Below are 144,179 nucleotides of genomic sequence, written 5' to 3'. Positions count from 1 at the left end.
ACACCAGCAGCTATTTTATACCTGTCTGTTTCACAGCTCTGAGTTGTCATGGTGATTTCATGTAACCTCTGAGGAACCTGCTGAGCTTCATGCTACAAACTGTTCATTCTATGTAGCTTTATCACACCCTCAGGCCCACACTAAGGCGCGCACACACACACACACACACACACACACACTTAAACTGCTCATGAATCTTTCATCAAGGAGCAGTGAACTCTGGGAATGTGACTCTATAGACCCCCCTCTGCCCTAGTGCCCCCTGCTGTGACGGGTGGTCAGTTCCCTGCCCCACTGAACCAAACGGACACTTTAAGTTTACAGTCAGGGTTAATCAACCCTGTAAATGCAGGGGAAGTGTCTAACAAGCAGAACACTGATGGGGGAAAGGGGGGATATGGAGCAGACTTCTTTATTCGACCAATCACAGGACTTGTTATTCTGCTGCCTTAAAGCTCACAGACAGTGACGTCTGATTCACCCTAAAGGGTCGACCCAAACCATACTGTGCTGCCCAGTACAACTGGGCTTGGCTCGGCTCTATAGTGTGAAACAGGCATGCATGACAGCCCTTTAGTACGGTGTCTTTAATAGAGATTGTCATCCCCTCGAGTGTTCTTATCTAGGTCATGACAGCTTGATCCAGTGAGGCAGCAAAGCACAGCAATCATGGCTGCTAAAATTTGAATCAACAACAGATTAGAATGGGTTAGAAAGGGGTTTAACAGTGTGGTACACTGAGGTATATCAGACTAGACTGAGTGGGTTAGAAAGGGGTTTAACAGTGTGGTACACTGAGGTATATCAGACTAGACTGAGTGGGTTAGAAAGGGGTTTAACGGTGTGGTACACTGAGGTATATCAGGCTGAGTGGGTTAGAAGGGGTTTAACGGTGTGGTACACTGAGGTATATCAGGCTGAGTGGGTTAGAAGGGGTTTAACAGTGTGGTACACTGAGGTATATCAGGCTGAGTGGGTTAGAAGGGGTTTAACGGTGTGGGACACTGAGGTATATCAGGCTGAGTGGGTTAGAAAGGGGTTTAACGGTGTGGGTATATCAGGCTGAGTGGGTTAGAAAGGGGTTTAACGGTGTGGTACACTGAGGTATATCAGACTAGACTGAGTGGGTTAGAAAGGGGTTTAACAGTGTGGTTCACTGAGGTATATCAGACTAGACTGAGGTGGATATGCATGTTTGTATTTGTGTTTTTTGCACCCAACACCTGTACTAATCCACTACTGCACTAGCTTATGGTGAACCAGTCTTGTCATGCATGCCAAATGTGTTCCTTTGGCACCGTGTGTGTTGCACCTGTGTAGGTGGGCTGCCCCAGTGCTCCTGTGATGTTATGTGTTTGTGTCTCCAAAGTCAGAAGTTGCCCCTAACCACTGATACAGGATCAGATAGTATTTCACCCCTTAAATGGATAAGGTTATGATGGGGGTAGAGTAATCTGATCCTAGATCTGTGGTTAAGGACAACTTCTTCCTCAACAGTTTTGTGTCTGTGTTTGTTTGTGTACTGTGTTGCCCTTTGACCCCAGAGGGGCGGGCCTGCTCATCATCTGACCATGATGCTATAACACTATTGGCTTACAGTGGTGCTGCTCTGCTTCTTTAATACTGCTTGCCCATCCTGGCGGACTACTACTGCTGCTGCTGCTGCCTTCTCTTGGGCACCGCACTCCTAGCCGTCAGGCAATGTATGGGTGACCCACGAGGAAATGGAGACCCTCGCAGCACCCTCCTCCAAAACGGTTAGTCCTTCCTTTCCTTTGACCTCTTCTCTGCTCTCACTCACTCCCTCTCTGGTTCCCTCTTTTCTTGCTTTCACTGCAGTGTTGAGACATGTCAATGGCTGCTTTACTGAGTTCTGGGCAGCAGGTAGCCTAGCAGTAGAGAATTGGGCCAGTAACCGAAAGGTCACTGGTTCGAATACCCGAGCCGACAAGGTGTAAAATCTGTCATTGTGCCGTTGTGCAAGGCACTTCACCCTAATTTGCTCCAGGGGATTGTCATCCCTGTACTACTATGGCTGAGACTATATTTACCAGTGTGTGTTGGTGTTACTGCTATGATTCAGGGAGCTGCATTGCCCTTGGGTACCATACTGTAGTTACCCTATATTACCAGTGTTTATGTTGTGTTTCAGATACAGCAGTTATCAAGACATAATGCTATTTTTGCCCTTAGCAATGTCATCCTTTTAAACCTGACAGTGATCAGCTGATTGTACAAAGGATTCACCGTACAAGACAGGTGTAAGAAGCTAAATCAAATCAGATACAGGTCTGCTAATTGATACAGTATGTTGCAAACATGTCCATTTAAAACCAATTGCTTCTGTCTCAAGATTAAAGCTTACATGATTATTAGTCACTGCAGGTGTCATTCATGTCAATCACTAGGACACAGACAGCTATGTAATGTACATGTAAGAATAGATCTCTTTGAGCTTGATCATAAAGGTTATCCTTTGTTCCACTGTTCTCCCTGCTGCCTGCCTCTAATACATTTACATTTACATTTTAGTCATTTAGCAGATGCTCATATCCAGAGCGACTTACAGTTAGTGAGTGCATACATTTTCATACTACAGCCTGCATGTCAGGCACAATGAGGCTAATAGCCAACTCAGTACCATTGTACGGAGGGCGAACCACGGAAAAAAGGCTCTCATTTGTGCCAGCCGTTTTGTGCAAATGGGGCTGGATTGGCCTAATGTGGCAGCAGCGCCTGTCTCCAAATCAAATGTAATCTGGCAGCAGCTCAGCCCAGGCAAGGACTAAAGGGATAACTGTGTTATTATCCCATGGGGCCAGTTCAGTTCACACGCTAAAGGTGGGAAATCATTTTCCCTTCTCAGATTGCAGCTAAATTCCACAGGCCATTTTCTCTACCTTGAATAGGGAGTTTTCATACATATTTAAATGGAGCTCTACTTTTAGTTTGGAATAGTTTGTTAGGAGAATGTATGCGAGGGAGAACTTTGCTGTACATTCTGAGGCCTTTGCTCTGGCTTGAGCAAGTCAACAGCCTCTGATGCTAAAGTAGAGACTTTTGGACTGTAGATGAAGTCCAATGACCTGTTGCTATTATGTTCTCATGCATATTGCTACTGTTTCTTTTCCATGCCTGACCAATGACAGAGGTCCGGGGAGTCCGAGGAGGGGAGCTGGGCGCAGGTAAAGAATTTGCTGTCGCTCTCATGGATTAAAACAGTAGAATTGTCGTTTATTTAGAGTTACTCTAGTTCACACCAGAGTTGGTTTACAGTAAAACAGTGTCTATATGGCTACTTTTCAACTTGATCAAATGTAGTTTACAGATTAACAATGGGCTACAGTACGTATTTGTTTCCTTGCAATTTGTTTCCTGTCAGACTCTAGCGTATGGTGACATGAACCATGAGTGGATAGGGAACGAGTGGTTGCCCAGTCTAGGACTACCTCAGTACCGCAGCTATTTCATGGAGTGCCTGGTGGATGCCCGCATGCTGGACCACCTCACCAAGAAGGACCTCCGGGTGCATCTCAAAATGGTGGACAGCTTTCACAGGTACACTAGCTTCACCTGCCCTCCTCCTGCATGATGTAGAAAAGTAGGATTTGGTCAGAAAGTTTTGTGTTTAGTCTCATTTTGTGGTAATAAGTGCAGAATATTATCGTGTCTGTCTTTCAAAAAATGGCTTTTCTAATGTTTGCATGACTGTAGGACGAGTTTGCAGTATGGCATCATGGGTCTGAAGAAGCTCAACTATGACAGGAAAGAGCTGGAGAGACGCAGAGAGCACAGCCAGCATGAAACAAGAGGTACTTAAAGGACAATTCCACCCAAAAACTATCTTTTGGTATTTGTTTCATTAGTCCATTGTTGACATAGTCCCAAAATGTTTTGCTTGTCAGCAATCAAGTTTTCAAGATATTTAACTTTCAAAATACAGAAAGCATCATATGATGCAAAATGCATCAGATGGGGATGATTTCTGTATTTTGAAAGTTATATACAGTACCTTGAAAACTTGATTGGTGACAAACAAAACATTTTGGGACTATGTCAACAATGGACTAATGAAACAAATACCAAAAGATAGTTTTTGGGTGGAATTTGTGTTTTCTTTTAAAGAATCTAGTAGTGTCTAATTACAATCTCCTTAGTAATCTGCTAAGGCAAGTAATAGTTTACAGTATGTATTGCATTCTATTGTGCAATATAGCCAAGCAGTGTCTACCTATCATAGAGCTAGGAGGTGATGGTCATTAAGGACCAATCACCCATGTTGTGTTGTATTGTAATAAGGGCTTGTAAGTAAGCATTTCAATGTAAAATCTACACCTGTTGTATTCGGTGCATGTGACAAATACAATTTGATTTGATTTGATTTAATACCATGTCTGTGTGCCCCAGATGTGCTGGTGTGGAGCAACGAGCGGGTTATCCGCTGGGTCCAGAGCATCGGCCTGAAGGACTATGCCAACATCCTGCTGGAGAGCGGTGTGCACGGGGCCCTGGTCGCCCTCGACGACAACTTTGACTACACCAGCCTGGCGCTGCTCATCCAGATCCCCAACCAAAGCACTCAGGTCAGATCCCTCTGCCCTGCATCATGCTATAGCACAGTTACGCCACAAGAGGGCGATGCACAATGTACTAGCACAACCATACCACAAGAGGGAGACATTAACGTCTTAATTCCAGACCAGTAAAACAACAGTGAGCTGTTTGGTCATGCTAGCTTGGTATCAAAATGACTAAAAGCATCTGTAGCCCAAAATAAAGAGACCTAAAACGTCCATTTAAAATGTACCTAATAAGAACTATTTATCCTTCCTATCCCCAGGCACGTCAGATTCTGGAGAGGGAATATAATAACCTGCTAGCCCTGGGCACTGAGAGACGACTGGACGAGGTGAGTGACTCCTGTCACCCGGACAGCTAGCCCTGCTGTTACCATGGGTGATGGGCCGTGACAGACACGCAGACAGACACACACACCTGGGTTTGTTGTCAATCATTACTCAGTTTTCCACCATCTCACTGCACCTCAGACCTGTCCTCAGTTTTGACTTCCCACCCAATCCACCCGTCTCTCATATTGTCTTAGAGTTTGTTTGAGTTTCTAAATTGGGAAATTAGTCATATTTGTTAGCTACTATAAACACTACTGTATATGCAGACACAAGCTGTTCTCAGACCAGTTTATTTGGTGATAAGATAATGGCCGCCATCTCTAAACTCAATCTCTAACCTGTCTGTGTCTGTGTGTCTGTCCGTCAGTATGAAGATAATGACCTCCGGGGGCCATCGTGGAGGAGGCAATTCCCCCCGCGGGACGTCCAAGGGATCAGTATGATGCCCGGCTCGGCAGAGACCCTCCCCGCTGGCTTCCGCGTCACCACCGGCTCACACTCCCGTAGGCTACCCCCCGAAGGTAAACTCCCCCACAGACTCACACACTGGCCCCCTGCATGGCCAAGACCCCCACAAAGTAGACCTAACAATTAGACTAGAGCCTCCAGTTTAGTGCACTTAGCATGGATGAATGTGAATTGCTAATAATGCTAAATTTGATGGTAAAATTGCACTCATCAAACACTTGCTGACTGCCACACAATCATTCAGTAGTAGCCCCATTAGTCTTACACTTAGAATAATATAAAAGATGCTAATGTATTTGATTAAGATTGTACATGGTTGCATTTCTGTGTTAGAGTTTGGGGGGGTGGTCCTCTTGCCCCTCTCTTTACTTGGAGCTCTCTCTCCCCATCACACTCTCTCTTCTATCGGTGTATGGATGGAGCGTGTTGCTGACTATATCTCTATTTTCTCTGCTCTGGGACTGCTGCTCTGTGTGCAGTGCTCTATGAGGCGCTGGATGACAGTCCTGACGACATGTATTTGGACTGGTTTCAAGGTCAGATATACTGGAGCTATACCATGTGGCCTGCTGTTGGCCTGTGTGCCTTTACATCCCCCAACACTCCCTGGTTCCTGCTTCCCACCCTACCGTACCTCCTCTCTTCTCTCTCTACTGCTCTGTTCCTCTCTGTTTCTTTCTGTCCCCGATGCCAACTACAAGGGTGGCCATTTGCTTGTCAAGGTTGTCAGTTTGTTATAGTAGACATTGTGAGTCAAGTAATTGTCACTCAGGTTACTGTTATTAGTACAGTAGTTGGTAGTTGCAGCCTCTGCTGCTGCACCCTTGAAGTTAAAGCAATGAATCCCCTATACATGTGTTAGTTGAGCTATGTTAGTTGAGCTATTTTAGTTGCCTTGTAAAAGGAGGTTTACATAAAATAATCATGAAGACTTATGATGTATAAGATGGATGTTTTACAGTTGCCGGTTTGTGTTGCTCCTCGCTCTGTTGTTAAAAGAGGACGCTGGTCAAAATCTTCATGTTTTCAAGGGGATGAACGCTGTATTGAAACTTGCGTCTGTGATTGTGGCCCAGTGAGTTATACCTGTACTGTAGTACAGTAGGCTGTATTATGCCAGAACTTCTGATACAAGTAAGTATATGGCTGACATCCGAATGCAGGTTTTGACCGGAGTTCTTCTCTAACACTGTCCCCAGTGTAACTGGTCTGCCTTCCTGTCTCTGCCTCTATCTGTGGTCCCTGGTCTGTGGTGGTGATGATGACATTAACAGACTTGTTCCTGTATGAGGTGTGATTCACTCAAAATGGCCACGTGCACTCCTCCTCTGAGTGTGCGATGCAATGTGCCTTGGCTTTGCTAGCTGACATTTTGACTAACCTCGTTCCCATGTGTGGTGTGGGTGTGTGCAGTGTGTTTTATCCACAGTATGATGTACTGTACTCCTAGCCCTTATCAACTGGTTTAGAGTCAGTTTTGTTTCTCTCTCATTTGTTTGTCCCTCTCACAGTGGGCAATGGGAGCTGATCCTGTGTCAGTTGTTATGGGCATAAAGTAAGTTTGATAGCATTCTCTACTGACCCTGGGCCCACTCTGGGTGTTGAAGCTGAGTGACTAAGTGACATGTCTCTGTCTCCCCCTACAGTTGGCCCCTCAGCAGTGCAGCGTCTGGACAGCTCTACAGTGAGGACCTACTCCTGCTGAGGGAGGAGAAGAGAGACTGTAAGCTGTAAGTCACACACATTATCCCTGTACAAGCTATCAGTTGTGCATACACACATGCTCACACACACACAAACTCTCCCTCTCTCTTACATCTGTCATTCTGCTCAGGGAAAGCAAATTACTCTGAGAAATTGGAACGGGGTGAGAGGGTAACTTGTCTTTACAGATAACCATGTTTGCTTGGAGAGGAGAGTCCCCCCTCTAGTGCAGGCATCCATGATTAGATGATAGGAGTCAAAGCCAGCAGCATGAGGCGGCCTCACTCTGTTGTCCCTCCTTTAATCTCTGTCCAGCACAGACAACTACAGCCACAGTACACATGGAACTCTATTCCACATCAGGGAACTGATGCAAGTAGTAGAATCAGATAAAAAAGATAAAAATACATGGAACAGCGGGGACTGTGAAGAGACACACACACAGGTACAGACACACGCCTACGCACACACACACACACTCTACACACACGTACATTGTAATATTGTTGTATGGTGGTATTATACATTTTGTATTGTAGATATGTAGTGGTGTAATAATGTTATATGATGTACTGTTTTATCTTCTGTTTTATTTGTGATGTAAGTGCCTTAATGTGTTTGGACCCCAGGAAGAGTAGCTGCTGCCTTGGCAGAAACTAATGGGGATCCCTAATAAATACATAAATATCCCTGAATGCCAAGGTAGAGAGATATGGCAGCAACATTAATCTGTCTCAAATGAGATAATGTTACACAGTTAGTAATGTCAACAATAATTCCCATATGATCAAATCCATGTTTATGACAACTGCACTGTGACTGTGGATAAAGCTTCACAGTGGCACAGTGTAATTAAATCGTACCCCCTCTCTTTCAGGTCCAGATACTGTATGTATAGAAGGTCTTACTGTACCTTGGAGCTGCTGGACGGGTCAACCTGCCTGGAACAAACATTCTGACGAGACGCACTGCCAAGAAGCGCCCCCCTACCCCCCAAAAAGAGAGAGAGGGGGGCCAGCGAGGGGTGCCTCCTGCCAAACCACCCCCCTCTGCACTTACAAGCCAAGGCCCCCTGAAACCTGGGCAGCAGCTGCTGGTGCTACTTTCCTTCAGTTTGTCCTGTTGTCACCGTTTCTACCTTTTACATGTACAATAACTTATTGAAGCATAATGTACTGTGTATTTCTTCTACCAGGAGATGTGTAGGTTATCTGTAAATTAATATAAATATGAGGGTTTTTTAATATATATATAAATATATACACATCTATATTACAAAAAAGAAAAGATATTCAGAGTTTGTGCAAATAAACCCCCCCTTCCCATTTAAAGTCCATTAACTTGGTTAAAATATGCTGCTCTTTGAACATTTCTCCATCATTCCCTGAGACCATTTTGTACACAGTTATTTTCCATTGTGCCGATGAATGTGTGTTGCACCTTGGACAGACTGTCCATCTGGTCGCCACGTGACCCCTCCCCCCGAGCTGGTAAAGCCTGCCCTCTAGTGGCATGTACAGCCCCATGTATCTGAGTGACCATCCACCATTCACAGCCCATCACCTCACAATCATGATGGAGCCCATCTCATAGCAAAGCATTCTGGGAGGAGGACACAGAAACGCACTGTGACGTTTACTGATGATGTGACAAGCACTTTGATACAACCACAGAAACTCTGGACCACAGCCACAGACTAAAGGATAGACTCCACTCTGAAGCTACTCAGCTCAGAGATCAACACCAGGAACACTCTTCATCAGATGCTATCACTCACCTATAGTACCTTGACAAGAAGTCAGGCCATACATGAAGAAACGCTTGACAATTTACACCCTCATCCAAGCTGGCCTTTTTTTTTTTTTTGCCGTGGTGTCCGTCTCAGCATCGCTGAGAAATAACTGAAAGACAGACTGCTTAACTCAGTGTGCGTAGAGTGTATATGGATATATGGTCGAAGTGAGGTGAATTTTAATGACAAACCTGTTGCTTGCTGTGACATTGGTGTAACTGTTTGTTTTTGTCTGAGTTGCCAGGGAAACCTATTGTACAGCCCTCCTACCTGTCTTTGAGTTATTTCTGCTGGCGTACTCAATCAAGTTTGACTTTTTTGTTGACTTTTTACATCCTCGATTTGCACAAACAAATAATCATTTTATTTTGTGTCCATTTTTTATTTATTACTAATTGTATTTTGGTCAAAACTAAGTGGTGATCAAACAAATTTTCATTGCCAATAAAAAAATACTGTCAGTGAAGTAGCTGTTGAAATGACTATTTTTTCACTCATTGCTTCACTTCAGCGCTCTAGTATGAAGAGTTCATCCATTATATTAAACTATAAGCTATAAAATAAACATGACAATTCATAATTAACATATCAATATATCAATAAGGTAAATTGGATGATAGATGCAAGATGTGGAACACCCGAATATCCACTCCAGAGCTCAGTTCTGGCATCATTAGTGCTTTCAGCTATATTCCGTTGACTGCTAAATGGTTATGTTATCGTAGTAATATGAAGGGATTTTGATTTGTAGAAGTCTGTAATTAGGCATAAAGTAAGCTTCATTAATAGTGTTAAAATGTTGGCAGCATGAGGATTGAACCCAAACTGAAGCTAAGTTGTGAGGTGGGAGACCCTTCCAGCGATTACAGGGGCCTGTTCAGGAGGACATAACGTAACAGAATGTTCAGATAGAAATGTATTGTGTAGAACAAAAAAGATTGTCTATCAGATGGATCGTGTCAGCTCTAGTCAGTCTATTTCTAATTGCAATGTTCAGTGTTTAATGTTCCTGAATACACCCAGGGCTCAGACGTTTTCCTGGACCCAAATTACTTACAGGTCAAATGCAGCCGTTTTTATCTCAATATCAAACAATTTCTGGTTAACAATTAATTACCTTACTGTGATTGCTTTCAATCAAAAATAAACAAAAATACCTTAGTAAAAATCAATTTATCAAGCAAGAATTTTGCTAAGACTGTCTGGGAGTGGTCTGAGTGGGAATGGGGGAAAAACTCAAATTAGTTGTTATTGGCAGAGGATTGGAACCCTCTTATTGGTCTATTAACTAATTTATCACCAGGCAGGCCAAAACTCCATCCCACCAAAACAGGATGACATTTCAGGCTGTCTTTTCAAACAGCTATTACACAATTTCATAGTATTATTCCAAACTCATAGTGTGTAAATATATATAAAACACAGGAAAATTACGTTTTTGACTGTGTGACAAAGTGAAAATATAGAGTTTCAATCAACCTTCTTCTTCTTCTTCAATGAGGTTTAACGGCGGTTGGCATCCAATTTGTTGCATTACCGCCACCTACTAGACTGGAGTTCAACTCCCTTACCTTTCCTTGAAAAATAAAATAAACCAAAGCAAAGAAATATCCTACCATCTAACACTACACTCACACCTTCAACACTACTACTAATAATTAACCCCACCCTTCTCTACTGTTTAAATACACTCACTCCTACCTCATGCCCTCAACCTGAATTGATGGGACATCACCACTTAACACACCCTGTAACTCTTCTGCTGTCAAGTCTCGCACACCCAAATATCTCTCTGCAGCTGCCACCACCACCTCAATTTTCTTCGATTTGCGTTCCATCCCTGCAGTACAATTAATAACCATTGATATAAACGCTGCTAAAAATCCAATCTTGCTGAACCATATATCACTTTTTGGTTTATTACTGGTACATCTCTACTACTCACACCATTTCTCTCAGGATCCCTCCCCCTTGACCCATCTTCCTGTACTTTCTTCACTGCCTCCGCATATGACAACTTCTTCTCTACTCTTACCCTGGATACCTCAACCTGCTTCTCTCGCACTGGACATGTCTGATCCTCAGCCCCATGGCCACCCCTACAATTAGCACATACCACCACTTTCCCCACTGCTTTACACTCCTTTGTCTCATGCCCTTCTGCACACCTCTCACACCTTGGAATCTCCCTCCTACATACTGCTGCCACATGCCCATAAGTTTGACACCTGTAACATCTTAAGGTATTCGGCACATAAGCTCGCACTGGATAACTTATATATCCTAACCTCACTTTCTCAGGCAAAGACTCAACTTCAAAACTCAACAGACAATGACTCTTCTGTTTCCCCACTCTCGCCACCCTGTTTACGTCGCACCAAACGACGAGCATCACACACACCGGGAATCATCTCCTTCAGTTGGTCAACTTCTACATTCACTGCTACTCCAGTAATCACTCCTCTCAATGGCGCCCTTTTCTTAAGAGCGAAACAATTCACAATTCTTTCCCCCATTTGTTTAACTCTGAGCGCCTTCTCCCTCTGCCCAACAGAAACACAAACAATTATCACTAGACCACTTCTGGTTACCCTCACCGATTCCACCTTACCCAACGCTCTCTTCACCCATCTTGAAACCACAATTGGATCAGCCAAAAGGCAAGGATACATTTTTTTCCACAAACTTCACTCCTACTGTCACAGACTCATCTTTATCCTGACCCGCTGTGCAATCCTCGGGCTCCGAGTACTTCACCACACCTTCCACCTCCGACACATCACCCTCATTCACTTCTATTTCTACTCCTGTCTTCAGCTCACTTTGCTTACATTTCCTACCACTGTTATTTAACAAACTTTCTCCCTTTTTCACGCCATTTTAAACTGATTCAAACTCACAATCTTCCTCCATCTCTCTCTTAGACCTCCTCTGCCTCTCTTTTTCCCTCCATTCCTCCTCATTCATCCAAGTATACGTCTCCTTATGATAATACTGCATTTCTCCAAACCTATATCTGTTTCTTGCCTTCTCTAAGGACTCCATTTTCCCCCTCCTTTCCCTTCCGGCGTCTATTCTATCCTCGGCCTTGACCTCTTCATTGCTCTCCTCTTCTGATCCGCTGTCCTCCTCTCCTGAATCACCATCATCTTTCGATCCCTCATCTAAGCTGTTATCCTCACTATCATCGGGACTTACTCCCTTTCCAACTGCTCGTCTTTTCGCTGAAGACGCCATGCTCCCAAAAAATCCTCAATTTCCAACTCCGTGCACCTTTCAATCAACCTCGCTCACGCTGCACGCAATGTAGATATCGAAGAACACCGCTGTTCTCCGGCAGAGTAGTGGGTGAAACCATTCACTTCAGAAAAAGGTGTGATACTAATAAAGTTTCCTTTCATTATGTGTTGTCGAATGTATAAAAATATTTGCTGTCATTGTAGTAAGGTTGGCAATACGAGAGGTCTTCAGACTTACCATTTTTGTATTATTTTCCTTGAAATGACAACTAGTGGGTTTTGAGTGCTTCTCCCCTATTTGGAAAGTTGGTCTGCCTGCTCTGCTCTTCAGTCAGATATATTCTGAGAGCAGGTTCGTGTCTCCTTCTGTACATAAAAACTGTATAACACAATAGTGTCTTTGGAAAACTGGTTCATATATCTCAAAGTCAGTAGCGAATGTAACTATTTATATATTTATGTTGCCGTTAATGTATTTAAAGCCTATTTCGGCAAGTTAATCAAGTGTTTGCTAGCTAGCCATGTTAATAACGAACTAACTAGCACCATCAGTCAGTGCACTGTAATTTATTGTTTTTATTTATTTAACCTTTATTTAACTAGGCAAGTCACGCAAGCTATTGCTAGCAGGTGATTTATTGGTAATTCAAGACTTCTTTATTGAAATATTAAGTGAATGTTTATTTTCTTACTACCTTAAACGGTTTATATAAAAAGGGTTGTACTTGTGCTCTGTATTTATGGATTGATGTCACTTCACATTGAGGGCATGTATCATTACTGTTGCTCCTATCTAAAATGTATATTGTGTCCTACCTAACCAGTGAACGTGTGGCTGTGACCATCCTGTCAATGACTGTCATCACTGTTTGATATCTTTTACTGCAGGTATACCTTTCTGTATTTTTGTTATTTTCTGAACACAACACATTTATGTTATACGGTCACATTGTGCATTGAGTCAGATATATTCTGAGAGCCGTGAACGTGTGGCTGTGACCGCCCTGTCAATGCCTGTCATCCCTGTTTGATATCTTTTACTGCAGATAAAAACCAAGTCAACCTGAAGTGTGGGTGTCTTGTGTGCCTTTCTTCTGGGTGGCTATATGAAGTTGGTTACAACTACACTGGGCCTTCAATAGACCAATAACAAGGAGGGTTTCAAACCTCTCTGCCAATAACAGCTAGTTTTCAGGTTACATAAACATATCCCTCCTATTAGGCTCGTCCAGTTAGGCCCCTCACTCAGACCACTCCCAGACAGTCACTTTGCTAAGAAGCTATTTTGTTTATTTTTGATCAATTTAATTGAGAAGCATCACAGTAAGGAAGTTAATTTGTACCCAGAAATGTTTTGATACTGATATAAAACAGGCTGCATTGGACCTTTAAAATCACTTTAAACTGAGATTCTGTGAGACCCACCCTTAAACTTTTTTGCCAATGGGGATGTCGCTTCTATAAATAATTAACACAATGGATGATGGCTATTTGAACAATATTGGCACAGAGTTTCTAAACCCAGTGGCGCAACATCGCGAGTCTTCTGGGAACGCTTACGAAGCAAACTAGGCAGACCAGACCAGAGTTTGGGGTTTGAGAAGTCAATGGGAGAAGTGAAAAATACATCCTTAGTTTTTAACTTTCTCAAAATCTAAAGGGAAAACCTAGATTCGAGACAATGTCTTAAGTAGCTGAAACTGTCATTACTCCAACCTCATGAAAGTGACAAACTGACACGTTTTAATTTTCGGCAAAAACAACTTTATATCCACCTGTACCCGAATCACAGTACCCGAGATCCGATCCGGGACCTGAGAGGAATTCTAAATAATGTCACGGGTCTGATCTGATATGATTGTCATGGGACTCGGGTATGTGTAATTTGAACTGACTTGTCCGGAAGGGCCCGTACAGATCCGAACACGACTGCTGCAGTAGGGAGAGAAAGAAATTGTATAATTTCTGCTGCTGCTCTTGCTTTTCACGAGTGGAGCGTGGCGCGTGTAGCTTGTTGGCCAATCATAAGTCATATAAGCGGCAATAGGCTACAGTCATAGAGCCTCATTCCGTGTGTGGTAAAAGTTAGGAGATATGTAAATCAATGGAAGATGGAATTAAAATGATGGAATTAAAAGTTAAAGGAGAAGGATAGGCTACAACAACCAAGAGCCAACAGGTAGGGAGGCTGCTACTTATTAATATTCTGAATGGAGTTGTTGTTATTTGTAACTATAGGATGAGAAAGCACATGCACTGCAGCCTCAGTTAGCCTAGCTTGCTAACATTTGCTAGCTTAACTATCTTCTCCCGGTTTGATGCAGTCCAAGACAGGTAGCTACTACATAATCATATTTGATGATAAATAACCTAGCTATGGTAGCTATTAGTCTACTATAGCGCAAGTCGGCTTGGTTGGTTGGTTGCTGTCTCTAGGCTCTCCCTCCCTCCTCCCCGTGTCACTTGCTCACAGTATGGCCCCTCCCTCGCATGCTAGAGCAGCACCTCTCTCTCCCTCCTCTCGCACTTTATCAGCTCTGGTTAATAAAGTAGCTTTAAAAAAATGACTTCTGCCGCTTCCCTCACTCGGATCGGACCGGGTCTGGATCCGACCAGGTCTATACGGAACGGGTCTAGTTGTCCTTGGGTCTATTTGGAACGGGTCTCTATATTTAAAATAAATATTTATGCATATCAGGTCCAGGTGGGAAAGCCCCAGGTTCATTTCGTGAAGATCTCTAATGCCTGTGATTTGATGGCCTGCACATGCGCAGTTCGGCGTGACACGACCATTAGACCCGATGACATCGCCTACAAAGTATGATCTGGGATTTCTATTGGAGATGCAGTTTCTGCCTATCTTTGATATTGGTACCCATGACTGGTAACACCATGATGATATGACAAACTTAGGCTTCAAACCGCATAGCAGTTGTTTTGGTGGAGTCTGAGGTGAAACTGAGTTAGAGCTGTCAAATGCACAAGCGGCTCCTGGCATTATACCTAAAGCGGACATTGCCATTGGCTGCACAAAGTCTCATTAAGAGAAATACCATGCATCCCTGTTTACAAGTTTGAACACTGGAATGTGAGTTGTAATCTACACCTTGATTAGGCAGATAGACTTCCTCATTATTTAGTTGAATGATTTTACATTTGAGCGTCATTATTTCTATATAGCCTACACTTTCTCCTTCTGAACTTCTAACACGAGTGGGATGGGTGTGGCTTTGTGACAATGATCAGGAGCAGCTTCTCACCAATTTGACAGCTCCAACGCAGTTACACCTCCGACACCGCCAAAACAGTTATGTGGGTGTCAGCTATCGCCGGTTAACGCTTGATCTGATTGACTCTAGGCCTTACTCAGAGAATTGACAGTATAGCTATACCAAGTTTTTTCACATTTTATTTCACAGTGTTAAATATACTACACATTTTCACAAAATTGTTAACCAACCACAGTACATACTATCAAGTTATTTCATGTAATTTATTGTCCTGGCTATTCAATGTCACCCCCACACAGAGGTAGTGACACCCATCTCTCAGAATGACTGTTCCCTTTGGGTAATGTTAGACGGCGGAACTGTTAAATCTACAATTGGGAGTGTCTACAGTGGAATGCATCACTGGGGCCAAGCTTCCTGCCATCCAGGACCTCTATACCAGGCGGTGTCAGAGGAAGGCCCTCAAAATTGTCAAAGACTCCAGCCACCCTAGTCATAGACTGTTCTCTCTGCTACCGCACGGCAAGCGGTACCGGAGTGCCAAGTCTAGGTCCAAAAGACTTCTCAACAGCTTCTACCCCCAAGCCATAAGACTCCTGAACAGCTAATCATGGCTACCCGGACAATTTGCACTGCCCCACCACCCCATCCTGTTTACGCTGCTGCTACTCTGTTAATTATTTTAACTCTACCCACGTATAGTCACTTTAACTCTACCCACATGTACATATTACCTCAACTACCTCAACTAGCCGGTGCCCCCGCACATTGACTCTGCAACGGTACCCCCCTGTATATATAGCCTCCCTACTGTTACTTTATTTTACTTCTGCTCTTTTTTTTCTCAACACTTTTTTTGTTGTTGTTTTATTTTTACTTTTTTTGTTAAAAATAAATCCACTGTTGGTTAAGGGCTGTAAGTAAGCATTTCACTGTAATGTCTGCACCTGTTGTATTCGGCGCATGTGACCAATACAATTTGATTTGATTTGATTTGAATAGTGAAGATATACTGTAACCTGTTTGCAGATCTGCTTGTGCTATAGTCAACTCCTTCTATTGTGCCATGTTCGTTGTCACGCCAATGAAAGTCAGAGGAGTTGGCTAAAGTACATACAGCTCTAGCGACCAGCGATCTGACTGTTTTCTGTCCAGTCAGAAGTACAGTTCTAGTCCACCCTTCATGGTAGACTCTGCACTGTCTGCAGTCCAGGTGGAGGGTTAGAGCAGGAGGTTAGAGAGTTACTGTCCAGCGGGTCTCAGCTCCTGTTTCACCATCTTCTCAATGTCCTTATACACATCTGGGTCCTCAATGGTAGGAGATATCTGTGGAGACAGACACAGCCTTCCATACTACTAGTAGTAGCCATTTTTTTCCATTTCTATTTTTGATCTGTTTAAATCTTATTACATCATGAGTGAATTTCATCTTTGATATAATCCTCAAACTTTTATTCAAATTGTCGGTATGAATTAAATTGATCCAACATCGGCTCGCCAGATAATTGGCAGCTGTACAGGAATAATAATCCAGTGCTATTCTTGGTGAATAATTGCGCCTTTGTCTTCCAGTACCAACCAACTTCTTTATTCATTCATATGCAGCCATTTCTCAAAGTGTGCCTTGGCTTCAATCCAAGTACAGTATTGACAAGCATTGACATGGTGGGTGAATGTGTGGTGAGTTACCGTGTATGACTTCCCGTTGACCAGGTTAGCCAGGGAGGAGCGGGGGATCTTCCCAGAGCGGGTCTTGGGGAGACCTCTGACAATCAGCACCTTCCTGAAAGCAGCCACTGGTCCAATGGTCTCTCTGACCAGGCTCACCATCTCCTTCACCACGTCTTCCTGGCTCTTCTGTAGGTCTGAGACAGACCCACATTCACAGATGTTTGACTTTTTATAACCCCACAGTCACAGGAATGTTGGATCCCCAAACTGCTCAATTAAATTGACCTTTATCCTTTATCTCTCTGGGTCACTGTGTCTCTTACCGTTTCTGAGGACACACAGAGCCAGAGGGACGTGACCCTTCAGGGAGTCCTCCAGACCCACCACAGCACAGTCCACCACCCCAGGGTGCAGCAGGACAGACTGGAACACACATAGCCTCTTTTAGAATCCGAGAGTGAAATACTTACACACCCGTCTCTAACATGTAGGCTCAGCATTCCCGAGCAGTCCCATTACAAGTCAGAATGTTGAACAAACTTCATTTCAACTTATTTTACCTGTTGTGGAGGCTGCTGAGGGGAAGACGGCTCACAATAATGGCTGGAACGGAGCGAATGGAATGGCATCAAACACATGCAAACCATGTTTGTTGTATTTGATACCATTCCACGAATTCCTCTCCAGCCATTACCACAAGCCCATCCTTCCCAATTAAGGTGCCACCAACCTCCTGTGACAGGGAAGTGTTATCAACCCAACCTTCAGTACACTGGTCTGTGTATCGGTTTGTACTTCCGGTTTGTATTATTCAATACTGGTGCAATTCGCACATGACAAACACTTGCACAATATGGCAGAGCTTAACCGAACCACAGACCAAACGGCAAACACTTTCAGCTGATTGTGAGGAAATGTGCTTCGGTCCACTACTTTCGGTTACATTTGGCTATTGTTTACATATTGTGCATCATATGCAATGCGTTAAGAGATTGAAAATACAAGCGACAGACCCTACCGGTGCTGCAAAAAGTCGGGAAAACAACACTTTCCTGTGGATCAGTGGCGGTCAGTGCTGTTTCAGATGAGGGAGGACGATTTCTTTTTCATGAGCATGGCCTTATTTCTATTACAGCATATTGCATGACTGTCATTCATATTCCATTCACCCAGTTAAATGTAACAGCAATAGGTTTAGGCTACTATATGATACTCAAATTTTCCCTATTCCCATCATTAGGTTGCTACAACCTAGCCTATGAATGAAAGTTTACAACGTAAGTGCACACAGGTCAAGAGACAAATTTAATGTGACAGACACTGACATGGACAGACAGTGACATTCAATACCACCTTGCACACTCTTGCCTGCATCCAGCTGATATTGAAATCATTAGTCCAACAGTTGCAAACGAGAGTTTCTATTGGACAAATTCAGGTATGTTTATCCCCGTTTTGTTCCGTTTTTCAACAGAATCGGCGGAATGAATACACCCCCGATCACGCGTAAACACAGTTCACAGTTTCATATCAGCCACGTTGTATTCCTTCTCGCATCTACGTTATGCGGTCTCCTCCTTTCACCTTTGCTTGTTGACTTCAATGCACAACACATCAGCTGTATGTGACCAGGCAAAAAAAAAGAAAAGAAGACAAACCGCTACACACAGCCTACATCGTTGTCACCATATTAGCTAAAGTAACATCATAGTCAGCATAGCTAATAGAACTAACGCGTTAGTAAACTCGCTACAATCATGCAGTAAAGTTACAGTGTACAGTCAGTAAGCAGTTACACCGGCGGGCCCCGGTGGCAATAAATTAGTAAAACCAAAAGCTTACCTTGACTTGGAAGAGTTCCAGTGTTGTGTTGCATAGTCATAGCCAGCTAGCTAACATAGCATCACTCTGTTTGAGCAGGGTGTTTCAGTAGGCTAAACTAGCTAGCTGCATTTGCTAGCTAATTAAGTGAGAAAAAAAAGACAATCTCTCTCTCTCTCTCTATTTCTCTCTTGATTCTCCTTCATTTAGGAAGAAATTAATTTGTTCAAAACTGTTCAACTATTTTATTTCTCTCCGAGTCAACTACTCACCACATTGTATGCACTGCAGTGCTAGCTAGCTGTAGTTTATGCTTTCAGTACTAGATTAATTCTCTGATCCTTTGATTGGGTGGACAACATGTCAGTTCATGCTGCAAGAGCTCTGATAGGTTGGAGGACGTCCTCCGGAAGTTGTCATAATTACTGTGTAAGTCTATGGAAGGGGGTGAGAACCATGAGCCTCCTAGGTTTTGTATTGAAGTCAATGTACTCAGAGGAGGATGAAAGCTAGCTGTCTTCCGGCTATACCATGTTGCTACCCTACAGAGTGCTGTTGAGGCTACTGTAGACCTTCTTTGCAAAATAGTGTGTTTTAATCAATTATTTGGTGACGTGATTATATTTAGTAAAGTTTTATCTAAAAAGGATAACTTTTTTTATTTTTATGAAATTCACTGAGGAGGATGGTCCTCCCCTTCCTCCTCTGAGGAGCCTCCACTGCTGTGGATACCCTATCTCCACCTCCTACCTCCAAAAGGACCAACAGCATGTACAACCGGTAAAGTAACTGTAAATAACATTTTATTCAACATTCTGGCTTGTAGAGACTATTGAGTATTTTTTAGGGCGACTTCGATCAGACTGAAAATCCATGGCGTAACCATGGCACAGTCTGATGTTTAGGCAAGAACATTCAGAGATGTTACAATACATTTCTGGTCAGGTTACATAAAGAAACCTTTTTCCAAATGACATTTCTACTCCAGTCATTAGCTATGTGTCTCCAACGTGTGGCTGACACAGACACCACAAGGGAATAACCTGTTAAGAGGTGGATTCATATCCATGCAATCTGAGTCTATTAGTCTCTCCGCTCATACCTCTTCCAGTGCCCCTGCCGACAGCCTGTGGCCCGCCACATTGATGACATCATCAGAGCGAGACATGATGTACAGGAAACCCTCCTCATCCACGTAGCCTGCGTCCATGGTGTCATAGAAACCCTAAGGTAAAACAGCAGGTAATGACTGACATTCAGATAAAATCACCACTCTAGCGTAGATCACTTTTGAGTGTTTTTGTTCTGTTATCTACACTGAGTGTACAAAACATTAGGAACACCTTCCTAATATTGAGTTGCCCTCAGAACAGCCTACTTTCATCGGGGCATGGACTCTACAAGGTGTCGAAAGCGTTCTAAAGGGATGCTGGCTCATGTTGACTCCAATGCTTCCAACAGTTGTGTCAAGTTGGCTGAATGTCCTTTGGGTGGTGGACCATTCTTGATACACACGGGAAACTGTTGAGTGTGAAAAACCCAGCAGCGTTGCAGTTCATAACACACTCAATCCGGTGTGCCTGGCACCTACTACCATACTCATTCAAAGGCACTTAAATATTTTGTCTTGCCCATTCACCCTCTGAATGGCATTCACAATCCATGTCTCAATTGTCTCAAAGCTTAAAAATCCTTCTTTAACCTGTCTCCTCCCCTTCATCTACATTGATTGAAGTGGATTTTAACAAGTGACATCAATCAGGGATCATAGCTTTCACCTGGATTCACCTGGTCAGTCTATGTCATGGAAAGAGCAGGTGTTCCTAATGTTTTGTGCACTCAGTGTATAATCATTCATTACATTTGAACCACTAGATGGCATCACTGGCCAGCAAAAAATTAATCCACGTACCTGTCCCATGTATTTACATGGTAATAAAATAGTTTAAATCTACAATGAGATCACCTACAGGGAACTTGGTGAAGTAGAGCTCCTTGAAAAGCTCTTGGTTCTGCCACAGAGATACGGCTGCTCCTGGTGGTAGTGGCAGTCTGGAGGAGAGAGAGACAGAGAGGGTGTGTGTGTGAGAGAGAGACTAGTGTCTGACACACAACAGACAGCAGCAGTGAGAGGTGACATTGTGGGACAGCTGGATCTCCAGGCCAATCACGGTGAGGACTATTACAGTGGCACAGAGGGAAGAAAGAGCCATACTCTGTGACGCTACAAATAACATCCAACAACAACTAGAGCTAATAACAAATGCTACAAAACAACAGTTCCTTTATAACCTTAATGTCAGAGGAGGTCTAGGGTTGTCTTCTCTTACCCATGAACCCATTGTCACAATACCCCCCCCCCCAGCATCACGATGTCTAAGGCACTGTTTTTCTATGGAGAGATAAGATACTCTAGGATATCTAAACCCTTATAATACTTTGGGTTTAGCAAGTGTCTAAATTGGAAAGATAAGCCTGTCAGTCTATAAGGTTTATAAAAGAGTTGGGGGGCTGTGGTCGTGGATACTATTACACTACACCTTAGTGGGTTCAGACATGTTGCCCAGTGTCTGCTGGGCCTGACCTGACCCTCTGTGTGAACACACACACACACACATATAGGGTGACTGAGTATCTGAGCCTTTGTTTACCCAGGGTAACTCTCGATCACCCCAAAATGTTATTGAGAGGGTCATCCAAGTTCAAGCCCTGTCTGCATCACACCAGTTTACAAAGCAGCATGTTTGTGTACTGTAGTTGCATCAAGAACAAATAACCTTTGAACAAAGTTGGAATAGATAAAAAAAAGTCTGTACCGTTGGTGAGAGTGTACAAACTTTCCCGTCTGTCTTTGACTGCAGCCAGATCTAGGGCACCTCTGATATTGTTCTAGCCCAGAGAGGAAATTAATAAACCAAGACCTAATCATGTTCCATGGTTCAACCGCCTGCATTTATATCCTAATGAGGCTGTCACCCTTTTTTGAATGCACTTCCACACACACACACACACACACACACACACACACACACACACACACACACACACACACACACACACACACACACACACACACAAAACAGCCTTTGAAGCAACAAAACTAACCAAATTCAATTAGGGCACTAATGCTTTTTCTTAGCAAATGAGATCCTCGCCACCCAAAGGCAATAACAATGCCTAAGGTTCATTTACACAATGCACTATAAGAAAATAAAAGTCTGGGGTGGAGGACTTCTGATGCCTCCCACCATCTTGACTCTCGAAGAGAGATTCTCCATTATTAATTCACCTCAGAGCTAAAGGTGTTAGTTCTTAAACAGAGAAAAGGGTTGGTTTTAAGAGTTGCGGCTATTTGTTCTCTGATGAAAAGCTCCATAGCAGCTTGGGCTGAATCCATTGTAATCCACCTTGTTGGTGCAGAAACAGTGGCAGCAATAACAATGAGGTGGTGAATGGAAGATGGGAGTGATTTCCAGGTAACAGGCTCACAGATAAGAGCACAATGAGGAGGAATGACTGATGTGCCCTCGCCGTGACCCGGCTCACACAATCAGCTCCCAACACACACACACTTCTCTCTCTTTCTCTCTCAGGTCCTTCTGAGGGAGCTCCTACAGTGGAGACCTATCTGTATCAAGAGGAGGGTGCTTCATGTAGCCCTGGGTGATGTAGAAATGTTTTGTATGATCGATTCTAAGTAAATTATTTCCATAAAACAATTCCACCCTCCTATTTGAACACATATAAAACAGGAGTTATTTTTACTGTGCTCAAGTTTCTAAAAGTGAGAGTGTGAGTCTATCTCCATGTGTGTTTATCCCTGAGGCAGAGACAGAAAGGTTTGCTACTCCAGGTGACAGAGGCAGTATAACAGAATGACTTAGCTGCTCACAGAGGTGTGACCATGACCATGCGGCTGGCTTACCTCACCACAATATTTCCCAGGGTCCTTGGCGTCACCTCCTGCATGTCATCGTCGATCACTGTTACTGGAGAAGAGAGAGGTGCATAGAAATCTGATTTATAAGGCTTATATTTCACCAGTGGGCAAGGTGGGATGTCAAAATGTGGCTTGCTCAAGTTTTGATGGTGTGTGTTTTTTCTTTTCGCAAGTCAACATGCCTGGACTCCTCTCAAACGTGCCCATATTAAAACAATTACAGTGTGACATTAATACCTTTTTGTATTTGTCAACTACATGTAACAGATTACAGTTGCAGAGCCTGAAAAGCAGTGTCTCTCTGCATACTGGTCAGGTAAATTGACTGAGACATTTCAGAACATTTGGGATATTTCCAGAGGCGTCATGCCCATAGGGGGCACAGGGGCACGTGCCCCCTCTGTAATACTACTCACTGTAATACTACTAGCCACCACGAAATGTTATGAAGTTGGCTTTAACTAGCCCAGATACCAATTTCCAAACCTCATAACTAGCTACTAAGAAGCCATTTCAGGCTATCAATCAAGTTAGAGTAGCTAGCTTGTCTATCTACACTACATGACCAAATATGTAGACACCTGCTCATCGAACATCTCATTCCAAAATCATGGGCATTAATATGGAGTTGGTCCGCCCTTTGAAGCTATAACAGCCTCCACTCTTCTGGGAAGGCTTTCCACTAGATGTTGGAACATTGATGCGGGGACTTGCTTCCATTCAGCCACAAGAGCATTAGTGAGGTCGGGCACTGATGTTGGGCGATTAGGCCTGGCTCGCAGTTGGCATTCCAATTCATCCCAAAGGCGTTTGATGGGGTTGAGGTCAGGGCTCTGTGCTGGCCAGTCAAGTTCTTCCACACCGATCTCAACAAACCATTTCTGTATGGACCTCGCTTTGTGCACGGGGCATTTTCATGCTGAAACAGGAAAGGGCCTTCCCCAAATTGTTGCCATAAAGTTGGAAGCACAGAATTGTCTAGAATGTCATTGTATGCTGTAGCGTTAAGATTTCCCTTCACTGGAACTAAGGGGTGTAGCCCGAACCATGAAAAACAGCACCCCAGACCATTATTCCTCCTCCACCAAACTTTACAGTTGGCACTATGCATTCGGGCAGGTAGAGTTCTCCTGGCATCCGCCAAACCCAGATTCGTCCGTCGGACTGCCAGATAGTGAAGCGTGATTCATCACTTCAGTGAACGCGTTTCCACTGCTCCAGAGTCCAATGGCGGCGAGCTTTACACCACTCCAGCCGACACTTGGCATTGCGTATGGTGATCTTAGGCTTGTGTTCAGCTGCTTGGCTGCTTGGCCATGGAAACCCATTTCATGAAGCTCCCAACAAACTGACATTGCTTCCAGAGGCAGTTTGGAACTCAGTAGGGGTTGTTGCAACCGAGGACCGACGATTTTTATGCACTACTTTGCGGCTGAGCCATTTTTGCTCCTAGACGTTTACACTTCACAATAACAGAACTTACACTTGACCGATGCAGCTCTAGCAGGTCAGAAATTTGACCAACTGACTTGTTGGAAAGGTGGTATCCTATGATGGTGCCACGTTGAAAATCACTGAGCTCTTCAGTAAGGCCATTCTACTGCAAATGTTTGTCTATGGAGATTGCATGGCAGTGTGCTCGATTTTATACACCTGGCAGCAACGAGTGTGGCTGAAATAGCCAAATCCACTAATTTGAAGGGGTGTCCACATACTTTTTGTATATATCGTGTACCTTAGCGGGCATGACTGCTGGCAAGGTTGGTAGACTTTAGAAAAGCAAGCAATTACTAAATGTATTGAATAAGACTCATATTCCTTTACATCTTTTGCCCAGATTTTAGCAGAGAAGCATATTTAGTTTATTTAAAACAAGAACCACCAATCAAGAGGATACAGACAGCTCAATATGTTTTTCTGCTTAGATATGCAGAATAAATAACATTTTTTACATAAAATTAAACGTAAAGATTATGGCTCTAGCTTACATGAAAAAGCTGTTTCAGGTGTTTGAAAAATAAAAAATTCTCCAACTAGCGAATGGGGGGCCTAGACACCACCCCACAACCATCCTTGCGTTCTTTGTGCCCCCTCAGATTGTTGGGGTGCATGACGCCCCTGGATAGTTCTGCTCTAATGAAGGAGACAGGTTAGTTCTCACCATTATATCCTGGAACGGGTTTGCCAGCCTGACCAGCAGGGGGAGACAGGGAGTTTCCCAGACCAATACAGGAGGATGTGATGGCTGAGCCGCTCTCTGATGAAAGGAGAGAGAGAGAGCAAGAGAGAGAGGGGAGAGAGAGAGAGAGAGAGAGAGAGAGAGAGAGAGAGAGAGAGAGAGAGAGAGAGAGAGAGAGAGAGAGAGAGAGAGAGAGAGAGAGAGAGAGAGGACAAAGGGCATACAGGGTGAGATCATTAACACTTTACACTTTTACTGCCACAACTCATGCAACTTCCACACTACTCTTCTATCTCTGCAACACACGCACTTATAAACACTCATACACACGTACGTACACACACATAGAAACATACGCACGCATGCACACAGGGGCGCAACTTTCACTGGGGATGTCCCCCACACATTCTGAAATGTTTGCCCCCCCCCCCCCCCCCAGTTTTATCTTTGGAATGTGATACAAAACAAGGCAACGGTGTGCTTTAGGACCATGCGGATGCCTCCGAGCGGTCGGGTAGGTTTGGAGTGTTTATCTGACTGGATTAAAAAAATGAAACCCTAAAACCAAAGTTGCGCCCCTGCATGTACACATCACGATCTCAACTTTTTACCACACAACCATTAAACGTTTTACAGAATGCGTAAAAGGGAACAAATTATTCATACTTTTGAGTGGAACAAAAGTCAGTTTCATGCATCACTAGAAATAAAAATGGTTTGTGATTGGTGGGCATGTCATCAAAGCTGTGGTTGAGCCCCGTGTTCTTCCTGTGAGCAGAGTTAACCTACCTTACCAGAACTATGACAACTCCTATGGGCTCTCTGACTCACACAACTAACCTCCACTCTACACAGCTGCTCCACTTTACACTGAGATATCTCTCTGTCTATTTTGTTCCCAGTCACATGTGCCCACATATCAACACTACAGCCCTGTTTCCAACCTAAATACAGCAGAACCATTAAAGAGGTGACACATCACACAGGGGAGGCTCTGATGGAGGATAGGAGAAGAACCAATTGTGAACACCGAAAATAGTTTTCTTCCTCCATCCTCATCATTGTATCCTGTTGTCATGGAGATATCTGAACGTGAGAGCACTCTAACCTACTTCACTTTCTTAGCAAGCTTTTTGGACTAAGCTTCTATCCATATTATAAGGCATTATTTGCATGGAGGGGGGATTTTGACTGTGATGGAGATGTCACATAACATCCCAGATCAATGGAGGGAGAGAAATGAATCCTCCTCCTCTAGCCACCAGGGCAGTGGCCTCTGAACTGGAGATGTTCTGCACCTCTCTGGGCTCATTAATCATCAGCAGGTTAATCACTCCCTGTAGACTTCAAAGCCCTTCTACCTCCGGCCAACACTGACGGCCAACACTAAGGGGCCAACACGGAGGTCTCCCCCAATGGGAGACGCAGAAGGGTGATGTATGTCTGCCCTGGTCCCACCTACATGGTCAAAAGTCAAGGCCTATCAGCCGGTGGCCTCAGCCACCTCAGTAACCAAGGACAACAAACCAGCCACTGTTCTGCTTCCTCCTCAGGTGTGATATACCACACCCTGAGGGCAGGGAGATGACATGGTGTAGTAGGCCTACCGTATGTTTACGACTCTGTTATATATATGTGGATAGAGATCATTAAACCTGTGCAGAGTAGCTGTGTGCGTCTGCTCAGCCCACATATGGATCAGTGCAGAAATGGCAAAGTATAGCAACACATGTAGACCGTGACAGGCCTCTCTAAATGGGAGCATGTGAGGATAACACAATAAACCCACTGAGCTGTGGCAGCAGCGTGTGTTTAAATCATGATGTTAGCATCAGTCGTCGAAATTGCGGCGCAGATTTCAGCCAGCAATTAAAGCTGGAACAGAGATGAGCAGAGACAACTAATATAATGGCCCAATATAATTGCACTCGCCAATTAAACAGGATCTCCTGAGTGGCGCAGTGGTCTAAGGCACTGCATCGCAGTGCTAACTGTGCCACTAGAGATCCTGGTTCGAATCCAGGCTCTGTCGCAGCCGGCCGCGACCGGGAGACTCATGGGCGGCGCACAATTGGCCCAGGGTAGGGGAGGGAATGGCCGGCAGGGATGTAGCTCAGTTGATAGAGCATGGCGATTGCAACGCTAGGGTTGTGGGTTCGATTCCCACGGGGGGCCAGTATGAAAAAAATAAAAAATAAATATATATATGTATTCACTAACTGTAAGTCGCTCTGGATAAGAGCGTCTGCTAAATGACTAAAATGTAAATGTAAATGTAAACACTTAGAAGGGAAACAGTGCACAGGGCTTAATTGGCTGCTTACATAACCAGGTACATTTGGGCTGTTAGTGGATACTAGAGCACAGGGAATAAAACACCTTGGAACATTTTCCATGGGAAAAGTATCGACCTACAGTGCTTTTTTTAATTGATTGTTAACCGATCTTTGATCTTTGTTCCAGTTTCAAATACTTACATTTTGTCCCGAGTTCTTCCGGATGTGTAAGGGGCAGCAGTAGCCTAGAGGTGAGAGAGGCGGACCAGCAGCTGGAATGTTTCTGGTTCAAGCCCTGTGCCGGGCAACACAAAAATGGGAATGGAACTGAATTGGAAGGCTGCTGGACTCTGTCTGATCCCATGTACCATCGCCTGTTGTTGTGCCATTGAGCAAGGCACTTAACCCCAATCGAGGGGCTGCACTGCTGCTAACCCTATGCCTCTCAACGTGTCTGTGTTAGAGGTCTTCATGGGTCCACCCAAACCTGAATACACCAGACCTGACCTGAGCGGTCTGGGTCCATTTGGGTCTGATTGTTCTCGGATCCGGGTCCCCCTTTTTATTTTTTCGAGACAACTTTTTGGACCTGAGAAGACCTCTAGTCTGTTGGGAAAGACCGAAGCCAAATTTTCATTCGAACCAATGGACAATAATTTAACATGCTGCATACTGCAATAGCCTAGTACTTGAAATTCAGAGCTGTTTTTATTTCAGTGAGAGGCAGGAAGGCCTATTAATATGCCACTGCACTGCTTAGTTCTCCATTCATTTAGTGTTCTTAAACAGCAAGTCTATGCTAAGCAGAAAAACATTCCCCCTGGCACATTCAAAACATTAAAGCCGGACGTTATCTTTATTTTCCCAATGACAGGGAAGATTGTCTAGTGTCGACTGAGCAAGGCTCCGGATGGCTACCAGAGAGAGGGATACTGAGAGGAAATTAGTGTGAAAACAGGTTTAGACATGGACGAGGGATGAAAGATGTGGGGGTCTCGCTCTCTCCCTTTCTCTTTCTCTCAGTGGTCAGATATCAGTACACAAACAAATCAATCTTCTCCAGACAGACGGATCTGTTGGGTCTGTGGTGGTGAGAGGCTGTTTGAGAGTGATGAATGGAGGGACACTGTGAGAGGAGAGGAGAGGAGAGGAGAGGAGAGGAGAGGAGAGGAGAGGAGAGGAGAGGAGAGGAGAGGAGAGGAGAGGAGAGGAGAGGAGAGAGGAGGTAGCATTGTGCCCTTTCATACCAGGGTGCCGTCTAAAGCCAAGCTCCATCACTGGTCTGTCTGTACAGACACAGAGCTACACAAATCCTTTATCTTTGTTCTGGGATCTCTGACATATAAACACTAATGAATATTCTCCCAGAATCACCTTGGCTTGTTCTTCTCTTTAATCTCACATTGACTTTGACACAACCACATACCACGCATGCACACAGAAGCACCAACACACAGAAGCACAAACACACAGAAGCACAAACACAAAGAAGCACAAACACACAGAAGCACAAACACACAGAAGCACAAACACACAGAAGCACAAACACAAAGAAGCACAAACACACAGAAGCACAAACACAAAGAAGCACAAACACACAGAAGCACCAACACACAGAAGCACCAACACACAGAAGCACAAACACACAGAAGCACAAACACAAAGAAGCACAAACACACAGAAGCACCAATACACAGAAGGACCAACACACAGAATCTTGAGTGAGGCAATTATCTGCCCATTCCTGTCCTTCATCTGACCCTTCTTACATGTCAGGTGTCAGATCTCAGGGGGCAGGCTGTGTGTGTGTGTGTGTGTTTCTGTGAGTCTGTGCCTGCGTCTGTGTGTGTAGAGAGAGCGGGGGGGATTGGGTTGTCCCGATGATGTGCGGTGCTGGGGTAACTTTGGATTGTCCCGGTGATGTGCGGTTGCTGGGTAACTAAGTCAGAGGAAGACAGTGATCAGACAGCAGGCCCAAGGTCAGCAGACCCCTACTGGGGCAGAACTAAGAGAGAGAGAGAGGAGACGGCAAACATTCCTGCAGCACTGTCCTACATCTCATCTCTCTACTGACCTGTCTGAACCAACAGACCAGTATACAAAGTATTTCTGATATCTGCACCAATTAAATAGGCCGGTAAGCATAGTGTTCAATATAAAACAGCATGATGTGCAATCACTATATATGTGCTATGCAGTTATTTAATGTATTCCGTTCTATTTTGGATCATAATATATAATAAACGGTTAGTTTGAGGATATTGTCTGGTATGACGCACAATTACTTGTTTACTGCTTTAATTACGTTGGTAACCAGTTTATAATAGCAATAAGGCACCTCAGGGGTTTGTGGTATAAGAACTGCCCTTAGCTGTGGTATATTGGCCATATACCACACCCCCTCAGGCCTTATTGCTTAAATGTAGAGTAACTTTCTCAGGCCCTGGCTTGACAGATTTGTCCCAGACAGGATCAGAGGAAAGGCCCACGCCTTACCACTCTTACAGAACATTAGCATATCTGTTTTAGAGCTTCAATAAGAGCCCATAGTGTCCTGTCCAGACAGTCTGACAACCTCCCAGCCAGCAGTGAGCTGAGGTGCCAGACTGCGGCAGAGCTACAGCAGCACTGGTTAATAAGCCCTTCTGGTTGGCGCAGCTGTACCTGGGAGGTAGGGGGAGGGAGGGAGTGGAGGGAGGGAAAACCTCCATGGAGGTCACAAATAATGTCCTCTACAGCTGATGCTCAGTTCTGGATCATACAGGCATGTGACAGACGTGCACAAACTTCCGTATGCAGATGAACAGGTAGAGGAGTAGAAAGGGAAAGCTGCCATCACATCTGCTCTAATAGCATCTCAAATTTGCTAATTACAAAATGACCAGCGTAATAAAGAACACCAGCTTTACGGGCCTATTGATCAAATACATGTGTGAGTAAGATATGACTAAAATGTTACACCCTCAGTTAAACTAATAATGTATGGCTAATTAGTATACTAGAGCTTAGAGAATTAATCAAATGTGTTTATATCCCAGCAACAGAGTATAGACTGGTTCCCAAATCATACAGGGAAAGGGAGTGAAAGTCTTGCAGGATATTGTGAGGATGCGATAGCTGAAGTATGCAGCCTGCCCGAGCAAGGAGTAGGAAAATATAAGAACAGTGTGTGTGTGTGTGTGACCTGATGGTCAGGAGAGCAGAGGAAAACATGAGCTGAACCCAAGTGTGTGCTTACAAGATGTGTATAGTGGAAAAATACAGGCCGCCTAGGGCGGGGTGGGATTTTTCGTATGAAGTATGTGTATAAAAGGATTGTACCACCATTTTGTTTTAGAACGTTTTCATGAATAAACCCTGATGATTGTATGCTGGGCTGCTTGGTCTGATTATTAGAGATTTACAACCTCTGGGATACAGACTGAGTAATACGTTCATTTTTGAAACATTGGGATAGAAATTCTCATAACAGCTATGGAGTTTAAACAAGGCAGAGCTAACAGCCGACAGAAAACCACTCTGCTTGAGGAGCCAATGACACCAGCAGCCTCTAGTGAGAGGCTAACACAAACACACACACACACACACACACACACACACACACACACACACACACAGTGTCTCGGAGGAGAGCCAAGCTGTAATTACGCTAGCGGCTTCGCCCACCACGAGCCAGGAACCTCTTAATGAGCCAGTCTGTGGGACGGGAGCCATATGGTAGTGAGTGACATACTAGGTGTGACACGCCACGCAAATCCACAGGTGGGCACGGAAAACAAGGAAAGGTTGGCCAAAGGAAGGGCTTTGATCTGAAAATAGATTGTGTATGTAATGTGTATCTGGGTAGTAGGGCTAAACATAGGGCACATTAGGTATTTTTATCTAGCTGGAATCCTTTGAATTATGTGGTAATGGGATGTAGTCTTATAGCTTTAGATAAGGGGACCCTGTATATGTCCATTACTACCACTAACCTAGCCCCTGTTGTGAGGTGAAACGTGTTAACAAACTTCAAGTCCCATACCCTGCGGTTACTTCCACTGCGTCCACTGGAAATGCAGTGATGTCGCGTCGCCATCCATAATAAGCGCTAAGCTGAGTAGTTAAGAATTCCTCTTAACTTCCTGACTCTCTGGGGCATAATCGTGTTGGACTTTAGAGCCTCAAGTGCCAAGCACAAAGCTACTGGTTTTCATGTTGGTGAGAAGGCTGTTTAAAGGAGGCTGTGTGAACACTCACAGAGCCACTTCACATGCTGGCTTTGACCCAGAGACAGGACTGGCTCCTCTCTAGTGCAGAGTACAGGGCCAGGGGAATGAACGCTCTAACTCTACAGTCAGAATGAGATCAAGAAAGAAACACTGTAGTTGTAAAGGAAAGTCATTATTTCTAAAACCTCATTTGCTGCAAAACATAGGATCCTGTTTCTAATTGCACTTTAATGTACAACCTTACAAAGGTTTATTTAATTGCAATTCATTATGCACCCATTTGCGTAATATCACAGTCTAGTACTTAATTGTTCAGCTTCTATTCATCCTCTCTGTGTGATGATTACCAAATGTCTCTTCCTATCAGAGAATAGACGTCTTGTGTACTGCTCCTAGACATATTTCTCCACAATGTTACAATGAACCTGAACCTTTGTACTGAGACAGAGAGCTTTAAAGGAAAGAGCCTTTAGCGGGTCATGTCCCTGGGCTGGAGCTTGGGCAAGAGGAGCTGGACAGTGGGGGACAGAGACCCAGCCGCCGCCCTCACTGCGTCTCTAATCGCTGCCTCCCATCAGCCACTTCACCCTGGTGAGCCAGACCCTGCCAACTGGAAATATTATGGTTGCCCGGCAACGCCGATGACATCAGCAACCTTCATCATCAGCCGTCCCTCCAACCCCAGGCACTTGGGTCTTAAAATAGCGACACAGATTATTATCAGGCTTCAAAATAGCAGCCATTTTCTCTGTTTTCTTCCTGGATACACAGGGGAAAACGAGCCGGTATTCAGACAGAAATTGATAAAGGGGTGGGGGTCAGAGGATGCTGTGGGTGTCTGACTGAAGTGGATAGATGTGACTGTCTGTGATGTAACAGAAATGGAGACAGAGTGGATACTCTTGATAAGGGAGATAGAGAGGGGAGAGTGAAAGAGAGCGAGAGAGAGAGAGAGAGAGAATGGTGAAACAGGAGAGGCGATGATTGAAACGCAGAATGTATCAGCGAATCAGCTGACAGCGTGTGCGTCTGAGTGCACATGAAAGTATCGAGTGCACAAATCACTTCTACTTTATATCAGTAAAGTCATCTTGCCCACTGTCCCTGCAAAATTACATTTGATTTGGAAAGAAAACAAATAAAAAAACGAATTCAAAGCCAAATTGGTAAATCAGTCAAACTCTGCCTGTAAGCTTGTTTACATAATTGAACATGTCCATTAGGGAACATGAAATCTGCTGTTCATATGAGATCACTGACAAGTTAGACACATTTAGCTGAGACTAATCAGAGGCATAATTTATTAGAAGAGTTTGAAGCGAGCTGTTGATGTGCCGTGTCATTTTCATCAAACAGAATTAAGGAGAACATATTTCTCACACTCTTAATATCGCTCTTCAGTAGACACAACACACATGCAGTGAACGATGAGAAAGAATGCTGTTCAAAATACCTGCCCCTTTGCAAAAACTCATTTACACTTCTTTGAAGGCTGCAGGAGGAAAGGAACACTTATATACATGACTGTACAGAAGCCTCTCTACTCTACTCATATCTACGCAGTCTTTCTGTTTGTCAGTTCATTACAAACAACAAGGCCTCCTACAGTAGTTCCACTGTGAGTTCCTACTGTTTGAAACCCAGGGCCCACAGTAGATGTGAGGAGTTCCCTGGGTGGTCAAGGTGAGGCAGAGACACTGCTCCTGGCTCTCTGTGATGATACAGTTTGCCACACAGCAGTGGTACATAACTACACTAGGTTTGCTCCAGGGTAGAGAGAAGCCCAGGAACTGGCTAGGGACTGCTGCTTTCAAGCTATGATACGTTTCATTTTCTCAGATGGAAGGCAGCCAGCCTTTATAGAGCATGAACGCTTTGGAATACTATTTCACTCTGATTCTAGATCAGTGATCTGACAGACAGCCTCTTCCATTCAGATCATCTTCCACTAACCTCAATACTGACTCTAGATCAGTGGTCTGAAAGTGGTCAGACCACAGAATTATATCTTAATAAGATCTCTAAGGGTCAGACAGCCTCTCTCTGCAGTCTCTTCTAATTCAAATCACCACACGTCGCCCGCCCGTCTGCCTTTAAAATCTCTATCTCTCTGAGCCTCCATTCCTGCTGATATTCATGCCATTGATTTCAGCTTTCCTTTGCTGAATATTACATTGGAAAGAGATTACAGGGCGTGTCGTGGAATGATTTGTGAAAATCAAAGGGTAATTGATGTTGTTCAATTTGTATCCATTCAGCCTGGGAAGGCTCAGCAGTAAAGCCCCTGGATGGAGACTGCCTGATTGCATCTGAAGGACAAATCTTTAGAGGCATCTTACATTCTTTATAAATAACTGTTGATGGAATGCATTCCAAAGGAGTTGTACTTTTTCAAAATATTATTTTGATTTCCGAGAATGTCTTAAACTTAGATGTGAGAACCCACCCAAACGTTTAAAAAGTAACATGTTTGGAATAATACCAATAACTGTGGTTTTTCTTAAAATGTGTTTTTTTCAGTGTTGTTTGGATTACTGCATGAACATTATGCATTAAATGTACAATCTCTCCAGAACCCTAGGCTGCAAGCCAATTTCACCACAATTATGATTTTGCCATCACTGCAGTTCGCCTTCCTCTTCTTGTGAGAAGACAAGACTGGGGCTGATAAATGGGTTTGATGGATCACCTGTCACAGAGCAGTTGAAGCACAGTGTGCTGAAATCTTTAGATGACTTGTGACTTAATTTCATTAAGGAGAAACTTACTGCCACCGCCTGTCAGGTTCTTCCACAGGACTTAATTATGCATGCCTTCTCCCAGAGTCAAAATCAAATCACTGCAGAGGTTTCATTTCTAGCTTTTAGCCCAAAGTTTGGGGCCCATTTCTAAACCTCTGACAGAAACTCGGATGCTATAGAAGGCTTGTGTGACGGTGGAGAACAGAACATGCCTGTAGCTCCCTCATCTCTCACAATAAAACAGACTGCTCGCATTCATTATTGTTCCTTTAACATATTGAGTCTGTCTGAGTTCAGTCTATTCTGTCTCTCACACACACACATACAGAAGTAGGCATGCACACACACACACACACACACACACACACACACACACACACACCAGGGTGAGAGGAGACTTTTGTTATTGTCAGAGACAGACTCCTATACTCTCGAGTGAACAGGTAGATAACTGCAGGCCTTTATTCCCAGTAATGGCTTTGAGCTTAGTGCTGCCGCCAATCACACAGCTTGCAGTGGATGAAGCTCCCTGGTCTGGACTGCACTAGCACCCCAGAGAGAAGCTGGGAAAGTGCCAGGGTTATTGTTCCAACTCTACAGTGAGGGAATAAAGTATTTGATCCCCTGCTGATTTTGTACGTTTGCCCACTGACAAAGACATGATCAGTCTATAATTTTAATGGTAGGTTTATTTGAACAGTGAGAGACAGAATAACAACAAAAAAATCCAGAAAAACTTGTTACAGTGAGGGAAAAAAGTATTTGATCCCCTGCTGATTTTGTACGTTTGCCCACTGACAAAGACATGATCAGTGTATAATTTTAATGGTAGGTTTATTTGAACAGTGAGAGACAGAATAACAACATAAAAATCCAGAAAAACACGTCAAAAATGTTATAAATTGATTTGCATTTTAATGAGGGAAATAAGTATTTGACCCCCTCTCAATCAGAAAGATTTCTGGCTCCCACGTGTCTTTTATACAGGTAACGAGCTGAGATTAGGAGCACACTCTTAAAGGGAGTGCTCCTAATCTCAGCTTGTTACCTGTATAAAAGACACCTGTCCACAGAAGCAATCAATCAATCAGATTCCGAACTCTCCACCATGGCCAAGACCAAAGAGCTCTCCAAGGATGTCAGGGACAAGATTGTAGACCTACACAAGGCTGGAATGGGCTACAAGACCATCGCCAAGCAGCTTGGTGAGAAGGTGACAACAGTTGGTGCGATTATTCGCAAATGGAGAAACCCAAAATAACTGTCAATCTCCCTCTCCCTGGGGCTCCATGCAAGATCTCACCTCGTGGAGTTGCAATGATCATGAGAACGGTGAGGAATCAGCCCAGAACTACACGGGAGGATCTTGTCAATGATCTCAAGGCAGCTGGGACCGTATTCACCAAGAAAACTATTGGTAACACACTACGCCGTGAAGGACTGAAATCCTGCAGCGCCCGCAAGGTCCCCCTGCTCAAGAAAGCACATATACAGGCCCGTCTGAAGTTTGCCAATGAACATCTGAATGATTCAGAGGAGAACTGGGTGAAAGTGTTGTGGTCAGATGAGACTAAAATTGAGCTCTTTGGCATCAACTCAACTCGCCGTATTTGGAGGAGGAGGAATGCTGCCTATGACACCCCCAAGAACACCATCCCCACTGTCAAACATGGAGGTGGAAACATTATGCTTTGGGGGTGTTTTTCTTCTAAGGGGACAGGACAACTTCACCGCATCAAAGGGACAATGGACGGGGCCATGTACTGTCAAATATTGGGTGAGAACCTCCTTCCCTCAGCCAGGGCATTGAAAATGGGTAGTGGATGGGTATTCCAGCATGACAATGACCCCAAAACACACGGCCAAGGCAACAAAGGAGTGGCTCAAAAAGAAGCACATGAAGGTCCTGGAGTGGCCTAGCCAGTCTCCAGACCTTAATCCTATAGAAAATCTGTGGAGGGAGCTGAAGGTTCGAGTTGCCAAACGTCAGCCTCGAAACCTTAATGACTTGGAGAAGATCTGCGAAGAGGAGTGGGACAAAATCCCTCCTGAGATGTGTGCAAACCTGGTGGCCAACTACAAGAAACGTCTGACCTCTGTGATTGCCAACAAGGGTTTTGCCACCACGTACTAAGTCATGTTTTGAAGAGTGGTCAAATACTTATTTCCCTCATTAAAATGCAAATCAACCTTCTATCAGCAGTCTGAGGTTTGACTGAACTTCAGCAAACCATAGGCGGACAGTGTGAAGGAATCCTATCATACCCCCTCAGGTCTAGGACTGACAGAGAGAGCCCCAAGGATATGCTCTGAGAATCAGCCTGTCGTCTCTGATAAACCTCACATCAACACCACAGCTATGGAGAAGAACCACCTCCTAGGAGAGTTAGAGAGCCGGAGAGGAACTGGGCGCAGACACACACACACGGACACACACACACGGACACACACACACAAAGAGAATGGACGAGCTAGACACAAATGACAAGACATCCAGACTGATAAATGTTTCATAAACCCCTGTCCTCTGAGCTCCGTACCGGATAGGCTCTGAGACACTCCTACAGACAGGAAGAGTAGAAGTGGAGACAGTACGGAGACAGCCAGTGGCTTTACACTCATCTGAACTGTGTGTGTGTGTGTGTGCCTGTGTGGCATCTGGGCATTCAGATCACACTGTACCAGCCAACCAGTAGGAGGCAGTCTTTGATCTATCTCCTCGCTTTCTAAACTGTGTGTGTGTGTGAGTGTGTGTGTCAGGGCCACACGCTGGGATGTAAATGTAAATGATGTCGATCACTCATCCCCCTTGGCCCCTCAGAGCAGATTTACACCCTTGCCAAAAAGCCTTACGTAATAATGTCTGTGTGGCGTGCCTGCTAAAACTGCACTCATGACTGATCAGTGAAATATGAGGAGAGTGCAGTCAAAGAGAGGGGTCAATTCCATTTCAAATCGGTTAGCTCTAGTGGAATTAATGGAGGTTCAATTGATCAATTTGACATTTCCTCTGTTTTTCCAGTTCACCAGCTACATTAAATTCATTTTCAGAATCGACTGGAATTGAAATTGAATTGACCTTAACTATGGGGCAAAGCACCATCGATTTCAGGCAAAAACGATGCACTCCTACAGGCTTCCGTATACACTGAGTATACAAAACATTAAGAACACCTGCTCTCTCCATGACATAGACTGACCAGGTGAATCCAGGTGAAAGCTATAATCCCTTATTGATGTCACTTGTTAAATCCACTTCAATCAGTGTAGATGAAAGGGAGGAGACAGGTTAAAGAAGGGTTTTTAAGGCTTGAGACAATTGAGACATGGATTGTTTATGTATGCCATTCAGAGGGTGAATGGGAAAGACAAAATATTTAAGTGCCTTTGAACAGGGTATGGTAGTAGATGCCAGGCGCACCGGTTTGTGTCAAGAACTGCAACGCTGCTGTTTTTTTTTTCCAGGCTCAACAGTTTCCCGTGTGCATCTAAAATGGTCCATCACCCAAAGGACAACCAGCCGACTTGACACAACAGTGGGAAGCATTGGAGTCAATATGGGCCAGCATCCCTGTGGAACGCTTTGGACACCTTGTAGAGTCCATGCCCAGAATAATATAGGCTGTTCTGAGGGCAAAAGGGGGTGCAACTTGGGCTGTTATGGTGACCGCCACACCGGCGGTCACGAGTCATGACGGCAGTCAAATTCCCAGTGACCGTTTAGTCAACGTTGGCACCTTATATAGACAGGTGTGTGCCTTTCCAAATCATGTCCAATCAATTGAATTTACCACAGGTGGACTCCAATCAAGTAGTAGAAACATCTCAAGGATGATCAATGGAAACAGGATGAACCTGAGCTCAATTTCGAGTCTCATAGCAAAGGGTCTGAATACTTATGTAAATGTGATATTTCAAAAAATATTATGGGGTATTGTGTGTATTGATGAGGGGGAAAAACTATTTAATACATTTTAGAATAAGGCTGTAACCTAACAAAATGTGGGAAAAGTCAAGGGGTCTGAATACTTTCAGAATGCACTGTATATTATTTAGTATATGTAAAGACAAGATTCAATCAAGAATAGTGTGATGGGTGACAATTTTAGCCTATCACTTGTGAATTATATCTTATCACTTGTGAATGATGCCCAGCTTAAGGCAAGAAAGAGCACATGCTTTTTTGCAACTTTTTCAAATAATAGTCCCACACCTTATGTAGCCTAGCCCATAGGCCTATATGTTTTGATAAGGTTTGTATCACAACTAAAGTGGGCAAATAACTTTTTTAAGTGAAGCACATTAATCCGCTTTACAACAGGTGTAGAGCCTAACTTGCATACATACGCAGCGCGTGAGTTTCAAGTTTGGGGAAGATAATTTCCACCATAAAAATGCACCATTATAATAAAAGCATTACATGCATAATCACATTTGTGGTCACTTTGAGAATGGTGTTTTCCTGCTAATGGAACATTTGGGCTTATAGCCTACTGCCGTGTGCACATTGCTGCACTTATAATGTGAAGAAATAGCCTAATAGTTTATCAACATTTTAAGCTAAACGTTCTCATCTGTTGCATCAGGCTCATTGCTTAAAACAGTTTTTTTGATGCTAGTGGTTGTATTAATTTGGGATTTATCGCATCCTACAACTGTCCCAGACTATTTTTGGAATATTTATTTCTCGCACACAATAGAATAGGTCAACTTTTGCACTATGGGGATAGTAGATTGACATAGGCTAGTGCCTTTGCTGTTCGTTAGGCCTCCTCATCTTGTTGGCTGACGAAAAGTAAATGTGGACATTTCTTCCAATATCTTCAATATGCGTCTCGGAATTGGATAAGGACGCGCACAGTTGCGTCCCCGATGTGTCTGTCTTCACTTGTAGCAGGTAAGAAAGACCCGATCACGGAGAGCCATGTGAGTGAGAGGTGCTTCGGGAATTATAATTGGCACAACCGCCACTGGCCACAAAAGTAATGGATTTTTTTACAAAGGGGATGCAGCCAGGAAATTCAATGCATTATCAAGTGCTTGTGAAATTGTGAATGAGAGACTAATGAAGTGTGTACAGCCTGAGCAAAAAAACATGCCTTTCATGCAACTTTTTCAAATAATCATTAGTCGCATCATGCAGCCTTAGAATATATAAAAAATCTAAACATATTGCACAACATTTGGATCACAACTAAACCTACATAAATAACTCTAAATTAAGCATATCTGAGTACCTGTTTCTTTGTTAACCACTCAAAACAGAATAGCCGCATGTGCGCACTCCCTCAAATCATTTGGAGTAAATATCCTTTCTATTTTATTCAGCTATGTTCAATTGAATTCTTCATACTATAAAATAATGACATGGAATTCTAAGCAAACCTTGTCTGCTAAATTAACTAGTGTAGCTCACAGCCATATGGCATAGCCAGATCAGGACCTAACATAAGGACAACTCAGAGTATGCTATTCTGTTCTTCTGAAATAGACTACATTTTCTTCATATCATGTTTCTTTAGACCAGTCTAAAATAAATAATGGATTTATTGTGATGGTGTAGGCTATATTACATGGATTTATTAGACTTTTTAAAATGTAGATGTTCCAAAGGTCTGCATCAGTGGCTTGTAGGCTATGTGTGGAAGCCAGGAGATTGGAAATGTGCTTATGTTAATTAACGGTCAATCACTGTGAGAACCGGCAGTTACAGTGGGGGAAAAAAGTATTTAGTCAGCCACCAATTGTGCAAGTTCTCCCACTTAAAAAGATGAGAGGCCTGTAAATTTCATCATAGGTACACGTCAACTATGACAGACAAATTGAGGAAAAAAAATCCAGAAAATCACATTGTAGGATTTTTAATGAATTTATTTGCAAATTATGGTGGAAAATAAGTATTTGGTCACCTACAAACAAGCAAGATTTCTGGCTCTCACAGACCTGTAACTTCTTCTTTAAGAGGCTCCTCTGTCCTCCACTCGTTACCTGTATTAATGGAACCTGTTTGAACTTGTTATCAGTATAAAAGACACCTGTCCACAACCTCAAACAGTCACACTCCAAACTCCACTATGGCCAAGACCAAAGAGCTGTCAAAGGACACCAGAAACAAAATTGTAGACCTGCACCAGGCTGGGAAGACTGAATCTGCAATAGGTAAGCAGCTTGGTTTGAAGAAATCAACTGTGGGAGCAATTATTAGGAAATGGAAGACATACAAGACCACTGATAATCTCCCTCGATCTGGAGCTCCACGCAAGATCTCACCCCGTGGGGTCAAAATGAACACAAACGGTGAGCAAAAATCCCAGAACCACACAGGGGGACCTAGTGAATGACCTGCAGAGAGCTTGGACCAAAGTAACAAAGCCTACCATCAGTAACACACTACGCCGCCAGGGACTCAAATCCTGCAGTGCCAGACGTGTCCCTCTGCTTAAGCCAGTACATGTCCAGGCCCGTCTGAAGTTTGCTAGAGTGCATTTGGATGATCCAGAAGAGGATTGGGAGAATGTCATATGGTCAGATGAAACCAAAATATAACTTTTTGGTAAAAACTCAACTCGTCGTGTTTGGAGGACAAAGAATGCTGAGTTGCATCCAAAGAACACCATACCTACTGTGAAGCATGGGGGTGGAAACATCATGCTTTGGGGCTGTTTTTCTGCAAAGGGACCAGGACGACTGATCCGTGTAAAGGAAAGAATGAATTGGGCCATGTATCGTGAGATTTTGAGTGAAAACCTCCTTCCATCAGCAAGGGCATTGAAGATGGAATGTGGCTGGGTCTTTCAGCATGACAATGATCCCAAACACACCGCCCGGGCAACGAAGGAGTGGCTTCGTAAGAAGCATTTCAAGGTCCTGGAGTGGCCTAGCCAGTCTCCAGATCTCAACCCCATAGAAAATCTTTGGAGGGAGTTGAAAGTCCGTGTTGCCCAGCGACAGCCCCAAAACATCACTGCTCTAGAGGAGATCTGCATGGAGGAATGGGCCAAAATACCAGCAACAGTGTGTGAAAACCTTGTGAAGACTTACAGAAAACGTTTGACCTGTGTCATTGCCAACAAAGGGTATATAACAAAGTATTGAGAAACTTTTGTTATTGACCAAATACTTATTTTTCCACCATAATTTGCAAATAAATTCATTAAAAATCCTACAATGTGATTTTATGGAGAAAAAAAATTCTCATTTTGTCTGTCATAGTTGACGTGTACCTATGATGAAAATTACAGGCCTCTCTCATCTTTTTAAGTGGGAGAACTTGCACAATTGGTGGCTGACTAAATACTTTTTTCCCCCACTGTATTTGCTTGACAATCACCGGCTGACAAAATGTCATGACTGCCACAGCCTAGGTGCAACTCAATATTAGGAAGGTGTTCCTAATGGTTGGTATACTCAGTGTATATATAGGCTTTTGAGAAAACCAAAGCAACCTAATGGTCATCTGAAAAGACAAAGGAAGACTCATACTGTATATTGTATCAACTGGAGTTGTTGCACTGTGGCACCTTGGCTCATGATAACTAACATTACAGTGGATGACACAGTAAAACACCAAAAGCCCCGTTTTGAGTGGTAACTTCTGTGGGTTACTGCTGCTGAGTTAACAACACCCACATCCAGGGAGGTCTGGGAGAGAAAGAGCCATCTCCCCAAACAGGCTAATCTGGGCTGAGATCCAAGACAGTGTTAGGTGGATCCTCTCTCACTCTCACCCGTACATTCTCAAGGTCCATGTCTTTTCAACAGGGTATTGATTCTATATTTAACAGAGATATGTCTTCTCTTCCCGATCGATTCTCTGTCAGGCGTGCAGAATAATAAATAAAAAACGTACAAGGCATCCAATGCCTTTCTCGTGCCGCCTTCTCTACCACATTTATCACCGTTTCGTGGGACAGGGGGTAATCGAGCCGCGCGATGGCTCGCTACCTGGAACATGGGCTGGAATCACCCACCAAGTGACTAATAGCGTCTTAGCGACTCTAAAGTCATCAGAATGTGACAGGGGAAACAGGGTGAAATGATGCAGGATAGCCCTGCACTCAAGACCCCAATTACACATCACCAATATAGACAACAGTGATGATGGATGATTGGTCAATTGGGAGGTATTATATACAAAATAAATCACACACACCAACAAGAAGAACTTCCCCTCCTTATCCATTGTAAAGCTACTAGACCATAGCATATGGTCTATGAATTATGAACTGCTTTGAAATTACTAGTATTAATGAGGTTAGATTGAGAAGCTGATTAAGTTAATTGGGTGGATGTGGGAGCATAGTGAAAGCCTTAGGGCGCTCTAGGACCAGAGAAGAGCAGCCCCAAATCATTGTGGGCTAATTCTTCTTCTTAGCACGGCACTTAGTGAAAGAAATGCCCTTTCCTCTGGGGTTCCGTACACAGAATAAGTGTGAAGGATGAATTAAATCGGAAGCATAGTCCATGCACTTCATCCCTGCAGGGGGCTTTCAAGGAATAGTTATACTGTGGAGATATGGCAATTCTTTACACCTTCTCAAGGCCAAATTAATGTCAATGGGCTGATCAAATACTACCAAGACCGCAATAACAATTCACTCACATTGACAATTTCAGAGTACACCCCTAAAATAGACTAAAACTATAATAGATGTAAATTCTCAAAAGGTGTTCAGAGAATAGGGTCCTGCATTTATAATTTGTTACAACTATTCTGTCATTCTGAGCCTTTAAATGAGATATAGGGGAGATGTTGGGTCAGATGTAGTACCATAGCCGGTATCAAGAAAACTACCCATCGTCCTAGTGTAACATGGAGTGTCCATTGTGAGGTTCCAGTCGCTAATGAAAGTCTTACCAGTCTGCCACCAGTGGTCCAGTACAGGCACACCAAAGCTCCTTTTGGCCCAGTTCAGAGTCTCCACGTCACAGCGCTCTCCAGCCAAGAAAAGGCTCTTCAATCTGGAGGAGCAGAGAGAACAGTCAAGCTCTATAGGCCAGTACAGTGTAACAGAGTAGTGGTAGATCTATAATTAAGCAATAAGGCCCGAGGGGGAGTGGTATATGACCAATATACCATGGCTAAGGGCTGTTCTTAGCACGACGCAACGCGGAGTGCCTGGATACAGCCCTTAGCCATGGTATATTGGCCATATACCACAAACCCCAGAGGTGCCTTACTGCTATTATAAACTGGTTACCAACGTAATTAGAACAGTAAAAATAAATGGTTTGTCATACCCATGGTATATGGTCTACAGCTTCAGCCAATCAGCATTCACAGCTCGAATCACCCAAACAATATAACAGCCAAGGAATGTTACAATTTTCTTAACACAACAATGATTCCCTACCAGTGTTTCCCTTTAAGTGTTTTCAAGTAATCTAAAAGTGAGTTGCGCCAGTGGCAGGGTGAATAGAACAATAAGATAGAGTTTTCCCATTAGACTATAATTGCCTTACGAGTCTCAGACAAACTTGCACAAAAACATGTACACAAAACAGCTCATATTGTTTCTGTTGATCTGAGTAAGTAAAAATCCCCCTCTAGCTGTGGTTATACAGATAAAGCCATGCTAATCTTCACTCAGGGACCTTGACATGGTCTGATTAAGCAGAGAAGACTTCACTTGCTGCCAAAGTGTCTGAGGCCATACAGTTTCCATGGCCTCGTGCCACACATAACAACTCAAGGAATTCTAATTCGCATAGGCCTCAGAGGAGGCTGGTGGGAGGAGCTATATGAGGATGGGCTCATTGTAATGGCTGGAATGGAATCAATGGAACAGTATCAAACATATGGAAACCACATGTTTGACTCCGTTCCATGCTGTACATTCCATTCCAGTCATTACAATGAGCCTGTCCTCCTATAGCTTCTCCCACCATCCTCCTCTGATTGGTCTGTTATCTGGGTCAGGGTGAGGGTATTGGTGTAATCTGAATGAGAATGGGTAGAGGAAGCAGGGTCACAGATCTCTACATAACATCCAGAGAATCACTCTGCTGCTCTTCGCTCCGTATTCTACACAGCATGCCAATTTAAATTTAAATCTCACCAGTGTCACCTTGCCCTGAGTTCCCTGCTTCTACTCTGGAACAATCTGACCACAGATGTTGGGAGAGGAGGGGGGAGACAGGCAGCCTTGGATGGTTGGATCTGTGTGTAATTCATGCAAGTGGGTGGGTGAAGGCCTAGCACATTTCTCCATATCTTTACAGGCCCAGATTCAGCCTTGGACAGGCAACAATAGTCCCACAGTACTATACCTAACATAGTCCCACTGGGGAAGTTTGTGTCTCATTAACAACAATGAGTGGAAACATTCGCCCCCATAATTGCGTTTAGTGTGCATGTGCTTGTGTGTATGTGTGTGTGCTTGTGTATGTGTGTGGCTGCGTATGTGCAATGAGAATGTATATCAACCGCACATATATTCCTTGAAAGATGGCACATGATATCCCAGGTACTGCATGATATAAATCCTGCAAATGTTAAGCAAACAGGCAGAGTGAGTCACAAGCCAGAAGTCAGTGAGCCAAGCTTCCTGGTGCTACAAGCTGGAAAATGTTATTGACTGAAGTCATGAACTTTGTCATCCATTTAAGTAAGAGTCTGCTCTGTCTGTGAGCTTTGAGTTAGTGCTCCGGGCTATGTTAATAAGGTCTATGAAATGGTGCTTGCTCCATGGTGCTGTGATTGTTCCTCTGGGTGGGTTGAACAGTACAGCTAGACGCTGCTCCTACTCCAAAGGGGTGACGAGTAAAATTGCTCAAGCTCGCTGATAATGCTCCAAGGCCATTACAGTGCAGAACCATTCCACGGAAGCAGCTCATGTGTCGTAATAACAATAGTCATCGTGAAGTACCAAGAGTGGATGAAATACTGGCCTGAAAATGGCAATTTTGTGGTTTTGGCATGTCTGCACCTTGCAACACTTGGAAAGTGCTACACAGGCAAATCTGACTTTCTGAAAAGCAGCACATAGGAAAGTGCATTCATAATGGCTTTGTGGTGCTGGAAGAGGCAAGCACTCTGGCCATGCCCTTCCAGTGCCTTCTTCTTCTTCTTCTTCTTTGTTTTTTGGGAGAATCGCAACCAACTGACAGGTGCATACACCGCTACCTACTGTACTGGACCTATTTATCCTCCCAACGCCTTTCCGGCACCTTCCCTGTTGGGAGGCTAATGGAGCCCAGCTGAGGATAATAAGTCAATCAAGTGTGTGATTGGCTGGACAATCAGTCCCAACAGTTGATTAGGCTGCTGCTGCTCACACTCGAGGGAGATGACTGGAGACAGCAGCAAACAGGTTGGGGCTGAAAGACGCTCGGTTTAAGATAACCTTTGTTATTTGAAGCTATACTTTAAATTTCTTATTTGTAAGCATTTCTGTTGGTAAGTGATGTAATAAAGCCTAATTTCTGTTGGTAAATTGTGTAATATAAAGTTTGAAGTGTTGACTCTACCTCACTGACCCTCTGTATCCGGAGACCCTATTAGCTCTGGCCCATGGCAGTGGCTTCTCCCCAGGCTGTGTCACAGGCGGCAATAATTACTATGGGCTCTGTGGTATATTTTAGCACAGGAATTGGTGCAATTAGCTACGCATGTGGCGTAACTGAGCTAGGAGCTGAGAAGAGGCTACTGCAGTGAGCTTATCAGAGAGAGAGAGCGAGAGTGATGAATATTTCATATGCTATCCACCCCTGGGCTACGGCACCCACATCATATTACTACTGAACTGTCTATGGCCTACTGATAGTGGTGCAATAAACACTGAGGAGATACCAGCAACAACCAGTTCATAGGAGCAACCATTCACACGTGAATTAAGGCAAGAGTCCTTTGAGGAACATTTGAGTGTCTTAATAGTTAATGATGTGTTCTCAAAACGCTTGCCTTTCAAACTACAAGTTTATAATCAATTCATGAGAAAGAGGGGAAATAGAGTTTACGTTTTAATTGACATTAATTGCTATTGTATTCAACTTAATGGACTGCGTTCTTTTTACATTCACTGAGAACATCCAATTTCCTGAGCTGTCAAATAATAATATAATAATAATATGCCATTTAGCAGTCGATTTTATCCAAAGTGACTTACAGTCATGTGTGCATACATTTTTACGTATGGGTGGTCCCGGGGATCGAACCCACTACCCTGGGTTGGATCCCCGTAATAACACGTTTAGTGTCTGCTGCTTCCTGCCCCAGACTGTTAATGCTGCTACCGGTTTGGTAGTAGAGGAGTGAGAAGAATACATTTGATGGTTGTCCATTTTGTCTCCAGGCAAGGAAACACAAAGGTCAACCGGATATTCAACTACTGTCTGAGTCTGTCTGGATTCTAGAAACAAACTATATTTCATTGCTGTTGTGTTTGTGCCTCAATTCTCTCTCAGTGAATTGCAGTAGTCTTTCACTAACCTGCTCCCTCTGGGAGAAAGACAGTCATGGAAAGATGTTGCATGGCACATGACTAAACCAACAACTGAAGCATAGTCCATCATAACAACTAGTAGAAAGAATGTCATGTTAAAGTCCAGGGAAAACAATGACTTCAATCCCTTTGGGATTTGTGTCTCAGGTCTGGCTGGAGCAGTCGAGGCAAAACACTGTTCACAAACAGCACACAAAATACCTTCAAATTCCCCACATACAGATGATTAAATGGCAAACTATAACCAAAGGTCAAAGACCCCTGCTTTATGACTGCGTGCAACAGGTGTGGGGAAAAAGCTAAATAAGTGGAGTTACCACCACTTCCCCTCTATTTTCACATTATACCTGCTCGACTGTGATATTGTTTCAAAATATTAAGGAACCAAAACTGTATTTTCAACAGATTTATTATCAATATAAATTATGACATTTCCCATGGGGATAACAATCACTTCAGTCCCTGGAACCAGGCACCATCAAAGATGGCGTTGCCTGGGGCTCTCTACAGCACTCAGTGATTCCCTGTGTGTTTAGCAGCGTGGCAGCAGCACAGAATGATTTAATAGGAATGAATGCCTTGCCGCTGTGTTTTATCCATCCTGATTAAACCTCAATCAGGTCTAAATGAGAACACAGGTCCTGAGTGATGAGCCTGGGCATGGCAGGGACACTGCTCCAGCAGATGGACAGAGACTAACAAGAGAGTGGGCAGGCAGCGCCAAAACCTTCACCCAGTGGGGGACAACACTGGATATGGATGAAAGGTATCCAGTCCCTGGACGTTAATAGGAAAACACTCCTTTATTGGGAATGAAGGGTAGGCCTACTTCAAGTGGGCAGAAAAGGTACAAAACAGAGCTGGCCATGACAGTTGTTGAATGGTCCATCTCTGCAGTGTTATGTCAGTACGTGGGGATTGGGTGGTGAGTGTACCTGGTGAGTGGGTACTGAGCCCCCATGGCAGCCTGGGTGTCCTGCTGGCGGATGGCTCGGATGGCAGTGGGCGCGGTGAACATGGAGGAACAACCATGCTCTGACAGGACGCGGAAGAACGCCCCGGCATCCGGCGTCCCAACAGGCTTGCCCTGCAGAGAGAGAGAGAGAGAGAGATCTGTTACAAACCCAAACAGCCTGAGGACATAAGCTTACATGAACACACCAATTGGGTATTGAAGTGTAGCGGTACATTCAGAGCAAGCTGTTTTTACAAAAGCTTGCGGTAGTAATGACACAGCCAGCCAACTATCACGCAGAAGAACAGTACTAAGGTCATAAAGTTTTGTTCCTATTGGAAAGAGTGGAAGGCGAGTGAGCAGTCCTACGCAGTGAAAAGTGACGTTCCACTACATTAACACTTTCACTCTGCAAACAGAATGAAGAGACAAAATTATATTTGGAGCCCAGCCTTGCAGACAGATGGGCTGAAACTGATGAATAGAAACAAGATTACTCTATTGAGAAAGTATTGTGCACCAACAAAAGTCGTAGTGAGGAAGAGCCCATGGGCGAGTGGAACCGATATTAATTCTCTAAAGGTTCAGTCGGCGAGGTGGCTACAGTAAGTAGAGAGAGAGGTGTGTGTGAGAGAGAGAGAGAGAAAGGGCCAGATTAAAATGAGCTGGGAAAACAACAACAGACCCGAGGGCCTTGTGAATATTTGTGACGGTGTATTGATCAGTGAGAGGACAGAAGGTCTTGTGTGGAGCAGGTTAGACAGGAGCAGTGCATTCCACAAGACAAACGCAGCCACGGACAACAGGCTCTGGTTAAAGCCTGGCTGATGAATTCAACCACCCCCACCAATCCTACAACAGCCACAGAGACCAAAAGGCTAATGAGGCGGATAGCATCCATGTGCAGTCCTACCTCCCCACCCCTCTCTCACAACCCCTGGGGTCATTTACCCAGGGCACAAACACAGCAGAATCACCAGCAGCTCTTCATACAAATCACTTCCACAAACCAACCTAACTGGGCCTTTCAAGCCAGTGAATATTGGTTTAATGAGGCCGGGGTAAATTTGCAATGATGATCATGCGCATGAATATCAAGAGGCCGGTCATCTGAAACCACATATAATCATGCGTCATTAGGAGTCCATTTTTCTTGCGCTCATTATCGTTAAATACAGTGATCTGTGAGGCATTTGGAATCACTGAGTGAAAGGGACAAGACCTTGAGAAAGTTGAGTTTGCTTGTTTTTCTGGAGTCAATTGACCAATAGCGACCCGTTCACGTCATTATAGTAGGCCTACTGTAGGCTACGGTACATACCTCGTATAGAATGGTGGTGTTGCCGTGGAGAAGAGGGGCATAGCAAATGTAGGAGTGGCCCACTACCCAGCCCAGGTCAGACGCTGCCCACCATACCTAGCAGTGTAGGCAGAGAAAGATGAGAGAATGCATACTGTACTATGTTTGTGCATGCATATGGTATATGTTCTGTAATACAATAATAAAGAACACATGAGATGTTTCACATTGACTTACTTCACCAGGCTTGAGGGCATAAATGTTTGCCATGGTCCACGTCAACATCACAGCGTACCCAGCAGTGTCCCTAACAACGCCCTGAGGGGGAGACGTAGAAAAGAGGCGAATGTTGATGCAAGACGAATGCAACAAGCTCTCAACAGGTTTAGTTTTTTATTTTACATCAAACCCTTGTATAAATCACCTCTGGAAAAAAAACTTTTTCAAGGCAACTATTTTGTCAGGCCATCTTTGCTATGTTTTTGAACATGTATGGTAATATAACCTGTAGGAGTTCAGCTGTGTCCTCCATAGATCTCACTGGTGACTATGAGTCTGAGAGAACAGCAGGCTATAATGGAGGACCTCGCCAGCGGGTGGATATTTCATATTACCTGGGTGCCAAAGACAAAGGGAGCTATCTGGAGCTGTGTTTTTCCAATTTAGAGACGCCTCTGGGCAATTTTTCAACCTCCTGCATGGTTCACCTCATATTCAGTACTACCGTTTCTGGTTTAAACACCGTCTCATCTATCTCATGGTGGTAAAGTTTAGAATGAACTGTAATCACATTTGCAGAGCCATAGAAAGTCTACTGCATCATATGATACTCATCTCTTGCATTAAACTGTGAAATTGACTGGTTTCCTTGTGATAAAAGTCATCAGACCCCACTGAGCAAAAACTGGTTGAATCAACGTTGTTTCCATGTCATTTTAACCAAAAATGCAATATGATGATGTTGAATCAAAATGGAAAACAGATTCGATTTGAAAAAAGTAATCAATGTAAGGGAATTTCTTATGTTTATTCACCCAACTTTTAACCTAAATCCAATGACATGGTGACATTTTTTGTTGATTTCATGTTGATTTCACGTTAGTTGACAACTCAACCAAATGTAAATCAAACCTAGACGTTGAACTGATGTCTGTTCCCGGTGGGACTTTACACTCCTTCCAGTAATGAACATGTGTTGTGTCTAGTCAGAGTGGTTTACCTTAGGAGTGCCGGTGGTCCCAGACGTGTAGAGGACGTATAGAGGATGGCTGGCAGGGAGAGACACACAGTCATGAGGACGTGCAGTGGACATCTCCTCCTCCCAGTCCAGACTGAGGTCAGGATGCATGGACACCTTCTCCTGTTGCAGACAATCAACCAGAAGAGATGCATTCATTTCCATGACATATTCAAGAGAGACACATTCAATCATTTTTACCATGTGGACATAAAAGACAGATTAAAACAGAGCCATTAGTTGTGCACAAATCAACAAGTGCCTTTTCATAGTGATTACTAGAGTGGTTTAAGATTCATAAGAGGGGCAATATACCGACCTCAACAAAATAAAGGGGGGGCTCACTATTCTTCAACAGGGGAGGTGTAGTGATTTGCTCAGACAGTTTCCATGACAACACACAACATATCACCTTAAAAGTATTCTCCCTGTGTTGCATAATCAAAAATAGCTACTAGGGTAATTGAGCATAAAGGTAACGCAGCAGCACTCACGGTCTGGGTGCAAAGCCCCAGACATTCTGATACATTCCAAACATAAGTGGTACTAATAAAATAGACGTGAAAGATTACCTGAGGAGAGTGATTGCAATACCTGGCAAAGCATTTTTAGAATGATTTCCTTGAGCACAGATTCGGCTGTTTTTATGTACGAGTTGAGAAGAAACTCATTTCAGTTTGCTGGAGTGCCAACACATTAATGTAAATGGCTGCTGGCTGTTTTGGAGGAAATGGACTGTCTTTTATTCTACCGGTTCAGCCTGGTTTCACTCTGACCCTGTGCCAAACTCCCCACCACGGCCTGGTACCCATCTCAGCGTTGCATGATTCAGTCCCACAGCGGGGGGAAAAAACACACACATTTGCATTTTCATTCACTGAGCATTGACTCACACACCTCATGTGCACCGGTTCTCTCTCCCACCTTTGTTTCAACAGGCTGTTTAGGAGCGACAGATCTGCCGAACCATCCATAACTCCATACAAACTCACGGCTGAAATAATCTGATTTATATACACTGGAATCGGATTCGTGGTCTATTCAGGAAGTAATAGCATTACGTAACCGCTAGAGAGGATAATGTAAAACTATTGCATGTCAACAGAGCTATTGTCTTTGGGAAATGACAGGCATCTCTCTGAGAGAGTTGACGTTAGTGAGTTAGGCCTTACCACAGCATAACATAGAACAGTATTCTATCTCTATGGGCCTCACCATGTTGGGCCGGTTGTAGATGAGGACCTTGGAGGGATTGTGAGAGCTGAGCTCCAGGGCTTTCTCTACCAGGGGGATATACTCCACTCTCCTGCCAGGCTCAATGCCAAAGGAGGCCGTCACTATCATCTTGGGCTGAAAGACACGGCATTCACACAGTGTGTTAGTGGTGCCTCTTAAAAAATAACAAACGAAACAAGACCTAAGAGATGTGATACAACACAGTTTAACAAATGCATTAGTCTGAAATGTACTTTAGAACATTCTGAAAGGCCATGTTCTGATTATGTAATGTACTGTAAGTCAATATGACCGATTTTACCTCTCAATTACTATTTGCACACTAATCAAATGTAATAAGGGATCTGGAATTACTGTCTCATTCAACATAGAATGAGTGTCTCTAATATTTCATTCATTCTAATACAATATAAAACAGGCTAATCAATTCTACCCAGCCATGGTGGAGGTGCTCCTCTCTGAATGTTGTATACTGTAGGCATAGAACTTAAACGGCTTTAAGGTCTGGCTTATATAGCTTAAAAGGATTTCAGTATATCCAATTCAGCGTTAGAGTCGCATACTGGCTAATATCCCTGCTGCTTTGATGAAATTCCTCCAACAAAATACTTCACTTGGCTTCAGTGAGACCTTTATCTACTGTAATATTACTATCTATGTGACTGTGAAAGTGGACCATCAACTCTTCTATAAAGGGTCCTATAAATGTGGCATGTACATTTCACACTTAACCATTCAACCATTAAACAGATCTGACAGTGGAGACAATCCTAAATATATTTTGGGTGCACGGTCCATTTAAAACTAAATTGACATGTTTAGTATTATGTTGAAACTGTTGCATTTCACTGATGTAGCAAAATACGAAGGAATCCCAGCACATCAAACTAAAAAGACACAATGTGAAGCTATGATGGTAGGCTGACCTTGGCATGGTCAATGCGGACAGACAGCTCCTTGGAGGCGAATCCCCCAAAAATGAGGCTGTGGGGGGCTCCGATCCTGGCACAGGCTAGCATGGTGAACATGGCCTGGGGCACCATGGGCATGTAGATGACCACCAGGTCGCCCTTCCACACCCCGTGTTTCACCAGGACCCCAGCCAGCCTGGACACCTGGGCAGAGAGGAGGGGAAGGGGTTACATTCTAATTAAATATCTACAGTGTGAAAAGTTTTGTTAAGATTATTACCTGTTCCTGTAGTTCTCTAAAAGTGATTATCTGCTTAGTTCCAGTCACTGGGCTGTCATAAATGATGGCCGGTTGATCTCCCCGTCCACTCTCGACATGGCGATCCACTGCATTATGGCAAACATTCAACTTCCCCCCACCAAACCTTACACAGAGAAAACCCAACATTAGAGACAGCATATTGTCATTAAATAACTACTGTAATACGTTCACTATAGATGTATCAATGTTATGAAATAACAAAGATAACAGTAAGCACAGTAGCTAGGTCTACATTTAGAGAACGTGTATGATAAGATAAGGGCTGAACAGACAAAAATGTCGGTTTTTCCTGCAACGTACAGGATCTGTCTACAACGCCAGATATTTTGATGAAATGGGAGTCTCAACTCATTATGAGCTCTGTTGAGGTACTGAGGTGCTGAGACAAGCAGATGGTGTCTGGGTTCCTGTTGTTTTAATTATGCACCCACACAGAAAGATGAGACATCATGCACAGTTGCTCACTAGCCACGCCTTGATTCTAACACTATTACAACACTGAGGTCAATCTAGAGAGCATAGGGGATATTTACCATGCAGAATTAAAGGTTAATCTTGTGTGGTCTGCCATCAAATACTTCGGACGGCTATGCATGGTTTAATAATGTGACCTTGGTGCACACAATTAATTCTGACCATTAAAAAATATCTAATGATTAAGTACAAGTGCATGATATTTCACTATTGGATAGTCATAGACTAACTGTATGTACAGTGTACCTAAACCTATCGTCCAAACATCTAACGCTTTCAAGTAGTAGGATAAATTGTATAGCGCCAATGTGGTAGGTGGCGGTAGTGCACAGAACACGTCATGTGCAAGGCGTCAACGCCACTCCTTCAATATATTTTTGACGAAAATGAAAACGTTTCAGTTTGTCACTTTCACAAGGTTGGAGTAATAACATTGGCTCGAATCTACTTTGTGCCTTAAGATTTCGAGAAAATTAACAACTAAGGAAGATTTTTTCAGTTATCTCATTTACATCTCAAACCCCGGCCTGGTCAGTTTTGCAAGCGTTCCCGGAAGTCTCGCATTGTTGCGCCTATAGGTTTAGAAACTCTTGACAGTGAATTCTACATTGCACTGAAATGAATTGCCGTAGAAAATGACATGCAGGACAATTCCCATGTAATTAATAGTAGCCTACTTGCACTGCCAGTGAATGCAGTTACTTTACCAGTGGTTGTAATATGACTAGTATTTACCATTATGCAACAAACCCGTATTTGCCGTTCACCTCATTGGTATTGATGCACTTAAACGAATCAAGTAAGTAGTTACCACTTTGGAAATATGGCATCCCCATTGTCCAGTGTTCGGCTCCATGGCTCAAACCAGGTGACATTCTGTGCTGCTTCACTCCAAAACGTTTCAGGGTCATCCCTCGCTGTTCTGAAAGCTTCGTCGTATATGTTGTTGTTTGTTGAGTATGTTCTGTTACATTGTTGCGCGAAATAACGGTTACATTGTTGCTTGTTAGTTGTTGACAAAGATGAGAGAACTCTCCACTCACGCTGCGCAGTCGCTGTCCAGGAATTATAGAAATTGAACGGTCCCAACGTTAGCCTTCTCTCGCTCCGGGTATTTGGAATGGCAAGGAAAGTGCAATAACCTTTACAAGCAATACCATTGTCTGGTCTGACATTTGCGATAATTACATTTTTAAAAGTCATACTAAATATTGTTGGCCGAAAAAGACTCATCTCTGAAGTGTTGGTAAACGAGGCAACTGAATGTGTTTCGCTCTTTAAATCTAGTTTAGAGGTGTGCTGCCAAAGACGAAAGAGGGAACCCTTGATCTCATCCGCAGATTTCTCCAGGTGTTTCTGTTCTTCAGACTCTATAGTGGCTACAGTGCCAACACTTAGAGGGAAATGCAATAGTCTCAAGGTACGCGAACTATGAACTGGATGTCGAAAGTTGAGTCAGGGGGAGTGCTTTTCTCAAGAGTAGTCAATCTTGGCACGATTCCCTTCAGATTAGTAGTGAGTGCTTGCACAAGAGAACATGCATGCACTTCTTGTTGATTTTGTCGATTTAAGAACTAGATAATAATCTAGACCAGAATGTGTTTTTGAGTCCACTGAATGGGTGAGATTTAAGACAACTCCTGCAAGTTGCTACTATGCCCAGAGAACTAATAATTTAAATACGTTTTTCCATCAATTCTTAGCCTACTAATAATTTATTTGGTACATTTAAGCAGCTACAACAACAGATTCTCAGCTAACTTCCTGTATTTCAACACATTTTGCCATGGTGCAGAAAGAAAAATGTGCAGTTTTATAATTATATTCTACACATTTTGTCATGAGGCTCAGAGAAAATGTTGCAGTTTCAAAGCTAATTTCCTGCAATTCTAAACGTTTTGTCATGGGTCGGGGGCGCGTGCCCTGAGTTTGGCCCTGCATACCTGTTCGGTAATCCGGCCCTGGCTATTATGCAGGAATATTTACACAGTATAGGCCTAATAAGAACATAGGAAGAGGTTGTAAAGTGTTACCCAGATTTGTATTACTTGGTGACAAAAAGTTAGAGCTTTATCAAAAGTTTCCTAATAGATACCTTAAAGATGCTGGCCTACATTGTCTTCATAATAAGCAGTTTATAAAATACCTTGATCCCCCACAATAAATTATTTTAGTTAAACTAATGTTATGAAGTCAATAAGTACATTATTTTATTCTATCGTATTCTGTTCTAATACAAAATTATATAGGCATAAGTACATGAACAGGGTGAAGGCATTGCAAATTCATGGAGCATTGGGCACATTAAATATTTGTTCTATATTCCATATAAAATCTGAGTTGCTAATGTCGTGTTGCTGGATCCTCAGCTCACCAACAGAACTGAAGACAATTTGTTGTCTGTACAACAGTATTAAAAAATATATTCAGCCATTGGCATGTTGAATGGTGTTCAGTGAGCAGAGTTAGGTGCACACCTTGTACCCTGCTTCAGTCCCCTTACTAAAATAACCATGTCTGTTTATTTGAAACACTCAGATGTCCTGAGGTCCTTTAGGGTAAAGTTGATCTTGAATAATCTATTGAGGACTCTGATGAATGGTAAATATTGTAGTTAGAAGCTCTTTGGAAAAGCCCTGAGGGTATTTGTAAAATGGCCACAGGGAGAGCGCTTAAGGAAAATCTTGGATGTTCCAAGAAGTCAACTCCTGTCTCCTCAAGTGCAAGAGTGAACAACCTGAATTTACTTCATTATTGATCATGATTGCTGTCTCACTTCCCGTAGCATTTGCAGCATCTATAGACCTTCTAGAGTGAAGAGGAATGCAATGTGGGAGATCTTGCAAACATGTTGATTGAAGTGCTTACACAAGACTTGCTTGTGCACATCTTTGTCTCGTCACACTACTGGTGTCTCTGGTTCATTGACTGCTGTCGGCTCAGATGTTGTTGCCCACGGCCCCTGCACTTCATCACTGTCATCAGCCAGTCTCTGGTAATTACCCACAATGCTGCTTACTCCCCAGAAAAATACCTATCTTGAGTTGACTCTGGTACCTGGAAACAATGATTGAGCAACTCATCAATCTGGCTGGCATTTCAGTCCAATGTGATTTACAAATGCCCTGACCAATGTTTTCCATTAGGGTTTCTCAGGCATCAATTAATGCTAAACATGTAATTCTTAGACACAGCCTTTGTGCCAACCTGCAAGTAAATGAGTTCATATATCAATTGAATGAAATGTAGGGTGTCAGTTGATTCAGTTTGCATTGGCAGAACCTTATCAACAACCTGTATTTCACAGAAAGAGATCCAGAATCCAAGTAGTGCAATGTTGGCGGATCAATTCATTTGAATTCAATCATCTTTTGACAGCACCCCTTTTGATTTGAATGAAAGCTTCCATACATATTTGCTCATTGTAGAAGTGCTCAAAAGTGACTTTTGGACCTGAATGTCAAAACATTCAGGAGATAAAGGTGCTCAAAGTTGATCCATTTTGCATACCCCACCATACCATGAGACATCCATGTCTTCATCACTGGAAAAGATAAACTGTTGAGATGTATATAATTTACAAGCTTACAAACAACAGGGTTGTCAAACTATTTTATAATTTCTGAAAAAAAAGAAGAAAAAAAAAATATATAAAAAAGTATATATTTTTAAACTTTTAATGTCAATTATCTAAAAGTGTGTAAACTAAAAAATAAATAATATTCAAATATGTTGTAGCTTAGACTCTATTTCACATCATCTAAGGTTTTTGTATTGTGCCCGCCATCAGTTGAGACACATCATGCTCTTGAATACAGGGTGAGTGTCATGTTTTGGCTGATAAATGTACTAAAATGGGAATAAAATGGAAATGTTTACTTTCAAATGGTACCACAAAGATGGTTAGAGGTCCACATGTTGACTTGAATGGGAATATCTGTTTTATATGATACTGTCAATCCTACATAGGAAACCTATTGAAATCATAGAAATATAGATAATAGAATAGACATGACCATTTAAGCTTACATTCGACAGTAGGTGGACCGGTGGACATCTTTGTGGTTATAATTAGAAGTAAAAATGTCAATAGTGTACCGACTAAATTGAAGTGGTCTGAAGGGATACTGTAAATCCGTTCTATGAATTATATTTCTATGATTGAAATGACACCCACTCTGTATTCAAGAGCATGTTGTCTCAACGGATGGCAGGCAAAACATAAAAACCTCAAATGATTTGAAATAGGGTCAAAAAGCTACAACATATGGGAATAGGAAAAAATCGGAGTTTATGCATTTTTAGATCATTTACATTAAAGGTTTAAAAAGGACAATTTTTATAAAAATAAAAATAAATGTTTTTCAAGAAATAATAAAGTAGTTAGACAACGATGCTTGTAAGCTTTTAAATGATATCAGCATTCCTTTGATATCAATTGTTTTGGCATTCCGGTCCAAAAAGTCACTTTCTGACCACTTCTCCAATGGGAAAACATGTATGGAAAGTTTTTTTTTTTTTTTTTATCAAAAGGGATGCTGTCAAAAAGTAATTGAAATCAAATGGATTTACCCAAGACTGTTTGCTCAGTAAACACATGCAGTACTGTCCTATAATAAAGCAGGAGTGCAAACTATGCTTAAACAACCCCTCTTTCCTCTTAAGATGAATGTTTTTATTTTAGTGTCAACCCAAAGATCAATCGGTGAGTTTTGAAACCCCTAAAGTTCTGCAGTCTGATATACCAGGCCTTAAATTATTGATCAAGGTCTTTTGCTGATACCCTATAAACTCCTGTGCTTAAGTCCAGGCACCACACCCTAATATGGTAATTTCCCCCCCTTAATCATATCACGATCAACTTCTACCAGTTGAATGTAGACACAAATATACTACTTTTTTGTATTACAGTTTTTGTGAAATGTTTTATTACAAATGAGGCGATATCTAATTAAATATGCACATAGTTGCATATCGTGCAAATACATTTTTCTGGACACTGGATGAAGTCAGCCTAAATATTTTTGTTTATTTTTGTTAAAACATTCCAGGATCGGACTTGTCCTGAGGAAAATATTGGATATATACTTTTAAATCTTTCTATCTGTAAAATACTAAAGATAGAGTATTTTAGTATATCTGCATTTTTCCAAAGAAAATGTTATTTAGAATAAAATATTTACAACATATCAACATTATTATTATTTTTTTGTCATTTAGCAGATACTCTTATCCAGAGCGACTTACAGTTAGTGAGTGCATACATTCTTTTAATTTTTTTCATACCGGCCCCCCTGTGGGAATCGATCCGACAACCCTGGCGTTGCAAACGCCATGCTCTACCAACTGAGTTACACGGGGCCCATTAAAGACAAGTACAAGTACACTGAATTTAGACTGCCAAACCCCTATTTAGACCCAATTATCATCTATTCAAAGTAAGTTACTAAATATAGTCCAGTTTGTAACATTCTCTATGAAATGGGCTTTAAATTTTGTAATTTAATGTAGTGAGCTGAGCTTTGCTTTACAGTACCAGTCAAAGGTTTGGACACACCTACTCATTCCAGGGTTTTTCTTTATTTTTACTATTTTCTACATTGTAGAATAATAGTGAAGATATCAAAACTATGAAATAACACATATGGAATCATGTAGTAACCAAAAAAGTGTTAAACAATTCAAAATATACAGTGGGGAAAAAAAGTATTTAGTCAGCCACCAATTGTGCAAGTTCTCCCACTTAAAAAGATGAGAGAGGCCTGTAATTTCCATCATAAGTACACGTCAACTATGACAGACAAAATGAGAAAAAAGAATCCAGAAAATCACATTGTAGGATTTTTAATGAATTTATTTGCAAATTATGGTGGAAAATAAGTATTTGGTCAATAACAAAAGTTTCTCAATACTTTATTATATACCCTTTGTTGGCAATGACACAGGTCAAACGTTTTCTGTAAGTCTTCACAAGGTTTTCACACACTGTTGCTGGTATTTTGGCCCATTCCTCCATGCAGATCTCCTCTAGAGCAGTGATGTTTTGGGGCTGTCGCTGGGCAACACGGACTTTCAACTCCCTCCAAAGATTTTCTATGGGGTTGAGATCTGGAGACTGGCTAGGCCACTCCAGGACCTTGAAATGCTTCTTACGAAGCCACTATTTCGTTGCCCGGGCGGTGTGTTTGGGATCATTGTCATGCTGAAAGACCCAGCCACTTTTCATCTTCAATGCGCTTGCTGATGGAAGGAGGTTTTCACTCAAAATCTCACGATACATGGCCCCATTCATTCTTTCCTTTACACGGATCAGTCGTCCTGGTCCCTTTGCAGAAAAACAGCCCCAAAGCATGATGTTTCCACCCCCATGCTTCACAGTAGGGATGGTGTTCTTTGGATGCAACTCAGCATTCTTTGTCCTCCAAACACGACGAGTTGAGTTTTTACCAAAAAGTTCTATTTTGGTTTCATCTGACCATATGACATTCTCCCAATCCTCTTCTGGATCATCCAAATGCACTCTAGCAAACTTCAGACGGGCCTGGGCATGTACTGGCTTAAGCAGGGGGACACGTCTGGCACTGCAGGATTTGAGTCCCTGGCGGCGTAGTGTGTTACTGATGGTAGGCTTTGTTACTTTGGTCCCAGCTCTCTGCAGGTCATTCACTAGGTCCCCCCGTGTGGTTCTGGGATTTTTGCTCACCGTTCTTGTGATCATTTTGACCCCACGGGGTGAGATCTTGCGTGGAGCCCCAGATCGAGGGAGATTATCAGTGGTCTTGGATGTCTTCCATTTCATAATAATTGCTCCCACAGTTGATTTCTTCAAACCAAGCTGCTTACCTATTGCAGATTCAGTCTTCCCAGCCTGGTGCAGGTCTACAATTTTGTTTCTGGTGTCCTTTGACAGCTCTTTGGTCTTGGCCATAGTGGAGTTTGGAGTGTGACTGTTTGAGGTTGTGGACAGGTGTCTTTTATACTGATAACAAGTTCAAACAGGTGCCATTAATACAGGTAACGAGTGGAGGACAGAGGAGCCTCTTAAAGAAGAAGTTACAGGTCTGTGAGAGCCAGAAATCTTGCTTGTTTGTAGGTGACCAAATACTTATTTTCCACCATAATTTGCAAATAAATTCATTAAAAATCCTACAATGTGATTTTCTGGATTTTCTTTTCTCAATTTGTCTGTCATAGTTGACGTGTACCTATGATAAAAATTACAGGCCTCTCTCATCTTTTTAAGTGGGAGAACTTGCACAATTGGTGGCTGACTAAATACTTTTTTCCCCCACTGTATATTTTGAATTGTTTAACACTTTTTTGGTTACTACATGATTCCATATGTGTTATTTGAGATTCTTCAAATAGCCACCCTTTGCCTTGATGACAGCTTTGCACACTCTTCGCATTCTCTCAACCAGCTTTATGAGGTAGTCACCTGGATTGCATTTCAATTAACAGGTGTTCCTTCTTAAAAGTTAATTTGTGGAATTTCTTTCCTCCTTAATGTGTTTGAGCCAATCAGTAATGTTGTGACAAGGTAGGGGGGGTATACAGAAGATAGCCCTATTTGGTAAAATACCAAGTCCATATTATGGCAAGAACAGCACAAATAAGCAAAGAGAAACGACAGTCCATCATTACTTTAAGACATGAAGGTCAGTCAATACGGAACATTAAAAAAATATATAGGTTTCTTCAAGTGCAGTCGCAAAAACCATCAAGCGCTATGATGAAACTGGCTCTCATGAGGACCGCGACAGGAATGGAAGACCCATAGTTAACTCTGCTGCAGAGGATAAGTTCATTAGAGTTACCAGCCTCAGAAATTGCAGCCGAAATAAATGCTTCACAGAGTTCAAGTAACAGACACATCTCAACATCAACTGTTCTGAGGGGACTGTGTGAATCAGGCCGTCATGGTCGAATTGCTGCAAAGAAACCACAACTAAAGGACACCAATAAGAAGAAGAGACCTGCTTGGGCCAAGAAACACGAGCAATGGACATTAGACCGGTGGAAATCTGTCCTTTGGTCTGGAGTCCAAATTGGAGATTTTTGGTTCCACACACCGTGTCTTTGTGAGACGCGGTGTGGGTGAACGGATGATCTCTGCATGTGTATTTCCCACCATAAAGCATGGAGGAGGAGGTGTTTTGGTGTGGGGGTGCTGTCTGTGATTTATTTAGAATTCAAGGCACACTTAACCAGCATGGCTACCACAGCATTCTACAGCAATACGCCATCCCATCTGGTTTTGGCTTAGTGGGACTATCATTTGTTTTTCAACAGGACAATTACGCAACACACCTCCAGGCTGTGTAAGGGCTATTTTACCAAGAAGGAGAGTGATTGAGTGCTGCATCAGATGACCTGGCCTCCACAATCCCCTGACCTCAACCAAATTGAGATGGTTTGGGATGAGTCAGACCGCAGAGTGAAGGAAAAGCAGCCAACAAGTGCTCAGCATATGTGGGAACTCCTTCAAGACTGTTGGAAAAGCATTCCAGGTGAAGCTGGTTGAGAGAATGCCAAGAGTGTGCAAAGCTGTCATCAAGGCAAAGGGTGGCTATTTGAAGATTCTCAAATATAAAATATACTTTGATTTGTTTAACACCTTTTTGTTTACTACATGATTCCATATGTGTTATTTCATAGTTTTGATGTCTTCACTATTATTCTACAATGTCAAAAATTGTTTACAAAAATATAGAAAAACCCTTGAATGAGTAGGTGTGTCATCTTTTGACTGGTAGTGTATGTCCATTTTAAAGTGGTTAAAAATCATTAAAAATGTTGTTGACAGTAGTATGATAAACTAAAGAAAATATACATTTTAAATTGTTTTTTTGTTGTTGTGTATAATGTTTACTTTTTGAAAATACTAATATTAATGGACCAATATACCAACAAATCTCAAAACTGATAGGTAGATGCAAAAAATGCATTTCAGCCTGTGGTGCCTGGGCTTAGCACAGTAAACTCTCCGTAGCTGGTTTGTCTGCATGGCTCAACATGATAATGGATTTGTACTGGTTTCTGATCAGTCAATGTGATCTGTACCTTGATTGTGCTCTGCTTGCTGCTCATTAATGAATTACTACCATGTCATCAAAAGGGAGATTGTGTTTTCATGTACAGAACAGGAGTCTGACTACATTCAAAACCTTGGATCGTCAAAGGCTGTCAATTCTCCCAATAGTTTAATTTGTCCAACCTGAATGCCTCTGTAAATCACAGTACTCAGCGATAGAGCAATAATTCTTCCTATAGTAGCGCAGATGCTGCTGGCAGGATATGTTTAATTTTCATTCTGTGTCTGGCACCGGGCACGGACGTGCAGTGTACACTCAATGATCTCCTGTAAACAGGGGCTGCACTAGGTTTAATCATAAGGGGTCTTCCATTCACCTCTCTCCCTCTCTGTTAGATTTGATATGAGGAGTCAGTGTGAATTTGAATGGGACCTCCACTTATGGACTACTCATTAAGGGCATTTTGAAGCCTTTAGCATTATTCGTTTATCGTACTGTGATTGATTTCAAACCCAATGTTACAATATGCCAGCATAAAAGTGGATTTATGAGACGATATTTGGTGTAATTACGGTGATTGGAATTTTATACCCTACTGTGTGACTGGGTTTAATGTAGCACAGCAGTAGATGTTTCGTTTCATTAATCTAAGTGATTTGTCAGAAGTAATTTTGAAGTAGCTACTTCTTAGCCATCTCCTTACAGTTCCAAGCACGACTGACTTGCTGTGACTGCATTGGATGGTTGCCACTTTATCTTGACAAATGTTGGCTTCTCAGAGATCAGAAATGCAAACTAGTAGGCTACATTATATTTAAAAAAATGTTTTAGTCATTTAGCAGACGCGCTTATCCAGAGCGACTTACAGGAGCAATTAGGGTTATGTGCCTTGCTCAAGTCTTGCAAGTCCTTCATGTTGGCGCTCGAAGCCTAAGATATTCCCTGTGACCCTGCAATCACACCTGCAACCCTGTACATGTGACTATTAAACACTCTGAATCGACAGATTTTTCACCTAGTCGGCTCGGGGTTTCAAACCAATGACCTTTTGGTTACTGGCCCAACGATCTTAACCGCTAGTACTAGGTCACATGTATGATTTATTCTTATTTGACATCTGGACATGTTACCTGCCTTTTCTGCCGAGACCAGGGTGGTTGAATGAAAGTTATTGAATGCATAAGGTAAATGCCTCGTGTCTGTCATAGTACCACTATACAGGATATGTAGATGGCATTGCCCTCCCTCTCCATAGGGAATAGGATATATTTTCCAGAAGATCTGACATGCAGTGCCAGCATAACACCCACATGTTTACACTGATTTCCTCACTGCTCTCTTTGATCAACTGTCAACAGCTGCCTGTTGGATGGATTTGAACAGTCTGGAACACTGTGATGGCAAAACAGAATGTCAAATCAAATCAAATTGTATTTGTCACTTGCGCCGAATACAACAGGTGTAGACCTTACCGTGAAATGCTTACTTACAAGCCCTTAACTAACAATGCAGTTTTAATAAAAATAAGAGTTGAGAAAATATTTACTGAAACTAAGTTTAAAAAAGTAACACAATAAAATAACAATAACGAGGCAATATACAGGGGGTACCGGTACCGAGTCAATGTGCGGGGGTACAGGTTAGTTGAGGTAATATGTGCATGTAGGTAGGGGTAAAGTGACTATGTATAGATAATAAACAGTGAGTAGCAGCAGCGTAAAAAAAGGAGGGGTCAATGCAAATAGTCCCGGTAGCCATTTGATTAACTGTTCAGCAGTCTTATGGCTTGGGGGGTAGAAGCTGTTAAGGAGCCTTTTGGACCTAGACTTGCCGTCACAAACATAGCCAGAGCAAACCGAAAACAAAAATGTAATCTAGTTCACACAAAAAAGCTACTGTAGTCTACAAAGGCTACTAGTTTTATTTGACAAGCCAATGTTTCCCTGGTGCTTGTGTGTGTGTGTGTGTGTGACATGTCAGAGATACTTGTGAATGCAGCAACACGATTAGAAGGTGTCATCTTGTCAAATTGATAACTCTGCTGCTGTTAATAACTACAAGATAAGAAATTATTGCCTGGACAGGAGTCAGGAGATCCATGCATCCATCTACTGGATCAATTCTCCCCGTCTCCCTGTTGCAGATTATAGCAGGAGGAGGATGGCATCCTGGCAACCAGCTTCAGTGTATTGTGTTGTCACTGATGTTGATTTCAGCCTCAACAACCCCAATAGCAATTTATCATTCCTTGAAAATGGGGCTTGATCAGATCATCTCGGCAACCCTAAGCTGCCTTTTACCGCTTGGACAGTGCATTCTGCAGGTAAACAATGGTATTTGTTTGTTCCTGACTTCCTTAAGTTCTCTATCTATCTCTCTCTCTCTTTCTCTCTCTCTCTCTCTCTCTCTCTAGAGTAGAAAGTGTCAACCATTCAGAAATCAATTCACTCTCAGTTGCAGGGCCTTAAGAGTACTGCAGTCTAATCCCCTCCTCTTTTTAAAAGCAGATTCTTTCTCCAAACACTAGCACAGCAGCCCATATGGATGTGAGCGCATAATCTCCTTGTGTCCTCTTTCTCACTGGCCTTAAGCCCTCCCTCCATCCCACCACTTACCACCCATATACAATTTGCATCTGCATGCTGCTGTGCGGTTGTGATTCGCCAGCACATATGGTCTGTGTGGAGTTGATTAGAAGTGCAGGTCTAAAAGCACTTTAAGATGAAGGATACAGTATGGAATGGGTTGCTGAAATGCAATCTGTGAAAAATGGCACAGCGTTACACAGTAGGCTGCAGAGTCATATGCTCTTCCATTCTTACACTTTCCCACATTAGAATGGAAATCTACCTGAAAGTGAGGTCATTGATTTTCCAAAGTGTAAGTAGACTTCTGAGAGGAGCCAAGACATATTAAAAAAGAAATGGAATCATTTGAAACTGAAACACTGTTGTCTAGTTTATAACGAATTGTGCACTGAAAAGTCAGCCAGCTAAATACATCTTGAAAAATGTCCCCTCATTTGCTTGAAATCTATAATAGCATTTACAACAGAAAATGTACTGGCCTATGAAATTCTGTAGCCTACAGTGTGATATGTCATCTTGTTTCAATCCTGGTCCCTCCATTCTAAAGGATGTACCCATGGGTATTGAGAGGGCAGTATTCTATTTTCCTTGGTTTTTGGCCACACTGCTACAGGTCATGCAGTAGATTTGCCACAGCATTAAGCTATAGCTGCAACAGGTATTAGTAAAGGAAACATAGATACAGAGAGAGCCCAGCCCAGAGCCAGTTCCCATCTATGCATGAGTCTCCTTTTTACAGTACTATAAACATGGGGATGAATCTATACATCCTTCATCAGCTGCGGTTCCACGCCAACATTGAAACCTGCCTATCACTTTGTGGTTGCTGTAGACTACTACACTGCTCAAAAAAATAAAGGGAACACTTAAACAACACAATGTAACTCCAAGTCAATCACACTTCTGTGAAATCAAACTGTCCACTTAGGAAGCAACACTGATTGACAATATATTTCACATGCTGTTGTGCAAATGGTATAGACAACAGGTGGAAATTATAGGCATTTAGCAAGACACCCCCAATAAAGGAATGGTTCTGCAGGTGGTGACCACAGACCACTTCTCAGTTCCTATGCTTCCTGGCTGATGTTTTGGTCACTTTTGAATGCTGGCGGTGCTTTCACTCTAGTGGTAGCATGAGACGGAGTCTACAACCCACACAAGTGGCTCAGGTAGTGCAGCTCATCCAGGATGGCACATCAATGCGAGCTGTGGCAAGAAGGTTTGCTGTGTCTGTCAGCGTAGTGTCCAGAGCATGGAGGCGCTACCAGGAGACAGGCTAGTACATCAGGAGACGTGGAGGAGGCCGTAGGAGGGCAACAACCCAGCAGCAGGACCGCTACCTCCGCCTTTGTGCAAGGAGGAGCAGGAGGAGCACTGCCAGAGCCCTGCAAAATGCCACAAATGTGCATGTGTCTGCTCAAACGGTCAGAAACAGACTCCATGAGGGTGGTATGAGGGCCCGACGTCCACAGGTGGGGGTTGTGCTTACAGCCCAACACCGTGCAGGACGTTTGGCATTTGCCAGAGAACACCAAGATTGGCAAATTCGCCACTGGCGCCCTGTGCTCTTCACAGATGAAAGCAGGTTCACACTGAGCACATGACAGACGTGACAGAGTCTGGAGACGCCATGGAGAACGTTCTGCTGCCTGCAACATCCTCCAGCATGACCGGTTTGGCGGTGGGTAAGTCATGGTGTGGGGTGGCATTTCTTTGGGGGGCCGCACAGCCCTCCATGTGCTCGCCAGAGGTAGCCTGAGTGCCATTAGGTACCGAGATGAGATCCTCAGACCCCTTGTGAGACCATATGCTGGTGCGGTTGGCCCTGGGTTCCTCCTAATGCAAGACAATGCTAGACCTCATGTGGCTGGAGTGTGTCAGCAGTTCCTGCAAGAGGAAGGCATTGATGCTATGGACTGGCCCGCCCGTTCCCCAGACCTGAATCCAATTGAGCACATCTGGGACATAATGTCTCGCTCCATCCACCAACGCCACGTTGCACCACAGACTGTCCAGGAGTTGGCGGATGCTTTAGTCCAGGTCTGGGAGGAGATCCCTCAGGAGACCATCCGCCACCTCATCAGGAGCATGCCCAGGCGTTGTAGGGAGGTCATACAGGCACGTGGAGGCCACACACACTACTGAGCCTCATTTTGACTTGTTTTAAGGACATTACATCAAAGTTGGATCAGCCTGTAGTGTGGTTTTCCAATTTAATTTTGAGGGTGACTCCAAATCCAGACCTCCATGGGTTGATAAATTTGATTTCCATTGATAATTTTTGTGTGATTTTGTTGTCAGCACATTCAACTATGTAAAGAAAAAAGTATTTAATAAGATTAATTATTTCATTCATTCAGATCTAGGATGTGTTATTTTAGTGTTCCCTTTATTTTTTTGAGCAGTGTATATCAGCCTGGGGCTGCAGGACAACAAAAATCACCTGTCATGAGCACAGGTTGGCTATGAAATTGGCAGTGAAGAATTCAATATCAAAATGTTCATATCAGCTATTCAATATTGAACACAGTTGGGCTATAGGTCAGTCCCATCCACACTCAGTTATTTGCATAAAGATATTAATCCCGCGGTTGTTCGGTTTGACAGGACCGTTGGATCAGTCCTATGGAGAGGCGGCGCGGGAGGTAATCCCCTCTTGCTTCCAGCCACTCCCTCTGACGGGCTCTGTGCTCTCACTCGCCCGTTTGGCTTGAGTTGCTTCTGATGCTGCAGCTACCATAGTCGTTCTATCTCCCAATAACAGCAGTCATGGCGACAGAGGTCCAACCACTCACTCTGGATCGAGGTAAGACGCACAACCGTCGGATTCGCTTTGTTGTTGAATTATTTATGGTTCCGTAACTTCAGCGGGCGATGCATAGGCGGACGACATTTGAGGTGAAACTAGTATAGGCTATTATTTAAATGTGACATTCGTCAGTTTATATTTCTCTCTTGCCGGATACCGTTATTCGCTGGGAATAAAATGTCTGCACCGTTTGGTGCGCACTCTGCAAAATGGGATAAAACGGCTTAAATAATGCTGTTCAGCAATATTATAACAAAGGTGTATTACATCGCACTGCTTATTAATAGAGTGCATTTATCACTGTTATGTAATATCCAGTAGAATATTATCTCGCTGTATTCTTCACTTCGTGATTGGGATAAATAATTTATTGGGCGCAGGAAACCAATCACGCGTAAATCCTTACTTCTCTGGACATCAGACAACTTTTGGATGGGTAGGCTTAAGAATAGATAACAGCTTTTTTGATTGGTTTATATCTTTCTTGAATCTATTGGGAATTTGGACAGTGAACAATAAAGGGGTACAGGTCTTCACCCCATAGCATACCTGTTGTTGGCAGTGAAAAATGAATTCATTATTCTAAAGGAAAGGATAAGTCCACAATGTAGTCTACCTATAAGCCTACGTCATATTTTGGAGTAGCAATAGGCCTACTTGCACGCGGACTTTAGGTGATATTGCTTTCCTACAGTACCCTGCCTGTCCAGTGATAACAGATGGATACAGATGTGTCACAGCATGATTGCAGGTCATGTGATAAAAGCTTATTTTATGAGCTCATCATTCAGATGTAGTCATGCAACCATCACCGAGATTGCCATTGGTTCTATGTAGCCTACTTATTTTTTCCGATAGCTCCTGGCTATTGTTTCATTTTGATATTCAAAACGGGGACCATGGGGAATATGGATAAAATGTGTAGCCTACGTATCAGTCTGGAAATATGTAGCCTATAGAGTGCTTAAATCCGGCAGTGAAAGGCATTAGTGTGGCTGCATGACACAAACGAAACGAGTGGTGTTAAAAATAGAGAAAGAGGATACATCTGGGAAAAGTAATGGGCATGGACTCACTTTGAATGATTGCCACAACAGTCAGTGACAGTAGGCTAAGCTGTAAACGACTTGGAATAAACAACTCAATTGAATGTTCAATTGAATGTAGAAGGCAAGAGGATCTGTCTAAATGGAAAAATTACAAATGGTGACATCTTTACATTGTATTGTCCACAGCATTGCGCATGAGTAATCTATCCTGGCTGTTGTCGTGAAGTATGGAATGGATGTAAACCAAGGATCATCAGCAAAAGTGACCTGTCTTTATGCCCAAGGAATAGCGGATAATATACGTTTTATTCACACTTTATAAACATTGGCTCATTTGAATGATTTACAGTTAATTCCAATGCTCAGTGGCAATTGGACTCATTATTGCGTGACTGAAGCAACTGATAGGGGCTCTACATTAGTCAAACGTCTTCACATACTGTATATGAGCTTGAATGGGGAGTGTGTGCAATGGCAAAAACATGATACAGGGCAAAATGATAAACAAGAAGCTCAACTCAGTTTCCTCCCACCATCCTCAGTTCAAGGAATTCAGTAATTAGGGGAAGGAACATTTCTGGCATTGAGATTCTATTGATAAACAAGTCATTCATTATATGACACAGTGGGGAAGAGTTGTTTTCTCCCCAGTCAAACTGAAATATAAATGCCAGTATAAGCTACTCAACCCTTTCCATTAGATATGGACATTTGGGTTTGCATATAGGTAGACTAGTGAGTCAGAGCCCTTATCATTTCAGAGAGAACATTCAGGTGACTGCTGTATTCACATGTTCTGCACATTAACGTTAAGCGGTCACTGCCCCGCAGCAGTGATCATGTAGGGGATCATAATGATAGCTTTACAGGAGCTGTCATTGTCTTTGCACAGAGTCCTTTGTCGCTGCTGCCACTAGCGAGGAAACGCTGTAATTGATATTGAAAAGAAGGCTGTTTTTTTGTTGAAAGCAGGATGTGTTAGGAATTTGTCAAACACACACACAAAGAGGCGGGAAACTCACAGTGTGCTTTGAGGTCATGACTGCACTTCCTGCTATTGTCTCAGGAAATGACTCAAACACCACAGTCCTGTGGAGAAACAGCCTGTGTAGGAACCTCCCATGGCACCAAAGTTCTCCTTCAAAGATTGACTCTCATTCAAACACTAACCGGCTCCAGGCATGCCAAGACTATTGGTATTGATAGAGATACTGAGAGAGTTCTCAACTGTGTGCCATGAAGCCATAATAATATCAGTCAGGCTGAGGCTGGACAGTAATCACAGTGAAATGTGAGAGTGCTCTTTCTGCCAGATATTTGCTGGTGGAGAGGCATTTGAGGCCTTTGTGAGTGGAATACTTATCTATTTGCTAATTGAGCGGTGTAGGAAAACCCAGACACAGATGCTCAAACAGGTTTCTGTGCTGTCTGAAATTACAATGGATTTACTAAGAGGCCAAACATCGAGGGAGAGCAGAAGCTTGAAATCTGGAAGTCAATACTTTGTTTGATGCTCTCCATGTATGGTTTATTGCCATAACATAGAACAACCACACATTTCCTTGCAAGTTATCACTTATACTTTGTTTTGGTCTATTCACAGGGGAGAAAGGGCAAAAAACTATAACCTACTCAGGGCCCTAAGCATGTTGTCTCACCATACTGCAGACAGGCTTTGCTTTGCTTGCAGAGGTCACTGGGTTTGTTTGCTGTTGCGCAGCAACCTTCCTCTTGTACCTTGCTTTGGGTGATAACAGAGAGGAGGGATTACAGGTGAGGTGAACAGCCAGCTCACCATTGCCATCAACGGAGAGCTGTTTAGAATGGCACAGCTCTGCGTAAGCTCTCATTAGAACCACATTGAAAGGAAAGGTAATTTGTTTGGGATGGACATTTGCCAGGTAATCAGTCAGAGGAAGGGAGACAAAAACAGAGTGCAGTGTCATCTGCTTCTGCCTTAGACGGTCACCATCAGGGCTCATTAGCCTAAGGAGTGATTTATTTTCCCTCTATAGTCAGGAATGTCACGGCAGGGCCATTTAGTGTTAATTCACTCGATTTATGGGGGGGGTTGATAAAGTGAGGTGTGTCCACTTAAAAAGCTCTCCTGTTGAGGAGCTGGCCTCATGTCTGGCAAGCCCCTGCTGGCCTGTTCCTCTACTCATCCAGAGTATGAGCACAGTAGAGGTTTTTGTGTGGTAATTTCTGTGTGGTTGCCAATGGCACAAAGGATACGCAGGTCAAATTGGGAAGTGGCAGATGGCATGGCCCCTCCGGGGTAATTTATTCTGGCATGTGGAAGGCAGACATTCTCGTAGTGACTGTGTTAGGGATTGAAGAATAGTTCAGACTAGTCTTACTTTTAACATTTTAGTCATTTAGCAGACGCTTTTATCCAGAGCGACTTACAGTAGTGAGTGCATACATTTTCCTACTTTCTTTCCCTACTGGGCAGTCTTGAATCAGTCAGCTATGAAAAGTTTCTCTGTAAGGGCCTTAGACATCCCAGTGGAGACGGAGAAGATGCACCTACATTGCATTATCTGTTTTCATCATCACCATACCTTAATGAGCCAGCTAAGTTTAATTGGAATGTATTTACACCACACAGCATTTTTATTAATGCTTTTTGCAAACAGCTCAACATCATGTTTTAGACTCTTACTCAAGTATAGAAAGCAGTGAAGCACTCATTGCTTAATACTGTGGCGTTGAAAGGCTTGGACCCCAGGAAGAGTAGCTGCTGCTTTTGTAACAGCTAATGGGGATCCAAATAAAATCCTAAAGGCTTGATGACTTTCTCTAGTGAGGGTGACCTTTGTTAGTCACAAGCACTTGTTAAGGGGCTGAAATAATCTGTGCCCAAGGCAGGACAGCACAGACCTGGTGTGTTTCAGTACAGCAGCATCGCTAGCTGCTTGTATGGTCTTCACATTTTATTTATGACGCATCCAGAGTGATGGCCGCATTAGTAAATCCAGTCATCAAAGTAGAGCAGAAACTGAACTCAGTGTACTTGAAAGGCTGACTCATTCTGGAACTGGTGACTGTTTGACACCCTGCTATTTATAGTTTGAACCATCATTTCTGTGGTCGTCCGTCATTGATTCGATTTAAGAAAATCTCAAGGTGAAACGTGCACAGTATATTAGAGAGAGATTTACCTCTAAACGTCTTAACATTGTCAGTCACAGAAACAGATTTACCGCTAAACGTCTTTACATTGTCAGTCACAGAAACAGATTTACCACTAAATGTCTTTACATTGGCAGTCACAGAAACAGATTTATCACTAAATGTCTTTACATTGTCAGTCACAGAAACAGATTTAGCACTAAACGTCTTTACATTGTCAGTCACAGAAACAGACTATAGTAGACTAGGTTATTAGATACACACTATTAATTCATTGATTCCTCTTGGCTCTTTAGAGGACACTGCTTTCAGTAGCTGTCACGCCCTGGCTCTGGGGACTCTTTAATGTTGAGCCAGGGTGTTAGTTTCTATGTTTAGTTTTCTAGGTTTCTGTTCTAGATCGTTGTTTTCTATGTTGGCCAGGGTGGTTCCCAATCAGAGGCAGCTGATTCTCGTTGTCTCTGATTGGGAACCATACTTAGGCAGCCTGTTTTGCACAGGTCATTGTGGGATCTTGATCCGTAAGGTTTGTGTTTAACCCTAGGACTTCACGTATCGTTTATTGTTTTGTTCGTGTGTGTACTCATTAAAAGAATGTACGCTTATCACGCTGCGCCTTGGTACGGTTCATGTAACGATCGTGACAATAGCACTTTCAGAATAGTTGTCTCCCAAAGTTGGACACCCTCTAAAAGACCTTCATAATTTTATTAGAACATGAATTAGAATGAGCATAAATGTTTTATTTGTTGGATGCCTCAAGAAATCTTTCTCACAAAGAATTCAGATATTATTTATATTGGCCTTTGTTCTATTTATTTTGCTTTTATTTATCTCTTTATTTGCTATTGGGGACACATACATAGGCACATTATGAATTTATTCATACGTACGCTTGAGGACGTACAGTATAATTTTGGTTAAAGTTTGCCACAGTGATTTCAGTATACAGTAAGTTTGCTTTACTGTCTGCTGTAATTGGAGACGGATGATAAACCTTTCAAATAGAGAAATATGGCATTACCCAGTCAGGAGTGATTGTTGAAATAGAAAATGGTAGATGAGAGCCCTATGTGACTGCTCCAAAAACACCTCTCATTACTTTCAGCTCATCCAATCAGGCAATGGTAATGAGTGTTCTCACTGCTCACATTCAAAGTGTGGCAAAGAGAAGTTAAGCTAGGTCAAATGTTTGGCAAGTAGCATCAATATTCCTGACTACTCAATGCATAGCAATATACTGGTGTTTCATACTTTATTTAGTTATATAATACTGATGAAGGCAAGAAACATGCCTCCCCAACTTCACAGATGTAATTAATGTAAATTAGGAGTTGTATGTTTAACTTTTAACAGCCATTGTTTTGCATCCCATCTCTGGCTCCACATCCCTAATAACACCTCCAATAAGAGCAGCAGTATTACCTTGACACCTTTGTCTTCCTTGAAAACAAGTATCAAATGAAACAGGAAAAATGGTTTTATTGCACACAGTGCTCATGCCTTGCAGATGTTCTAATGGCAACATTGACCTGCCGTTGTGTCGGTGTAAAAGCTGAGCATACAGTAACTGCTCTTTGAATATTTTCATTTTTTGGAGGAGGGGTGAGTCCCACAGATGTTTCGCACATCTGGACCCCCGGAGTCCATCTCTTGAGTTGGTGAAGCGCCAAGGGGGCTGAAGTCTCATTGGAGTGTGGAGACATGAGGAGACATGAGGAGAATACAAATGGATTAGTAGGTGAGTGGATTCCCTCCACTGACTTCTATTGGTTTCAAATGAATCTATCTCAGTGGAGTGAGGAAACCCTAAGAGAGGAGATCTTTCAATATAAGCCTACTAGAATGTGTGTGCCCCCAGGCTTGGAGGGAAGCAAAAGTCATTCTGCTACCTAAAAATAGTAAAGCCCCTTTACTGGCTCAAATAGCCGACCAATTAGCCTGCTACCAACCCTTAGTAAACTAGTGGAAAAAATTGTGTTTGACCAGATACAATGCTATTTTACAGTAAACAAATTAACAACTTGCTTATAGAGAAGGACATTCAACAAGCACAGTACTTACTCAAATGACTGATGATTGGCTGAGAGAAATTGATGATAAAAAGATTGTGGGGGCTGTTTTGTTAGACTTCAGTGCGGCTTTTGACATTATCGATCATAGTCTGCTGCTGGAAAACCTTATGTGTTATGGCTTTACTCCACCTGCTATATTGTGGATACAGAGATACCTGTCTAACAGAACACAGAGGGTGTTCTTTAATGGAAGGCTCTCCAACATAATCCAGGTAGAATCAGGACTTCCCCAGGGCAGCTGTCTAGGCCCATTACTTTTTTCAATCTTTACTAATGACATGCCACTGGCTTTGAGTAAAGCCAGAGTGTCTATGTATGCGGATGACTCAACAATATACATGTCAGCTACTACAGCTACTGAAATGACTGCAACACTTAACAAAGAGTTGCAGTTAGTTTCAGAGTGGGTGGCAAGGAATAAGTTAGTCCTAAATATTTCTAAAACTAAAAGCATTGTATTTGGGACAAATCATTCACTAAACCCTAAACCTAAACTAAATATTATAAAAAATCATGTGGAAATTGAGCAAGTTGAGGTGACTAAACTGCTTGGAGTAACCCTGGATTGTAAACTGTCATGGTCAAAACATATTGATACAACAGTAGCTAAAATGGGGAGAAGTACAGTGGGGAAAAAAAGTATTTAGTCAGCCACCAATTGTGCAAGTTCTCCCACAAGATGAGAGAGGCCTGTACTTTTCATCATAGGTACACGTCAACTATGACAGACAAATTGAGGAAAAAAATTCCAGAAAATCACATTGTAGGATTTTTAATGAATTTATTTGCAAATTATGGTTGAAAATAAGTATTTGGTCACCTACAAACAAGCAAGATTTCTGGCTCTCACAGACCTGTAACTTCTTCTTTAAGAGGCTCCTCTGTCCTCCACTCGTTACCTGTATTAATGGCACCTGTTTGAACTTGTTATCAGTATAAAGGACACCTGTCCACAACCTCAAACAGTCACACTCCAAACTCCACTATGGCCAAGACCAAAGAGCTGTCAAAGGACACCAGAAACAAAATTGTAGACCTGCACCAGGCTGGGAAGACTGAATCTGCAATAGGTAAGCAGCTTGGTTTGAAGAAATCAACTGTGGGAGCAATTATTAGGAAATGGAAGACATACAAGACCACTGATAATCTCCCTCGATCTGGGGCTCCACGCAAGATCTCACCCTGTGGGGTCAAAATGATCACAAGAACGGTGAGCAAAAATCCCAGAACTACACGGGGGGACCTAGTGAATGACCTGCAGAGAGCTGGGACCAAAGTAACAAAGCCTACCATCAGTAACACACTACGCCGCCAGGGACTCAAATCCTGCAGTGCCAGACGTGTCCCCCTGCTTAAGCCAGTACATGTCCAGGCCCGTCTGAAGTTTGCTAGAGTGCATTTGGATGATCCAGAAGAGGATTGGGAGAATGTCATATGGTCAGATGAAACCAAAATAGAACTTTTTGGTAAAAACTCAACTTGTCGTGTTTGGAGGACAAAGAATGCTGAGTTGCATCCAAAGAACACCATACCTACTGTGAAGCATGGGGGTGGAAACATCATGCTTTGGGGCTGTTTTTCTGCAAAGGGACCAGGACGACTGATCTGTGTAAAGGAAAGAATGAATTGGGCCATGTATCATGAGATTTTGAGTGAAAACCTCCTTCCATCAGCAAGGGCATTGAAGATGAAACGTGGCTGGGTCTTTCAGCATGACAATGATCCCAAACACACCGCCCGGGCAACGAAGGAGTGGCTTCGTAAGAAGCATTTCAAGGTCCTGGAGTGGCCTAGCCAGTCTCCAGATCTCAACCCCATAGAAAATCTTTGGAGGGAGTTGAAAGTCTGTGTTGCCCAGCGACAGCCCCAAAACATCACTGCTCTAGAGGAGATCTGCATGGAGGAATGGGCCAAAATACCAGCAACAGTGTGTGAAAACCCTGTGAAGACTTACAGAAAACGTTTGACCTGTGTCATTGCCAACAAAGGGTATATAACAAAGTATTGAGAAACTTTTGTTATTGACCAAATACTTATTTTCCACCATAATTTGCAAATAAATTCATAAAAAATCCTACAATGTGATTTTCCTAAAAAAAAATCTCATTTTGTCTGTCATAGTTGACGTGTACCTATGATGAAAATTACAGACCTCTCTCATCTTTTTAAGTGGGAGAACATGCACAATTGGTGGCTGACTAAATACTTTTTTTCTCCACTGTATGTCCATAATAAAGCGCTACTCTGCCTTTGTAACAACACTATCAACAAGGCAGGTCCTACAGGCCCTAGTTTTGTCACACCTGGACTACTGTTCAGTCATGTGGTCAGGTGCCACAAAAAAGGACTTAGGGAACTTGCAATTGGCTCAGAACAGGGCAGCACGGCTGGCCCTTGGATGTACACAGCGAGCTAATATTAATAACATGCATGTCGATCTCTCCTGGCTCAAACTGGAGAAGAGATTGACTTCATCACTACTTGTGTTTTTATATATATATATATATATATTTTTTATTTATTTTTTTATTTCACCTTTATTTAACCAGGTAAACCAGTTGAGAACAAGTTCCCATTTACAACTGCGACCTGGCCAAGATAAAGCAAAGCAGTGCGATAAAAACAACAACACAGAGTTACATATGGGGTAAAACAAAACAAAGTCAAAAATACAACAGAAATACATATAATATACAGTGTGCAAATTTAGCAAGTTATGGAGGTAAGGCAATAAAATAGGCTATAGTGCAAAATAATTACAATTAGTATTAACACTGGAATGATAGATGTGCAAGAGATGATGTGCAAATAGAGATACTGGGGTACAAATGAGCAAAATAAATAACAATATAGGGATGAGGTAGTTGGGCGGGCTAATTTCAGATGGGCTGTGTACAGGTGCAGTGATCGGTAAGGTGCTCTGACAACTGATGCTTAAAGTTAGTGAGGGAGATAAGTGTCTCCAGCTTCAGAGATTTTTGCAATTTGTTCCAGTCTTTGGCAGCAGAGAACTGGAAGGAATTGCGGCCAAAGGAGGTGTTGGCTTTGGGGATGACCAGTGAGATATACCCGCTGGAGCGCAGACTACGGGTGGGTGTTGCTATGGTGACCAATGAGCTAAGATAAGGCGGGGATTTGCCTAGCAGTGATTTATAGATGGCCTGGAGCCAGTGGGTTTGGCGACGAATATGTAGTGAGGACCAGCCAACAAGAGCGTACAGGTCACAGTGGTGGGTATTATATGGGGCTTTGGAGACAAAACGGATGGCACTGTGATAGACAACATCCAATTTGCTGAGTAGAGTGTTGGAGGCTATTTTGTAAATGACATCGCCGAAGTCAAGGATCGGTAGGATAGTCAGTTTTACGAGGGCATGTTTGGCAGCATGAGTGAAGGAGGCTTTGTTGCGAAATAGGAAACCGATTCTAGATTTAACTTTGGATTGGAGATTCTTAATGTGAGGAGAGAAGGAGAGTTTACAGTCTAACCAGACACCTAGATATTTGTAGTTGTCCACATACTCTAGGTCAGACCCGTCGAGAGTAGTGATTCTAGTCGGGTGGGCGGGTGCAAGCAGCGTTCGGTTGAAGAGTATGCATTTAGTTTTACTAGTGTTTAAGAGCAGTTGGAGGCTACTGAAGGAGTGTTGTATGGAATTGAAGCTCGTTTGGAGGTTTGTTAACACAGTGTCCAATGTGTTTATGAGAGGTGTTGACATGTTAGGTGCACCGAGCTGTCTGTTTGAGCTACTGGCGCACAGCTCGGTCTCCCATGCATACCCCACAAGACATGCCACCAGAGGTCTCTTCACAGTCCCCAAGTCCTGAACAGACTATGGGAGGCGCACAGTACTACATAGAGCCATGACTACATGGAACTCTATTCCACATCAAGTAACTGATGCATAGTAAATTTTGATTTAAAAAACAGATAAATAAACACCTTATGGAACAGCGGGAACTGTGAAGCAACACAAACATAGGCGCAGACACATGCATACACACACATGATAACATACGCACTATACACACCCGTACACATGGATTTTTGTACTGTAGATATGTGGTAGTGGTGGAGTAGGGGACTGAGGGCACACAGTGTGTTGTGACATCTGTGAATGTATTGTAATGTTTTTAAAATTGAATGAACTGCCTTAATTTTGCTGGACTCCAGGGATCCATAATAAATACAAATACAGGACTGGTATCCTGGGGCTTCACTGAGCCACATTCTTTTAATGAGTGGAATAGAGAGAGAGCCAGATCCATGCGTACTCTCAAGTTCCTCTCTCAGATGGATTGGAGTGTTAGTTAGTAAGGCAGGCCAGGATCATGTTGCCTGTCTGTATGTTACCCTCCAGATGTACTGTAGTTATTCATAGAGCGGCTCCGGCTTGGTAACAGGCCACGCCATGTGGGCGGTGAGGATATTCTTAGTGGTGTGTAGAGCTACGCTTACAGAGTGGTTTGCCTTTGTGTTGGTGTTGTAGGCTGAGGGACTTTAACGTCGATGCTTGTGATGGTATAGCTCAATATTACCATGGTTTTACTGGTCTGTGTGTGTCTACATAGCCAATTATAAGGTCAGATTAATAAGGACTTAAGTTCTCAGCTAGTCTCCTAGGTGATGTGGCTAAATGCACCATGCAGGGATTTGATGTGAGGCGTCATTGTAACATGTCTTATTTGGGAGTCGTTGCAGACACAGCTACAGTGGGGAGAACAAGTATTTATTCATTTGCATTTTATTGCATGACATAAGTATTTGATACATCAGAAAAGCTGAACTTAATATTTGGTACAGAAACCTTTGTTTGCAATTACAGAGATCATACGTTTCCTGTAGGTCTTGACCAGGTTTGCACACACTGCAGCAGGGATTTTGGCCCACTCCTCCATACAGACCTTCTCCAGATCGAGTTCAAACAGGTGCAGTTAATACAGGTAATGAGTGGAGAACAGGAGGGCTTCTTAAAGAAAAACTAACAGGTCTGTGAGAGCCAGAGTTCTTACTGGTTGGTAGGTGATCAAATACTTATGTCATGCAATAAAATGCAAATTAATTACTTAAAAATCATACAATGTGATTTTCTGGATTTTTGTTTTAGATTCCGTCTCTCACAGTTGAAGTGTACCTATGATAAAAATTACAGACCTCTACATGCTTTGTAAGTAGGAAAACCTGCAAAATCGGCAGTGTATCAAATACTTGTTCTCCCCACTGTATGTGGATGTGACATAATCACCCTGGGCTGCCAAGCAAATCTTATACCCTAGGGTTTTATACCCCTTAGATCACACACAGAGCGAACTATTTGATGTCTCACTCCTCAGTCCTCACACTGTATACAAAATACAGGATTGCTCCTCACAGCAATGGGATGGCGTTCTACTACTACTGCATGTTTTACAACAATTATCACACAACACTATCCAAGGTCTGTCCAAGACATTCTGTCCACAAATAGCCATCTACATATTGAAACAAATCAACACAGCAGTGCTTGCAGAGGGGATGAGCTAGCAGATCAAGGGAAGCAGTGTGGATGATGGGTATAATAAGTGTCACGATGCAGCAAATGAAATGCAACTGTTGGAGAGGGGAGGCTTTTATTACCTATTACCTGCAATAACTCCGGGATCAGGAGAGCCACTGCTCTAGACTAGCCCTCATAACTGGTCTAGGGGGATAACTACTATCACATCTGGTAGCAACAGACCATATTAACTGTTGGTGTGTTGGCTAACTGGGCTCAGACACTGGACAGTCTGAATAGGGGAGATGGGACATTACATGTATGGCCTCGTTACGGTATTTGCGGTATTTGTTACACAAATGGAGGTCTAAAATACTGCCTTTGACTGCTTGTAGCCTAAAACTTTTCAGGACTTTTCAGGACTGCCAGATCTCCTTTCAAACAACTTGATATCCGGTCAAAATCCTTCCCTTTAGCAATCAAACACGGTTAGCTTTACTTTTACAAAATAGCTTTTTAGCCTATAACCCAGTTTATTTCAAATAATTAATTAATTTAATTCCCCCGACAGAAGTTAAAAGCCAAACTACTTGAAAGTGGTGCTGAACAGGTGGAGAATCCTAACTATCGCTTTTGATCAGTGTAGCGTCAAAGTACAAAAACGGACCCCAAAAAATCCCATCTATAAATATTGTTTTTTAGAAATCTTAATCTTTGAAGCGTTTCTCGAGTTCGGAGTACTCATCAAAGTCCTTGACGAGGATGAAGAAATTGTTGCTAATGAGCAAATGAGGGCAGTTAAAAGCCCTCCTGATCTGGCCCTGACCTCGCTATAATGAGAAATAAACGCTCATAAAACTACCCAGGCTGCTTGGAATAATACCAGCACATTACTGGCCACTCATTAGTGCAAAGCTAACTTGGTTTTTTACAGGTATGGTACAGAATATTGTACAACTTCAGTCACCTTACTTAGGGACTCATAGGCCGCCTATTAAATCTGATGGAAATTCTGTACATTAGCTACATTACCTTTGCACAGCTCTGTTGCAGGGGTAATGTAAAGTAGTAATGAATACTGTTATATCCCTTCATACACACTCACAGGTTCAGAGAAAAGTGTCCCTTTTCCTGTGCCCGACTCCCTATGCACCAGCTCTAATTCTGCTCACATCTCCCCATCCCCTGAACCTGACAGGTCAGGCAACAACCTGGAAGTGTGTTGGGTCATTTTCCTGTTGAAAAACAGATGATAGTCCCACTAAACCCAAACCAGATGGGATGGCATATCGCTGTAGAATGCTGTGGTAGCCATGCTGGTTAAGTGTGCCTTGAATTCTAAATAAATCAAAGACAGTGTCACCAGGAAAGCATCCCCACACCATAACACCTCTTCCTCCATGCTTTACGGTGGGAAATACACATGCGGAGATCATCCGTTCACCAAGGACACATTTCCACCGGTCTAATGTCCATTGCTCGTGTTTCTTGTCCCAAGCAGGTCTCTTCTTCTTATTGGTGTCCTTTAGTAGTGGTTTCTTTGCAGCAATTCGACCCTGAAGGCCTGATTCACACAGTCCCCTCTGAACAGTTGATGTTGAGATGTGTCTGTTATTTGAACTCTGTGAAGCATTTATTTGGGCTGCAATTTCTGAGGCCGGTAACTCTAATGAACTTATCCTCTGCAGCAGAGTTAATTATGTGTCTTCCATTCCTGTTGCGGTCCTCATGAGAGTCAGTTTCATCATAGCGCTTGATGGATTTTGCAACTGCACATGAAGAAACTTTCAAAGTTCTTGAAATGTTCCTTTTGACAGACCATCATGTCTTAAAGTAATGATGGACTGTCGTTTCTCTTTGCTTATTTGAGCTGTTCTTGCCATAATATGGACTTGGTATTTTGCCAAATAGGGCTACCTTGTCACAACACAACTGATTGGCTCAAACGCATTAAGAAGGAAAGAAATTCCACAAATTAACTTTTAAGAATGCACACCTGTTCATTGAAATGCATTCCAGGTGACTACTTCATGAAGCTGGTTGAGAGAAAGCCAAGAGTGTGCAAAGCTGTCATCAAGGGAAAGGGTGGCTATTTGAAGAATCTCAAATATAAAATATATTTTGATTTGTTAACACTTTTTTGGTTACTATATGATTCCATATGTGTTATTTCATAGTTTTGATGTCTTCACTATTATTCTACAATGTAGAAAATAGTAAAAATATGAGTAGGTGTGTCCAAACCTTTGACTGGTACTGTATATACATTGAGGGAAAAAAGTATTTGATCCCCTGCTGATTTTGTACGTTTGCCCACTGACAAAGAAATGATCAGTCTATAATTTTAATGGTAGGTTTATTTGAACAGTGAGAGACAGAATAACAAAACAAAAATCCAGAAAAACACATGTCATAAATGTTATAAATTGATTTGGATTTTAATGAGGGAAATAAGTATTTGACCCCCTCTCAATCAGAAAGATTTCTGGCTCCCAGGTATCTTTTATACAGGTAACGAGCTGAGATTAGGAGCACACTCTTAAAGGTTTGTTACCTGTATAAAAGACACCTGTCCACAGAAGCAATCAATCAATCAGATTCCAAACTCTCCACCATGGCCAAGACCAAAGAGCTCTCCAAGGATGTCAGGGACAAGATTGTAGACCTACACAAGGCTGGAATGGGCTACAAGACCATCACCAAGCAGCTTGGTGAGAAGGTGACAACAGTTGGTGCGATTATTCGCAAATGGAAGAAACACAAAATAACTGTCAATCTCCCTCGGCCTAGGGCTCCATACAAGATCTCACCTCGTGGTTGCAATGATCATGAGAACGGTGAGGAATCAGCCAAGAACTACACGGGAGGATCTTGTCAATGATCTCAAGGCAGCTGGGACCATAGTCACCAAGAAAACAATTTGTAACAAACTACGCCGTGAAGGACTGAAATCCTGCAGCGCCCGCAAGGTCCCCCTGCTCAAGAAAGCACATATACATTCCCGTCTGAAGTTTGCCAATGAACATCTGAATGATTCAGAGGAGAACTGGGTGAAAGTATTGTGGTCAGATGAGACCAAAATGGAGCTCTTTGGCATCAACTTAACTCGCCGTGTTTGGAGGAGGAGGAATGCTGCCTATGACCCCAAGAACACCATCCCCACCGTCAAACATGGAGGTGGAAACATTATGCTTTGGGGGTGTTTTTCTGCTAAGGGGACAGGACAACTTCACCGCATCAAAGGGACGATGGACGGGGCCATGTACCGTCAAATCTTGGGTGAGAACCTCCTTCCCTCAGCCAGGGCATTGAAAATGGGTCGTGGATGGGTATTCCAGCATGACAATGACCCAAAACACACGGCCAAGGCAACAAAGGAGTGGCTCAAGTAGAAGCACATTAAGGTCCTGGAGTGGCCTAGCCAGTCTCCAGACCTTAATCCCATAGAAAATCTGTGGAGGGAGCTGAAGGTTCGAGTTGCCAAACGTCAGGCTCGAAACCTTAATGACTTGGAGAAGATCTGCAAAGAGGAGTGGGACAAAATCCCTCCTGAGATGTGTGCAAACCTGGTGGCCAACTACAAGAAACGTCTGACCTCTGTGATTGCCAACAAGGGTTTTGCCACCAAGTACTAAGTCATGTTTTGCAGAGGGGTCAAATACTTATTTCCCTCATTAAAATGCAAATCAATTTATAACATTTATGACATGTTTTTCTTCTTTTGTTGTTGTTGTTATTCTGTCTCTCACTGTTCAAATAAACCTACCATTAAAATTATAGACTGATCATTTCTTTGTCAGTGGGCAAACGTACAAAATCAGCAGGGGATCAAATACTTTTTTCCCTCACTGTATATATATATATACATTTTACATCCTATAGAACGTTCTGTGTGATATTATCTCTGCTATACAACACTTGGCCATCATTACAGAAGATGCTGAGTGGAGTCGTGGAGTTAGGGTGATTAATGCCCTGTAAAGATCTCCCTGACAACACTTCTTGGCTTGCAGTAATCAATCCTGATGGAAATCGAGCCCACAATTTCTTCTGGTTCACTGTAATCCACTGTGATATTCTGGGTATCATGTTCTTTGTCCATTTATACTTGTGTACTAACAGTAAATGTTGTGCCCTTGTATGTCTGTTTGACTGCCTAACACTGGCACAAAATATAACCTGCTAAACGACTACAGGTTCTATGTATGCAGTTCTCCCTCCTACCTAGTTCGCCCTAGGTCTGTAAACAGTAATAGCTTTTTGTCTCCTCTCTGCCTCATTGGGTTACACTAGATTTTCTTCCGTCTTAGTCCAGCCTCCCTGGGTTTGGCGTGATGTTTGTAAACATTGTTGAGTGTTTACCTCGCTCTGATGGTGTCGTCCAGAACATGGCGCTAGTTCAACACCAGGGTAATAGTGTTTCAGATCATTGTTTACAATCCTTGCGCTTAGCCTCTGTATACACTTGCTATTCTGATGTAGTTTGATATTTCTTGGATTAATAAAGTAGACATCTCCTCACTTAACGATTTGAAATGTTTCCTTTTTCACATCTAAGCTATATTATCAACTCCAAAACATAATCTTGCTATTTCTTCCAAGTGTCACTGTGTCGACATCAAGCTAGGTTTTAAAAATAAAAAATCAGTATTTGATTACAAGTGGTTTGATCATTTTCGAGCGACTCACTGATTGCAAACTGTATAGTTTGGTCTTTGCACATGCTGAAGGGATAAAGGGTTGACAGATGCACATTATCGACCAACTGCTTTTTATTTTGGTTCTTCTAAAACAACTGACTCAATGATTAGGCTAAGCACCAAATCCCTCCTCTCCCCTTCCAGCATGTACTGGCAGACCGATGGGGCGGCGCGCACAATTGGCCCAGCGTCGTCCAGGGTAGGGGAGGGATTTGGCCGGCAGGGGATGTAGCTCAGTTGGTAGAGCATGGCGTTTGCAACGCCAGGGTTGTGGGTTCGATAAAATAATGTATGCACTAACTGTAAGTCGCTCTGGATAAGAGCGTCTGCTAAATGACTAAAATGTAAATGTAAAATGTACTGTAATTTCTACATTTTTCCTGTTTGTCGCTAAGAGTGTGAAAGTAATCTGCCTTACTCCCTGGACTTATTCAGGGGATGATAATTAGGGGTGGAGACCTTACTAGACACAGGAGTCAAAGCCTTTAACTTAGGGCGTCATGGGCTTGTTTTAAAAGGATCTAATGCCCACGGTACCGCTCCTGCCGGAAATCGCTCGCTTTGAACGGAACGATTCCCTCCCTCGAAGTCCGCCCCCCATTTTCTCATGCATGGAGCAGGCCTAATGCAAACGACACTGGGATTGCTTTCTCTCTCTTTCTTGTTCCCCTTGGCCTTGACTGAGTTTTCTTTCCGTTATCCTCTATATCGATTCACACCGGTGTCTTTCTCAGGGCTCTGCTGTTAATGTAATTCAATATTAATGTAATTCATTTTTCCCTTCTTGTCCTCTCTCTCTCTCTCTCTCTCTCTCTCTCTCTCTCTCTCTCTCTCTCTCTCTCTCTCTCTCTCTCTCTCTCTCTCTCTCTCTCTCTCTCTCCTCTCTCTCCTCTCTGTCTCTCTTTCTCTCTCTCTGTCAGATGTGGCCAGGGCGATCGAGCTGCTGGAGAAGCTACAGGAGTCCGGGGACGTCCCCGGTCACAAGCTGCAGTCCCTGAAGATGGTGTTGCAGAGTGAGTTCTGCACAGCCATTAGAGAGGTGAGTCGAGTCCCCGGTCCCATGGCCCCACTGCCTCAGGTTCCTTTTGCCCCTGCCAACACAGGGAAATTAACCACAGGTCACTGATGGTTCTTTTTAATAAATAAATGTGGCTATCCTAGTCAAATCTAATGTCTTAAAGGGTGTAGTTGCAAAGAAAGTTAGAAATAATAGAATAGGAATGGTGTTGTACACAACAATGTAGACTTCTAGGGCTGTTCTTCCAGACAGACCACAAATCAAATCAAATCAAATTTGATTTGTCACTTGCGCCGAATACAACAGGTGTAGACCTTACAGTGAAATGCTTACTTACAAGCCCTTAACCAACAATGCAGTTTTAAGAAAAAAGTGTTAAGTAAAAAATAGATAAGGAAAAAATTTAAATATCAAATAATGAAAGAGCAGCAGTAAAATAAAATAACAGTAGGGAGGCTATATACACGGGGTACCGATACAGAGTCAATGTGCAGGGGCACAAGTTAGTCGAGGTAATTGAGGTAATATGTACATGTGGGTAGGCTCCACTTAGTTTATGTCAACTCAGACACACAGACTGAAGCGTAAGAGGGCCATCAATACTCAGACTGAGGTCATCTAAAATATAATATAATATGCCATTTAGCAGACGCTTTTATCCAAAGCGACTTACAGTCATGCATGCATACATTTCATGCGTGCATACATTTCTAGTAGGAAATGTCAGAGAGGACTGGCCCTTTCATTGAGTAGCAGGATGAGAGAAGGCTGGCCTGGGAGTCAGGCAGAGACACTGGAGCCTGGTGCTGCCTGGTGGTGGGGAGGCTTCATGTCTCTGCCAGGAGTAGCAGCGATGCAGCACCCTACAGACTAGCTTAAAACAGCTGGCCATTGAGAGGGAAAGAGCGAGAGAAACACTTCAACCACCAACAACACATCCAGTCACCAGGGAAACTAGAGAGGATCAGCTTGGATTGGTTGCTGAGGCTGACCGGCCATGGGTTCCAGTCAATGACGTCCTTGTGTGAGCTGACACTTTGCCACGGTGCAGAATGGCTCTTTCTCCTAGAGGTCTAACTGCTAGAGGGGCTAGAGAGTGAAGATGAGTGGTTATGGCCATGATAATGTTTACTAACTGAGATCATTATCAGCACATGCTGTTACGCTGCAACATTCAACAGCTGGGTACTCCACTGTGGCGTTCACGTTAGTGGTTACTAGATTAACAGCGTCCCAAGACAATAAATACTCCCATGTCTCTATGGAAGACCAGAGAACATGGCATTTATGTGAATTGAGCAATACCTTGCCATGCTTGCCGTGTCGCATGTGTTTACAATCCAGCATACGGTCACAACCCCTGTGCACACTTTTCTAGCACACGCTAATTTTAAAATGTCACCCTTTTTCCCCAGACTATGGATAGTGACGAGAATCATAAAACACTTTCCTGCAGCTCGCTCTTAATACCCTAACATAGCAGGACTAGACTGTTGAGCCTCTTTGAGCTACATTGGTGATCTAATCGTATCGTAATCACATTTGACCTCTTCTGACCCCTGTTCTGTACTGCATGTCTGCAGATGTGTAGTCTTTGTAGTTGAGAGAGCTATTACAGGAAGGTTAAAGGTTGCTTCAGAGCCCTCTATTGTTGCGCTGTATTGGGATTCACCTGCATGTAATTTCATTAATGCAGATGACCTATACTGCATTGAGTTGCGGCCACCAGGTATTATAACTGAGCGATTCGATTTGTTCCCCTCCTCTCATATCTGCTGGGGAAGCTCATTTCATGGTCTGATGAACAGAATCCCACAGACCAGGGTAGCTTGATCATGTCTCTACTGTAGAAGTCACAAAGGTGATCCGGTTGAAAACCTTCTTCACAGTGTCAATAGAATTTACAGCCACATGAATCAGCCTAGCTATGGGTGAGGGGGTTAGCTGGCTAACTGTTGATAGGGGAAAATGATGGGGGATGGAAATGCCTGCTAAGCTGGAAGACACCCAATGACAGAGAGATGGACTGAGGAGGAGCGTCGCTCTTCCCAACCATGTCTATCAATGACATCTCGGAGCTCGGGGAAAGTCCCTGAATGAGTCGTCAGATGAAAAGGGAAGGACACCAGGGAAGACTGGGAGCGCTAACCAGCTGGAAATGATGGACTTTATGATGATTTCCAGCTTCTCTGTTAGCTTGACTTAAAGCGTTATGCATATCAAGAACTGGTCCTGATGAGAATCATCCGAGAGGCCCGAGCAAACGATTCAACCACACATGAAATCGAATCATGACTTTCTTAGTCACAAAACAATGCAGGTAATTTTTCCTTGCTAAGAAAAAGCATAGTCTATTCCAATGAACTGAATTAATTATGTGATCATAGAGTTGTAGTAGCCGGATGATAATGGAATAGTGCATATGTATAAGGGTCTCACTTTGAATTCATATAAAGGAAAGGATTTGTGTGCCGCTCCATTGAGGGCGGACCTTTGCCTCTTACTGCATTTACTGCTGAAGGATGAAAGCCACTTCATTTAATTATCTCTGTGCGTTTAATAGTCTCTTTTTGTGTCATGCAGACAGAGCAAGGGAGGTCTGTGAATGAACAGTTATTAAATACTGTGTCACTTCTACCGAATGACCCCTTTAAACTCTGTCAGCTAGAGAGAGGAGAAGGAGAGCTCTTCAACCGCTCTTTCTCTCTCTCTGTCTCATCTCTTCCCCCATTTTGCTCTCTGCTCCCTGACTCAGTAGAGAGAGGGAGACTGTCGGGGAGCCATGGTTACACGCGTCATGCCAGGCACCCTCCGGGCAGCTCTCTCCACGATCAGGCATTGTGGCGTCCTCGTAAGGCTGACGGTAGACTGGTAGCCCCCAGCCCGTCAAGCACAGTGAGCCTTCTACAGAGGTGAAATAGATCTGGGTTAATGAAAGCCTGCCATGGTGAACTCCCAGTGAACCGGAGTGTTAGAAGAGAGAGGGAGAGTATATTCAGGAGGAAAGTAGAGGACGGAGGTAAAGATGGATGCATAGCAACAGGAGGGGGAGTGGGGTAGAACTGATGCCTTCAGGAGTGCAAGTCTTTCAAATCTCTCTCACTCGCTCCTCTCTCTCCATCTGTCTCTCAATTCAATTATATTTCAATTTAAGGGCTTTATTGGCATGGGAAACGTGTGTTAACATTGCCAAAGCAAGTGAAGTAGATAATAAACAAAAGTGAAATAAACAATAAATATTAACAGTAAACATTACACTCAGAAGTTTCAAAAGAATAAAGACATTTCAAATGTCATATTATGTATATATACAGTGTTGTAACAATGTGCAAATAGTTAAAGTACAAATGGGAAAATAAATAAACATAAATATGGGTTGTATTTACAATGGTGTTTGTTCTTCACTGGTTGCCCTTTTCTTGTGGCAACAGGTCACAAATCTTGCAGCTGTGATGGCACACTGTGGTTTTTCACCCAGTAGATAAGGGAGTTTATCAAAATTGGGTTTGTTTTCGAATTCTTTGTGGATCGCTGTAATCTGAGGGAAATATGTGTCTCTAATATGGTCATACATTTGGCAGGAGGTTAGTCTCTCTCTCTCTCTCTCTCTCTCTCTCTCTCTCTTCTCTCTCTCTCTCTCTCTCTCTCACTCACTCTCTCACTGTATGTTCCCTGGAGCTTCACAACATCAACTGACGGTAAAAAGAACACAGCAATTTGTTCCATGTTGCGACTGTTTTCTTTATGTTATTGGAGATTATTTTCCCCCACTGAATTATCGGAACAGAAGGTTAAATTCATTAATTAACTGGGTTCATTAAGGTCAGTCTAAAAAGCTCCAATATCTTATTTTTGTAAGTGAACTGCTTGCTGAGAACAAAATACCATTTCTTTATTTTGTTGGTGTGAAGTGTGAGCTTGAGGTTATTCTTTTATTTTCATATCAACAAACAGACTTTGTTTTTCATCAGTCAGACGGAGGATATTCGGGATATACGTAGGCTACACCAAACCACTTGTTTTATTGTTGAAGCACAGATGAAGCACTTTGAAGTCGTAAAGGAGCAAGGGCCTTTGTTTTGTTCCAGCTCATCATACAGAAATATTGAATGATGGTTGAGCCCAGAAAACAGTTGCACTCCTTTGTAGAGAGTAGAGACATACCGAGGTGTGAGCTGATGACTAGAATTCCTGTAAGTGTCCATTCCAGAGAAAAACAATACAACGAAAAAGTTTTCAATTCACTGCACAAGAAAAAAAACAAAGTCAATGTTGTTCTTTAAGAAGGGTTTGAGACGTTACAAGTTAATTTGGTTTGCTCGTTGAATAATTCAGCAGTAGTTAGTGGTAAATCCAATTTGCACTTAAACTAGTGGATGTTTGTGCATATAGTTAAGCAAATTACGGACTGAAATAGCTTGACCTTTATTGTTATTCATGTGTTTCCTAGACACAATTATCCTGGCTCGCTGCAAGGCGTCCACTGAGACCTTGAATACACAACAGTTCAAACATCTGTGTATTTAAACCAAGCTCACAATGATGGATGGATGCTGTATCTTTATATGAAAAACAATGCACTGAAAATGTGTATAGCATCTTGGCTAAAGAACAAGAAGGATGTGGGCTAAAATGAGTCACATCAACAACTACATGACTCCGTATGGGGATTTAGGCCAATGTCTCATGTAATGTTCAACAATGCAACACTAATCAGAGGATTCATAATGTTTCTAGTTGTTTCTGTTGGATCACCAGAGGAAGGTGTAATAATGGCATACTGTACACTGGGGGTGCTATTGTAAATGGTGTTGATACAGTATGTCATATTCTGTATAGAAACGACTCAAAATAGCTCTTTTACACCTGAAAGCTTTCCATTGGCTCATAATGCTGACTCCTCTTCAGAGGAGGGTAGAACACTGTAAATGTGGAAGAGGTGTCCTGGAATAAGGCCCCAAGATACTGCCATGGTGTTCAATGCTGGAAATCAAAGAGTTGCTAAGCTGAAAAACAAAGTACTGCTTTTCGACTGTAACACCAGAGTTACACTAGTGTATGTTATACTAGGGACATTGTGTTTCCATAGCTAGGCCTGACAGTGAGGACTTGTAAAGAGCAGAATCAGCAACCTCTTCATAATCAAAAAAGGTGTTCAACATCGTTCACAGTTAGCCATTGTTATGTATTACTGAACAAAAATATAAACGCAACATGTAAAGTGTTGGTCCCGTGTTTCATGAGCTTAAATAAAAGATCCCAGAAATTTTCCATATGCACAACAAATGTATTTTTCTCAAATGTTGTGCACAAATTTGTTTACATCCCTGTTAGTGAGCATTTCTCCTTTGCCAAGATAATCCATCCACCTGACAGGTGTGGCATATGAAGAAGCTGATTAAACAGCATGATCATTACACAGGTGCACCTTGTGCTGGGGACAAGAAAAGGTCACACAACACAATGCCACAGATGTCTCAAGTTTTGAGGGAGTGTGCAATTGGCATGTTGACTGCAGGAATATCCACCAGAGCTGTTGCCAAAGAATTTAATGTTTATTTCTCTACCATAAGCCACCTCCAATGTCATTTTAGAGAATTTGGCAATACGTCCAACCGGTCTCACAACCGCAGACCACGTGTAACCCAGGACCTCCACATCTGGCTTCTTACATTTACATTTACATTTTAGTCATTTAGCAGACGCTCTTAACCAGAGCGACTTACAGGAGCAATTAGGGTTAAGTGCCTTGCTCAAGGGCACATTAACGTCATTTAGCAGACGCTCTTAGCCAGAGCGACTCACAAATTGGTGCGTTCACCCTATAGCCAGTGGGATAACCACTTTACAATTTGGGGGGGGGGGGGGGGGTTAGAAGGAATACTTTAGCCTATCCCAGGTATTCCTTAAAGAGGTGGGGTTTCAAATGTCTCCGGAAGGTGGTGAGTGACTCCGCTGTCCTGGCGTCGTGAGGGAGCTTGTTCCACCATTGGGGTGCCAGAGCAGCGAACAGTTTTGACTGGGCTGAGGGGGAGCTGTGCTTCCGCAGAGGAAGGGGAGCCAGCAGGCCAGAGGTGGATGAACGCAATGTCCTCGTTTGGGTGTAGGGACTGATCAGAGCCTGAAGGTACAGGGGTGCCGTTCCCCTCACTGCTCCAAAGGCAAGCACCATGGTCTTGTAGCGGATGCGAGCTTCAATTGGAAGCCAGTGGAGTGTGCGGAGGAGGGGGGTGACGTGAGAGAACTTGGGAAGGTTGAACACCAGACGGGCTGCGGCATTCTGGATGAGTTGTAGGGGTTTAATGGCACAGGCAGGGAGCCCAGCCAACAGCGAGTTGCAGTAGTCCAGACGGGAGATGACAAGTGCCTGGACCAGGACCTGCGCCGCTTCCTGTGTAAGGCAGGGTCGCACTCTCCGAATGTTGTAGAGCATGAACCTGCAGGAGCGGGTCACCGCCTTGATGTTGGCGGAGAACGACAGGGTGTTGTCCAGGGTCACGCCTAGGCTCTTCGCACTCTGGGAGGAGGACACAGCGGAGTTGTCTACCGTGATGGCGAGATCATGGAACGGGCAGTCCTTCCCGGGGAGGAAGAGCAGCTCCGTCTTGCCAGGGTTCAGCTTGAGGTGGTGATCCGTCATCCATACTGATATGTCTGCCAGACATGCAGAGATGCGATTCGCCACCTGGTGATCAGAAGGGGGAAAGGAGAAGATTAGTTGTGTATCGTCAGCGTAGCAATGATAGGAAAGGCCATGTGAGGATATGACAGAGCCAAGTGACTTGGTGTATAGGGAGAAAAGGAGAGGGCCCAAAACCGATCCCTGGGGGACACCAGTGGTGAGAGCACGTGGTGCGGAGACAGCTTCCCGCCACGCCACTTGGTAGGAGCGACCGGTCAGGTAGGACGCAATCCAGGAGTGAGCCGCGCCGGAGATGCCCATTTCGGAGAGGGTGGAGAGGAGGATCTGATGGTTCACAGTATCAAAGGCAGCAGACAGATCTAGAAGGACAAGAGCAGAGGAGAGAGAGTTAGCTTTAGCAGTGCGGAGAGTCTCTGTGACACAGAGAAGAGCAGTCTCAGTTGAATGACCAGTCCTGAAACCTGATTGGTTTGGATCAAGAAGGTCATTCTGAGAGAGATAGCAAGAGAGTTGGCTAAAGACGGCACGCTCAATAGTTTTGGAAAGAAAAGAAAGAAGGGATACTGGTCTGTAGTTGTTGACATCAGTGGGGTCGAGTGTTGGTTTTTTGAGAAGGGGAGTAACTCTCGCTCTCTTGAAGACGGAAGGGACATGGCCAGCGGTCAAGGATGAGTTGATCAGCGAGGTGAGGTAGGGGAGAAGGTCACCGGAGATGGTCTGGAGAAGGGAGGAGGGGATGGGGTCAAGCGGGCAGGTTGTTGGGCGGCCTGCAGTCACAAGTCGCAGGATCTTATCTGGAGAGAGAGGGGAGAAAGAAGTCAAAGCATAGGGTAGGGCAGTGTGAGCAGGACCAGCAGTGTCATTAGGCTTAACAAACAAGGATCGGATGTCGTCAACCTTCTTTTCAAAGTGGTTGACGAAGTCATCCACAGAGAGAGAGGAGGGGGGGAGGGGGGGGGGAGGATTCAGGAGGGAGGAAAATGTGGCAAAGAGCTTCCTAGGGTTAGAGGCAGATGCTTGGAATTTAGAGTGGTAGAAGGTGGCCTTAGCAGCAGAAACAGATGAAGAAAATGTAGAGAGGAGGGAGTGAAAAGATGCCAGGTCGGCAGGGAATTTAGTTTTCTTCCATTTCCGCTCCGCTGCCCGGAGCTCTGTTCTGTGAGCTCGCAATGAGTCATCAAGCCACGGAGCTGGAGGGGAGGACCGAGCCGGCCGGGAGGATAGGGGACACAGAGAGTCAAAGGATGCAGAAAGGGAGGAGAGGAGGGTTGAGGAGGCAGAATCAGGAGATTGGAGGGAGAAGGATTGAGCAGAGGGAAGAGATGATAGGATGGAAGAGGAGAGAGTAGTGGGAGAGAGAGAGCGAAGGTTGCGGCGGCGCATTACCATCTGTGTAGGGGCAGAGTGAGTAGTGTGGGAGGAGAGTGAGAGAGAAAAGGAAACAAAGTAGTGGTCGGAGACTTGGAGGGGAGTTGCAGTGAGATTAGTAGAGGAGCAGCATCTAGTGAAGATGAGGTCAAGCGTATTGCCTGCCTTGTGAGTAGGGGGGGACGGTGAGAGGGTGAGGTCAAAAGAGGAGAGGAGTGGAAAGAAGGAGGCAGAGAGAAATGAGTCAAATGTGGACATAGGGAGGTTGAAATCCCCCAAAACTGTGAGGGGTGAGCCATCCTCAGGGAAGGAACTTATCAAGGCGTCAAGCTCATTGATGAACTCTCCAAGGGAACCTGGAGGGCGATAGATGACAAGGATATTAAGCTTAAATGGGCTAGTGACTGTGACAGCATGGAATTCAAATGAGGAGATAGACAGATGGGTTAGGGGAAAAATTGAGAATGTCCACTTGGGAGAGATGAGGATTCCTGTACCACCACCCCTCTGACCAGATGCTCTCGGGGTATGCGAGAACACATGGTCAGACGAGGAGAGAGCAGTAGGAGTAGCGGTGTTTTCAGTGGTGATCCATGTTTCCGTCAGCGCCAGGAAGTCGAGGGACTGGAGGTTGGCATAGGCTGGGATGAAGTCAGCTTTGTTGGCAGCAGAACGGCAGTTCCAGAGGCTGCCTGCGACCTGGAACTCCACGTGGGTGGTGCGTGCAGGGACCACCAAATTGGAGAGGCAGCAGCCACGCGGTGTGGTGCGTTTGTGTAGCCTGTGCAGAGAGGAGAGAACAGGGATAGGCAGAGGCATAGTTGACAGGCTGTAGCAAATGGCTACAAAAATGCAGAGGAGATCGGAATGAAATGGGCTAAGCATCTGGGAGTGGAGAGAGCAGGGCCTCCCTCACCAAATCTTCTAGCTCGGAAACTAAAATTGTTTCACTGAACCACCCGAACAAAAACTCTCCCAACTTCCGCCTTTGGAAATCAGAATTGTTGTGAACCACAGCGGTTCAATGTTTAAAGGAGTAGACTCAACCCACTTTGTTCAGCTAGCCAACTATGACTCCATAGCCAACTAGCAGACTAGCATCCAATAACAATAACACACCGTTTAGCGCCAACACTTGGTCACAACAAACCACCAATATTGTGATATCACACTAAACAGATCATTCGTGTCTGTGTCAAGTTCCTTATATGACGCAGCAATGATTAGACGTTGGCTAGCTAGGACAAGTAAATTGTGGTTAGCTACTACAGTACAGCCAAATGGTCATGTTGGGTAGCTAGCAATGGCCACTTCACCTGCAGGATCGTCTGAGACCAGCCACCCGGACAGCTGATGAAACTGAGGAGTATTTCTGTCTGTAATAAAGCCCTTTTGTGTGGAAAAACTCACCCCACAGGCTCGCAAGTGGGTGGGCCCCTGCCCAGTCGTGAAATCCATAGATTAGGACCTAATGAATTTATTTCAATTGACTGATTTCCTTATATGAACTGTAACTCAGTGAAATTGTTGCATGTTGAATTATATTTTTGTTCAACATATAAATGATGGCGAAAAGCCCCAGCGGTCTTGGCCCCAAGTCAGGGCAGGTCCACTGAGGCCATGGCCCAGTGAGTACCAGGAGCCAGGCCGTGGAGCTGGAAACACAAAAGTCTGAGGCTTTTTGGGAAAACACTGGGGGAAATCCTCATTGGAAATTCACCTACAGTACCAAGAGTCTTAGCTCCACTCTCTACTCCGTTCCAAACTCCACTCTCTACTCCGTTCCAAACTCCACTCTCTACTCTGTTCCAAACTCCACTCTCTTCAGTTTAATTACTCAGTATCATGTGTTACCTGCATGAGAGGAATTTTCAAGGGCTAGTAGCGCCACACCACAGTGTGGTATGAGTATTTTGTACTTTGTACCGATGCACCACTGTTTGCTGATGCTAACTGTCGTAGGGACCAGATGTTTGAGCAGCCTTAAGGGCAGTAAGTAGCAGGAGGCAGTAGAATCAGGTGCAGAATTATGTCCAGTTTATTAACAGTGAAAGGTGGTTTTAGGTGGATGAAGAAATCCAATGAATATCTACATAATCTACGAAGGTATTTGCAAAAAAACTATCTAAAAAAACAGGTTTGAATAGAAATCAAAACTCTTAGACTACCAGACTTGGTAATTGGTAGGCTATGACATGGATTGAACATGCAAGAGACTTGGAGAAATGTAGCAGCAAATTCAAAAGTACTGAGAAAATACACTCATGGTTTTTGTCCGTTTTTCTCTCTCTTTCAGGTGTACCAGTACATGCATGAAACAATCACAGTCAATGGCTGTCCGGAGTACCAGGCACGGGCTACAGCGAAGGTGAGCAACATACTCTAATCTCAGACTGGCTTAGCTGTATTGACCAAACTTGAGGCTGAAATATACAATGTAGCCTAGATACATAAATAGCCATCATGTCTCCTTCAGATGATCAAAGACTTGAGCAGGTTTGGTGTACAATGAATTACCCATTAGCACACCTTGGATGTAAACACTTGAGAAGTTCTACCAATGAGTCCCTCCGCTACCACTCGTTCATATTCCTTCGGAGGAGAGCTTATTTTGTGGAGGAGAATAAAGAAATCAGACATCTAACAGTGAAAGGGGGACACGAAAAGAGGGAATCAAGAGGGAGGGTGAGATGAGAGAGAGAGGAGTGCATCTCAGTCCTCTCTCCCAGTGTTACCAATACATCAGAGAGGGAGAGAAGAAGAGATGGGGCAACATAGGGAGGTGTGCAGACTGACTGATACAATTGGCTGCTCCTTCCAGAGACTGCTGCCCCCATCTTCTGGGCACACAGAGGAATAGGACACAGATAGATTGACAACACTGGGCAAGCAGGATGAATACATAACTAGGCCCGGTGTGGAATACAATTCCAAAGGGCTCTTTTTTGTCAGCGAAACGTCATCTCTTCAATCGCAAATGCTCTGCAAAACAGTTTGCAATGCAGAGCATTGCTATAACCTCAACTATGGTTCAGTCCCTTTCTAAAGGAGTAGTAAACGTGGTAACCTTTTTTACAACTTTAATCAGACTGTGGATTGTGTTGTGAATTTCCACCTTGGATGAAAGGTATGCAAGGACATAGCTTAGGCCTATTGAAGGACACCAGTGTATCTGATGTTGATAGAATATCAAAATTCTCTTTCTAGCCTGCTCAGATCAAATGGTTTTGCGGTTGATGGTATGCTGTTACAGCAGCGTGTCCTTTTCAATTTCCCTTTAAATATCCATCATTTGTGGAGTATTCAAGGTCCCGATTCAACATTATAAAGTACATATTCATAAACAAATCATTTTATTTTCAAAGCTTATTCAAAGGCTGTTTTGAAAGAGAGAATGTAGACAGGCCTAATCAAACTACTTTACAATTCATAAAAGAGGCCTTGGGGCTTGTACTTCACAGTGTTAAAGCAAGACAATCGGCAGAGGTGAATTTGATACAGATTGTCCATATGACACTGTTTACACAAGAAAGCAATGACAACAGCATGAAGTGCCTTTCAGCTTTGTCCTTGTCCATCACCAATCTTTTCAAAAGCATATTAAATACAGCCACTAGCGGAGCAGCAATTAACATAGCACAAACTCAGTTCGCTGGCTTCCGCGCCCATGGGAGTGATTTCAATCGATGACATCGAAATGAGATGGTGCGCTGCTTTTGAAAGTGCCGCCCTCCTGAGAGTTTCTGTTTAGCTGAGCCAGTGCTCGTTTCATCAGCCTTGTCTCCAAGTACATCGCTGACCAAACCCCTGAAGGGCAGCACTTCACATTAATCACTTTAATAATTAGGAAATTGGAAGCCTAAAAAACGTGTTATAGTCCTATTGAAAAGCAGGGATCCCTTGATACACCAGCAATCTTGAGGCGAAACGGGGTAGATGTTATTTTAGATGCCTTTGCTGCACTGTTGCTGGTGAGCGTTTACCAATTAAAATGTTTTCCACCTGAGAACATGAGCACTTGATTAGGTTTATTACCCAGTTAATTTAATAAATTCCAGACTGTAATTCCTGGCCTGAGGTTTTAATATTTTATCTTCCAGAGATGGGAGACCACTTAGGCTATGGTGCTCCAGAGTAAAGACTGAGCTGAACTGATGGCTGATGATGATAAAATGTTTGTAGAAATTAAGTAATTTCCATTCGGTACTGTGACATTACTTGGGCAATTTCCCAGTAAGCTGTAATTTTAGTTTGGTTCGCCCCAGACGCTTTTTGCTTTTTGAGGAGGCAGCCATGTGCCACCTTGTTTCTTCCTCCCAGGAAGGGAGATAAACTTGTGAAGGTGGATGTGCCGCGAGCCAGAGAGGTGGTGGTGGCATACTGAGCACAGTGCCTCTTTACCTCACAGTGGGGGAGAGAGACGGATAGAGAGATCGAAAGAGAGGGGAGGGGGGGCAGAAAGTGATTCCGGAAGAGTGGAGGATCTCAAACCTTTGGGCTTTCGCCTGCTGGGGAAAACTTTGGATCCACATCCGCCAAGCTTTGAAACATAGGCCTTTTTCCGCTGCAGTTTCCTGAGAAAGTATTGCTTAATAATAATAATGAGGCAGACTTGACAGACCGGCACCTGTGGTGATGAGCCTTTGTCTCTCAGTACATCTGCTGTTCCTTTTCCAGGCTGAGCTAACAAGCTTTGTATTCAGACGACAAGGCGAGAAGAAGATTTGTCTAGAACTTGAAAGCCATCCCAAGCCAGTGGAATTTAGTGAAGCAGGCTCACAGAGATTTAGTTAGTGGGGGTGAAGGCTATCTCACTTCTTCTTCTCCAGCTGCAACAGATATGTGATAAATCCATGTTCTTACAGAGCCAGAAAACTTCTCACATGGCTATACAATACATCACCACTTTATTATTCTCAGCCCTACTGAACGTCTCTAAGCCCCGTTTAGAGAGAGAAGTCAGAAGGTCCCACTCACAGAGTGAATTTAAGTCTGTACACTTTGTTTCTCCATTGCTCTTGGGGATGGGAAAGTTTATTTGGCTGTTGGGAAATCCAATCCCAGTCCATGCACTTAGTATCGTCATTATCTAATCTCTTTGTGTGGTTGACAGAATAGGGTGGAATAGGGCATGGAGTTAGTGCTGAAAACACCAATAATGGTCTGATCTTTATCCTCTCTCCTGTCTCTCTCTGCAGGCCACAGTTGCAGCCTTTGCGGCCAGCGAGGGTCACTCTCACCCCCGGGTGGTGGAGCTGCCCAAGACGGAGGAGGGGCTGGGCTTCAACGTGATGGGCGGCAAGGAGCAGAACTCTCCCATCTACATCTCCCGCATCATCCCAGGGGGCTTGGCTGAGAGGCACGGGGGCCTGAAGCGAGGGGACCAGCTCCTGTCTGTCAATGGCGTGGTATGTATAGATTATTTACAATTAACACTAGGTCTGGTCACATGGTCAGTTTTTCCTGACCACGTGACCCGACCAGAAAAAACTCTGTACCCTATTTATGATATTCGGTGAATTTGCGTCTTCTATATTACGAGTCCCAATCCCAGTTGTATGCTGATGTTGTTTGGGTCCCATCATTTTAGCCAATTCAATTTTTGTGAAAAAAATATTTCAAGGCATACATTTTCTCTTGTCACGCTTTACATTTTTCCTGACAACCCACATCCGAGCAGGGAAGCATTCTGTCTAAACCTTGAGTCAAACTGTCACAATATGGAGTGGTTCAAACAGTGATTGATTGGTTTTCTGAAGCCTAAATACAAATATAGTGAGCGCTGAGAATAATAAAGTGATTTCTGTGCCATTCAGAATTGTAATGTGAAGGTATATATTACTGTGGGCTTGAGGAGGAAGTACTAATTATACCAAACATGTTGAACTAAGTAGAAATACCCATTTGGAAACTTAAGCTGCTGCTGCGTAACTGTGTCGTTGTTGCTTAAAAATATTGCCTAAATGTATCTTTTAACGACTAAAGCAGCGGGCAACAACAGAAGCTAATACAAAGCAACAGTTTTTTAGAAGCAGCCAATGTCACCATGAGCAAAGTGTTCCATACTTCACAGGGCTTAGCGGTTTGGCCTTTCAACGTAATTCCTTGCTGAATCATATTCCATAACTGTCAATTTACGCAATCAAATGAAAACCAATTTCCATGGTAATGTCAGGATGTGTTCGGACTTAAGTGCCTTCTTCAGACAAACACTAGTCAAACGTGCGCTTCTAGAAGCTTCATAAAGGATTCATTTGATTTCCGTGGCATTCAGAATTGTAATGTGAAGTTATATATTACTGTGGGCTTGAGGAGGAAGTACTAATTATACCAAACATGTTGAACTAGGTAGAAATACCTTTGACTTCCAGGTCAAACCTAATTGGTTGTAACCATTTAGAAACTGAAGCTGCTGCTGCGTAACTGTGTAGTTGTTGCTTGCATGAAAGTCTCCGCAAAGTTTATTTGATTCTCTGTCCATGCCAATTAAGGAACTGAGGCAGACTTCAGAGACCGTATCGCTATAACCAGTGGCGATTTTAAATCTTGGTGGGGCAAAAAAAAAAGAACTTGTTTATGCATGCAAGCAAAGCCACAACACAACACTAAACGGTGACAAATGGTGCCCACAAACTGTTTGGGCCTACATAAAGCTGTCCCAACAGCAGTCCCAAAACCTTACCACTGCTACACCTGGCTATCAGCGGAGCCTTGTCTGGCAGCTAAACTGTTCATTCAGCCTCATTTACTGCCTTTAAAAAAAACATAGCTGATATGGCTGACTTGCTTAAACAAATGTGGTTTCTACTGACAATTGAGATGTACAAACTATGGCATAAGGGGACGCCGAGCGGATAAGAGGCAATCCTTAATTTCGATTAAGACATTAATGAGCGACCTAGGACGGACATAGTCAATATAACTATTTGTTCAGCACTTTTTAAATGTACAGCGACAGAATTCAGAACATGGGCCGTTCTTACAGTATTCTCCCAGTACACCAAGTCCGAACTGTAGGATAAATAAAGGGGGCATATAAGCAGACAATGAAAGCTCTTACAATATTCGATGATGACATTTCTCTAAAACAGGCTATAGGCTAAATGTGCACCACCAAGTCAGAACAGTAGGCTAAATTATGAAGGGAAAAGGGACCAAATTATTAGAGTGAGCCACATGGGCTAGTATTACTTTCTTAGCTAGAGTATACATATCTCCCTGGCATATTACATAATTTATGCAGCAGCATACAATACATTTTTGGACTCACCTTGTTGTGCTGTGCTCACTTGAACAGGAAGGAGGCGCGGCAGTCCTTCATGGACAAATTCTGTCATCAAAGTCTGGCATGCTCTGGATTTATGGTGCTTTCAAGACAACTGGGAAAAAAACAAGGTTGAATCATGACGTCAGTGATCTTCAGGTCGGAGCTCTAGAAAGTGGCCCGTGTTCCCGACTTGGAATTCCGAGTTGGATGACCGGTCAAAACGTATTTTCCCAGTCGGAGCTTGTTTTTTTCCTAGTTCCCTGTTGTCTTGAACTCACTGAAGTCTGCGATTTCCCAGTTCCGAGTTTGCAGTTGTTTTGAATGCGGCAGAAGTCATGCTGGATTGATAGCATGGCCAATGTTGAATGTTTATCCTTTTAAGCTTGGAAAAGAGACCCTTAACCCAGACTTGGACCACACACCCACTCCACTGAATAGCAGGCTAGTGATTGCTTTGCAATGCTTGTAGTTAGCTACTGATTCCGTCCAAACCACTCATTGTTGAATTTGCAATTTCCAACTTGTTGTGTAATGTTTATGTCCAATGGCCGATGAGCACCTATACGTTTGATCTATAATTTCTCTTCATAATTTCTCTTCATATGACAAGGGTTGAAAAGGATTTGTCAGTAGATTGTTGACTTGATTCATGATGATGACTGCTAGCTTGCTAGCTAAGATTTTGAAAGTATGATGTTGACATGTTCAGTCCAATCAAAGCTACTTTAAATATAACGTGATTTGACGTCATTTTATCTGTGGCCAATGACCTTGACCATTCTTGGATGGGCACTTCTAATGTAACTCTATGGCAGCACCCAAGGGGCTTGAATTTTCGAGCTCTCCCCGTAGATTTTGCAGTAACGTATTGTCCCCATGAGTGACAGAACACTGAGCCAATCACGGCGCAACTAGAGAACATTACCAACCCCTAAGCTCCGTATTTTCTGCTGGCTGCCCCACCACTACAGAAAGCACTGAGTTAGGCTGAAACACCTGCATTTTGGAGCTTCCTTACTCAAGAAAGCAAAAAAGAGACAATGTTTGTATGCGGCTTTATTAACTCAATGATGCAAACTGATATGTGGAACGTATTAATGCCAAAATAACCCGCAAAACAGTAAATAATTCCTGAATGGCGGGTCGCCACTGCTCCATTCAGAATATTAATAAGTAGCAGCCTGCCTACCTGTTGGCTCTTGGTCGTTGTAGCCTACCCTGCTCCTTTAACTTTTAATTCCTGAATGACGGGTCGCCGCTGACTACAACACTAAAACATTGCCACCACATTTCTTAAATGTATTTTTTAGCTAAACAGGTGGGGCTCAAATGTGCTGAGTCTCTTCTCTCATTCTTTTTCGCTGTATTTCCCCAGAGTGTGGAGGGGGAGCACCACGAGAAGGCGGTGGAGCTCCTGAAGGCAGCCAAGGACAGTGTAAAGCTGGTGGTGCGTTACACGCCCAAGGTCCTGGAGGAGATGGAGGCGCGCTTCGAGAAGCTCCGCACGGCCCGCCGCCGCCAGCAGCAGCAGCTCCTCATGCAGGCTCAGCAGCAGCAGAACCTCACCACCCAGCAGAACCATATGTCGTAGGTGAGGCTTTTCATTGCTTTAAAGGGTCGGGCACCGTAGCCTGGTGCCAGATCTATTTGTACTGTCTTGCCAACTCCTATTGGCATTGTCACACCAAAAAAGACTGTAGGAGTTGGCAAGACAGCACAAACAGATCTGGAACCAGGCTAGGGGGTCACCGAGGAGAAGTAGTTGGACCACATGGATGAAGATAATGGCTGGTACAGTAAGCGGACCGGTCCACTAAACTGGCCATATATTCACCGAACTATGATTTCCCTTAGATCTATACTGTTTTAAGAATCTGACAGGGATTTAACATTTACATTTCAGTCATTAAGCAGACGCACTTATCCAGAGCGACTTGAGTGCATACATTTTCATACTTGTCCCCCGTGAAAATCAAACCCACAACCATGGCATTGCAAGCGCCATGCTCTACCAACTGAGCCACACGGGACTCTTTAGCACCTCAAAGGTTTTTGGGGAATAGGGTGTACTGAAGGAGTCTGACAGTGTCTGGAGATACACATTGCACCTTTGAAAGAGCAACAGCCTTTAAAAATCAACAAATCCCTTTGAAAACGGCCCATGTGGCATCGATATGTGTCAGAAGCAGTTATTCTAGTGTCCAAATTGACTACAAAGTGTTTGGAACAATTGTGCGTCACAACGGGTAAATTAAGGTTGGGTTTTGATTTGAGGAAGTACATTTGCCCACTAACATGGGGTGAACAGCTGCGGTGATTGCTCTCTACCCAATAGCATACAGTGACACAGACCTGCCCAGCAGCCTAACTTTGTTGACATAAGACAACACGTTACGCATTTTTTTAACTTGAGAAATACTGCAACAAACACCTTAGTCAGATGTAAAATTGCTTAACTAAAACATCCTCTGCAAAAAACGTCAACATTTATTACAGATTTCTTGAGTTATCTTCGATTCATTCTGTGGATTTTGAGGAAGTGAAATAGGCTTCCTACAGTGTCTCATGGGGGACAAACATCCTCAACCAAATGTGGAATCGGTCAGGAAACAAACCAAGTTTTTCTAATGAGCAACAGAAAAACAGAAGTGCCAATCAGCGTGTTCACTGGTTCTTTAAAACCCACTTGACTTCTTTATACCCAGAGAGAGTGCCAGATAGGCTCCTGCCAGAGAGGCTCCTACTACACAATGATACCAGGCCTTGTCCTTTGAGTAAAAGATACAGAGGATTACATCAAGCATTTCAATTTTTCATTGAACATATGCTTGCTTAAACATATGAGCGCTTAATCTATTTCAGGGTGTTTGTTAACTAAGCAGTTGCAATTCCCTGTACAGTCATAACCGTCTATGTTGTGTCAGTAATTCAGCTGCGTGGCTTGTGAATTATTTTAGATATGGCTGTGCAAATAAGAGCTCAAGCTCATGGGATGCTACATGTTTTATAACATATACCACGGAGCAAACTTTACTTGACTGCATCAGTGCAAAGTTGAGGCAGACTAATAGAATACAAATTTACCCCGTCATTGCTTAGATTGCTGGAGTTTCATAGACAACTATGAAAATAGTTAGTAGTAATACTAAGCCTGTCTGGGCCTCAGATGAAGCTATAACTCCATGCTGTGGATCATTCAGCTGAGCACTCTTTAAAGTGTACCCTTGACATACCTCCAGGGGGCACATCTCAAAGGACTTAACACCACCCGCAGGCTAAGGGATCCTCAGTGGCACTGATTGTTTGATACTAACTCTCCTCGTGTAGCCCTCGTTTAGCTCGGGGAGGTATGTGAGAGCTTGTAGACTTGTGCAGTAGAGGCATGGAGAGGGGACTGAGCATGGATCATGTTTTATCAACCCTGGCATGCTGACTACAGGGCTTTGCCACAGTGGCCAAGAGGCCGGTGGCCAAGCAAGTGACATGAGCGGCGGACAGGCTGCTAGGTAGCAAGCACCATGGGATTGCATGGAATCTGTGCGTCATGTAGCCTTCCTCTCTGACATGCTGCCTGGCCATTCTGTCTCTCTCTCGCATACCTGGCCAAGCTGACCAATGCCGAGGACACAATAGGCTCTGCTATATCTCTGTTCTCAGTAGTAGTGGGAAAGCCACAGACATGTAGCCCTTTCCTGCAGTCAAATGGCCTAGTGGCCTCATGGGTGGAATGTTATTCATATTTTTCATAATTTCATAATTAATAAACATGATTTATAAAACCTGACCGAAAATCCGATGTTTCTATGTGAAACGGTTTTGTTATATTTCAGTCTTCTGTGGTGTATATAAAGTGTAACATTGGGATGCAAACTCTAAATGTAATACATTTCAACTCTATATCTGACATGGTACAGGTGTCTTCTTTTTTTAAAGTTCATAACCATGTGTGTGAGGTGTACACTTTTGTTTCAAAGTAGATTTGTTTGACTACCAAGAAAAACTCTGTGTGACCCTGATATATATATATATTTTTTTGGGGGGGGGTGGATCAGCTTTAATATTGCAGATAGATTGTAGGTTCCATCAATGTAATTGTCTGCATCACTTCCAATCCCCCATATGCTTTTTTTCTCTCGCATATATATATATATATATATATATTTTTTTCCCTCACTGTATTTGTATGTATATGCGTATATGTATGTATGTGTGTGTATGTATATATATATATACACACACATACATACATACATACATACATACATACATACATACATACATACATACATACATACATACATACATACATACATACATACATACATACATACATACATACATATACGCATATACATACAAATACAGTGAGGGAAAAAATTATTTGATCCCCTGCTGATTTTGTATGTTTGCCCACTGACAAAGAAATTATCAGTCTAGAATTTTAATGGTAGGTTTATTTGAACAGTGAGAGACAGATTAACAACAAAAAAATCCAGAAAAATGCATGCAAAAATGTTAATGAGGGAAATAAGTATTTGACCCCCTCTCAATCAGAAAGATTTCTGGCTCCCAGGTGTCTTTTATACAGGTAACGAGCTGAGATTAGGAGCACACTCTTAAAGGGAGTGCTCTTAATCTCAGCTTGTTACCTGTATAAAAGACACCTGTCCACAAAAGCAATCAATCAATCAGATTCCAAACTCTCCACAATGGCCAAGACCAAAGAGCTCTCCAAGGATGTCAGGGACAAGATTGTAGACCTACACAAGGCTGGAATGGGCTACAAGACCATCGCCAAGCAGCTTGGTGAGAAGGTGACAACAGTTGGTGAGATTATTCGCAAATGGAAGAAACACAAAATAACTGTCAATCTCCCTTGGCCTGGGGCTCCATGCAAGATCTCACCTCGTGGAGTTGCAATGATCATGAGAACGGTGAGGAATCAGCCCAGAACTACACGGGGGGATCTTGTCAATGATCTCAAGGCAGCTGGGACCATAGTCACCAAGAAAACAATTAGTAACACACTACGCCATGAAGGACTGAAATCCTGCAGCGCCCGCAAGGTCCCCCTGCTCAAGAAAGCACATAAACAGTACATGCCCGTCTGAAGTTTGCCAATGAACTTCTGAATGATTCAGAGGAGAACTGGGTGAAAGTATTGTGGTCAGATGAGACCAAAATGGAGCTCTTTGGCATCAACTCAACTCGCCGTGTTTGGAGGAGGAGGAATGCTGCCTATGACCCCAAGAACACCATCCCCACCGTCAAACATGGAGGTGGAAACATTATGCTTTGGGGGTGTTTTTCTGCTAAGGAGACAGGACAACTTCACCGCATCAAAGGGACGATGGACAGGGCCATGTACCATCAAATCTTGGGTGAGAATCTCCTTCCCTCAGCCAGGACATTGAAAATGGGTCGTGGATGGGTATTCCAGCATGACAATGACCCAAAACACACGGCCAAGGCAACAAAGGAGTGGTTCAAAAAGAAGCACATTAAGGTCCTGGAGTGGCCTAACCAGTCTCCAGACCTTAATCCCATAGAAAATCTGTGGAGGGAGCTGAAGGTTCGAGTTGCCAAACGTCAGCCTCGAAACCTTAATGACTTGGAGAAGATCTGCAAAGAGGAGTGGGACAAAATCCCTCCTGAGATGTGTGCAAACCTGGTGGCCAACTACAAGAAACGTCTGACCTTTGTGATTGCCAACAAGGGTTTTGCCACCAAGTACTAAGTCACGTTTTGCAGAGGGGTCAAATACTTATTTCCCTCATTAAAATGCAAATCAATTTATAAAAATTTTGACATGCGTTTTTCTGGTTTTTTGTTGTTGTTATTCTGTCTCTCACTGTTCATATAAACCTACCATTAATATTATAGACGGATCATTTCTTTGTCAGTGGGCAAACGTACAAAATCAGCAGGGGATCAAATACTTTTTTCCCTCACTGTATATATATATATATATATATATATATATATATATATATATATATATATACATACCCTTTAAAAAATATATATATATTCCCTTTATTACTTTCCAACCCCACCATCCCTTCCCTAATTGGAGCAAACTAGTAAACAACAATGCTTAGTCCTCTACTTCCAGCTTATACATACTATATACATTTTATGGACACAGTCAATAATTATATTTTGTTTGTTTTTACTCCTGAACTTCCTCCGATCATTTTCATGATGTCCATCTGGTATGCTTCTATATGCCATATCTTTCTAACTGTGCTCTTTCACAAAACCTCACAATATATAACCTATATACTTATTATGGACACAGCATGCCTTACACTAGTTATCTTGTTGTTATTAGTTGTTGTTATTAGTCCCATCCTTCAGCTCCATTCAACACCTCCCATCTATCGCTTAACACCATCCATATTGGATTTCTATTTGCCATATATTTTTCAACTGTACTGTGATGTTTTACAAAAGTTCTGAACCTTTCTATTCTCATTGTTTCTACAGTTTGTGAATTGAAAATAAACATTTTTGCTAAAAGTATTATTATATTATTGATCGATTGACTATGACTTTTCAGATCACCCAGTAGTGCTATCTGCAGGGTCAGCTCCATGCAAATATTGCAATCCTTCAGCCATTCCTGGACCTGTGTCCAGAAACAGGCTACAAATGGACAGTACCAAAACAAATTATCTAATGATTCTGTCTCTTCACAGCCAAATCTGCAGAGCTGGGAAGATTGTATCCCCCATACAAATAACATTCTATTGGTAGCAAGAATTTTATATAGTTATTTCAATTGAAAATTCTATGTTTTGGATCCGGCGTATTTTGCGTATCAGTTTAGAAACACTATGCCACGGAATCAGTATGTCAAAAATCTCTTCCCAACTATTTTGCAATCTATATGGGACGGCTGTCAATCTTTTGGTCCTTAAATTAAACTGGTAAACGTTTTTTATTTATCACAATTTTCTTTAACCAATTATGTTCTTTAATGCAAGGCCGACAGACAAGTTCCTTACTTCCACTTTCCCCTTCCACTTTCCTCTTCCATTTTTGCGGTAATGCTGCAATTATTCGGTTGTAATTTTGTGTAGAGCAGACATTTCCATATGTTTTTGTTAGCTGCATGTGCGACATAACTCCACCATTCCTACCGATAATATCATTTACGAAGATTATACCTTTTTTTTTTTTTTTTTTTTTAATAAAGTTTTTTTTATCTATTAGTATATTTGAGTTTAACCACAATATTTGTTGCAATATTTGTTCTGTCATTTCTGGAGGAATAAATTGAAATTGCAACCAACTTTCTATGGCTTGTTTTAGAAATAGTGATATTTGGGAGATTATTTAATTTTCAAATACCTGAAAGTGAGAGGTTGTAATCTGAATAAAGGGAAAAAGTCCCTTCTTGAACATTGGGTGAGACAATCATACTAATTTGCTAGAGAACCAGTTCGGATTTAAGTATAACTTTTGTATGACTGAAGCCTTTAGTGATAGGTCTAATGCTTTAATATTTAATCATTTCTGTCCTCCGAATTCATATTCATAATATAAATAGGCCCGTTTAATTTTGTCTGGCTTGCCGTTCCAAATAAAATTTAATATTTTTTTCTCATATAATTTAAAGAACTGTTCGCTAGGCGTAGGCAAGACCATAAGCAAATAGGTAAACTGGGATAATACTAAAGAGTTAATCAGGGTGATTTTTCCACAAATTGACAGGTATTTACCTTTCCATGGTAGCAATATCTTATCTATTTTTGCTAACTTTCTATAAAAATGTATTGGAGTGAGATCATTTATTTCATTTGGGATATTTATTCCTAGTATATCCACATCACCATCATACAATTGTATTGGTAAACTACATGGTAATGTAAAAATTGTATTTTTTAGTGATCCAATACGTAATATAGTACATTTATCATAATTTGGTTGTAATCCAGAGAGGTTAGAAAATGTATCCAGATCCTCTATGAGGCTGTGGAGGGATTCAAGTTGTGGGTTTAAAAGAAAACATGAATCATCAGCGTACAATGACACCTTTGTTTTTAAGCCCTCGATTTCTAATCCCTTGATATTATTGTTGGATCTGATTTTAATAGCTAACATCTCGATAGCCATAATAAATAGATATGCCGATAGTGGACAACCTTTTTTCACTCCTCTTGACAGTTTAAAACTTTCTGAGAAATAGCTGTTATTTACTATTTTACACCTAGGGTTACTATACATGATTTTAACCCAGTTTATAAAAGATTGTTCAAAATTGAAATGCTCCAGGCATTTATATATAAACCCCAGTCATACTTTATCAAATGCCTTTTCGAAGTCTGCTATGAATAGCAGGCCTGGTTTCCCAGATTTTTCATAGTGTTCTATTGTTTCCAGTACTTGCCTTATATTATCTCCAATGTATCGCCCATGTAGAAAACCTGTCTGATTTGAATGAATAATGTCTGACAATACCTTTTTAATTCTACGCGCTATACATTTTGCTAAGATTTTTGCATCACAACACTGAAGTGTAAGGGGCCTCCAATTTTTTTAATGGACTGGATCTTTATATTTTCCACTTGTATCCTGTTTCAGTAATAATGATATCAGACCTTCTTCTTGAGTGTCTGATAATCTACCATTTACACAGGAGTGGTTAAAACATGCTAATAACGGTCCTTTGAGTATATCAAGAAAGGTTTGGTATACCTCGACTGGTATGCCATCCAACCCTGGAGTTTTCCCGGACTTAAAGTCTTTAATTGCGGCCAGAAGTTCCTCCTCTGTAATTTCACCTTCACATGAGTCTTTCTGTAAGGCTGTTAATGTTACATTATCAATAGAAAAAAATCTCTACAATTTGCTTCAGTTAGAGGGGATGGAGGCGACTGAAACGAAAACATATGCTTAAAGTACTTTGTTTCATCCTTCAAAATATCATTTGGTGAATCATGGGTGACTGTCATTTGTAACCAGTTTCAGTAAATTCTTTTTGGTAGCATTCCTATATTGAAGATTAAAAAAGAATTTGGTGCATTTTTCAACATATTCCATTCAGTTTGCTTTATTTTCTAAATATATTACACTTGATCTTTCTTGAATAAGTTTCTCCATTTCTTTTTGTTTTTCCTCTAATTTATTCTGGGTCTCTATGTTACAGTTTTTATTGCTATCTATCTGTTCTGTTAGACCTTCTATTTCCTTTGTTAGTATGGACTCTTTTGACCTAAATTGCTTTTGGTTTCGAGATGAGTACTGAATTGCATGGCCTCTAAAGGCACATTTAAAGGTGTCCCATACAATAAGGGGATTTGCTGTACCTATGTTATGTCGGAAAAAGTCAGTTATAAATTCCTCTGTACTAGTTATGAACAAGTTGATCATCCAATAGGCTTTGATTAAATTTCCAATATCCTCGCCCACGTGGAAATTCAGTAAGAGTAATGTATATGCCAATTATATGATGGTCCGAGCGCATTCTCTCCCCTATCAACACTTTTTAAACTTTTGGTGCCAACGAGAATGACATAAGAAAGAAGTCAAGACGACTAGCTTGACTGAGTCTCTGCCATGTACAGTGGGGAAAAAAAGTATTTAGTCAGCCACCAATTGTGCAAGTTCTCCCACTTAAAAAGATGAGAGAGGCCTGTAATTTTCATCATAGGTACACATCAACTATGACAGACAAATTGAGAAAAGAAAATCCAGAAAATCACATTGTAGGATTTTTAATGAATTTATTTGCAAATTATGGTGGAAAATAAGTATTTGGTCACCTACAAACAAGCAAGATTTCTGGCTCTCACAGACCTGTAACTTCTTCTTTAAGAGGCTCCTCTGTCCTCCACTCGTTACCTGTATTAATGGCACCTGTTTGAACTTGTTATCAGTATAAAAGACACCTGTCCACAACCTCAAACAGTCACACTCCAAACTCCACTATGGCCAAGACCAAAGAGCTGTCAAAGGACACCAGAAACAAAATTGTAGACCTGCACCAGGCTGGGAAGACTGAATCTGCAATAGGTAAGCAGCTTGGTTTGAAGAAATCAACTGTGGGAGCAATTATTAGGAAATGGAAGACATACAAGACCACTGATAATCTCCCTCGATCTGGGGCTCCACGCAAGATCTCACCCCGTGGGGTCAAAATGATCACAAGAATGGTGAGCAAAAATCCCAGAACCACACGGGGGGACCTAGTGAATGACCTGCAGAGAGCTGGGACCAAAGTAACAAAGCCTACCATCAGTAACACACTACGCCGCCAGGGACTCAAATCCTGCAGTGCCAGACGTGTCCCCCTGCTTAAGCCAGTACATGTCCAGGCCCGTCTGAAGTTTGCTAGAGTGCATTTGGATGATCCAGAAGAGGATTGGGAGAATGTCATATGGTCAGATGAAACCAAAATAGAACTTTTTGGTAAAAACTCAACTCGTCGTGTTTGGAGGACAAAGAATGCTGAGTTGCATCTAAAGAACACCATACCTACTGTGAAGCATGGGGGTGGAAACATCATGCTTTGGGGCTGTTTTTCTGCAAAGGGACCAGGACGACTAATCCGTGTAAAGGAAAGAATGAATGGGGCCATGTATCGTGAGATTTTGAGTGAAAACCTCCTTCCATCAGCAAGGGCATTGAAGATGAAACGTGGCTGGGTCTTTCAGCATGACAATGATCCCAAACACAGCCCCAAAACATCACTGCTCTAGAGGAGATCTGCATGGAGGAATGGGCCAAAATACCAGAAACAGTGTGTGAAAACCTTGTGAAGACTTACAGAAAACATTTGACCTGTGTCATTGCCAACAAAGGGTATATAACAAAGTATTGAGAAACTTTTGTTATTGACCAAATACTTATTTTCCACCATATTTGCAAATAAATTCATTAAAAATCCTACAATGTGATTTTCTGGAGAAAAAAAATCTAATTTTGTCTGTCATAGTTGACATGTACCTATGATGAAAATTACAGGCCTCTCTCATCTTTTTAAGTGGGAGAACTTGCACAATTGGTGGCTGACTAAATACTTTTTTCCCCACTGTATATCTCACTAGATCAGGATATTTAAGCCTCCATATACTACTAGTTCTAATGTATCCATGACATTCACGATTTCCTTAAGAGCATGAGGGTGATTGTTTGTAGTGTGATTTCCTTTACGGTCCATTGAGCTATTTAAAACAGTATTATAATCTCCCACCATAATAAGAGAGTCTTGAGTTGCTTGCAAGGTCGATAATTTATTATATATATTTTCAAAGAAGTGTGGATCATCATTATTTGGTCCGTAAAGGTTCATGAGCCATATCTGTTTATGGTCCAATAACATATTTAAAATAATCCATCTACCTTGCGTATCTGTTTGGACAATTTGCACATTCGGATTGAAATTACTGTTAATTAATACAGTGAGGGGGGAAAAAGTATTTGAACTCCTGCTGATTTTGTACGTTTGCCCACTGACAAAGACCTGATCAGTCTATAATTTTAATGGTAGGTTTATTTGAACAGTGAGAGACAGAATAATAACAAAAAAATCCAAAGAAACGCATGTCAAAAATGATATAAATTGATTTGCATTTTAATGAGGGAAATAAGTATTTGACCCCTCTGCAAAACATGACTTAGTACTTGGTGGCAAAACCCTTGTTGGCAATCACAGAGGTCAGACGTTTCTTGTAGTTGGCCACCAGGTTTGCACACATCTCAGGAGGGATTTTGTTCCACTCCTCTTTGCAGATCTTCTCCAAGTCATTAAGATTTCGAGGCTGACGTTTGGCAACTCGAACTTTCACCACAGATTTTCTATGGGATTAAGGTCTGGAGACTTGCTAGGCCACTCCAGGACCTTAATGTGCTTCTTCTTGAGCCACTCCTTTGTTGCCTTGGCCGTGTGTTTTGGGTCATTGTCATGCTGGAATACCCATCCACAACCCATTTTCAATGCCCTGGCTGAAGGAAGGAGGTTCTCACCCAAGGTTTGACGGTACATGGCCCCGTCCATCGTCCCTTTGATGCGGTGAAGTTGTCCTGTCCCCTTAGCAGAAAAACACCCCCAAAGCATAATGTTTCCACCTCCATGTTTGACGGTGGGGATGGTGTTCTTGGGGTCATACATAGGCAGCATTCCTCCTCCTCCAAACATGGCGAGTTGAGTTGATGCCAAAGAGCTCGATTCTGGTCTCATCTGACCACAACACTTTCACCCAGTTCTCCTCTGAATCATTCAGATGTTCATTGGCAAACTTCAGACGGCCCTGTATATGTGCTTTCTTGAGCAGGGGGACCTTGCGGGCGCTGCAGGATTTCAGTCCTTCACGGCGTAGTGTGTTACCAATTGTTTTCTTGGTGATTATGGTCCCAGCTGCCTTGAGATCATTGACAAGATCCTCCCGTGTAGTTCTGGGCTGATTCCTCACCGTTCTCATGATCATTGCAAGTCCACGAGGTGAGATTTACAGTTATTTTGTGTTTCTTCCATTTGCGAATAATCGCACCAGCTGTTGTCACCTTCTCACCAAGCTGCTTGGCGATGGTCTTGTAGCCCATTCCAGCCTTGTGTAGGTCTACAATCTTGTCCCTGACATCCTTGGAGAGCTCTTTGGTCTTGGCCATGGTGGAGAGTTTGGAATCTGATTGATTGATTGCTTTTGTGGACAGGTGTCTTTTATACAGGTATCAACCTGAGATTAGGAGCACTCCCTTTAAGTGTGTGCTCCTAATCTCAGCTCGTTACCTGTATAAAAGACACCTGGGAGCCAGAAATCTTTCTGATTGAGAGGGGGTCAAAATACTTATTTCCCTCATTAAAATGCAAATCAATTTATTACATTTTTGACATGCATTATTCTGGATTTTTTGTTTGTTATTCTGTCTCTCACTGTTCAAATAAACCTACCATTAAAATTATAGACTGATCATTTCTTTGTCAGTGGGCTAACTTACAACATCAGCAGGGGATCAAATACTTTTTTCCCTCACTGTATCATCACCCCTTTTCAGTTTCTTAGCCCATGGGAGAAGTATATTTCGCCCCCCCATTCCTTTTTCCACGCAACTTCATCTAGAGTTGTTGAATGGGTTTCCTGTAAACAATAGATATTATATTCCTTCTCTTTGAGCCATGTAAAAATTGTTCTTCTTTTGTTATTATCTGCTAAGCCATTACAATTATAACTGGCTATACTTATTTCACCACATACCATAATGAGATACAAGTTTCAAATCTATTTGTCATTATATATGTTTGTAAATGTACCAATAAAAAATACCATAGTGATTGAGTGTCCATATAGCTGTACCATCATATTTACATTGTTATTAAATAACCCTCCAATAAATAACCTTCCAATTGTTCTCCACAATCCAGTTTGGCCGTCATCCCAGTGATCAGCATACAACCCCCGTCCCCCCGGATCCCTATGCCCCCGTGGGGCCAGGACCCTTCCATCGAAAACAGCACATAGTGCCACCCACAAAACAGAAGCAGGTCAACCACCAAAAGCATTTCCAATGCTCTCACCTCGATATATTTATATAGCCATTTAAAAACGATCTATTCAAATATCTTGCATATCTTATTTTCCATCATTATCAATTAGTATGCATAATAATTTTGGCAGTTCATGCGTAGGATTTTAACCTATAACCCAAATTGCATTACATTACATTTTTACCAAGCAACTACCATTTCAGCAAACAACCACTGTGATCCATTTTTACATTTTTTAAAACATTTCTGGTCATTTAGCAGATGCTCTTATCCAGAGCGACTTACAGTTAGTGAGTGCATACATTATTAATTTTTTCATACTGGCCCCCCGTGGGAATCGAACCCACAACCCTGGCGTTGCAAACACCATGCTCTACCAACTGAGCTACATCCCTGCCGGCCATTCCCTCCCCTACCCTGGACGATGCTGGGCCAATTGTGCGCCGCCCCATGGGTCTCCCGGTCGCGGCCGGCTACGACAGAGCCTGGATTCGAACCAGGATCTCTAGTGGCACAGCTAGCACTGCGATGCAGTGCCTTAGACCACTGCGCCACTCAGGAGATTCCAACCCACACCCACCCCTCTTCACCTGAGACACAAACACTCCCCGTTGTAACCATTTTCCCAAGCATCTCCATGCAGTCATACCTTTGATTATTTTGTGCCACTTGGGCCACAATAGTAAGCCCCCTCTCTGATTGTCCGAGTGTGACCCCCTCCCCATGGGTTACTGCAGCCAGTGTTGCCAGCACTGCCACTACCTGGATGGGGGTACCCCACTGGAATCCCCTCCGGCTAGGTACAAGGTCGTCAAGGTTCTCATTAGCAGCTTTGAGAATTTCCTTGAATATTATGCTCCCCCATCGGGGGCTCTGGCTTTGTAGGACCAACCCTGCCAGGCAGGCTCAGAATCTTGAGGGGGCGGTGCTGCTCAAGTAGGTCTCTGACCGCATTTATTTCTCTGTTTAGGCTGCATACTCACAGCAGGTCCATAAAACAGATGGGAACTTCTCTTTGGTGTATGGGTCGCTCAGGTGGGTGTCCAGGATATAGGGTTGGGGATCGTTCCATCATGATAGGACAATAAAAAAATAGATTAGATGTATACTATATTTAAACATGTATATCCCTCATCTACACAAAATTGAAAGCTCTCTCTCACAACCCCTGCTCATAGACACCCGTTGGCTCTGGGATATGCAACCATTTCCCCTCTCACTCACTTAACGCCACACTTTTCCAAACACAAAAACGCACACCACATGGCTGATTGCGGAGGAAATGGGCCAAGCGCGCAAACGCACGCATCCCACACCTGCGGCAAGGGGGAAAGGACGCCAGGGAGAACACAGGACCAACCACAACAACCGTCCGGCATAACAACAATTGCCTGCCAAAAATGCAATGTTCTAATTAGTTGTATTTGAAGATGTATTATTCTGCTTGTTATCTTTTCTTGTTATATCGTCTTATCCTTTTATAAAATACTATACTTACTATAAATGTTATTTAATATTACAATCCCTATCATTGCTAGTTTTGTGTGTTCCATTATTTGACTCCTCTATTAGAACTTTCAGAATAGCCAAGGAGTAGTCTTTGTGTCTCTGAACATTTGGTTGTCAATATAAAGTTTATCGACAACAAGTGCAACACGTTTCCCTTTTAATCTATTTTCCTTGAAGATTGGATACAGAACTTTGCGCCTTTCTGCAATCTCCCTCGGGAACTGATCATTCATGCCTATTTTTGTGCCAGCAAGTCTTTTACCTAGGCTTTTAACCATTGCTTTATCCTTTAAAAAAGCGAATTTGGCAACGATTGGGCGCTCATATCTCTGTCCTCTTTGTCCGAAATGGTGTACACGTTCGAGTTGGATTTTATCGACAGCCTCGAGTGGGATTTGAAGCGCTGTATGAAGGAAATTCTTCATAATATTCTCGGTTATTTCTCCCTCCTTTTCCTGAATACCCGTAAGTACTAGATTTTCTCTCATTGATCTATTTTGGATGTCTAGTAAGGCTTCTCTCAGAAGGTTGTTCTCCTTTTTAAGTTCCTTAACGTCCGTTTCCATCTTAGTGACTGTCACTTTTAATTTTTTGGTTTCTTTCTCCATTATCGCAGCTTTTTCGTCACTCATTTCAAGACTCGCTTTCAACTCTTTTACGTCCTTACTGACCAATTCTAGTATGCCCAGTTTGTCATTTATCAACTTCAACAGGTCGCTTTCCACACTTACCAGACCCAGTAGTGAAAAGCATATATCATCTGTATCAGTCGATGAGTCGCGTTTTCTCTTGGAGATTGATTCTCCTCGTTTATCTTCCGCCATGTTTGGGTGTTGCGTGTTGTTATAATATTTGTCGATATATTTCTCTAGCCTTATGATTTGTTTTGTGTTATTATCCAGATATAATTTTATTAACTGCGAATATATGAAATGCTAATATTTAGTCTAACTTACTGATTTTGAATATTATGTTTTTATCTTGAGGTGGTTTGTACCGCTGTCTATTCAATACGCCATCTTGTATTCTCTGATGGTTGTGTGACCCTGATTTAGCCCACTGCAGTAAAAGGTTAATTCACAATCATTTTTAATTGGCTTTTCACAGTTCAATGGGCATTTCGCAATTCACAGCAGAGTACACTACACTGTTTTGTAACTTATTCTACCAGAATATGACATTAGCATCCCACTTTACTGACCTGTCAAAGTACTGACTTGTCAAATGGTTTCAAGCATTGCTCTCAGCTGTTCTTACATGTATCCCTCACAGGCTGTTCCAAAAGAAGAAGAAGGACTGAAGGACACTGAAAGGAAGGTTCTAAGTCCATCTCTATGTGCGGAGGATCCCGAGGGAACCACCTGGTAGAGGAGAATATGATACTGTTAAGCAGTGAAGACTCTCTCTCCCCCTTCAGTGTACTACCAACAGAATGAAGCAAAACTGAAAGATATGTGTTCTGAAATGTAAACAATGGTGCTTGTGACATGAGAGATTGGAGGCTAGCACTGAAACCCATCCTTTTGACTTTTATTTTGTTTGTGTTCATTTTAAGTTGTCCTCTAACAGTTGAAAGTTGTGACCATCCTCAATGTTCCTTCTTGTCATTTGTGATAGTTTATTTATTTCTGTTATCTGTTTTGAATTCATTTCACTTGTTTACTGACTTTCATTTTGCTATTGCTTTATACAGTGATGTTCTATTGTTTCTTCTGTTGGTGCTTGTGTCTGTGTGTGAATGAACATTGCTTTTTTGTGTCAAACTTGTCCTGCTTTGGATAAATGTGAACTATTTTTTACCTTATATTGCAGCGAGAAAATATTTTGTATGGAAACTTGTAGATTTAGCAATAACACTCTTTAGTTGGTTTTACATTTCACATAAAAGTAATGATTAGAAATATAGAGTATATGGGGGGGGGAAAAATGCAAAAGTTAACAATGTAATACTAAGTAAACTGTATCTTATGCACTGTGTGTCATAAGGCAGCTTCTGCTGTTAAAAGAGGGGTATATAAAGTGGATGAATATATTAAAATACAGAGAATTTTATTTATACAGTTGAATAGGCAAGTACAATTATCGTGCAATATCATAATTTGACTTTCAGCTCTCAAGTCAGCCATTTAATGATTGTTAGTCATCTACTCCCAACAAATAAATGTATACAGAGAGTATATAGAGTAATCATATATAATAAAATCGACATATGAATATAATTTTAACATTTCCTATATAATTTATATGAGGACAAATAGAATGTCAAACACATTTATATATATATGTGACCTGGAGGGTTAATCATATGGTACAATTGTCTTTATTTTTAAATCAATCTATTTGATTGTTTATAATCCGAGTTTTGCATAAAGTAATGTTTAATTGAAGTATGTGTGTGTTTGTTAACATGCAGAATATTATTTAAAACATTTAATTGTATAAGACCTATTGCCCAGTGTAGAATTCGTACCGGTATAGCATGGTTAATGGACTCATTCTCCTGGATCTGCGTCGTCACCTTGACATTTTGACAATCATTGTGAGTAAGAGACTGTGGAATGTTCTAGTTGTCTTATCAATAAGGGACCTCTGTTTTAAACTCTCTCTTTCAACCCTCTACCTATAGTATGATGTAGTATTCTCATGACAAGTAACCATATTTAAGTATAACAAGTTGCACTGTGGATTCATTGAACGCTATTAGAAAACCAGTTGATGATCGACACTGATCAAAAGTAGTCTTGTATCTGTAGCACTGTCAGACAAACATTACATTGGATGGTTTTCCTGGTAGCAAACTGTACGTTTCTTTTTTACAACTCTAGTATGTATTTTCTATATAGGCCTAGTTCCTTTGTGGGTGGTGGGTATTGAAGTAGTGCAAGATCATTTCACATCCATACTGTGTGCAATGTGCATCTTGATAGTCCAACCAGACGGGGCTGTGAACGTGTTTTGTCCCTCAACCTTTGAGCAGTTCATCTGGCCTTCGACAGATCCCTTTTGTACATTTACTTAAGCTCTTTCTTATTGACGACTTGCATTTTTTTAGGCTGGACGTACTGTACTTCCTGATTCGATGTACTGTACTTCCTGATTCGAAGTACTGTACTTCCTGACTGAACATACTGTACTTCCTGATTGTACTGGAAAAAAAAGACAACACCAGGTGATATGCAATTGTTATACATATTATATTTGTATAAATAAATAAATGTGCGTGTGTACAATAACGACCTCATTGACCCCGAAGTGCTTCTTCTCCTACTGTGTCTATTGTGCTTGTCTGAAATGTGGGGTAAGGGCTTAGCAGGCTACAACCAGCTCCTGACCCCTGTCTGTTTGAGCTGTGAACAGGAGTTACAGGGCAGCAGTGTAGCACTCTTCCAAAGCAATTAAGGTCTCTCAGTTAGGGGTCATTGGTTCTGACACTGCCTTCCACTGACAGGTAATGAGATGAAGTGCCTGTTGTTGACGCATTTTACATTATAATAAGAATGTAAGCATCTGAATATAAACCCAATCGCCAATGGCACGTCAATACAGAAAGCAGACACTGAAACTAATGCCGGAGCTCAGTGGTCCTTGTAAAACGGCGGAAGTAAACTCAAGCTGAGGCAGTGGATTTGCTGGCACCAGCTATACTGACTATATAGAACATAGTGTGTGGCCTCCCGAGTGGCGCAGCGGTCTAAGGCAATGCATTACAGTGCTAGAGGCGTCACTACAGACCCGGGTTCCATAGGGCGGCACAATTGGCCAAGTGTTGTCCGGGTTAGGGGAGGGTTTGGCCGGGTGGGGCTTTACCTGGCTCATCACGCTCTAGCGACTCCTTGTGGCGGCTGGGCGCCTGTAGGCTGACCTCGGTCGTCAGTTGAACGGTGTTTCCTCCGACACATTGGTGCTGCTGGATTCCGGGTTAAGCGGGTGGGTGTTAAGAAGCGCGGTTAGGCGGGTCATGTTTCGGAGGACGCGTGACTTGACCTTCTTCTCCCGAGCCCATTGGGGAGTTGCAGCGATGAGACAAGATCGAAAAAGGGGGTAAAATACCATTTTTAAAAATAAATAAATAGAACATAGTGTGTATAGGCCTACTATTATGTTTGTCAAAGGGAACATGCATTTTTTACACCACTAGACAAACCAGGCTGTGTGTGCTATTATAAACTGGATTGTTCGAGCCCTGAATGCTGATTGGCTGACAGCCTTGGTATATCAGACCGTATACCACGATTATGACAAAACATGTATTTTTACTGCTCTAATTACGTTGGTAACCAGTTTATAATAACAATAAGGCACCTCGGGGGTTTGTGATATATGGCCAATATACCACAGCTAAGGGCTGTGTCCAGGCACTCCGCGTTGCGTCATGCGTAAGAACAGCCCTTAGCCGTGGTATATTGACCATATACCACACCTCCTCGGGCCTTATTGCTTAATTATACTTTCCTCAGATAGAATCAAAGGAATATTTCCATCAAGAATGTCTAATTCATAAACAGTGACACAAAACAGACACAAAAGTGAGCAGTTCAGTCATCTGCACCCAATACAGCTAGCCTTCAACATATTCTTAGAGCATACATATTCTTACTTCTTTGTTGATTGATATCCATTGAATTGTGTCCATTTTCTGTTTTTAGAAAGATTTGCACAAATATGAAAAGATAGATGGTATCATCATGAAACAATATCAATTTAGATCATACAAGGGACAAAACTTTAAATTGAGGAGATATTTATATTTTTCAGTTAAGCGCCTGCACCTGCTGTCCTTTCAAATTCAAATCCAAATGTTTCAGTTGGGCAGTTAGGTTCCAACAAGAACCCCGACCAACTAAGGAGGTTCCTCGATGAACCCCACCTCCTATGGGGTTCTTGGAATAACTTTTTTGGGGCTATTTTCAGTGCCAAGAACCCTAAGGTTCTTCAAAGAACTTTGAGGATCTTAGAAGAACCCTTGTTGAACCCCTAATTTTCAGAGTGTAGGTGATAAAACAATACTTTGTATGATTCCCCATGGAAGCAAATGAAGAATGAAAGGCCTAGGATACTATCTGTAGGATAGACTACAAAGGTTATTTATTTTTTATTTATTTTTTAGTCATTTTAGCAGACGCTCTTATCCAGAGCAACTTACAGTTAGTGAGTGCATACATTTTATATATATATATATTTTTTTCATACTGGCCCCCCGTGGGAAACGAACCCACAACCCTGGCGTTGCAAACGCCATGCTCTACAAACATCCCTGCCGGCCATTCCCTCCCCTACCCTGGGCCAATTGTGTGCCGCCCCATGGGTCTCCCGGTCGCGGCCGGCTACGACAGAGCCTGGATTCGAACCAGGATCTCTAGTGGCACAGCTAGCACTGCGATGCAGTGCCTTAGACCACTGCGCCACTCTGGAGAATGGTTATGTAGTGTTAACGTAAATGATGATAAAGTCTACCATACAGAGGAAACCCATGGAAGATTAGATTGAAGCCTATAGTATAGTAGTCTGGCTGGCTCCAGGTCTGGAAGTCTTCCAGTCACAGCTCGCTGTGTTGTCACATGGGTCGCGCGTCAGCCAGGCTAATAGTATAGACCAGGGGTATTCAGACCCAAATCGACCTATCCAAGTCTTACCTTAGTGCTGGTTTTATGTTAGTCACCTCATAATTAGTTGCACCCACCTGAGGGGTATACTACAAAATAGGATCAGTGAGTTAGCCAGCTAACTTTGATAAACAATCAGAAATGACTATTGATTTTCTGATTAATTAAGGAAACTAAACTTTGATATGTGTTTTTTGTTGTGGAGTCAATTAGACCATGCCCATTCCAAGCGTATCCTTAAAAATACACATTGATCCTGCTTAGTAGTCCCAGGTTTAAATCAGTCCCTGATTAGAGGGAACTTTTTATGGTTTGAGGTCCAGATTTGAATTTGAGGGATATATACTATTATTAGCTAGACAACTAGCTATAGCCTAGAAATCCCACTGGGTACACACTGGTTGAATAGAATAGAATAGACGTGGAATGGACATCTGTGCCCAGTGGGATATATCAACATGGTGTCTAGATTACTCACTCAAAGGTGAGTCCTCAATGCAAGGGCAATAGTTAGCCTTCATAGTGACCAAATATTTTAATTGTATTGTATTGATGTGATTATGAATCACTTAATGTTGTTAAATATGTTTAATGTAAGCGTCTGGCAGCTAGCTAACCTCCTCATAGCCTCCTCATAATTTGAGGGGGGATTTGCAGTGAGCATGAGGGCAACATTGGCTCCACTTGAGCATGTGGGTTTTGGAGTTTTGAAGTAGCCTACAGAGCAATTGAATTGGTAACTGTCTACCTTTCATCCCAACATGTCCTATTAGAAGAGCACAATGTCTGTAAAAGACCTACAGATGTAGGATCTTAATTTGATCACCCTGTTGCAGGAGAACTTTCCTGCAATTCAGGAAATGTAAAACTTGTAATGTATTTGAGGTTTAAAAAGGCTTCTGAAGTTTGTAATTTCCACTATGAAATTTCATTCTTGATTTTCCCTTAAGAAGAATGTATCAACCCCTACAGAAATGTCCATTAATTATAATCCACATAATAATTCACATTTCCTGTTGCTGCAGAATTATTTTCCTACTGTAGTAAACTGGCTCAAATTAAGATCCTACATCTGTATCAAATTGTCAGGTAGTTATTGTTCAACTGGAATATGACACAAACAATATCACAGCCTGCTTATTAGATAAGCAATTAAAAAAGCTATAGAGTCATGAGAGCATGTAGTCCCTTGTAGCTCAGTGGGTAGAGCATGGCGCTTGCAACGCCAGGGTTGTGGGTTCGTTTCCCACGGGGGGCCAGTATGAAAATGTATGCACTCACTAACTGTAAGTCGCTCTGGATAAGAGCGTCTGTTAAATGACTAAAATGTCAAATGTAAATGACAAGTGACATCTCTTGTATTAGAAAGTATTATAAATACCTCCCTCTTGTGGTGATGGTGTATACTCAGTACTGCAAATAATGGCTTTGGCTACAGTGAGAAATGGCAGAGGACTTCACTTAAGAGTGATTTGTGTCAGGCTACGTTTTGTCCTTAAATTGCCCAGTTTGGAAGAGGAATCGAACGAAATAGATTAATGATATCCTAATAATAAAGTACTTGATGCAAATACCCCCCAACCCCCTGTTTGTAACCTTGGGTCATACTATCTGTTGATGTGGAAAAAAATATGATATCTCTTGTCATCTCATGACGTCACATGCCTGGTGCATGAATGATTTATGAATATATCCAAGGTTTAGCCATGGAAAATTACTTCAATGCGTGGCGAGCTTCGTAGCCAGCAGTGTGGCTTACTGAAATAGAAGCCCTCGCTGATATGCATGCTATGCCACAGAGCCATCTAGCATAGTGCCACAGAGGCAAAGCCAGGGTTTAACTACCAGTATGTCCCACTCGCCACTGAATCCCTCCCTCTGGTGTCACCACTCGCCACTGAGTCCCTCCCTCTGGTGTCACAACAGGAAGGTGCTTGTCATAAATATGAAGACTTGATTGTCTCTCGAAGGTTGTGTCACGAAGAGAAAGGTTTCTATGTTTTCACATGGTCGTGACTGCGTGCTGTGCTGCTATAGGGCAAGTGATACAGGAGCTACATAAAAAACCTGCAGTGACACATTTGATTTCACTGTGTTCTTCTATTATAAATGTGTTATAAATGTAAGGGAAATCTTTTTTGCCTAATGGGGTCACAATACAACAGGAAAAATACTGTAACACTTTAATTTTATGAGCTGTAGGCTTTGATGAGATGCAACATATGATACCAGTAACCCCTTCCCCTCCGCTTCCACACAATTTCAAGTGTTACGTTCAGGCCATTTGTTCAAAACTATAGTGTTTAGGGTGTAGTTAGGGGTGTTAACAATGAGAAACATTTGTTACTAAAGAAAAAACAGGTACACAAACCCTCTCTCCTCCCCTCCCATCTCTACCCACCACACCAACACTGACCAGAAATGGAATGAAAGCTACTCTTTCTTCTGTAGTCACTCTATTTGAAGGAATAAAAACATTTACACCAACAGATGTGGGAACTCTAGAATTATTGAAACGTTTATTAATCATGAGAAACATGAAGCTAACAAATACAATAGCTTAAATACAACTTGTTTGAATGATGCATAGGCCTATATTAGGACGGACACATGAAATGGATCAATTAAATATGTTACATTTGGTATAATATTGTTTAAAATAAATGAACATTTACAGTACATATTTACAATCTTATTTACAATACAAAAGTTGGCAGGTGTTGATCGATCTTAGCCATCACCGAAATAGGAAGTAAAAGTGGTATGTGGTTGAAGATCAGGGCCATCCGATTATTTATATTCTAATGCAGGTTTTCTTCACAACACGTGGTACACAGGTCTGGTCCCGGGGCTTTCTGGAGTGCAAGGCTGGGAGTCGGTGCTAGAGGGCGAGAAGGTAAGCATATCTCTGAGCCCTGCAGGGGCACTGGCATCCACCGAGGAGAGGCGATCTACTATGCTAGACAGGCAGGCCAGGCTGGAGGCACCAGCACCGCTCTCTCCAGAGCTCACTGGACAGGACAAACAGGGGAAGGACAAGGTCAGTCAAGACAATGAACGGAGCTATCTCATGAATGACATCAGTTAACCACCATGTCCTATTGAGTCAATTTATGGGTATGGTGAACTTAAATGGAAAGGCAAAATTATTCACATAACTTGGAACATTATTTGTGTGTCTATAGTATGAATCAAAACTAATGAAAGTAAACCTGGCAGGTTTTACAATACTCAATATACACAGTTGGTAGCCAGACCATAGCCTAGCATATGTCCATTACATGTATTCATTAGACTATGTCTATAGTTTTAGAAGACATAACAAAACAAAAAATATTAATCAATGTGTCTTACCATTCTTAGTGTAACTGTAGTTGTTGCCATAGCTTGTGTTTATCTGAGGCCACACAACAGGACTGTTGCAGTCAACCTACAAGGAAACAAACAGAGCAAACTAACGTTAGCAGAGAAGTCATAACAAAGCACGTGATATTATTCACCTTTCCACGTTTCAGACATTTTGAAGTGTCTGAAATGCATTTTACTCAACTGAGGTTTGTAAATGGTGCACAATAAGAACATATAAATATTAAATAATATTAAAATATGGGCAAATAATGTAATCCCTGGTCATCTTGCCAGACTGATAAATCCACAGTGTTGCTGACTGTCTGGCTAGGCTTCTTTATTTCACAGCGACCTCAGGGCCAAAGTTGCAGGCTACTCCCATGATCTGCCCGGCTCTAGCCGTGGCGAATCGATTGTATCAGTGGAAGCAACACCAGTTTGTGCAAGACGACACTTTCTCCCAGTAAATCTGCAGAACATCCTGGCAGCAGCGGAGAACATGCAGTCAGGATGGAATGCACAAAAGCACAGTCTTTCCTGCCAGACTTCAGTAAGGTGGATTTAGCAGGGTTTATTAGGCTATAAAGTGTCAAGTGGTGGGAAAGACATTACTCCATCCACCATCATAAAGATCCATTCTATTATTTAGCATTGCATCACCTTTTAACCATTGTTTTGTAGAGCTGATTCCAATCTTGACTGGCCAACTGAGAAGGTATACACTGAGGTAATACACATGCACCAAACACACCAATAAAAAAAGGATAGCATTTCCCGGTGAAACATAACGCATCATGCATGTATAACACTGCAAAAGAGATGTTTGCATCAATGATGCAGCCAAAGAAGATGAAATGCACAAGGGAATATTGTAATTGAGATCTCCCAACAGCACAATCAGTGCAAGTCTATTCAATAAACATTCTAAATTTGAAGTGAGCCTATTCCCCTTCAGATCCAGGGAGATACTCTGAATGCAAATTAGATATGACATTGTAATGTCAAATGATTACAATATGCATGCTCAGAGAAAAACAAAAGCTTTTTAACTCAAGATCTTGGGAGATGCAACAAGACAGAGGCTAACAGCAATGTGATCCATTATGCAAATAGAGTACTCTGAATTAGTCCAATGAGGGAACACGTTTCAGCAGACACTGAACTAGCAGGACAGGATAAAGCCTATGTGTGCTGCACAGAGATGAGGAGACAGTGAGTAAAGCTGTATATGAGTCTGTGTGTGTCTGCTCTCAGTCTCACCATGCTGTCGGAGCAGCTGGACGAGGGGCTCCCAGGCTCTGAGCTGCTCTCCCCAGGAAGGCCATAGTAGTTCTCCACATGCTCATGGAGCAGCTCCTGGAGGCTCTCGATGTACTGGATGGCGTTGCGCAGGATCTCCACCTTAGGCAGCCTCTGGCTGGGGTTGGCTGAGGTGCAGCGCCTCAGAGCCTCGAAGCCGTGGTTCACCTTTTTCAGCCGGCGTCGTTCCCTCATGGTGGCAGCCCGCCGCCGGTCCACCGTGCTGGACTTACGCTTGCAGGCCTTGCAGGCCCACTGAAGGCAGTGACCCGCCTGGTGAGGAGCCCCAGGAACCCGGACGTGCTCATCCTCCTCTGAGCCGTCCAGTTCCCCGGGGCCGAAGTCCAGGTCCTCTGGCGAGGAAGCACAGGTGCTGTCATAGAAGACCTGCGATGGGGAGAAGACATCCATGGATGGGCTGTTGTTGTGGTTGAAGAAAGGAAGAAAATAACTCTCTGCTTTGGGAGAGCAGTGGGGTGAGAGAGGAGACCTCTGAGTGATATGAGGGGGCTGCTGCCATGGGGCCCCGCTTATATGCCCCCAGTCCAGAGCCCAAGGCCCACATTGGCCAGATCTAATTACCATGCCCCATTGGCCCAGGCAGGCTGGGGTTAGCTCAGCTCTCCGCCCCACCCACTCCCGCTCCCTCACCCCCAGTACCCTGCAGAGTTCCTCACATCTGCACTCCCTGGTGTTTTCCCACTCATTACACCACTACATTGCCCTTTTCTGTTAAGAAACTGACCTATTCTGTGTAAAAGTAATGGTTGGTGAACACCAATAGTTGAACAGGTAAATAGGGGAATAACTTTACCTCTCTGATCCGACAAAATAGTACTTTTATTAACCAATCTTTTAATATATACGCTACTAATATTGAAATGAGCCAACACTCAAAATCGTACACATTATGAAAGTGTGATAATAATAGAGATTCGTTTTGTTTTCTAAAACTGAGCAAGAGCAACGAGGTGAAGCATGTGCAAGAGTTTGCATGCCAATTTTATGCTTGAGACAAATAACAGCGTTACAGATGCAGCCCAGCTGCAAAGGGAGGTGTAACATTTCAAATCCCGATAATTCACATGCAGTGGTAACTCCTCTAACCGGTCCTAACTCATCATTGAAGGTGTCATGCACGGGGTGTCCGTGTTTGATAAAGCTCATTAAATAGGTAATTACGCATTTAACACGAGGGCTTCAATTCGTGAATCCTTTGCAAGACCTAGCCTAATGTCATAGCCAAACATACACCATTAAAACCTAATTATACCTATGTCAAATTATATTCAAAACATTTAGGCCTATACATTCAAACATGTACATATAATTGTTGCATTTGGAAAGGTCTCATAATGTCTAATAATGTACAGATTTGATGTCCCTCTTAAAATACCTGCATCACATTGTATCCTTGATTAATTTTACTCAATAAAATGAGAAATCTGACATTAAAATTGTGTTAACTTTTAAAACATTCGGCTTGTAATACATGTTAATAAGCATGCTATATTAATTACTTAAGCTGCATCTCGAAAGAGGCCGCTTGCTTGCGAACCACATGTGCATAGCCTAATTACGCATGAGAAACTAGCTAGAACAAACACTGATGAATAGCCATGATGAGCTGCCTGTTTCAGTCGTCGGCGTAATTATTCGAGTGTTTGTTGACACCCTACAAGGATACAATGCGGATATTTCTCACAACGTGTCAAAACGTTTGGCCTCCTCTATCTCTGGGAACCGCGCACACCTAAGAAAACACCCGAGTACCTGCCACTGAATTGCCGTCCGAGTTTGTATTGCGCACAGCTGAAGAAGACATTGGCATGAGCCTGGCCCTAGATGCTGCGGATGACATCAAAGGCTATATTGACTGTGAACAACCCCAACAATACGGACAACGAGAAAACCTGGCAACAACCGATAGCTAATTGAGCCTATAGAATACGATTGGGCCAGCATATGGTGTTCGTGGCGATACATCTAGCAGAGGCCTATGCGCTGCTCCATTCGTACATACTCACTCTGGCTCTGTGATTGGAAGTGCTAGTGGTGTCTCTTGGGAACTGGGGGGTTTGTTTTTTATCGCCTCTATTCCAGAGTTGTTGTCAGGGGTCAGAGGCAGAGTTAAGTGTAGGGCATTAGCTGGGATTTAATGTCCCTTTCCCTCACGTGTGAAACCCTTATTTCTTCTAAACTGCCCAAGCTTTGATTTCATGTGATGTTGTGCCCCTCTTATTCAGTCTCAATTGGTGTCATATATCAAATGTTCCGACATCCATAAAGGTTTATTAACCCCAGATTTTATATGCCATAGATGGAAACTTATTTTTGTTATATTCCTGAAAGATTTGGAGTATGGAGACAAACCATCTAAATTATGTCTGATGAACAACATGTTTCAGACTGATACAATCATTTCAAACTTATGACACATTATAATCCTTCATGTATAGTATTTCACTTTTCCAGTTAACCAATGTTTGTTTTTATATATGGGGGCAGCCCATTTCTTAAAGTAACTGTCCAGTGTTTCCAGATTTCTATGAAATATGACCAATAATTACTTACAATATGAGTGAAATAGTTTTCCTTCCAAAAAGTGTAATTAAGTATGTTAAAAAGCATTTTTTCTGTGTTGGAATGGTGTGGGCGTACCTCAGCAACAGAATATTGTGGGCATATACCGGTCATTAAAAATATAAATGCAAGTAGACCGCTGATTGGCCAGCTCATCCTCCTTTAGATCACTGATTGGTCAGCTCATCCTCCTCAGGAGTATGACATCATACTCTATGAGGAAATAGCAAAAAAAAATGTAACTGTCTGTTTGAGATAGAAGTTTGAGGTGGGGTTTTTGGAGTGTTTTTTCTCAAATTTATGCTTTGGCCACAAATGTGAGTATAAGATGAGTCAACAAGATCATTTGGGTATGAGTTAACAGAATATGAGCTTTTAAAAGTGAGACTTTCACTGGACAACTTTAGTGAGTGCATTAGATCATATCACATGACAAGGGTTTTTGATTGGCAACACCACTTGTCTGGCAGGGAGCTGCAGTGCGCTGTTGTTGTCGCTACAATGTTGCAGGGAATCATATCGTAGCAGGATATTCTAGGAAAGCCAGATAAATCAAGGCATTTCTCTCAAAGGCTGATCCTCTCCTATAAAATCTCCACTTTCATCGGCCTTGACTTTTTAAACACATCCTCCACAGCAAAATCAATTTCAATAGCATCATAAGTGACAGGGAAATCTCTGTAAAATTGCAGGCCGATGTTGTCTTCTAACAAGTAAAATGGTGATAATACGTCATACTGCACTTATCCTCCATTTGAAACACCCAGAGAGAGGACAAAACAATTCCTTCTATAACACCTAACTTATAAAGACTGTATTATACATGAATAACAGAATACTCATAGACATTAGGACAGGAATCACATCTATTAAACCCCATACTGATCAATTTGCATCTAAATCCTAAAATAACAGGTCCCAATGAAATTACGTCCCTCTCAACATAAAGGTGGTAATTGCTATTTTCCCAAGGTTTAGGCCTCAATGTTGAGCAGGTGGTAGATTTTGGTAGAACATATCAATGATATTATCCAAAAACAAACAGTAGATTGACAAAGTCATTTAGGGGGATCTAAAAGAGCCTTAGAACTCATTTGGAAGGAAGACGCTGGACAATTCTCATGGACACTGGGAAACAGGCCCACAAACTCACTGTGAGAAAGCTGCTTCGATCCCATTAAAATAACATTACTGTGGGGGCTATCTTGTTTCAGTTTGGTTCAGTAAGAGAAAGTAAAAAGAAAGATGTGAAGGGACTTTGAAGTACAGGCCATATATCATTTGATAGTACTTACTGTATGAGGCATCACTGAAGCGCGCATTAAATCTATTTTTAATCGCACTAGAAATAGGAGCATGGGTGGCTTTGACATTGTGATTTGGATAATTTTTGGTACATTGGATATGCAATCTACTGTTTTGAGAAATCACCCAAAATGAACCCTAAAGCCTTTTACGGCTATATAAAAAGACTGTAAGGTTAATCAATTTGAATGTACTCAGCGGCAATAAAATAAATAAAAAAAACACAGAGACTCTTGTGCATCTCTACTATGGCCTCTTTTTCAAATGACTGTTGGATGAGTCACTAATAAGTTGTGTGTGTGCTTGGGGTCGTGGGGTTGTGAGTCAGTGTGAGGTGCGTGTGTGTATGCCTACAGTTGTGTGAGGCTTGAGGGAAAAGGCAGAGGAAACAACCTGGAATCGTAACATAGTAACATAGTAAACCGAAATCCGGGACGCTGAAATTAGTATGATATTTTACGTTTGGTACATTATGTATTAATTTGTGGATGTTCATCATCCATTTCTTATGATATGTTACAAATTACAATTCGTATGATATTTTACAAATTACAATTTGTATGATTTGTTACAAATTGCAATTCGTACAATATGTTTTGAATGTACAATTCTTATGATATGTTACAAATTTCAATTTGTTGTGGCTAACATTATGTTACGTCTAGTCAATGAGACTAGGCTGGACACACAGGGGTCAGTGTGTCAGCCACAGAGATCTGAGAGGGAGAGGAGCAGTGCTCACTGTGATGCAGGGTTAGGTCAGCACAGCAATGCACTGTGGGATCATAAACAAGTAGGCTTCCACAAGTCAACACATGTAGGAGCAAGAGATCATCATATCAAACCTACATTCAGGGAGTCCCTTATAAACTATGTGTAAATGTTGTGCCAATGTGCATGATCAAACAAGTGATCCTGAATTAAGACCTAATAGCTGTCTTCATTATCACTGAGGGCTTTGCACCATTGCCTCCTGACAAAGTTTCCATGTCGAAGCATTTCCGAGTTTAGAGGTGACAAAATAATAATAGTAATAATAGTAATAATAGTAATAATAGTAATAATAGTAATAATAGTAATAATAGTAATAATAGTAATAATAGTAATAATAGTAAAATAATAATAATAATAATAATAGTAATAATATTTAATAATATAAATATATAGATTTTCCAACTAGCATCAACTTTGCTGATAACTACTTTATGAGGGAAAATGTACTTGCTACGACTGTGAAATGTGGTTGTCTCACCTAGCTATCCTAAGATGGATACACTAATTGTAAGTCGCTCTGGATAAGAGCGTCTGCTAAATGACTCAAATGTTAAACGTAACGTTACTGGAGTGGACCAGGGTAGCTCTCTGCCAGCTGGAACAAAGAAAGGAGCCCAGGCTATTTCAGGTCCCGTTGGATTTTATGTTCTTCTAATACCCATGAATACTGGGGGAACTTGTGGCTGGTGCTTGCATGTGCAGTGTCATATCTCTATTCAAATTCCACATGATCAAGTGGGTTAGTGGGGACATTATGTATATCCTCGGATATCATTATGAGACCTGAAAGGTATGGCTGAAAGTTTGTCACATAATAGGAATGGCCTGACCTGCAAAGAGGTTGAACACCGTATGACCTACCTTAAGTACCCATACACCATGCATTAATCTATGGTATTTGGAGTGAGTCAAGTCTAATAAAAAAACTGGTACAACATAGGATAATTCAAAAATGAATACCTGAGGTTTTAATTACATGGTTTTCATGCTATTATATTATACTACATGTGTCAAGGCCATATAGTGTATAAAATGTCATTTGTATTGATATCAAAATGTCTAAAAAGTAAAATTGTATTTAAAATAAAGTATTTAAAATAAATAATGAAGTGCATAGTTAGTGATGAAAAAAACAAAACGTGTAGATGCCCTGTAAGATACAATGCTTACAATTTATTTGTTGGTCAGTTCATATATAAATACTCAAACACAACAATGAATCTCTTGAGGTTATGTTTCTGCCTTTTATATGTAAAATAAATTAAGTTGTTAATATATTATAAAATATTTACAATTATCAAATATCCATTTGGAAATAAAATATTATAGTTCCATTGTTGTCATTCTTTAGAAATAAAATATTGACCATTCATACATTTTTAAAGAAAACAGTGACTACAAAATGCCCGTTAATTTGTACAAATGAATATAAGTAAATGGAAACTAAAACATATGAATAAAGAAGTGGAAATAATTTAGAAATAGACAATGGAAATATGAAATGCTGACGTCGCTTATGCTTATGCAGGCTACAAAATTCCAATAAATCATGCATTATGTTTCGGAGACTTCTTCGTTGCAAGTCGGTTTCTCTTCACTTGAGATGCTGTCAACGATTGATGACAGGCGAAGAAGGCTGGTGGACGCTGAAGACTCCGTGAAACCTGAAATATATAAATAAAATATATAAGATGTACAATAAGTTGATGAGTTGCAAAAGAGCAAATTAGATCTAATTTCCTATTCATAATTGGCACCAACCTTCTCTCTGATTTGTCATTGGTGCATTGGAATGATCAGCTGAGGTTTGCCAGTTTTGACAGGCCTTCTTCCAATGGTACTCCTTATTTGACGCCTACATGTACACACACATGTATTAGCTTAAGTGTCTACTAACACACGTGTTATTATTAACGGGCACAAGTACACAAAGTAGTAGGCCTACAAGTATAATGCACAGTAAGATATTTCTCATTATGGCAATTTGCCCTTTATGCATGAAGCCAATTATTGTACGCATAAAGTGACATAAGAAATGCAGCTGCAAATATTACTCAAATGAAGCTTACATGGTGTTCTTTCACGTTATAGTTATATGAGCCATTTTGGGGCGTTTTTTCTTGCTCATCCAGTGTATGCAACAGGTCCTGCAATTGCTCGATGTAGTTTATGGCGCTGCGTAAAATCTCCACTTTGGGCAGGCGCTGGTTCGGATTGGGCACGGTCTTTTTCTTCAACGCATCGAACGCTTCATTGATCTTCTTGAGCCGCCTTCTTTCCCTGAGAGTGGCCGCTTTGCGCCTATCGGTCGGTGCAGACTTTCTTTTACAAACCTTACAAGCCCAGATGAGGCACTGTCCCTCGCAGTGCGGCTGAAGACCCGGGGGTGCGAGGACATGCTCCTCTCCGCTGCTGTCACATCCAGTCTCGGACGGATCCCCCCCAGGTGACAACGGGCTGTCATTCCCGTGGTACAAAGGGGACACCCCCGCCATGTCCAAGTGCTGCAATGGTCCATGATCTCCCTCGAGATAACGCAGATCGTTGAAGAAATAAGTGTTGGTCTCAAAAAGGTCCACCATACTGTTGTACCCTCACACGGCCTATGTTTTGACAGTGGGACCCTGCATGGCATTTAAATAGCCCAGTGACACAAGTCACCAGGCTTATATATAGAATGTGAAACCCTATCCAACGCTTAGCTGTCGCAGTGCATCAACCTTTTTTTTTTCTCAATGGGTTTTTTACTACCAAGCAAGTTTGTGTAGAAAATAAATAAGCGTTAACACCTCAATGAAAGTTAAAACTTCACTTCAAACTTATGACAGGTGTTTTCAATATCTGTTTCATGGTGAAACGATAACATACTGTACTAGTGCCCATCTCTACTTCTCGACTAGCAGGATTACTGTCAATGTAATCTTCAGGCCCTTCCCAAGAAGTTGGTTCCCCTAAGCTTAACAAATATTGGCCCTCAACTGACTTACAAAGTTCCAATAACATTATTTTCATAACTTATAATAATAAAGTATATTTGTTCTTGTTGACTTGTCTTATCAAAACCTTTCAACTTTCAAGCCCACTTCTCAACCTTTGACATAGAGCAGGTATTCCAATCATCAACACATTGTGTACTCTGTTCATGTCTTTAATACTGTAGGCTGAAATTCTACAGTATAGCCTAATACATTTCAAAGAAACATATCCTAGACAGTGAGAATGGTTAAGTGCAATTGTAACTTGTGGCATGTCCAATCATAAATAGATATGAATGTGCAGTCAAAATGACACCTGTGGTATCTAGGTGGTATAAATAGATATGGGACTCATTCATCTTAAATCCATAAAATAGATGAAAGCCTTCTCAGTGGTGCTATGTGGCCTTTGGCATTTTTTCTACGATCTGCAAAGTCTGCTTCTCTCAGCTGGGACACTAGTGGTCACTGAGGGATCCTGTTTCTGCCTGAAGATATGGCATCCATGACATGAGCCAAGAAATTAGCCAAGTACATTTTTGTCACCCTTTAGGCCACTGTTTACCATTTATAGTATTACGGTTGGGGTTGAACATTTATTAAACTATTATGTGCGTGCATGTGTGTGTGTGCGTCCGTATGTGTGTGTGCCATGCATGTATGCATGTGTGTGTGTATGTGCATGTATGTGTGTGTGTGTGTGTGTGTATGTGTGTGTGTATGTGTGTGTGTGTGTGTAATATCATACTGTATAATAAGCAGTGTATTGTGTACATTCCAGATCAGTGTGTATTATACTGTTGTGCAACCACACTTGGTTAAACCTTATGGATGTCCCATGGATGTCCCACTCTGTGCCTTGGCTCCAGTTACCTTGTTGTGGAAGCCTGAGAACTAGGGACTCCTTTCAAGTCAGGGCTCTGGAATACCTGTGTCAGTCAGTGAGACATCTCTCTGGCCCATGTCAAGTACTCTCCTCTAAACCCATTTGGATAAGATATAATGTAAGTGACCCAAATTAAAGTAGAATTCTATTTCTATTGAAATATTGCCCATCAAATATACAAGGTCTTCTACATATTGTATCCGTGACCTTTACCTTAGCATTTGGATAACCTCAGGAGAATGAAAGTTAACCCTTTACAGACCCTCCATCAATCCCCTGCCTCATCCTCTGTGTACACACAGAACACTATTCTATTGTTCTATAGCTCTGTTCCAGGCTGTAAATGTACTCTCCCAGTAACTGACATTTTAGGGAGCGCTCCTAATCGTGCTGGGGTTTCGGGGTTCGTTGATCATTCCAACATCCTCCTGGGATCAGCAGCTGCCCATCCAGGACAATAGCCTGGTTGGTCCTGGCCTGTTCAATGGGACTATTCTACTGCAGCCAGGTCAGGCCTTCTTTCACACAACCCCAGGGACTCTCAGCTGAAAGCCATGGTCAAGGAGAAGCTGTGGATCCACTTCACAATAGATGATAAGTATGTTTATAGGAGGAGAATGGATTGAAACTATATGGAGACAACTTGTGTGGATGAAATTAACTTGATTTCAGAGGTAGAGAAGATGTGATAGTTAATTATGTAAATGAAGACGTGATACATTTCCACAATAAGTAGTAGAGGAAGAGCTGTCGTCTCGATCACTTGATATACGTATATGGTGAGCATTTCATGACACATGCATATCCATTCCGTTTTGTTTACAAGGGTCTGGGGGAGCAGTCACATGTGGAAGCCAATATAGAATGTATTGGTTTCTTGCTGACAGATGACCAGATCATGTTGGTTCCTGTCTTGGACTTGAGGACAGCTTCTCTGCAGAGATAGGCCTCCAGAGCTCTACTGAACACAATGATACCAATTTGAAAACCCCATTTTGTAAAAGCAGAACGTACTTTTCAGCTTGGGCAGATTTGCTGATTTCACATCATTAATTTGACTGTTAATTACTATACAAATCATAATACAAGTAACATTTTATTTGGTTGTTTTATAGAATCAGCACATCTGCCTTTATTATGTAATAATATCCATCTCTGTGTGACATTTCCATTCCAGAAAAACAAAAACAAATCACAATTACTGCATCTAAAACACAACTAGGAGTTTCAATCAACATGAGCCACGAGACTCTAGTACCCTTTATGAATGTACATGCAATGACAATAAACAAAGATCTCTTGCTGAGCTGAGTCCAGATAATTGGGGGAATATAGACAGTGTTCCAACCCTGTAGATGATTTTACATTGACACTTCAGTCATTTAGCAGACGTTCTTATCCAGAGTGACTTACAGTTAGTTAGTGCATTCGTCTTAAGATAGCTAGGTGAGACATCTAAGATATTGGTTCACACTCTGTAGTATACAAACGCGGATAATGGGACACAGACCCGTTTCAGTGCTATAATGAAGGTTCAGTTAGTTGTGCAACAGTCATTTCCATGTCCAGTGGCCTCCTGTCTGTCTGGTCCTCAGGATGGGACAGGACAGATGTGGCTTGGTGGCTGGAGAGGACAGGAGGACAGAGGGTTGGAGATACTTCATTAGCCTCCATAAAGGTCTGTGTTCTCTCCATAGTCTCCTCTCATTGTCTATCGGAGACAAAATGGTGTCAGACAGAGTGCTCTGCTAGATGATGATGGTGGTCTAGATAGGGACTTGATCCTCTCAGGCCTGGCACTGTGGTGTCACCCCAGAGTCCTGCTCTCCCCAGGGCTACTGTGCATCCTGCAAATGTCCATAAATCGCCGGCTGTGTCAAGGGGGTGACGTTTCAGCTGTCAGGGAGAATCACGGGATACCCTGCCAAGAAACCCAAAGCGCAGGGAGGGTCTAGCTTTCCTGGTGAAGGGGGACGGATACAGAAAGGAGTCGAGAGGGACTGCAGGAAGCGTAAATCCGCCCGGAATCTCAAGACCCAGAGAAGCAACAGGGGAGATCAAGTCAACAAATCTTCAGCGTGAACTCAACACTTAAAAACACAGAACACTGGAGACCAATTGAGCATGTGAATATGGAATATGCTGACATGACAAGGATGTGAATTGACCAACAAAAACAATTGAATTATAGTGCCATGACACATTAGCACAAGAGTCCAGGTGCCATCAGAGGAAAATAATGTGAAAAGGTTACAAAGCTATGTTTCTGAACTGATGACATTGTGACATTTTCAGTGGTTTTGCTCCTGTAGTTCAACCTCAATCGGTCAACTGACTATTTCTGGAGTAAAAATCCCATAACTGCCTTGTAACTGAGCATGGTGTTGCATCACTAGACCTAACAGAGATAATGTAGTGAGTTCAGAGTTGACTGTTGGTCAGTCGCTCCGGGGTGAAGTTTCCTCTAGATACAGATCTAGGATCAACTCCCCCTCCCCCAATCCTAACCTTAACCCATAGTGGGGGAAATGCAAAACTGACCCAAGATCAGTGTCTATGGGCAACGTCACCTTACTCCTGGTCTGTCAGTGTTTGGAGGTGTGATTTACTGGACTTCAGGGCCCCTCTCTGACCTATGATAAACTTCAACCTACAGTAAATGCTCACCTCGCATGGCATTCAGAGACTCCATCTTCTTCAGAGGTTAATAATTGACCAGGTACATCGACAGGCCTCTTCCTCAACATGTCAGGAAAGCCTCCACTACATGCCCAGAGTACTGAGAGAGAATATCATATAACAGGAAAACATGACTGTTACATTTTCACACATTCTACAATGTGATTTGAAACTTTCAACCGTCGGGGCATGCTTCCCTTTCACCAGGTCACGTTACTGGAATATTCTAGTGTATTTGTTGAGCTGTTAACAGTAACCTTGTGCTGCTGTCCTCTTCCTCCTTATGCAACATGGTCAATAAGCCCAGTATTAGCCCTCTCACCAAAGACATGGAGGAGATTGCCTTACAGGAGGATAAAAATACACATGACAATACCCAGAGCTGGGCCTGTTGGCACATTCCAGTTAATGTGGAAATGTACGAGGAATCTGCCGAGAGGTCAACTAATGACTGAGGTGGGACATTTCCACTCTGCATTGGTGCAATTGCGCTCTCTCTCTTTCTCCCTCTCTCCCTTCTCTTTCCCTGTCTCCCTCTGTCTCTCTCTCTCTCTCTCCCTCTCTCTGTATTGGCCCTACCCTCCCTCCCTCCCTCCCCACTCCCCACTCCCCACTCCCCACTCCCTCTCTCTCTCTCTCTCTCTCTCTCTCTCTCTCTCTCTCTCTCTCTCTCTCTCTCTCTCTCTCTCTCTCTCTCTCTCTCTCTCTCTCACACTCTCTCTCTCAGTCTCTCTCTCTCTCTGTCTCTCTCTCTCTCTCGCTCTGTATTGCCCCCCCCCCCCCCCCTCTCTCTCTCTCTCTCTCTCTCTCTCTCTCTCTCTCTCTCTCTGTCTCTCTCTGTCTCTCTCTCTCCCCCCCCCCCCCCTCTCTCTCTCTCTCTCTCTCTCTTTATGTCCATGCTGGTCAGGGCATTAACAAGATGTTTCCACATGGTCTGTATGTTCTCTGAGTGTCAGTCAGTTAGTGAGAAGGAGAGATCTGGAGGGGTGCTGACACAGGGGTCATAAACAGTCCTGAAAATTAACATGAACTTTGGGAACTTCATCCCTCGCCGACCCCTGTCTCCCTGCTTGACCGGACCTCCTGCCTCAGACAGATTACACAATCATTGGGCTGTTTTAGAGGAAGCCAGAACCCAGCATGACTGACACACCGTATATTTCCCAGTAGTCTCACACCTGGGATTTGACTTAGCCAATGAGAGGTTAAGTAGCCTGGTCATGGACACGATGACAGTGCCTCACCTGGGGTCATGAACCTTTGACCTCCAGGTGATCAGCCCCAGTGGCTTGGTGACTAGGCTCGTTAATGTTTGGGAAAGAGGCCCCATCTCACAATGAGGATACAGTATGTAAACCAGGATGTGTGAGGTAGAAGTCAGATGTTACAATGTTTAACACACCATCTATTGACCGTTTATAGATTCCTAGTTTCAAAATTCATATACATCGTCAACGGTATCATAAACCTGTCCCAAGAGGTATTGTCATTAAAATACGTTGTCCTCACATTGCCAGGGGAGACAGAAACCGGAGACACACATTGGTTGTAGCGCTTCAAATTGACAGAAGGTCATGTTTTTAGAAGTCAGCTCTCTCCTCTTCAAAATGGCCTCAAGCCCTGGATGTATTTCACCCCAGATAAAAAACCCTGTTCCTCTGTCACCCTAAGAGACTCAGGACGGGAACCGGTCCTCTCAGATGCTGTCTGCACAGATTACCAGGCTTCAGTTGTGTGGGGAATCGTCTTAAAGCCTGGTGCTGGTTCCTTGTCTGAATGGAGGGGCATAGGAAGGATCAGGGTCTAACAGCTGCCCTGACCAGCTCATAGGAGACAATTGAGCCAGAGCTGGAGTACCGCCAGTCATCTCTGCTATCACACAGGGGCTAAAGCACTACACAAACAAGGGCTCTCCTCCCTGACCCAGCCCAGCTAAGACGTAGCGTCACCCAGGGACTCTCAGGGCTACTGCCCCGTCTGTGGCTACTGATGATAGCATCTCTTCCCAACAACAATCCTAAGCCACAGTGCCTGGCTCCCTCAAACACAGACCCGTGTCAAGTGTACTAGAAAGCAACAACAGTGGCGCAGCCAGCGACGCGGGGCCAGGGTGCACTGTTTCTTAATGCAAAGCAAACAGACGGGTCCTCTCACTGGCGGCCGTGGCAGCGCCGAGAGCTCTGGGTCATCATCGGGGGCTTGAGTTTCAAAGCAGAGGGGAAAATAATGATGCCATCTGCATTCTCCCGGGTGGACGAGGGGGATTCAGTTCAAAGAGCTCAGCGGCTGAAGTGCATCAATTAGCGAGGGAGAGAGGCTGGCGCAGGCTCCACACGCTGCTAGCTAACTCTCTATGACCTCACAGGCACAGCATTACGTTATGAGGCTGTATTATGAGAGTGTTGCACCCTGGCCACGGACTGGTCACAAATGGTGTGTTACTGACGGACTGGCTTATACAGTTGTTCCCTCAAGATGGAGGCTAACAATAACAATCAACAGAACAGAGCAGGCTACAATACGGAGGGTGAGAGGAGGACATGTATTACGTCTTTTTACAATCCACATCACATGCTCATGTTATGTCTCCTTTGACATTGTGGACAGGACTCAACAGCTTGTCACTTGACAGACAATACTGATTTAGTCTGGACCAATCACATTCCTTGGTGATTGATTCTGTCCTCATTCAGCAGAGTGATGGATCGTGGGTGTTAGCCAGTGGCTTGTGTGTATCCAGATACGGTCACTCATGGGGACTTAGAGGGGGGTCATTGGGTGCTGGCCTTGACCCCCAGACGAGACCCCTTATCTGGACAGAGAGGCAAGACGTTAACCCTCCTACCCCCATCCTGGCCTCTCTTACAGCTGAGACGATATGTGTAAAACACATAAAACTACTATATCACATGAACGGTACTGAGAAAGTTTTATGAGAAACATTTTCTCTAAACGTGACTTTCATAACCATATGTGGCTGAGAGAATTGGTTTGTAATCAAAATAAGGGGCATCAGCAGAGCACTTTAATGAGATTTGGGTGCTTTGTAGCAGTGTGCTTTGATGTAAACGGCTGTAAATGATCTGGTGAAACATTGCTATCATTAATATCACTCCGCCTGGGGGGAATTAGTGATATAGCCAGCGATAAGTCCGAAATAAATCCAATCACAAGAGAACGTGTGACGGTTGCCATAGCAACCACCGAGACAATGGCCCCCAATATTAGTTTTTCTAGAAGTCAGTAACCCAGTATACCGTTTTGGTTACAATGAAAATCACCCCTAATGTAGGCATGGGATAAAAATCAACAACAGGCTTTGTAGAATAAACTCACAGGCTCCAAGAGAAACTAATAGGATATTGACAAATGTCAGTGTTAAAGACTGAGGAGAGGGCTACCGCTGTCTTGTGTAATTGGTTATATCGGGTCCATGTCATTAAAACAACAGCTTCTAGGGGCAATGAGGCTTTAGTTGCTTGAATATGATAGCCATAAAGCCACTGTTGGTAAAGAACAAAGTAATGTCTTTGAAACAGAAAACCCTCTTTTTGTATTTTCACTCAGGGTACTCCATTCATTTTGGGTCGACTAAAGGCAAACTAAGCATTTTGGCTTTGAAGATTACATATTTTAGTTTGACCAAATTCTCTTTAAAAATAAAATCATGATTTTGAGCCTCCATTACCAAAATATAAAAATTGTGTAAAGCATGACATGAAGATCAAACGCGGGAGTTAATTATGCACTTTTACCATGATTTATTGATTTATTTGTCTCTCTATGACATGTGACCAGTTCCCAATAGGTGGGTTAGCTGACAACGTCACCAAAACAATGCGCACACCTTATTGGGGCAGAAGACTATGAGTTGTTGTGATTCTAGATGGCCAGATTGCTAGCAACAATGACAAACAACTGCCATGTGGGGAATTGTAAGTGGCTCGTTTCAGCTAGTTTCATCTTGTTCTTGATACCATGTCTTGTTTTGAGGTGTATTGACTGATTTAATGTCAATGCTAATTTGGCAAAAATGTGTTAGCTAGCTAACCAACAACTGTAACGATGTATTTGAGAGACAACAAGTGCTCATTGTGCAAATGTATTTATGTTTTCAATAAACATTGGAGACGAAATATCGTTTACATGTAGTCAACATTCTAAGCCAACGCCGTCTGTTTTGCCCTATAGCTGCGCACACGTCGGTTTTGTTGCTAAACAACCAACCCATCTATAACTATAAATGACCATGCACTAAGACGTTCATCCCTCTAAATCCCTGTCTAAAATGTCTGGTATGTGGGTCTGCTCTGCCTTGTGATAGCTATAAATGTAATCTGAGTTACAATTGATCGATATAATGGTGATAAATGGCTAAGTGCTAAAGCCCAGCCCATCCAAATGTGTGGTCCACCAATTGTAAGAGTATCCCTGGATTCCCACTTTTGACACTCACATGAATTACACTCAACAGGTTGCTCTGGAGGGGCCTAGGGAGCCAACCTGCATGGTCTAACTTTACTGTCCAAACACAGGACATGGTAATTGGGTATTGATGATGGTGTGGCGAGTGAGTGAGGGGAATGTGTGTATGTATGTGTGTGTGAGTGCTTGCATGTGTGTGCTTGCCTGTGCTGGCGGTGTGTCCGTCTGGCCGTCTGGCCGTCCGTCCATCTGTCTGACCGCGTGTGTGTCTGTGGGAGGTATGCTGTGCAGTAGCCAGGGCCAACTGCAGCAGGCATGGTAGGCATTCCTCCTGGATGGTGGGTGTTGTTGTTGGCAGACAGGTTCTCCACGTGCTGCAGGAAGGACCTCTTGTAAACAAGTCTGAAAACAAACAAGAGGAGGATAGGATGGATCAGCTGTCCCATCTCTTAGGTGTCCTAGAGACAGACACACGCACATACACACAGTCCACATACACACACACACACACACACACACAAACACACTGCACCATCACACCCGCATTCCACTCATCCTGGATGTCACCCCCACCTGTTTTAATACTGTAAAAGCTCTGGTGTTACTGTGGCGGATGTTATTAGCTATAGTGTTACATACGTGTGGCGAATGTAAGTGCAGGGGGGGGTGTAGGAAAATGGTCTATAAGGAATTATATGGACAGGTGATAATAGGACTGCCATGATAGTGAATACTGGGACTGGGTCAAGTACAGGGTGCAAAGGAGAGACAATGGAAAAGCATCATTCTCAGCACGTTCACAACTCTTTTATTATTTTGTTCTTCCACCGAAGTAGTCATCTTTCAAACTGAAATTCACACATGAAGATACGTAGGTGTGTTTTAATGTTGTTTAGCAATGTAGCAGAAATTGATTTTCTTCTAAAAATCTGATTCAAACCCCAACACTCCTCCAAAAATATTCCTTGCCTCTGAGCTAACAGAAGAAAGTCACCACCAGTTCTCTGCAGAGATAAAATCAATACATGAGTACAGAGAGTATCTTTTTACAGCAGCTTCACAGAGGATCCTGAGCTGTGGTTTAAGGTGATGGCTGTCCTTAATGACTTAATCCCAGGTTCAGTCTCTCTGGCCGTGGCCCTGGTGGCCCTGGATCTCTGTGTTTTCTCTCTCTGTGTTCTCTCTCTCTGAGCCCAGCACTGACCTCACTGTTTGGTTTCCAGGAGTCTCTAGGGGTCCATGGGTCTTCGGTGGGGCCTTACTGCAGGGCTGCTGAAATGCTGACTTGCAGGCCCTGGGTCCACGGGGGAGCGCCGGCCCGGCTCCTGTTACCGGTGGGTTTAGTCACGCTCCCCTGATTTATATGTGGAACGGTAGCGAGGGGAGAGCGAGGGCCCCGGAATCAGAACATTGCCTACTAAACCCCCTTCCCCTCTTCTCCGCTCCCCTGCCAACGGATTTCACAATCTTCACAGAGCACACTGACAGACACACATTCATACACATACTCTCTCTCGCACACGCAAGCAAAACACGCACGCACGCATGCACTTTCAAGAACTTCTCAGGGAGGTGACCGTGTCACTTGAACACCCTGGCATTACATGTTGGACCCCCAGTAAGATGCTTATCTGACATCATATCATTTCAAAATACAAAACACACATTGCCAAAACATGAGCCCACATGCCTTTGAAAAGACTATCATGGTCCACTTTTGGGACATGGGATGCTTGGTTGCACCATTGGTCTGATACCTCCTGTCAGTATGTGGCAACCAATGGCTGTGTTTCTAAGAATCAGCAACAGCATTGGCAGGAATGTGACACCTAGTCACAGGACCCCTGCAAACTTCAGATCTGATCTTTATTTAATGTATGATGAATATCACAAATGTTACTCTGCTTTGCTGGGGTGTGTTCATCTAAGATCACAGTTATTATAATAGACTGCAACATAGATGCACAGAGGCTTTATTGAGGCAAGTATCTGAATGATAATGACCATCGTCCTGACAAAGGGGATATACACTGAGTATACAAACATTAAGAACACCTGCTCTTTCCATGACATAGACTGACCAGGTGAATCCAGGTGAAAGCTATGATCCCTTATTGATGTAAATTGTTAAATCCACTTCAATCAGTGTAGATGAAGGGGAGGAGACAGGTTAAATAAATATTTTTAAGCCTTGAGACAATTGAGACATACAGTGCATTCGGAAAGAATTCAGACCCCTTTACTTTTCCTATATTTTGTTACATTACAGCCTTATGCTAAAATTGATTAACCCATAATGACAAAGCAAAAACAGGTTTTTAGACATTTTTGCAAAAAAACAGAAATAACTTATTTTCATAAGTATTCAGACCCTTTGATATGAGACTCAAAATTGAGTTCAGGTGCATCCTGTTTCCATTGATCATCCTTGAGATGGTTCTACAACTTCATTGGAGTCCACCTGTGGTAAATTCAATTGATTGGACATGATTTGGAAAGGCACACACCTGTCTATATAAGGTCCCACAGTTGACAGTACATGTCAGAGCAGAAACCAAGCCATGAGGTCGAAGGAATTGTCCGTAGAGCTCCGAGGCAGGATTGTGTTGAGGCACAGATCTGGGGAAGGGTACCAAAAAAATTATGCAGCATTGAAGGTCCCCAAGAACACAGGGGCCTCCATCATTCTTAAATGGAAGAAGTTTGTAACCACCAAGACTCTTCCTAGAGCTGGCCGCCCAGCCAAACTGAGCAATCGGGGGAGAAGGGCCTTGGTCAGGGTGGTGACCAAGAACCCAATGGTCACTCTGAGAGAGCTCCAGAGTTCCTCTGTGGAGATGGGAGAACCTTCCAGAAGGAAAACCATCTCTGCAGCACTCCACCAATCAGGCCTTTATGGTAGAGTGGCCAGACAGAAGCCACTCCTCAGTAAAAGGCACGACAGCCAACTTGGAGTTTGCCAAAAGGCACCTAAAGGACTCTCAGACCATGAGAAACAAGATTCTCTGGTCTGATGAAACCAAGACAGAACACTTTGGCCTGAATGCGAAACGTCACTTCTGGAGGAAACCTGG

The 144,179-nt window shown here is 42.7% G+C and overlaps 5 protein-coding genes across 5 annotated transcripts in view; 2 read left to right on the top strand and 3 right to left on the bottom strand.

The window, feature by feature from the left end:
- ppfia2 (PTPRF interacting protein alpha 2) overlaps positions 1-9,340 on the top strand; it is a 33,610-nt gene extending 24,270 nt beyond the window's left edge. The window contains exons 17-23 of the mRNA XM_084161247.1: positions 3,347-3,558; positions 3,715-3,812; positions 4,408-4,583; positions 4,841-4,909; positions 5,278-5,431; positions 7,025-7,108; positions 7,960-9,340. Coding sequence (XP_084017373.1) covers positions 3,347-3,558; positions 3,715-3,812; positions 4,408-4,583; positions 4,841-4,909; positions 5,278-5,431; positions 7,025-7,083 — 768 coding nt within the window. The 3' untranslated portion in view covers positions 7,084-7,108; positions 7,960-9,340. The remainder of the gene's footprint in view (positions 1-3,346; positions 3,559-3,714; positions 3,813-4,407; positions 4,584-4,840; positions 4,910-5,277; positions 5,432-7,024; positions 7,109-7,959) is intronic.
- Positions 9,341-15,504: 6,164 nt separating this feature from the next.
- Positions 15,505-54,514, bottom strand: LOC311130088 (acyl-CoA synthetase short-chain family member 3, mitochondrial-like). Its single transcript, XM_084162751.1, has 16 exons — positions 53,872-54,514; positions 52,545-52,689; positions 52,280-52,468; positions 51,333-51,467; positions 50,100-50,240; positions 49,118-49,198; positions 48,902-48,997; positions 47,561-47,712; positions 43,040-43,143; positions 24,937-25,032; positions 22,761-22,824; positions 20,806-20,887; positions 19,938-20,060; positions 17,338-17,437; positions 17,033-17,208; positions 15,505-16,669 (listed from the first exon to the last, which is right to left on the bottom strand). The coding sequence occupies exons 1-16, from the start codon at positions 54,291-54,293 to the stop codon at positions 16,586-16,588; spliced, it is 2,190 nt and encodes a 729-aa protein (XP_084018877.1). The 5' UTR covers positions 54,294-54,514; the 3' UTR covers positions 15,505-16,585.
- Positions 54,515-67,412: 12,898 nt separating this feature from the next.
- On the top strand, positions 67,413-118,443 carry LOC311128930 (protein lin-7 homolog A). The gene is made up of 6 exons (XM_084161166.1): positions 67,413-67,492; positions 84,852-84,970; positions 95,257-95,328; positions 98,159-98,368; positions 101,603-101,818; positions 116,501-118,443. Exons 1-5 carry the CDS (start codon positions 67,456-67,458, stop codon positions 101,816-101,818), a joined length of 654 nt encoding a protein of 217 aa, XP_084017292.1. The 5' UTR covers positions 67,413-67,455; the 3' UTR covers positions 116,501-118,443.
- Positions 118,444-123,648: 5,205 nt separating this feature from the next.
- Positions 123,649-126,043, bottom strand: LOC311129542 (myogenic factor 5-like; the record flags this gene model as incomplete). Its single annotated transcript, XM_084161847.1, is given in 4 exon segments — positions 123,649-123,842; positions 124,186-124,261; positions 125,440-126,006; positions 126,008-126,043. Coding segments are annotated over 4 exon segments (873 nt in total).
- A 5,651-nt stretch (positions 126,044-131,694) lies between these two features.
- LOC311129543 (myogenic factor 6-like) lies at positions 131,695-132,722 on the bottom strand (the record flags this gene model as incomplete). Its single annotated transcript, XM_084161848.1, is given in 4 exon segments — positions 131,695-131,804; position 131,898; positions 131,900-131,995; positions 132,210-132,722. Coding segments are annotated over 4 exon segments (720 nt in total).
- Positions 132,723-144,179: the final 11,457 nt, after the last annotated feature.

Source organism: Coregonus lavaretus, assembly GCF_964263955.1.
Source record: "Coregonus lavaretus genome assembly, chromosome: 5".
In the NCBI taxonomy this organism is placed as follows: domain Eukaryota; kingdom Metazoa; phylum Chordata; class Actinopteri; order Salmoniformes; family Salmonidae; genus Coregonus; species Coregonus lavaretus.
Note: the sequence above shows the minus strand (reverse complement) of the source record. Positions and strands in the feature narration are given on the sequence as shown.

Coding starts and splice junctions, on each gene's coding strand:
- LOC311130088 (XM_084162751.1), bottom strand. CDS start 54,293: ATGAGTCTTTTTCGGCCAACAATATTTAGTATGACTTTTAAAAATGTA. Junction 52,469..52,544: donor TTAGAGAACTACAGGAACAG/GTAATAATCTTA, acceptor CTCTCTGCCCAG/GTGTCCAGGCTGGCTGGGGT. Junction 17,209..17,337: donor TCTGTGTGTCCTCAGAAACG/GTAAGAGACACA, acceptor GGTCTGTCTCAG/ACCTACAGAAGAGCCAGGAA.
- LOC311128930 (XM_084161166.1), top strand. CDS start 67,456: ATGGCGACAGAGGTCCAACCACTCACTCTGGATCGAG. Junction 95,329..98,158: donor AGGCACGGGCTACAGCGAAG/GTGAGCAACATA, acceptor CTCTCTCTGCAG/GCCACAGTTGCAGCCTTTGC. Junction 98,369..101,602: donor TCCTGTCTGTCAATGGCGTG/GTATGTATAGAT, acceptor GTATTTCCCCAG/AGTGTGGAGGGGGAGCACCA.